This window comes from Neovison vison, chromosome 13, assembly GCF_020171115.1.
Source record: "Neovison vison isolate M4711 chromosome 13, ASM_NN_V1, whole genome shotgun sequence".
NCBI classification, from domain to species: domain Eukaryota; kingdom Metazoa; phylum Chordata; class Mammalia; order Carnivora; family Mustelidae; genus Neogale; species Neogale vison.
This window is the reverse complement of record NC_058103.1, coordinates 106,775,595-106,905,488: the sequence shown is the minus strand read 5'-3', so window position 1 is coordinate 106,905,488 and position 129,894 is coordinate 106,775,595. Positions and strand designations below refer to the sequence as shown.

Genomic DNA, 129,894 nt, shown 5'->3' with positions numbered 1-129,894 from the left:
TAACTGGCAGTGAGGAATCTGAGACCAGTCCCTCCATACTGAGCCAGGTACTGCTCATGCATTGTCTACCAGGAGGGACTATTTTTTTTTTTTAATAATTTTATTTATTTATTTATTATTTGACAGAAATCACAAGTAGGCAGAGAGGCAGGCAGAGAGAGAGAGGGAAGCAGGCTCCCTGCTGAGCAGAGAGCCTGATACAGGACTCGATCCCAGGACCCTGAGATCATGACCTGAGTGGAAGGCAGAGGCTTAACGCACTGACCCACCCAGGTGCCCCCAGGAGGGACTATTTTTGACTCCAGTCTATAACTGAGGAGCAGGATCTGGCTGTAGTGACTCTTTCCAGGCCATATAGCCATAAGTCCTGGCCAGGCCTCTCCATTCCTCCCTGTTTGCTCCTCAGTTCAGGCTCCTGAAGCCAGGTGTCTGGACCTGACAAAGCTTAGGATAGGCCAAAAGACACTTGGCTTTAGGTGGTTGTGCTGACAAAGATCTGGAGGTCTCAGTGGGCCTCAAGCCTAGTAAAGGACAGTGGTGCAATACAACTACTTAGAATGTCAGTGTTGCCTCTACTGTGGAAATGAAGGGCCAATGGAAAGCTCCACAGGTCTAGAGGGCTGTGCTCTGTACCCAGAGGTCCATTTTGCAAGGAGCAAACCAGGACAGTGGTTTGCAAGCTGGGCTTCTCCAGCTGTGGCGAGGGGTTTGGGAATGAGCCTCCCTGCAGGAGGATTCTACTCTCCCTGCTCATTCTCAACAAGAACAACCCGACTTTTATCTTGTATGTCGGGCTCTTTGTGAGATTTCATTTGAAAACAGCATTCTGGGGGCGCCTGGGGGGATCAGTAAGTTAAGCATCCAACTCTTGATTTTGGCTCAGGTCATGACCTCAGGGTCGTGAGAGAGAAAACAGGGTTCTGCTCCTAAAAGAACATTTAAAAGCCCCTTCCTGGCACTTGTAGAAGAGGCCTGCAGGTCAGGCCAGAACAGTGATGGTGTGTGGACACTGAACTGAGAGAAAGAAGCCTGAGGCCGCCATGGTACCTGTCCTGAGTCTCTGGGGGAAGTGGATGACTTGCCCTGATTTTCCCAGAGAAAAGAGCCAAGCCCAAATAGCGACATAATACCTTACCTTTCTTAACGCAGAACTTTGTAACACAGGAATTCTTCAACACCACCAGCCATCCGAGGGCTGCCTGGGAAGGTGCTGGATTTGTCGTCTGGTCAAGCAGATCCTGCAGGGATGGGAGTAGATGAGGTGAACCCCCAGTGTCTCTGTTCCCTCCAAGAGTCCAAGATGCTACTACCTTCCCCAGGGAGGCATCTGGAAATGTTAAGAAACCACCCCATATGACCCACAGAGATGTATGCAAATTGCATACAAATCACATGCAAATACAGGCAGGGCCTGTTCCAAGCTAAGGTAAAGGGAAGCAGGGTTCCAATTAGGAAGATTAACAGAAATAGGCGTCAAAGCTGGGAGTGGGGGGCAGGGGGGTGAGGGGGGCGTGCCTGCCTGGAATCTGGCTCCTGATCTCAAATAGTCCCATGGCCTCAGGCTGAAGACACGGGTCCCTATACACACACAGAGTCCTGAGGCAGAAAGCAGCCACGGCTTGGGCTTGCAACCGGCTCCAGTGGTCTAATGCCCGGTCACAGGCCACCCCACCACTTAGTGGCTTGATCTAATATCTATTTTGGTCAGACATTTGCAGTCTGGGTGGGGCTCAGCAGGAGAGTTGTCTGCTTTACTGGGCATCGTGGTGGCTTGAAGGCTGGGGCTGGATTCATCTGAAGGCTCGCCAGCTCTCATGTTAGGTGGCTGGTGCTGGCTGTGGGCCCCACACCCCCACGTGGCCTCTCCAAGTGGCCTGGGCGTCCTCAAAGCATGGTGGCTGGGGTCCAACGACAGGGGACTAAAGTGAGCCAGGCCAAAGCTGCGTCATCACTTCGAATCTAACTGCGGACTGCGCGTGGTGTCACTTCTGCCTCGCTCCATTCATTAGAAGTCACTGCGGCCAGCCCTATCCGATGGGAGTACAGTCAACATTATGAACCAGTTCTAAAACTATCACAGGACCGCTTCAGGGGACAGGTGGAGAACATGTGGACACCGGGGGCGGGGGGGGCGCTGTCTGAGCAAGAAGCTATCCCCAAGAGGGCCCAGCCAGAAGGGGCTGCTGGTGGGGCTGCAGGAGGACAGGGGTGCTCCTGACTCCTACACAAGCCCTGTTTATGGGTCACATCCCTACCGTCAGTGAAGAGGGATCCTGGTGTTCAGTCCTGAGGCCACGGGGGGCCCCGTGAATACCATGGCCTGCTCCCTCTCCAAAAGCAGTAAAGGGGCCAAGGAGGCAGGTTCGGGCCTAAGAGCCCCACCAGCCTGGGTTGGTAGAGTTCATAATGCCAGCACTGGAAAGGACCACAGTCTCTCTCATGAGACAGATGCAGGGGAGGAGTAGCTCAAGGAGACAGGGAAGTTAGAGGCAGGGCCAGGGCTGGGACCTGGGATGGCTACACCCTGCCTGGAGCCCTTTCTACTCAGACCCTCAAAACTGGACTGTGCTCCAGAGCCTAGAGGGAAGGACAGGGAGAGAAAGGGTGATAGGGCAGGAAGTCATCTTGCTCAGGATGGGGAAAGGGGGAGCTGGGTTGGAAATGGTAAATGAAGGAGTGGGAACATCCAAAGCTGGTTCAGGCCAAGGTCACACAGGGGGAGATCTAGACCCACATCCCTCTCACAAAGAGGTTTATAGGGTCTGATTTGAGAACTCTGTTGCTTCCCTGGCTCTCTTGGGGCGACCAAGGGCACGAAAGGGGAGAGGAGAGGAATGGTGGAGAAAAGGCCCAAGGGAGCCAGGTTGCCCAGAGAGGGGAAGACCGTGCTCCTTGGGTTCAAGAGGGATGTACCCTGGACTTGGATCTCCCAAGGACACAGATAGTCACCCTGTGCCATGTGCTTACTGCCACACTGCAGGGTCTGGCCCTGACCCTCACTCCAAAATGCCCACAGCCCAGGGCTCCTTCTCCCCTGAATGCCTATCATGTCGTGTGCTGTGCAGGTCCCTGCACTTACTTCCTTGCCTTATGATCTGGCTTCACACAACACAATTTGTATCCCCATGACCCACTCAGGAACTGTTGGAGACAGGCATGAGGAATAGGACATCTAACTGGGATGCTGGGAACACTGTCGGGAAGCTACAAAGGACAAACTCTTTGGCCAATCCCTGGCTAGTACAGTACCATCTTGGGTTAAACAACAGGGGAGTTTTGTGCCTAGAAGTTTGGGGCCATCTCTCCCATGACTAAGCCCCCCAGTTACTGGGGCTACAGCTTGGGGGGAGAACTGGAGCCGCAGGAGAAGGAGTGATTTCTCTGCCATGCTCTCCTCACATGCCACCTTATGGGGGACCTTCTTTTACTCCAGACAGTGGCTCACTGGCCAGAAACAGCCTTTTGCCTCCCGGGAGGTACCCCAGAGCTTATGCTCTGTTGTTGAGAATGATGAGCTCTGTCTCTTAGTGAGAAGCGTGGCAACCCCTGCAGCTGAGGTGGGGGTCTGGCCCAAGTGGCATCTGACAGATGAGGTCTCAACAATGGGCTCAGCCATTTCCTAATCACGTGACTATGAGGAGCTGACTTGACTTCTTTAGGTCTCAGTTTTCTCATCTGTAAAATCGGGATAAGATGCTCCTACCTCAAAGGGTTGTTGACTCAGCTGGCTTCTTTATAGAAACTGAGAAGCTAACCTAAAAATTGTGTGGAAATACAAGGAACAGGGACACCTGGGTGGCCCAGTGGGTTAAAGCCTCTGCCTTCATCTCAGGTCATGATCTCAGGGTCCTGGGATCAGGTCCCACATCAGGCTCTCTGCTCAGCAGCAAGCCTGCTTCCCCCCCTTCTCTATCTGCCTGCCTCTCTGCCTACTGTGATCTCTGCCTGTCAAATAAATAAATAAAATCTTAAAAAAAAAAAAAAGGAAAGAAATACAAGGAACAAAGAAGAACAAAGTTGGAAGGCTCACTTCCTGATTTCAAAGCTTACTACAAAGCTTTACTACAGTAATGAATACTGTGGGGTACTAACATAAGGAAAGACAAAGAGACCAATGGGATAGAATTGAAAGCCGAGGAATAAACCCTCACATATAAACTGATTTTTGGCAAGGGTGTCAAAACCATTCATGGGGAAGAAGAGACTTTTCAACAATTGGACAAGTGGATATGCACATGAAAAAGAATGAATTTGGACCCCTTCCTCACACCATGTAAAAAGAAAAAAAATTTTAATGGAGCAAAACCCAGGGTGCCTGGGTGGCTCAGTCATTAAGTGTCTTCCTTCTGCTCAGGTCATGATCCCAGGGTTCTGGGATGGAGTGCCACATCAGGCTCCTTGTTTAGTGGGAAGCCTGCTTCTCCCTCGCCCTCTGCCCCTCCCCCACTCATGCTTGCTCTCTCGGTCAAATAAATAAATAAAATCTTTAAAAAAGTGAGCAAAAATCTAAATGTGAAAGCTAACACATAGAAGAAAACATAGACGTATGCATTTGTAAACTTGGATTAGGCAAAAATTGACATAATGCCAGGGGTATAGTTAAGAAAAGGAAAAATAGATACATTTGAACATCATCAAAATTAGAAACTTGGTGCTTCAAATGACACCACCAAGAAAGTACCAAGACAAACAAGCACAGGATGGGAGAAAATATTCGCAAGTCATATCTCTGGTAAGGGATTTGAATCTAGAATATATGAAGAACTCAGAACTCAATAAAAATAACCCAATGATAAAAAGGCAAGTAACCCAATTTAAAAATGGGCAAAGGTGGGGCACCTGGCTGGCTTAGTTGGTAGAGTATGCAATTCTTATCTTGGGGTCGTTAGTTTGACCCCCACATTGGGTGCAGAGATTACTTAATATTTTTAAAAAATAAAAATTAAAAAAAGGAATACACATTTCTGCAAAGAAGAGATGCAAATGGCCAGTAGCACATTAAATAAATAAGAAATAGGGCGCCTGGGTGGCTCAGTTGGTTGGACGACTGCCTTTGGCTCAGGTCATGATCCTGGAGTCCCGGGATCGAGTCCCACATCGGGCTCCCAGCTCCATGGGGAGTCTGCTTCTCTCTCTGACCTTCTCCTCGCTCATGTTCTCTCTCACTGTCTCTCTCTCAAATAAATAAATAAAATCTTTAAAAAATATAAATAAATAAATAAATAAATAAATAAAACCCCAGGGCACCTGGGTGGCTCAGTGGGTTAGGCCTCTGCCTTCGGCTCCAGTCATGATCTCAGAGTCCTGGGATCAAGCCCCGCATCGGGCTCTCTGCTCAGCGGGGAGCCTGCTTCCTTCCCCCCATCTCTCTGCCTGCCTCTCTGCCTACTTGTTATCTCTTCTGTCAAATAAAATCTTTTTAAAAAAAAGGTAAAACCCCAATGAGATACCATTCTGTTCCCAATAGCATAGCTAGAATAAAAAAGTCACATACTGTTAAGTGCTGTGGAGAATATGGCGAACTCCACACCTTCATACGCTGCCCGTGGGAGGGTAAAATGGTACAGCCGTTGTGAAAAGCAGTGCTCATTCCTCAAAAGGCTGGACGTATAGTAACTAGATGACCCAGCAGTTCCATTCCCAGTGTATAGTGTACACAAAAACTTATACGTCGATGCTCATAGCTATAAGATCTGTGATAAAAAAGTGGAAATAAATGTCCACCAGCTGATGAACGGATGAACAAAATGTGGTATAGCCATGTGCTAGCATATTATTTAGCAGTAGAATGGGGGAACCCAGAAAAGGTGACACTAAATGAAAGAAGCCAGCCACAGAAGACCACATATCGTATGGTTCCATTGGAGGAAATGCCCAGAATAGGCAAATCCATAAAGACCAAGAAGAATCAAGTGGTTGCCTAGGGCTGGGGTTAGGGGAAAATGGGGAGTGAGTGCTAACGGACACAGGGTTTCTTTTTGGAGTGATGAGAATGTTTTAAATTTGATTGTGATGATGGCTGCACAGCCTTGTGAATATACTAAGAACTACTAAGTTGCCCACTGTAATGGGTGAGTTGTATGGTATATGAATTACATTTTGATAATCTGTCATTTAAAAAAAAAAAAAAAAAAGCAGATGGAAGCACCTGAATGGCTCAGTCCCTTAAGCGTCTGACTCTTGGTTTCCGCTCAGGTCATGATCTCAGGGTCCTCAGATCAAGCCTCATGTGGGGGCTCTGCACTCAGCGGGGAGTCTGCCAGAAATTCTCTCCCTCTGCCCCTCCCAGGCTCGTTCTCTCTCTAAAATAAATAAATCTTTTAAAAAATAATTAAAAAGTTTAAAATAATAAAATTAATTTTCTTTTTTTAAGCTGAAAGGACTCAGTGAGTTTGTAATAGGGGGAGCGTGCAGTTTGTGTTCAAGTGATCCCACTGTTACAGGAAGAGAAATTGAGGTGGGCAGGGCAAGGTGACCCCAAGTGGAAGAAGAGTGGGGTAAAGACGAAAGTAAGCTTGAAGGCACGGACCTCTGCACCTGGCCTGGCCTACCTACAGCCCAGGAAGCTTCTGGATGCTGCATCCCTGCTTGGAAGCGGGTCTCCTGGGAGGAGGGCTGGGACCAGCGGGTTTTGCTGCCACCCTGTGGAATGGGTGAGGATTACAGCTATGGGGGCTCGCAGCTAAGAAGATGTGCTCAGACTCCTACAAGGGAGGCAGGCCAGGCCCTCAGTGAACTGACCGCCCGGCGTGAATAAAATTACTGCAGACTATCTACATACTCACTTGGGTGGTAACAACAACAAGCTGTGGAACCAGAAGAAAATGCAGCGTCTAGGAGTCCAGGATTAAGGAAGGCTTTGAAGAGGAATGATAAAGCGGGAAAGGGCTCTGAGGCTGAAGGCCAGGAAGCTATCATCTGCGGCATGGGGCTGGGCACTTAGTAGATGTTCAAGAAATAGGGGAATAGGGCGCCTGGGTGGCTCAGTGAGTTAAGCCTCTGCCTTCGGCTCAGGTCATGATCTCAGGGTCCTGGGATCGAGTCCCGCATTGGGCTCTCTGCTCAGCAGGGAGCCTGCTTCCTCCTCTCTCTCTGCCTGCCTCTCTGCCTACTTGTGATCTCTCTCTGTCAAATAAATAAAATAAAATATTAAAAAAAAAAAAAGAAATAGGGGAATAAATGGTTACTAGATTGCCAGAGTATACGCTTTTGGCACAGTTGATGTGTCTGAGGAAACCTTGATGTGGCCTTCTGGGTGGAAAGAGAACCAGCAAGAGCATCAAATAATAGCCAGGGCCTTCCTCAGGGAAAGGAAAGAGCCTCTGGGGAGTCCTGAGTGATAATGATAAGGCCTCTGTTACTAAGTCTGGTGGCATTTTGTGGAATACCCCCCATTGCCTCATCTGAGTCTTCTCAAAGCCTTTCGGTGGTCAGGGCTGGATTCTCCATCATTCTTTCACTTAACAGATGGTCTCCCATCCAAGTACTAACCAGGCCCTACCCTGCTTAGTTTCCAGGATCAGACGAGATCGGGCGCGTTCAGGGTGGTATGGCCGTAGACTCACTTTAACAGATGGAAACTGAGGCCCAGAGAAGTGAGCTGGAATGTGGGCCTCCTTGTTCTAAGCCCATGCTGTCTGCTGACTTGCTATCTGGGTGCTGAGGAGAGAGGCCTGGGGGAACTTGGTAGTGGGGAGGAGAGGGAATGGTTTAAACTGGCTGAGATGAAGATATTCTTCCTGAATATTGAGGAGTGACCCAGGGATGTCAGACCGTAGAGTAGGAGAGTTGAGGAAGTTGGGCATGTCCTAAAATGTAGGTGAGATCAAAAGCCTGCCATGGCTTCCTGTTGCTCCCAGGGTAGTACAACACCTCTGGCCTGGCATTCAAGGCACCCTCACGAGAGGTAGTGTAATCCAGTGGCTCAGATGTGGGCTTGGGTTTGTAATCCCCACTCAGCTGCTGTCCAGCTGGGTAACCCTCTGGGACCATTTCCTCCTCTAGAAACCATGCACAAGGACAGCATCTGCCTCCCAGGTTGCTTGCTTTTATTATCATTATTGTTATTATTATTATTATTAAGAACAAAGCCTAATTCTTGGCTCCTTTCATGTACTCCAATCCTTCAAGTTGGGCCTCTGGCTTCTCCAGTACGTGCCAGGCATAATGGTGCCTCCAGGCCTTTCTGCAAAGATGGTCCTTCAGCCTGAAATGATCCCACTCCACTGGTCCCTTGTTTCCAGATCCCTTCAAACTGCCTCCTCCCAAAGTCTTCCCTGATCCTCCCTGGTTAAATCCACTTCTGCTTCTGCCCTTCCTCTGCACCTTGCTTAACCCTCTCATCTAGAACTACTTCCTTCTGCATCAAATCAGCACGAGGGGCCTGCCTGCCATCTCTGCTTGGGGAACTTAGGAAGTGAGTTTCCTCAGGACGAGCACAGTATCTTACCTCTTTGTGAGCCAGCCAGAGCTGACATGGAGAAGCTCTAAACAATCACATGCCTGTGGAAAGAGAGCAGGAAAACTAAGCTGAAGGGAAGCGGGGGAGGGGTGTGCAGTGGAGAAAAGGAGAGAGAGAGAGGGTAAAGGTGATTGGGACGTAAGGCCAAGAGAGACTCTGGTGAATGCAGCTGGGGCTGCTTTCTCTGGAAGACTTCCGCGAGGAGACTGGAGACTGAGTCATCTGCTGCTTTTCCATGGCTCTAATGTTCGTTCCTTGAGCCACAGCACTGAAACGGACTCTTGAAACCTCACGGTGGCTTTGGACTGGCTAGTTAGTGCCTCTGAAGCTCCACTGCCCCATCTGTAACACAGATAATAATGGTACTTAATCCAACTGGATTGTTGTGGGGATCAGAAGAGAAAAGTCCCATCGCTTCTCGGCCTTTTGGCTAAGATCAAGTGTAGAAGAGAAAAGTCCCAGGAAAACCCCTGCACTGAGGCCATAGTAAGTACTTAGTAAATACTATGTGTTAGGACAGTGATGGCTTGGTGGTTTGGAGAATTCCAGACATGTCCGAATAAAAGGCTGCTCGATGCTGGAGAGGAGAGGTGCTTCCTAAGCTTGGAGAAATGTCTTTTGTCCCAGAGCCCTGCCCAGTGGCTACACGGAGGTCACAAAGTGTTTTCCGTGGGACCTTCCCACCCGCCCCTGCAATAAGATACACAATAAAGCCTCATGATTGCTTGATTAAAGGAAGTGGATACACAATTAATTTCAATTTTAAGCCTAACCCTCCCTGCCTATCCAAAAGAACTGCACACCCTATTCCAATTTACACACTGAAACAATATGGAATTTTCCAGCGGGTTCTGAAGCCTTTGAAGTGACCAGACCAGACTATTGATTTATTTCCAACTAACCTCTCTCTTTGAACCCAGAGGGGTCAAGGTTAATTATACAATAAAACACCCTGTGCCCAGCTGCCCCCTGTGAGGGTGCAGGGAGCCCCCAGACCTTTCCAAGCCAGCGAGCGGCAGATCATATTTCTGGTTCCCTCTCTGCATTCATTTCCTTCATCAGGACCCATTAAGGAGAAGAAAAAAACCCTCAACCCCCTCATTTCCTCCCTGAGAGATAAATTTTAATTTGCTGGAAACCAACAAAGGGAATCTAAACCATGTTTCCAGGCTGCTCCCTGCGGTTGAAACCTCTGGCTGGGAGCACAGCACCTATTCCAGGGCTGGCCGAGAACGGGGCTGGGGGTGGCAGAGGGAAGCAAAGGGGTGCATGCTACCACCCCCTCCCCGGTCTACCTCCCCCACACAGGGTGAAGGGAGACCCCAGAAAGCCTGGCAGTGTGGAGGCTTCTGGTGGGACTAGAGGGCTGAAGTTGGGTCCCCCATGGGCTGCGGCTTCTCCTGCGCGTGCGCAGTCGGCGCTTGAAAGCTTCGTCAGGTGGGCAGCCCGGGTCCCTGTGCCCGCGGCTGAAACGGGCTCGCCTGGCACTGACCACAACGGGTCCCTGTTGTCACAGGCAGGCAGTGGCAGGGCCAAGACCAGAGCCCAAATTTGCATTATCCTTGTAAGAGAATGGATTCTCTTCCCCTTGCATTTTCCCATCCCAGGGAAACAACATCATGCGAATGTTCTTTATATTTCCATCATTAAAAGAAAAAAAGAAAGAGTCAAAGCTATTCTCTAACATGAAGTCCACAATCCAGTGTCCCCGAGGTGTCCCAACAACGTCCACCTTAACTGTGTTTCCCAGATCCGGGACCCAACGAAGGCTCACACCCTCGCCTGGCTGTCATGTCTCTTCACTCTCTGCTCTTCCAAAACAGACCCCGCCTTCTCTGTTTTTCCGGACACTGACATTTTATTTTTTTATTCTATTTTATTTTATTTATTTAAGATTTTATTTATTTACTTGACCGAGAGGGAGAGATCACAAGTAAGCAGAGAGGCAGTCAGAGAGAGAGGAGAAAGAAGGTTCCCTGCTGAGCAGAGACCCCCCCTCCCCCATGTGGGGCTCGATCCCAAGACCCCGAGATCATGACCTGAACTGAAGGCAGAGGCTTAACCCACTGAGCCACCCAGGGCCCCTTCTTTTCTTTTTTTAAAGATTTTTATATATTTTTTTGAAAGAGAGCACAGAAGGAGAAGGAGACTCAGACTCCTCACTGAGCAGAGTCTGACACAGGGCTCAATCCCAGGACCCGGAAAGGCAAATGCTTAATGGACAGAGCCATCCAGGCACCCCAACAATGACATTTCTGAAGGGATGATGTGAGTGACTCCCTAGTGTGGATTTGTCTTGTTTCCTCCTGACTAGTTAGAGAATCGGACAATATTTTTTGCTCCAAACAATTCACATGTGAATTCCTTTTAGGGCGTTCCTTTTAGGGCATCACTCCTGGAGCCCCCCGATGCCAACTGTTTTTGGTGAGACACCCAGGGTTTTCAGCTGAGGTTTGTTCTCAGCCTCCTTGAGGCTTCTTGGCACCAGGGCACCTTTAGCACTGGCCACCAGACGAGCACATTCTCTGGGACTCTTCCAACCCACAGACTACAACCTAGAACCTTGGGAGGAAGTCCACCAAACACAGCCCGAGATGCATTTTTCCCAGTTTTTGCTGGAACATTCTTATGTTTGCCTCAGGGCTCAAGAGTCACATCTCTACCTCCATGAGGCCTTTTTAATTCTCAGACAGAATCAACATTCCCTCCCCTCAGCTCCCACACCCCTTTGTTTCTGGCTTCTTGAGTGATTTATCTCAACTGGAGTAAATAAAGGTCACTGTGGAGCTCTGACTGCCCCCTACACGTCCAGGCTCCACCACAGAAGGTTCTCTATGAATATCTGCCAAATAATACCAATCTGCCTTGTGGGTGATCTCAGTTTTCCATTTGAAAGAAAAGCTCAACATCCAATTGTGAATCAAAAAGCTGTTTGAGTCTTTGCTGAACAACCTGGAACAGGACTGGAGGACGAATTAGATTGCCTGTCATTCACCAGCGTCCTAAATATTCTCTTCACCCATCTTTCTCCCTATCATCTCATGGCTCCTTCTTCACCTCCAAACCTCTCTGCTTTCTCTCCTTCTTGCCCAAGTCCCACCTCTTTGGGGATCAATTTGGTTCAAGTATAAGAAAAATGTATTAATTTAGGTCAAACAAGCAATACCCAGAAACAGTCTCCTTGTTTAAAGAAAAAAAATGTTGCTTAAGTTCCCTTTCAACTGCCCAAGCCCCGGGCCCTCCCTAGGGCCAGTACCATTATCAGCTTTGGGTTCCTTCCAGGCCTTTTTCTAGGAGATACAGACTTCCATCTCTGGATATGCTAAATAATTTTTCCAGTTTCCAGTGCTGCACTGAACCTTCCACTGTCTCCCTGTGCTCATCAGCACATGTCTCTGTAGAGTATAAATGAGATTTGCTAGGTCTGGGGCATGTGCTTTGTGAATCTAATGGAGCCTGCCTAATGATAACCACTAAGACACTGTGTACCCTCACTCTCCACCAGCACTCTGTGGTGGGAGCAGGACTGTTGCTCTCCCATGGGCAGCTTCCTTCTCTCCCAAGACTGCTCTGAGGACCCCGGTGCAAGGGTGCCTTAAGGTCTATAAATCAATCAAGGTGATTGCCACATTGACAAAAGGAAGGATAAAAATCAGGGGATCATCTCAACAGATGCAGAGAAAGCATTTGACAAAATTCAACATCCACTTACAAGACAAACTCTCAACAAAGCCGGTGTAGAGGGAACGTGACCAAACATAATAAGGGCCACACATGACAGACCCACAGCTAACTTCATACTCAATGGTGAAATGCTGAAATCTTCCTCTAAGATCGGGAACAAGACAAGGATGCCCACTCTCGCCACTTTTATTCAACATAGTATCAGAAGCACTAGCCACAGCAATCTGGCAAGAAAAAGCAATAAAAGGCATCCAAATTAGAAAGGAAGAAGTAAAACTGTCACTGTTTGCAGATGACATAATACTATATAGAGAAAACACAAAAGACTCCACTAAAAAACTGCTCAAACTGGGGCGCCTGGGTGGCTCAGTGGGTTAAGCCACTGCCTTCGGCTCAGGTCATGGTCTAGAGTCCTGGGATTGAGCCCCGCATGGGGCTCTCTGCTCAGCAGGGAGCCTGCTTCCTCCTCTCTCTGCCTGCCTCTGCCTGCTTGTGAACTCCGTCTGTCAAATAAATAAATAAAATCTTAAAAAAAAAAACAAAACAAAAAACTGCTCAAACTAATAAATGAATTCAGTAAAGCTGTAGGATACAAAATCAAAATACAGGAATCTAAGACCTCTCTATACACTAATTGTGAACTGTTAGAGAAACTAAGAGAAAAACCCCATTTACAATTACATCAAAAAGTCTTAAATACCTAGGAATAAACTTAACCAAGGAGGTAAAAAACCTGTACTCTGAAAGCTGTAAGACACTGACGAAATAAATTGAAGAAGACACAAATAAACGGAAAAATATTCTGTGCTCATAGACTGGAAGAATTAATATTGTTAAAATGTCCCAAAGCAACCTGTAGATTCAATGCAATCCCTATCAAAATTCCAAGGGAATTTTTCAGAACTAAAATTATTTTTTTAAAGATTTTATTTATTTATTTGACAGACAGAGATCACAAGTAGACAGAGAGGCAGGCAGAGAGAGAGAGGAGGAAGCAGGCTCCCTGCTGATCGAGAGCCCGATGCGGGGCTTCATCTCAGGACCCTGAGATCATGACCTGAGCCGAAGGCAGAGGCTTAACTCACTGAGCCACTCAGGCACCCTCAGAACTAAAATTGTTTTCAAATTTGTTTGGAACCACAAAAGATTCTGAATAGCCAAAGCAATCTTGAGAAAGAAGAACTAAGCTGGAGGTTAGGAAATCATGCCCCCCGATTTCAAACTATACTACAAAGTTAGAGGAACCAAAACAGTCTGGTTTGACATGAAAACAGATGCACAGATCAATGGAATACCACTGAGAACCCAGAATTAAACCCACATGCATATGGCCAATTAATTTATGACAAAGGAGCCAAAAACATACAAAAGAAAAAGAACAGTGTCCTTAATAAACGATGTTGGGAAACCTGGATGGTCACATGCAAAAGAATGAAAACAGTCCACTATTTTAAAACATACACAAAAATTAACTCAAAATAGGTTGAAGATTTTTTTTAAAAGATGGATTACAGATTTCAATGTAAGACCTGAAACCATACAATTCCTGGAAGAAAATAGTTGTGTGAGCTCCTCACCATTGGTCTTAGTGACATTTTTGTGGATCTGACCCAAAGGTAAGGAAAACAAAAGCAGAAATAAACAAATGGGACTACATCAGATGAAAAAGCTTCCACAAAGTGAAAAAAACTGCTTCACAATGAAAAGACAACCTATTGAATGGGACAAGATTTTTTTCAAATCATATTATCTGACAAGGGATTGATATCTAAAATATTTAAAGAACTCATACAACTCACAACAAAAAGCCAACCAACCCAATTTAAAAAACGGGTAGAGGGCCTGAAGAGACATTTTTCCAAAGCAGACTTATACAGGGCCAACAGGCCAAAAAATTGCTGAACATCACTAATTATTAGGGAATTGTCATTCAAAACCGTAATGAGATATCACCTGACACTCGTTAGAATGGCTATAACCAAAAAGATAAGAAACAGCAAGTGTTGGAGAGGATATAGAGAAAATGGAAGCCTCGTGCATTGTGGTGGGAACATGAACTAGGGCAGCTGCTGTGGAAAACAGTATGCATATGCCTTAACTAAAAAACAACAACAACAACAAACTACCATATGATCCAGCTTTTCCATTCCTGGGTATTTCTCCAAAGAAACTGAAAAGACCAAATCAAAGATAACTGACCTCCACGTTCACTGCATCATTATTTATAATCTCCAAGACATAGGAAAAACCGAAATGCCTATCTACGGATGAACGAAGATGTGGTATTTATACCATACATACATAGGGATATGACTCAGCTATAAAAAAGAATGCAATCTTGCCATTTGTGACAACATAGAAGGATCTTGAAGGTATTATGCTAATATGGAGAAAGACAAATACTGTAAGACTTCATTATATATGGAATCTATAGATAAAATAAAACAAAAACAAGCTCATAGATACAGAGAACAGACTGGGGGTTACACCATAAGGAAGAAGGAGGGGGTAGGCAAGCAAAATGGATAAAGGGACTCAACTGTATGCTGATAATAGTAAGGAGACTTCAGTGGTGATTACTTTGTAGCACATACAAATGCTGAATTATAATGTCATATACCAATTTTAGCTCAATTTGAAAAGAAAAGAGATCTGGGAGCTTTTCCCATTGGTGAACACCTAGTTCAATCCCAACAAGCCCTCCCCCCATAGATTTTAACTGATTTAGAAATGATTAAATCTCTAGATAAATTCTTATTTTCAGGTTGGAATTATCCTCTTGTTAAAAAACAAAATTCAACTGAGCACATTCTTTTTAAATAATCTCTATGCTCAATGTGGGATCAAAGTCTATGAGATCAAGAGTCACATGCTTTTCCAACTGAGCCAGCCAGGTGCCCCCAGCTGTGAGCATTTGAAAGCTCTTACTGGCTTTCTTTCTTTTTTCTTAAGTAATCTCTACACCCAATGTGAGGCTAGGCTTGAACCCATGACCCCAAAATCAAGAGCTGCTTGCTCAATCGACTGAGCCAGCCAGGTGCCCTTCTTACTGGCTTTCTTCAATGATTCATGAATCAAGCAACATCCAGTCCAGCAGAGAAAGGAGCTCTGAGGAGCTGTGCAAAATGAAGGACTTTTATAGGCAGAAGGGAATGCAAACAAGGAGGCTGTATGAGCAAAAAGTGGATTGGTTGTGGCAAGGTCACTTTCCTTTAGGGGATGACCGGGGTCTGTCTGTCAGGCAGATTAGCCATTAGTGCTCATCAGGTAATTCTTGATTGGCTGATTTAAGATTCCATTTCCAGGAGAGCTGAAACTGTAAATTAACTCTTGGTTTGGAGACGTGGGGCTTAGCGTAAAGGACTCCATTTTTGGTCTGCTGTCTTTTTTTTTTTTTTTTTTCCCCACACTAACTTGGCTTCTTTCTCATTTTCCTGAGTCCTTCTTTCTCCTTGTCCCCTGGTCCCTGTCCACCTGCCTCTCCGACCCTGCAGCCCTCCTCAGTCAGGCTGGCCAATGCCCCCACTCCCCAGGGGCTGGGAGTGAACCTGCCACCTCTGGGCCAAGTCCCCACTCAAATCCCCACCCTTTGCTTCTGCCCAAAGTGGGCACTGGATGCAACCAGGAGCCAGGCACAGGGGCACCCTGGAATGCCACCTGCCTGTCCCAGCCACACATGCCCTGAGGAGGTATTACCAACTCAAGAACAGTAACGTAACGTTTAAGAGACTTAAGTCACAAAGCAACAAGTCATGACACGCAATGAAATGGTGACGCAGTGAAACTAAAACAGGCACACAGATAGGTAGCGTTGGGAAAATTGGTAAATTAAAGATAAAACAGCTCATTTAACCGAGACTCTGTTTTTCTTTTGTTTTGCATTCAGTTCAACAGAGTGGGCCAGAAATGCATTCTGTAATAGTCTCCCTCAGGTAGCACAGACCAGGGGTGAGCACCTGTGTCAACACACATAACACTAAACCTATGAGGCAAATACTGTTATCAGCATGCTTGCTTCACAGATGAACTCACTGTGGCACAGAGAAGTTAAGGAACTTGCTTGAGGTCACACAGCTAGTAAGGGGAAAAGCTGGGATGGGAATTCGGGTATTCTGACTTGGGAGCCTGAGCCATAACCACAGTACCACACTGTCTTTCAGCTTTAAGGTGAGCAGGTCATCCCTGCAATTAGGCACACATGTTTGTTTTCTAAAGCACTCTTCTTTTTCCATTATTTCACTTGAATCTCTTGGTGCTACTTTGAGGAAAAGGAAGGCCCATCTTAGTGATGGGAAAACTGAGGGTCAGAGAGATTGCCCAGGGTCACAGCATACCAGAGACAGATTTCATCACAAGAGAAAACAGGAAGGAAAAGAAATGCCATGTCCACAATGTAATGTTCTTACCAGGCCCTATCATGTCAGTCCAGCCCCTTTTAAATTACCACGTAAAAAGAAAAGCTACCCAAAGGCCCCTTTAGGTTTATTCATCTTCCTTCCCCCAACCTGCCTCCCTCTTTCCTCTCTTTTGCCCTTATCTCCCTCATCTAGTTAGGCATCTATTTATCCTTTCCAGAAACCTCTCTTGAGCCCAGGAAGTGCAGGGTAAATGAAGGGATACAGATGTGAATGTTCCAAGTTCTCCCCTGGTGGGCCAATATGGAGTCAGCTCCTCTCATCAGCCTGCTGTCTACCCACCCTCCCTTCCCACTCCCTCGCTCCCCTTCTCCTCCCTGTCAGCGATGCAAGCCCCATTTTGCTGGCCTCCATCATCCTGTAGCAGATACGGGAGAATTAAGATACATGAGCAATTAATAAATGGGAAGCAGCCACGGAGACCCCCAACAGTGCAGTTACAGAGGAAAGCCTGCAGCCCTCGCCTGATGTCTGCTCTCAAAAAGCAGGCTGCTGACCAGTGGGCTCAGCACCTCCAGAGACACTGACACATCTGGGTCACCAAGATGCCCCAGACCCGGCCTCCTAGACGGATGCCAAGAAATGGCAGCTGGTCACCCAGGGCAAAGAAGGGGCAGGTCTGTAAACTCGGTAGTGTGTAGCATACAACACTTGGGATAAGGGTGTTTGTGCATGCGTGTGTGTGTGTGTGTGCATACACAAGCACGTGTAGATGAATGGGCACATGTACGTTTATGCGTGCATGCTGTTTGCACGTGCGTGCCAGTGTGTGTAGGAGTGCACAGGTGTATGGGATGCATCAGCGTGTCTAACCTGGCCACCTGGGTGTGAGCAGACAGCCCTGCTCTGGCCCAGCGTTGTCTTCCATTCCCACAGGGAGCAGTGTCTCGGACTGGCCCAGTGGGACCAGCTGGGACGGTTTTGATCACCTGCTGTGCTGTGGTTTTCTGTCATACTCTTACCTCCACTCTCCTGAGCCCAGGGTTTAGCATCATAAAAGGTGAGAGCCTAGAGGGAAATCTGGAGATTATCTCACTCTTGCTATAGCCCAAGTGCCCAGGCTTCCGCCCCATGGGGTGCAAATAAGAGGCCCACAGTTCCCAGGCTGGGGCTGAGGACACGGAGAGGAGAAGGTAGTCTCAGAGGTGGGAGCGGCTTTGACCAGGCTGACAGAGGGTTTCGGCTACTCCATTCTGACCTCAGTACGTGCTTTCTCACTGATAAATTCTTTCCAGCTAATCTCTTCACTCAGGCGAAGGATCCTGCAGGCCAAGCATGCCTCCATGGGAACTGAAACTACCCCCTTAAGCAGTAGGGACTGCCCTAAGGAAGCAAGACCTTGCCCGTGACTGACCCCAAGACAATGATCCACCTGACCATGATGGTCCATCTGCAACCTTTTCTCCCACATTCTCCCTATATAAACCTACAGGTATTTTCAGCATTTTGGAGATAGTCTTTGAGACGCTAGTTCTGTTCTTACTGGTTTGGGCCTCATTGAAACAAATTCCTTGTTTCACTGCCACATGTCTCGCTGCCTTTGTATTTTGTCAGTGGTCAGTGGCCAAACCTGATCTGAGGCCCCCAGAGCCCGGTCCTCTTGCACCCATGGGTCCCTTCCCCATGGCCCTCCCCAGCACTGTGAGAGAGCACCCTAGACTCTTCATGCTGATCAGAACTCTGACTGGTGGTCAAATATGTTTTTGATTAATTACAAATAGGAAATGAGTAAGTTTTTACCTGATAAATGCAGTGGGCATAACTCTTTCAGTATGTGGGGTTCATGAGAAAAAAATTAGATTGTGTTTTTGATGAAAGTTTTGAAAATGTTAGTGAAATGAATGGATAAAGGATGACCATATGACAGGAGCCTTAAGAGACTGAACTTGAGTGCTTTTTGGTCCCTTCATCAAGAGAAAGAATCACACAGGGGAGATGATGGCAGCAGGGTAGGAGGACCCTAGGCTCTCTCATCCCATGAACACAACTAGGTAACTATCAAATCATCCTAAAAATCCAGAAACTGATCTGAAGACTGATAGGACAAACCCCACAACTAAAGGGAGAGAAGAGGCCACACTGAAGAAGGTAGGAAGTGCAGATACATGCTGCTGCAGAGGGGAGGGAGCCAGAAAAGGGAGAGAGAGAGAGAGAGAGAGAGAGAGAGAGAGGAGCGCACAGGGGAACACACAAGGAGAATGTTTTTCATAGCCAGTGGCTTGGACAGCACAAAGGGCTGAAATTTCTGATTTCTTGCCACAGCGGGGCTCAAATCCTGAAGTTTTTTTTGTTTTGTCTTGTTTTTAAAGGTTTTGTTTATTTGACAGAGAGAGAGAGAGAGCGTGCACAAGCCCAAGCAGGAAGCAAGCCAGGCAGAGGGAGAGGGAGAAGAAGAAGCCGACCCCATGATGAGCAGGGAGCACAACAAGGGGCTTGATCCCGGGACTCTCGGATCATGACCTGAGCTGAAGGAAGACGCTTAACCAACTGAGCAGCCAGATGCCCCAATCCTGAAGTTTTTTAATGTACAGGTAGGCCTGGCTGGTCTCCTGTGTGAAGGCATCTGGGCTGCTCCAGGAGAGAAGGCAGGCAAACAATCTAGGGGCAGAGCAATCTGAAGAGCACCAGGGACACATGGCAGGGGTGGGAATTATTTGCTCTTCTAGGAACATGCCCATAAGAGGCAGTGTTCAGAGAGAAAGACCAGGAACAAAGGAGCTGGCTAGTGCCATTTCCTTCCCCTGCTGCTCAGCATAAACGCAGAGCCACCTGCACCTGTGGGAAGCAGCATAGACACTGGCTGCCTAACTTGCTTATGCCAAGTCCCACCCCTGCTGTGCTCTGACAGGACTACCCTTTTCAGTCAGGCTTGCCTTAGGCCCAGCCCAGCAGTCCCCTTCCCCAGAAGACCAGCACAAACCCCTGTCCACACCACATCTCTCAACCAGAATTCTTCAGGGCCTAAGTTCTGGTGGAGATGGTGACAGGTCTCATTTCACAAGCAGGCCAGAACACACCTAGTTAAAACCCGTCACATTCAGGCCAGAAACCAACTGCAGCCAAGTAGAGCCTTGGCAGTTGATGGGCCTGAGGGATAGAGCAGTCAAAACACAACAGCAGATCACATAAAACACACACCAGAGACACTCCCTGAAGCACAAGGCCGTGGGCACTACATGATCTCTTCCTCATAAAGTTCTTACTTTCAGGAGCAGGAGATACAACAGGCTTTTTTAACACAGAAAGGAAGGCAGAGTTAGACCAAATGCCAATGTGGAAGAGTTTATCCCAAATGAAAGAACAAGAGGGGTGCCTGGGTGGCTCAGTGGGTTAAAGCCTCTGCCTTCAGCTCGGGTCATGATCCCAGGGTCCTGGAATCAAGCCCCGCGTCAGGCTCTCTGCTCAGCGGGGAGCCTGCTTCCTCCCCTCTCTCTGCCTACTTGTGATCTCAATCTCTCTCTCTCTCTCTCTCTGTCAAATAAATAAATAAAATCCTTAAAAAAAAAAAAAAAAGAAAGAACAAGATAAGGCCATGACCAGAGAGCTAAGTGAGGCAGATAAAAGTAACATGCCTGATGGAGAATTCAAATCAAAATCAAAAGGTTACTCATTGGACTTGAGAAAAGAATAGAACACATTAGTGAAATACTTACTACTACTTACTATTTTAGAAATAAAAGAGGTAAAGAAGAATGAATTAGTGCCAAAGAAGACAAAATAATGGAAAATAATGAAGCTGAACAAAAGAGAGAATTAAGGGATATGAAAATAGACTTAGGGAACTCAGTAATTCCATCAAACGTAGTAATGTTCATATTATAGTCATCCCAGAACAAGAAGAGAGAAAAGGAGGCAGAAAATTTATCTGAAGAAATAATAGCTGAAAAATTCCCTCATCTGGAGAAGGAAACAGATATCCAGATCTAGGAGGCACAAAGAACTGCCATCAAAATCAACAAAAGCAGGCCCACACCAAGACATACTACCATTAAACTGGCAAAATAGAGTGATTAGGAAAAAAAATCTTAAAAGCAACAAGACAAAAGAAGACAGTTACTTTAAAGGGAAAACCCATAAGGTAGGAGATTTTTCAGTAGAAACTCTTTAATCCAGAAGAAAGTGGCATAATATATTCAAAGTGCTGAGTGGGAAAAATCTGCAGCCAAGAACACTCTATCCAACAAGGCTAACATTCAAAGTAGAAGGAGAAATAACAAGTTTCACAGATAAACAAAAAATTAATGGAGTTCATGACCATGAAAACAGGCCTGCAAGAAATGCTAAAGGGGACTCTGTGAATGGAAAAGGACCAAAAGTGACAGTATGAAGGTAGGAAACACAAAGGCCGTAAGAATGAATATTTCTATTAAAAAATCAGTCAAGGAACTCACTTGTAAAAAGGATGTAAAATATGACAACATATATCTAAAACATGGGGAGGACAGGAGCAAAGAACATGCGCAAGCTTAAATCACATCAACGTAATACAGACTGCTGTATGCAGAAGATGTTACATACAAATCTAATGGTAACCACAAATGGAAAACTACAAATAAATATGCAAAGAATAAAGAGAAAGTAATCCAAATATATCACTAAAGAGAACCAGCAAACCATGAAAGAAAGGTATAAAAGGATCAGAGAAAATCTCTGGAAACAATCACGAAACAAGTAATAAAATGGCAATAAATACTTATCTATCAATAACTACCTTTTTAAAATCAATAATTTGGGTGCCTGAATGGCTCAGTGCCTTAAGCCTCTGCCTTCAGCTCAGGTCATGATCCCAGGGTCCTGGGATTGAGCCCCGCATCGGGCTCTCTTCTCAGCGGGGAAGCCTGCTTCCCCTCTCTCTGCCTGCCTCTCTGCCTACTTGTGATCTGTGTCAAAAAAATAAAAATCTTTAAAAATAAAAAAAAATCAATAAAATCAATAATTCTTGAATGTAAATGGACTAGATGCCCTAATCAAAAGAGAGTGTCAGGACACATTTTAAAAAAAAAAAAGCAAGATCCATCTATATGCTGTTTACAAGAGACTTATTTTAGACCTAAAGACACATGCAGGTTGAAAATGAAGGGATGGGGCGCCTGGGTGGCTCAGTGGGTTAAGCCGCTGCCTTCAGCTCAGGTCATGATCTCAGGGTCCTGGGATCGAGTCCTGCATCGGGCTCTCTGCTCAGCAGGGAGCCTGCTTCCTCCTCTCTCTCTCTGCCTGCCTCTCTGCCTACTTGTGATCTCTCTCTGTCAAATAAATAAATAAATAATCTTAAAAAAAAAAAAAAAAGAAAATGAAGGGATGGAGAAACATCTACAATGCAAATGGATGTTAAAAGAAAGCTGGAGTAGCAATACTTGTACTGGACAAAATAGACTTTAAAACAAAGACTGTAAAAAGAGATAAAGAAAGACACTACATAATAATAAAGGGGACAATCCAACAAGGAAATCTAACAATTATAAATATTCGTGTGCCCAACATGGGGGCACCCAAATACATAAAACAATTAATAACAAACATAAAGGAACTAATAGATAATAATACAATAACAGTAGGGGACTTTTAATACCCCACTTACATTAATGGGTAGATCACCTAAACAGAAAATCAACAAGGAAACAATGGCTTTGAATGACACACTAGACCAGATGGATTTAACAGATATATTCAGAACATTCTATCCTGAAACAGCAGAATACTTGATTCTTTTCAAGTGCACACGGAACATTCTCTAGAACAGATCATATATTCAGCCACAAAACAGGCCTCAACAAATTCAAGAAAACCAAAGTCAAACCATGCACCTTTTCTACCACAATGGTATGAAAGTAGAAGTCAACCACAAGAAAAAATCTGGAAAGACCACAAATGCATCGAGGTTAAATAACATGCTACTAAACAATGAATGGGTCAATTAGGAAATAAAAGAAGAAATTTAAAAAATACATGGAAATAAATGAAAATGAAAACACAAATAAAGCCTTAGGGTGCAGCAAAAGTGTTTTTGTTATTGTTGTTGTTTGAGAGAGAGAACATGTGAGTCACTGGGGTGGTTGCGAAAAGGGGCGGAGGGAGAGGGAGAGAATCACAAGCAGGCTCAGTGCAGGCCCCACATGGGGTTCAATTGCACAAACCTGAGATCATGGCCTGAGACAAAATCAAGAGTTGGATTCTTAGCTGATTCAGCTACCCAGGCGCCCCCACAAAAGTGGTTCTAAGAAGGAAGTATATAGTATTACAGACCTACCTCAAGAAGCCAAAGAAATCTCACATAAACAACCTAACCTTCTACCTAAAAAAGCTAGGTAAATCACAACAAACACAGCTTAAAGCCGGCAGAAGGAAAGAAATAATAAAGATTAGAGCAGAAATAAATGATTTAGAAACTGAAAAAGCAACAGGAACAGGGGAGCCTGGCAGGCTCAGCTGGTAGAGCAGGCAACTCTTGACCTTGGGGTCATGAGTTCAAGACCCATGTTGAGCACAGAGATTACAGATATACATACATACACAACAAGAATAAACAATAGAACAGATCAAACTAGGAGGTTTTTCTTTGAAAAAAATTAATAAAATTGAAAAACATTAAGCAGACCTATCAGAAGGAAAAGAGAAAGGACCTTTTAAATAAATAAAATCACAAATGAGAGAGGAGAAATAACAACCAGCACCACAGAAATATAGTTATAAGAGATTATTATGAAAAACTACATGCCAACAAATTGGACAACACAGAAGAAATGGATAAATTCTTAAAAACATATAAATTACCAAAACTGAAATAGAAAATTTGAATAGACTGATAACTAGCAGAAATTGAATCAGTAACCAAAAACTCCCAGCAAACAAAAGTCCAGGACCATGAGATACCTGGCTAGCTCAGTCAGTTACAGCACGCAACTCTTGATTTTGGGGTTGTAAGTTTGAGCCTTACTTTGGCTGTAGAGATTACTTAAAATCTTTAGGGTGCCTGCATGGCTCAGTTAGTTAAGCATCTGCATTTGGCTAAGGTCATGATCCTAGGGTCCTGGAATCGAGTTCTTCATCACGCTCCCTGCTCAGCGGGGAGCCTGCTTCTCCCTCTCCCACTCCCCCACTTGTGCTCACTCTCTCTGTGTCAAATAAATAAAATCTTGAAAAATAAAATACAATCTTTAATAAATAAATAATAAAATAAAACTAGGAAGAACAAATTTCAGGCATCTGACTCAGTTGTAAAAGTGTGTGACTCTTGATCTTGGCAAGAGAGTACATCCAAAAAAAAAAAAAATCTAGGATGAGATGGCTTCTCGGCAAATTCTACCAAACATTAAAAGAAGAATTAATACCTATTCTTCTCAAATTATTCCAAAAAATTGAAAAGGAAGGAAAACTTCCAATTCATTCTATGAGGCCAGCATGACCCTGATACAAAAATCAGATAAAGATGCCACAAAAAAAAGAAAAAAAAAAAAAAGAACTACAGACCAATATCTCTGAGGAATATAGATGCAAAAATCCTCAACAAAATACTAGCAAACTGAATCCAATAATTCATTAAAAACACCAGTCACCATGACCAAGTGGGATTTATTCTTGGGCTGCCAGGTGGTTCAATATTTGCAAATCAATCAACATAATATATCATATCAATAAGAAAGGATAAGAAATTATGCTCATTTCATGGGGCTTGGGTGGCTCAGCTGGTAAATGTCCAGCTCTTGTTTCAGTTCAGGTCATGATCTCGAGGTCGTGAGATTGAGCCCTGCATCAGGCTCTGCACTCAGGAGGGCATCTGTTCTCTCCCTCTGCCCTTCTCCCCACTCATGCGTGCACACTTTCTCTAAAATAAATAAATAAATCTTAAAAAAAAAAAAAAGAACTATGTGATCATTTCAACAGATGCAGAAAAAACATTTGACAAAATACAACATCCATTCCTGGATACATTCCTCAACAAAGTAGGTTACTTTAACATAATAAAGGCCATATGTGAAAAACCTACAGCTAATATCATTCTATATAGGGGAAAGATGAGAGTTTTCTTCTTTGGTGAGGAACAAAACAGGATGTCCACCCTCACCACTTTCATTCAACATAGTAGTGGAACTCCTAGCCACAGCAATCAGACAACGAAAAGTAATATAGGCATCCAAATCTGCAGGAAGAAATAAAACTTTTACTATTTGCAGATGACATGATACTCTATATAGAAAACCTCCACCAAAAAAGTTCTAGAACCGAAACACAAATTCAATAAAGTTGCAAAATATAAAATCAATGTACAGAAATCTGCAGCATTTCTTTCAAGATTTATTCATTTCAGAGAGAGAGCACACTGTGGAGAAGGGTACAGGGAGAGAGAGAGAGAAGCTCAAGCAGACTCCCTGCTGAATGCAGAGCCCAGTGTGGGGCTTGATCTCACCACCCTGAGATCAGACCTGAGCTGAAACCAAGGGTCACATGTTCAAAGGACAGCACCACCGAAGTGCTGCTCTGTTGCATTTCTATACTAATAACCAAGCAGCAGAACAAGAAATTAAGCAATCAATCCCATTACAGCTGCACCAAAAAAACAAATAAATAAGATAGTCAGTCCTCCTGCCCAAAATGGGGCAGTCAGTTAACATCACCAAACCAATCTTGCCACAGCTAGAGATGCTCAAGAATGAGCCAAAACAGGAAGTGGAGTTCTTGTCCACGTCCATTGCCCAGGTCATGGGGTATAGGCCAAGTACGTGGAAGCCAGGGAGTGTGAATGTGCTGAAGAACAAGGGGAAAGCATCACTCGTCCCACTGACAAGTTCTGTGTGTCCCTGGGAAGCTACACGATGTGGAACGTGTACTCATTTATGGACTAGGCTACTGTGTAGAAAAGACACCTGAGGATGCCAAGGACTTTTGTGAGAGGAAGACAGACTTCCTTGGCAAGCAAATGGAGAAAATCTAGCCAGCTCTGAAGGAGAAGCAAGCCGTGAAACAGGCTGTCATGGAGATCAGGAGCCAGAAGATTCGGCAGCTCACAGACCTGGGGGCAACTCAGGCTACTGCCAAGGCCCAAGAGCTTGTTTTTGCTTTCTCTTTCTCAAATAAATAAACAAAATCTTTTTACTACTATTATTATTATTTTTTATTTGGCAGACAAAGATCACAAGCAGGCAGGGGGCGGGGGAAGCAGGCTCCCCGCTGAGCAGTGAGCCTGATGTGGGGCTCGATCCCAGGACCTTGGAATCATGACCTGAGCCGAAGGCAGAGGCTTTAACCCATTGAGCCACCCAGGCACCCTCTTTTTAAAATTTTTAAAAATAAATTTAAAAAACCCTAGGAATAAACCCAACCAAAGAGGTGAAAGACCTGTACTCTGAAAACTATGAAACACTGATGAAAGAAATTGAAGACGACACAAAGAAATGGAAAGACACTCCATGCTCACGGATTGGAAGAACAAATTTAGAACATCCATACTACCCAAAGCAATCTATACATTTAATGCAATCTCTTCCAAAATACTAACAGCATTTTCCACAAAACTAAATTTGTATGAAACCACAAAAGACCTCAACTAGCCAAAGCAACCTTGAAAAAGCAAAGCAAAGCTGGAGGCATCACAATTTCAGACTCCAAGTTATATACAAAGCTGCAGTTTTCAAAGAAGTATGGTACTGGCATAAGAATAGATCAACAGTACAGAATAGAACTCAGAAATGAACCCACAGTTATATGGTCAATGAAGCTTGGACAAAGTGGGAAAGAATATCCAATGGGAAAAAGACAGTCTCTTCAACAAACGGTGTGGGGAAAACTGGACAGCAACATGCAGAAGAATGAAAGTTAATGAAAGGAGAATGAAAATACTCTCACCATACGCAAAAGTAAACTCAACATGGATTAGAGACCTAAATGTGAGGGGCGCCTGGGTGGCTCAGTGGGTTAAAGCCTCTGCCTTTGGCTCAGGTCATGATCCCAGGGTCCTGGGATCAAGCCCCACATTGGGCTCTCTGCTCGGCAGGGAGTCTGCTTCCTCCTCTCTCTCTGCCTGTCTCTCTGCCTACTTGTGATTTCTGTCTGTCAAATAAATAAATAAAATCTTTAAAAAAAGGGACGCCTGGGTGGCTCAGTTGGTTGGACGACTGCCTTCGGCTCAGGGCGTGATCCTGGAGTCCCGGGATCGAGTCCCGCATCAGGCTCCCAGCTCCATGAGGAGTCTGCTTCGCTCTCTGACCTTCTCCTCACTCGTGCTCTCTCTCACTGTCTCTCTCTCTCAAATAAATAAATAAAATCTTTAAAAAAAAAAATCTTTAAAAAAAAAAAAGACCTAAATGTGAGACTTGAAATCATAAAAGTTCTTGAAGAAAGCACAGGCAGTAATTTCTCTGACATCAGCTGCAACAACTCTTTTTCTAGATAGGTCTCCTGGGGCATGGGAAACAAAAGCAAAAACAATCTATTGAGACTACATCAAAATAAGAAATTTCTGCACAGCAAAGGAAACACTCAACAAAACTGAGAGGCAACCTACTGGTGGGAGAAAGATATTCGCAAATGACATCTGATAAAGGGTTAATATCCAAAATATATAAAAGACCTATAAAACTCAACATCCAGGCTCAGTCCGTCAAATGGCTGGCTGCCTTTGGCTCAGGTTATGATGCCAGGGTCCTGGGATCCAGCTCTGCTTGGGCTTCCCTCTTGGCAGGGAATCTGCTTCTCCATCTGCCCCTCCCCCTGCCCATGTGCTCTCATTCTCTCATTCTCTCTCTCCAATTAATAAAATCTTAAAAAAAAAAACAACAACTCAATACCCAAAAAACAAATTATCCAATTAAAAAATGGGCAAAAAGGGGCGCCTGGGTGGCTCAGTGGGTTAAGCCTCTGCCTTCGGCTCAGGTCATGATCTCAGGGTCTGGGGTCGAGTCCCGCATCAGGCTCTCTGCTCAGCAGGGAGCCTGCTTCCCTTCCTCTCTGCCTGCCTCTCTGCCTACTTGTGATCTCTGTCTGTCAAATAAATAAATAAAATCTTTAAAAAAATAAAAAATGGGCAGAAGAAATGAACAGACATGTCTCCAAAGGTGACATCCAAATGACCAACAGACACATGAAAAAATGCTCAACATCAGTCATCATCAGGGAAATACAAATCAAAACTACAATGAGTGTTCACCTCACACCTGTCAGAATAACTAAAGCCAACAACACAGAAACAACAGATGCTATAGAGGATGTGGAGAAAGGGGAACCCTCTTGCACTGCTGATGGGAATGCAGACTGATGCAGCCACCATGGAAAACAGAATGGAGTTTCCTCAAAAAGTTAAAAATAGAGCTACCCTATGATCCAGAAATCACAATACTAGGTATTTACCAAAGAATCCAAAAATACAATTCAAAGGGATACATGCACCCCTATGTTTATGGCAGCATTATTTACAATAGCCAAATTATGGAAATAGCCCAAGTGTCCATGGACAAATGAACGGATAAAGAAAATGTGGTGGGTAGACACACACACACAAGAATATTATTCAGGGGCACCTGGGTGGCTCAGTGGGTTAAAGCCTCTGCCTTTGGCTTGGGTCATGATCCCAGGGTCCTGGGATTGAGCCTCACATTGGGTTCTCTGCTCTGTGGGGAGCCTGCTTCCTCCTCTCTCTCTCTGCCTACTTGTGATCTCTGTCAAATAAATAAAATATTTTTTTAAAAAAAGAAGATCATTCAGCCATAAAGAAGAATGAAATCCTGCCACTTGCAATGACATGGAAGGAGCTAGAGTGTATTATACTAGGTGAAATAAGTCAGAGAAAGACAAATACCATATGATTTCACTCACATGTGGAATTTAAGAAACAAAACAAATGAGCGAAGGAAAAAAAAAGAGAGCAAGTGAGAGAAAGGCAAACCAAGAAATAAACTCTTTTTTTTTTTTTTTTTAAGAAATAAACTCTTAACTAGAGAGAACTGATGGTTACCAGGGGAGGTGAGGAGGGTGGGGGTGGGTTAAGTAGGTGACAGGGATTAAGGAGGACGCTTGTGATGAGCGCTGGCTGATGTATGGAAGTCTGAATCAGTGTTTGTAGAGCTGAAACTAATATGACACTGTGTGTTAACTGGAATTTTTTAAAAGATTATTTATTTGAGAAAGAGAGAGTAGATGAGCAGCAGCGAGCAGCGGGAGGAGCAGAGGGAGAGAATCTCGAGCAGACTCCCCGCTGATCGTAGAGCCCGATGTGGGGCTCCATCCCAGGACCCTGATATCATGACCTGAGCCAAACCCAAGAGTCGGATGCTTAACCAACTGAGCCACCCAGGTGCCCCAACTAACTGGAATTTAAATAAGAACTTTGAAAAAAATGCCCCAAATGAATATCTCCCAATGGCTGAATACATCTCTTAAAAGAGAGAGAGAGAGAGAGAAAGGATCAGAAAGTCCCCTGCGTCCCCACAGAAAGTAAAGTGCCCTTGAGAAAATGAAGAGGCTCCATTGATAGGAAAGGACTCCCCTAGACAACAGTCCCAATGTCCTGGAATGGGAGTGTAATTTGAATTCCTATGTGTTCTGGAGACCCTCCAGGACTTTCTTAGAAAGGCTGGATGCTACAGGGATCTCGCAGGGAGTCCTTTGGAAAGAGAGGCAGCCAGCGCTTGCTGGTGGGGGATCCCAAGACGGGCTGGGACTAAGGTTCTGGGCTGTGAGGGGACTTTCCCCCAGCGGGGCTGATTCAGACACTGAGGAAAGAGAAGTGAGTGCCTGGGCTTGCTTTCTCAGCTGTGTGCTAGGCTAAGCACAAGGGAGTGATCTCTTCACCCTCTGAAGACCCAAAGTGAGGTGTCCTCATTAACCGGAGGGCCCCATCCTTGGCCTCCTTGAGGCACCATTTGCACTGTGACATGGTGTGGCTAGAGCAGTACCCACAGTTCTGGCTGCAGGGACTGGCTGGGCAATGGGGTTTCTTCAGTGTGGAAGGCACAAGTTACCTCAAGCCTCCAATATGGAGCAGATGCTGGGGTGTGTGTGCGTGCGTGTGTTTGTGTCTTATCTGCCTCTGCCTTTCTAGAGAAGGTCCTACTGTCCTGGAGACACAGGGAGGAGCTCTGCAGGGAGCTTCTGTGTTACTGGCTAGTTTGGGAAGATTAGAGCAATGCTTTATTTTACACATCACTTTTAAACATTTTCCTTTTCTATCATCCTTTCATCTGCTTCTCACCAAACCCTGTGAGGCAGGCAAGGAGAAACCTCTGTTTCCTCACAGAGAAGACTGGCTCCTCTTGAGACCACTTAATGGAAGACAGTCTTCCTCCTGCTGCTTCCTTCCACATTTCCTGGGAAGTACTATTCCATGGCTCAGGCCAGGGCATACAAGAAAAGATGAGGCGGAGACTGTTAGAAGCTTCTAGTCTGGGAGGAAAAGCAAAATAAGAATAAAATCAAGTGGGACATGAGAAACTAGGTATAGTAACAAAGCATCACTGTAACAGACCATTTTCTTTTCCAAATGAATTTTTATTGTTTTTTTAATTAATATTTATTTATTTGAGAGGGAGAGAGAAAGAGAGAGGGGGAAAGGGTAGAGGGAGAGGGAGAAAGAATCCGAAGCAGACTCCACACTGAGCACAGAGCCTGACACAGGGCTCGATATCAAGGCACCAAGATCATGACCTCGGCCAAAATCAAGAGTCAGATGCGGGGGTGCCTGGGTGGCTCAGTTGTTGAGCCTTTGGTTCAGGTCATGATCCCAGGGTCATGGGATGGAGCCCCGCATCGGGCTTCCTGCTCAGTGGGGAGACTGCTTCTCCTTCTCCTACTCCCCCTGCTTGTGTCCTCTGTCAAATACATAAAATCTTAAAAAAAAAAAAAAATAGAGGCTTAACCAACTGAGCCACCCAGGTTCCCCCAAAATGAATTTTTAAGTCACCTTGCTGAATGTCACAAGAATTTCTCTTAAAACGATAGACAAACTACCAAAAAAGTATAGAAGAGTATACTTAAGATATAACCAGAAAATAGTGGGGTGATAAAAGATACACTAGAGAGGATTATTAAACTCCAACTTTGGTTCTTTGGGAAAAAAACTAATAAAATTGACAACTTCTGACAAGATTTATAAGGTCAAAAAAAAGATGGTATAAATAAATTATATAGGGAATGAAAAAAAGGACATTACAACAGAGCAGAGTCAAATGATAGAGAATATGAACTGTGTGCCAACTAAATTTTAAAACTGCAGAAAATGTTCATATATATTATACATATATAACACATAAAACCTGGATATAACTTAGATATAAGTATATAACATATACATATATACACATATGTATGTATATGTATACATACATATGTATATGTTATATATGTATATGTATACATACATATGTGTGTATATATATATATGTATACATACATGTGTGTGTGTGTATATATATATATATATATATATAACTTAAAAGTGACTCATGAAATAGAAAACCTGAAAGTCATAAAAGGACAAGTTATAAAAGACAAGAATCGCTAGCAAAATATCAGGACTTGATGGCTTTGCTGGCAAACATTCAAGTAACATCTAGATCATTCCAGCCTGATACAAAATCATTAGGAGGTTTAAAAAAAAAAAAAAAAAAGGGATGGTGGAGAAAAAAAATACTTTCCAGCTCATTAGAAGTTTCTATAGCCTTGATAATAAAACAAGACAAGAAGAGAACAATAAAGTAATATTTTCACTGGCAAATCCCACTAGAGAAATTAAATATAAAAGTCTAATAACAGTGTCAACAAACTGAGTCCAAGAATGTTAAAAAAATACAATGTGACCAAGTTGGGTTTTTCAGTGGCTTGAGTATTTGTGTGCCCCCTAAAATTCCTTTGTGAGGGACTCCTGGGTGGCTTCATCATTAAGCATCTGCCTTCAGCTCAGGTCATGATCCCAGAGTCCTGGCTGGGCAGGGAGCCTGCTTCGCCCTCTGCCTCTCCCCCTGCTTCTGCTCTCCAGCTCTCACTCACTCCCTCTCAAACAAATAAATAAAAATCCATAAAAAAATAAAGAAAAAAAAAGCCAGCTGTCTGCATCCTGGGGCAGTGGCAAGGCGAGCAGCTATCATTTGGCACCTTGATCTCAGGCTTTCAGCCTCTAGAACCTTGAGAAGTAAATTTTTGTTGTTTGAACAACCCAGTTTATGTTATCTTGTCTAAAACATATTTATTCTAGAAATGCAAGACTGGCTCAACATTTGTTCACGCAATGGCATCCATCACATTAGCAATCTAAAGGAAAAGAAAAAAATCAATAAATAAAATCTTAAAAAAAAAAAGTGGCACCTGGGTGGTTCAATGTGTTAAGCAGTTAAGCATCTGCCTTGGGTTCTGGTCAGATCCCAGAGTCCCAGATCAAGCCCCGAGTCAGACTCCCTGCTTAGCAGGGAGGCTGCTTCTCCCTCTGCTCCTCCCCCTGCTCATACTCGCTCTCAAATAAAATCTTTTTTAAAAATGTTTTTTTTTAAATAAAAGAAAAACCATATGATCATATCTTAATAGATTCAGTAGAAGTTCTTAGTAAATATAAGTAATATATAAGTAAATATCCTTCACTCCATAAAAAGTATATAATACCTAAAGGACATATCAAACTCAATGGAGAAGCATTTGAAAGCATTCTTTTATAATAGGGCTTCAGAAAAAAGGGTCCACTGAACTCATTTCTACTTATTATATAATAAACATTGTACAGGCTGACTGCTCAATAAGATAAAAAATAAATCTAAGTAATAGAAAGGAAGAAATGAAAAGGTCCCAGATAATATGATTTTGTAAATAGATAATTCAAAGAATCTACACAATTTATTGGCGTTAATGAAAGAGTAGGTAAGATTGCCAGATATATATAAGGTTCTACACAAGAATCAACTACTTTTTTTTTTTTTTAATAGGCTCTACCACGCAACATGCAGCTTGAATTCAGAACCCTGAGATAAAGAGTCACATGCTCTACCAACTGAACCAGCCAGGTGCCCCGAGAGTCAACTACATTTAGCTACAAGAGCACTGTAGCAACTTTCAAATGCAACTTTCAAAATTAGCAAAGGGTATAAGATCTTTAGTAGACATTTTTAACATTTTAACATTTAACATTTTAACATTTTTAACATTTTACTGAAAAATAACAAAGAAGACTTAAACATATGGAGAGACAAATCCTGTCCATTAACAAGATTCAATTGTCCTTAATTAATTTATGGGTTTAATACAGATCCAACAGGGATTTTCAGGAAAATTGACAAGGCAGTTTTAAACATTTTTTTAAAGACCAAAGGATAGCCAAATTACCCCTGAAAAGAAAACAAGAGGAACTAAGCCTGTAGGATTTCGAGTTTTATGTTATTTTAAATCCATAGCAAGTAAGATGTATGGTATTGAAAGGAACAGAATAGAAAGCCCACAACGTTTATGGCATTGACTGTGGTGACGGTTTCATGGATGTGTATACTTACCTCTAAACTTATCAAGGTGTAAACGTTAAAGAGTACAGATTTTCGTATTCAGTAATACTTCAGTAGACTGATTTAAGAAGAAAATAGAGAAAGCTCAGAAACATTGCCATGTACATAAGGAAAGCTGATGTATATCAAAGTTGTCACTGAAGATCAGTGGGAAAGGAGTCACCAGTTGATAAATAAACAGTGCCAGGACAACTGTCAGTCAGGGGGGCAGAGAGTGGATAAAAATCGATCCACACTTCACGCTATGCACAAGAATTCAGTTCCAGAAGAACCAAGCACTTAAATATGAAAGACACAACTTTAAAAGACAGAATTTCCTTAATAACTTGAGGTAGTGATTTATAAAAACACACCAAAAAAGCACGTCAGAAAGAAAAAAAAATCAATTTGACATTAAAACTAAGACCAGTTCACCAAGACATACTATAAGAAGAATGGAGAGGGAAGCTAAAAACAGAAGTTAACTGCATCATATAACCAACAACACATTACTATTTGCAACCTCTATAGAGGTGCCTGGGTGGCTCAGTAGGTTAAGTGTCAGACTCTTGGTTTCAGGTTCTTGATTTCAAGGCTGTGGGATCAAGAGTCAGGCTCTGCACTCAGTGTGGAGTCTGCTTGAGGATTCTCTCTCCCTCTCTCCCTCTACTCCTCACCCTCGAGTGTGCTCTCTTTCTAAAACAGATAAATCTTTAAACTTTTTTAAAAAATATTTTATTCATTTATTTGACAGATCACAAGTAGGCAGAGAGACAGGCAGAGAGAGAAGAAGCAGGCTCCTCGCTGAGCAGAGAGCCCGATGTGGGGCTCCATCCCAGGACCCTGGGATCATGACCTGAGCCGAAGGCAGAGGCATAACCCACTGAGCCACCCAGGCACTCCTAAAATAGATAAATCTTTTAAAAAATTTAAAAGTCTCTAGAGTCTAGAGGTTGTGTTAACTAAGACAAAGATTCACAATATAAGGGGGTGGAAATGTGCAAAAGACACATACAGGCACTTCAATGAAGATAAACCATAATGGCCAAAAAAATCTTCAAAAAGATATTCAACCTCAGTAGTAATTAGAGAAATGCACATTAAAACTGTCAGGTACTATTTCATGTCTACCAGATGGGCAAAAATAAAAGTCAGCAAAGGACTAGTGAAGACAAGAAGCTATGGGAATACACAAATGCCGCTGCTGGAAGTGGAAATGGGTACATTAACTCCTGAGACAAATTATTACATTTACCTGCCCTGACCCAGCGGTTCCATTCTACACTTTAGGAAAAGAAAGTCTTGCATATACTCATTGTGAGTAAAATCATTCTAATAACCAAAATCTAGGAAAACAAACAAAACCTCTAAGAAGAGAGAAAGGATCTATTAAACTGGGCTGTTGGGGCAATGTAATTAGTACAAGACCTGTGCTGCCCAATACTGTCATTAGTTTCACGTGCTGGTTGAGCACTTGTAGAGCAGCTGACCCCAAATGAAATACACAACATGCAAATACACACTGGATTTAGAAGATTTAGCACCAAAAAAGAGCACTTTTAATCTTCTATACTGGTTTAACGATGAAAGATCTTGGACTAGATTTTAAAAAACCAACCTCATACACTTTCCTTCTTCTTCGTTATTTAGCCAGCTTTAAAAAAACAAAAACCAAAAAAACAACAAAAACAAAACTTCAAAGCCCCTGCTTCTACTTGACAAGAGAGCAAGTAACTGACTTGTAAAACGTTAAACCCGAATGAAATCCTGTCATTTACAAACACGTGGATGGAACTAGATAGAAGGTATTATGCTAAGCAAAATAAGCCAAAAACAAAAATACCATGGCTTCACTCATATGTGGAAGTGAACAAACACAACACACACAGGAGAGAAGAAACAAAACCAAAACAAACACAGGGGTAAGCTTTTTAATCACCGACAAGAGACCCATAAGTAAAAAAAGACCCGTACCCGCAACCAAACAACTGAATTCTCAAAACCCAAGCGAAAACATACATAAAAAAAAAAAGCCAAGATAAATATAAAAAATAAACCCAAGTTTCTGACACACCACCACCGGGGAAACGTCCTACCCACAGACTTACGCAAAACCAACTATTTTATAGGCCTTTTTTTTTAACTTCACAAATTAGCCTCGCCAAAGCAAGGCCTCAAAAAATTGGGTTAAGACTCAGAATTGTTCCTCTCCACGGAAATCTTTAGTAAAAGGCGAAAGATTTATGCGATCTGAAGAGAAACCAGAGTATAAAGCTAGTTTCTCTATCTCACACCTCAGGTAAAAGAAACTCCTAGTACAGTGATGGTAGCTGGTTAACGGAAAGACTCTCTGCCTGAATAAAAATTTTTAGGTTACTCTGTAATTAGATATCTTAAATGTAAAACACACAAGTGGAAGAATTTTTAAGTTTAATTGTTTTAAATTTGTACCGTGTGCAGTGCAGTGCACTGTGGGTATGCAAATAATCGAGTCACCGCTCTTTGGGTTCGGAAAATAGGTTAGTATTCACCCTGTACCTCGGCGTCTCCATTAGGGGGCGAAGAAGAGGATTGACTGGACCTAAATGCCTATTAATAAGGGACTCGGTCTTTATGTTTGATGTATTTGTACAGCTGAGTTTGTTTTCTGTCGAGTAAAGACTGTCATTAAATTGAACAAGAGAAAATTAATAAATAAGAGACTGATCCAAAATTCAGGGCAGTGGTTCCTCCCTTCAGTGGGGAGGGAGAGGTCAGGTTGAGAAGAGCACGCGAGAGTTGTATTTGTTTCCTAAGCTGCGTGATAGGCATAAGGGTGTTCGTTTGTCCTGGTTTAACCGTGCACCTGCTGGGTATACACTCTTGACCATTCTGCATTTTCGTCTGCCATTTGAGAAAAATTCCTGTCGGTATCCTGTTTAAAATTGGAGCCGGAGTGCTTGGCGTCCGGTTTCCTGCCCCGCCTGCTGCTGTGCTGCTGCTTTGGGAGATGAAATCTCGTATTCCAGTTTCAGAACCCGGGTCTCTTTATCCTATGCTTTTACTTTTTTTTTTTTTTTAAATGTTTAGTTATCTATTTATTTATTTATTAATATTTTATTTATCTGACAGGCAAAGATCACAAGTAGGCAGAGAGGCATGCGGAACTCGATTCCAGGACCCTGGGATCATGATCTGAGCCAAACGCAGAGGCTTTAACCCACTGAGCCACCCAGGCGCCCCTAAATTTATTTATTTTTTTTTTAAGTAATCTCTAGGGGCGCCTGGGTGGCTCAGTGGGTTAAAGCCTCTGCCTTTGGCTCAGGTCATGCTGGATCCTGAGATCGAGCCCCGCATCATCTCACTCTCTGCTCAGCGGGGAGCCTGCTCCCCGCCCCCCCCCCCAGCCTGCCTCTCTGCCTACTTGTGATCTCCCTCTGTCAAATAAATAGACTCTTTGAAAAAGAAAAGTAATCTCTACCCAGTGTGGGGTTTGAACTCATGATCCCAGGATCAAGAGCCAGGTGCTTTTTGAACTGAACCAGCCAGGCATCTTACCCTTATTAGGCTTTAAAAATGTGCTGTTCCCTATGTATTGTTCTTTGATGTGCTTGTTGATTCTGGTTAGCAGAAGAAACAAACCTGAGAGAAATAAAACAAGATGAAATCAGAGAGGGAGACAAACCATAAGAGGCTCTTAATCATAGGAAACAAACTGAGGCTTGCTGGAGGGGAGAGTGGGGGGAAGGGATATCTGGATGATGAGCGTTGAGACGGGCACTGGATGGAATGAACACTGGGTGTTCCAGACAGCTGATGAAGCACAGAACTCTACCTCTGAAATTAATAAGACACGATATGTTAATTAGTTGAATTTAAATTTAAAAAAAGACATCACCCTCCCCCCAACCCCCCACCCCTCACCCCACCCAAGGGAAAAAAAAATGTGCTTTTCTTTCTTGGGCAGTGCTGTTACTAGATCTGAACTGCTTGCAAGGGTTCCCTAACTATTGTGGCAACTGAGCAACCTTGAGGAAGGAAATTACAGCTCTTTTTGTTTTCTTCTAGCTGAACATATATATATAAACATTTTCCTTCCCAACTTTGACACCTTCTTTAAATTGGCACTTTTTTCTCACTTTGCTGGTTCCTTTGCTCGTAACTAGTCAATCAGATGTGACATATATTTTAAATTTCACATCTTAATTTTTTAAAAAGTCTATTATAGGAGTACCTGGGTGGCTCAATAGGTTAAAGTCTGCTCAAGTCATGATACCTGGGTGTTGCTAGGTCAGGAGCCTGTTTCTCCCTCTCCCTCTGCCTGTCCCTCCCCTTGCTTATATCCTCCCTCCCTCTCTCTGTCAAATAAATAAAATCTTTAATAAATAATTTAAAATAAAAAATAAAAATAAAAAGTTATTACAATTTTAAAACAGCTTTATGGGATATGATTTACTTGCCATACAATTCATCCATTTAAAGTGTATAATTCAATGGTTTTTACTATATTCAGAGTTGTGCAATCATCACCACAATCTAATTTTAGAACATTTTTGTCCCCTCAAATAGAAACTCTACCCATGAGCAGCACACACACACATGAACACTCCCTGCTCCCCAGCCTCTGGAAACCACTATTCTACTTTCTGTCTCTAAAGTACCTATTCTGGATATTTCATATAAATAGAAGCAGACAACATGTAGCCCCTGTAACTGGCTGCTTTCACTTAGAGTCATGTCTGCTGGGTTCATCTGTGCATACATTTGCTTTAATACTTTTTGCATGTTTTTTATATTTCTCAATGTAATGAGAAGTTAGAGATCCATGAACATGCAAAGGTCCCCCCTATGATAATAGCTAGGCTCACAGGCATTGTCCAGGGGCGAAGACACTGATGGAACAGGAAAGGAGCAAATCTGAATGCTACGAAGAGTGTTTCCTTGCTCCTAAGCTTTAAATGACCTTCACCTTCTGGACATTTCTCTGCTTCATTACGGAAAGGTCTTGAGCAGCTTTAACTGGTTAGAGAACCAAAAGGAAGGTTAACTTTTGTTTTTAGCATTCCATGCTCCATAGAGTCGTGGAGTTCCCAGGGCTTCTGAATCCAAAGCGTGAACCCATGTCTGATTGCAAAGGTGGAGTTTCAATTTCATTGTTTGTTATGGGGCTGGCACTTCCATTCCTGGCAACAATTCATACTGGTATTTAATAGAAGATATACCCTAAAAACAACAACAACAAAAAGATCATAGAAACCTTTAATTAGAATTTTTTAAAAAGATTTTATTTATTTATTTGACAGACAGAGATCACAAGTGGGTAGGGAGGCAGGCAGAGAGAAAGAGAGGGAGAAGCAGGCTCCCTGCTGAGCAGAGAGCCGGATGTGGCTCGATCCCAGGACCCTGGGATCATGACCTGAGCGGAAGGCAGTGGCTTAACCCACTGAGCCACCCAGGTGCCACTTTAATTGGAATTTTGGATTGAAATTTTGATTCTTGCCTTCTTTCTGACTCCAAAGGGAAAATTTACAACACGTTGTTTACCTGTGGTGTTTTGGTTGGTATTCTTCATTAGCTTGGGCAAATTCCCTTCTATTTCTAGTATGTTCAGATTAATATATATGTGCATATGTATAATGAATGAGTATTCAAGTTTATTGCTTTTTCTGCATTCATGAGTTTATTATTATTTTTCATGGGATTCTTTTGCTCCAATCTCTTCCAGTGGATACCTGCATCAAGAGATTGTTAAATCATCCTTGCGTGTTCTTATAGATTGTTCTCTGGTTCCTATTTGTTGTGGTTAGAACCCAGGGGCCACACTTGCAAGTAGGAGGTCCGAGCATAGGAGCAACACCTAACCCTTACAGATTCGGCAGTGGAGAGGGACTCCTATGGAGGTGGATTAAACCTCTAGGTCTCAGCTCTCATCCCCAGATTTACCTTCTTTCTAGGACTCCTTTCTCATTTTTGCTGCAGCCTCTCTCCTGGCCACGAAGGGGCGCTGCTTCTTTTTGGTGCTCAGTTCCTGCCACAGGCCACTTGTTAAGGTCAGGGAGTCCAATATTTTGCTCTTACAGCTCCTAAAGAATTCTGAAAATATATATTCCTTGTGCACACCTTAAAGATCATATGTATAGGGGCGCCTGGGTGGCTCAGTGGGTTAAGCCTCTGCCTTCAGCTCAGGTCATGTTCTCAGGGCCCTGGAATCAAGTCCCACGTCGGGCTCTCTGCTAAGCAGGAAGCCTGCTTCTCACTGCCTGCCTCTCTGCCTACTTGTGATCTCTCTGTCAAATAAATAAATAAAATCTTTTAAAAAATCATATGTATAGCTTCCATAATATAACTTACAATATCATACAATTAAATAGATGCAAAGGATGGATTTTTTGTACATTGTAAATATTGCTACGCTAAGCTGTTGTACCACTTTAAAATGCAATCATTGGAAAATAAATGCCCAAGAGATTTGATAACTACCCTCATAATTTTTTTTTAAAGATTTATTTTTTCATTTGAGAGAGAGAGCACGCTTGAGCGGAAGAAGGCAGAGAGAGAGAGAGAATCTCAAGGAGGCTCCACGCTGAGTGCACAGCCCAGCATGACTCGATCCCACAGCCCCCAAATCTTGACTGGAGCCCAAACCAAGAGTCTGTTGCCCAACCAACTGTAGCACCCAGGGCCAGGGTCCCCTATTTTTAAAAATTAAATATTTTTTAATATAAAAAAATTTTAATTGTTTGTTTACCTAATTACTTTCTCTTCTCAAATTTGTTTTTCTTTTTTCTTTTTAAAAAAGATTATATTGGGACGCCTGGGTGGCTCAGTTGGTTGGACGACTGCCTTCGGCTCAGGTCATGATCCCGGGACTGGGATCGAGTCCCACATCGGGCTCCTAGCTCCAAGGGGAGTCTGCTTCTCTCTCTGACCTTCTCCTCGCTCATGCTGTCTCTCACTGTCTCTCTCTCAAATAAATAAAAATAAATAAAAAATATTTTATTTACTTGACAGAGAGAGACAGTGAGAGAGGGGACACAAGCAGGGGGAGCGGGAGGGGAAGAAGCAGGCTCCCCGCTGAACAGGGACCCTGACATCATCATGACCTGAGCCCAAGGCAGATGCCTAATGAGTGAGCCACACTGGTGCCCCTCAAACTTGTTTTTCTACTTCCATTTCCCCAAGAATTTAATGCAAATATTTTTATACCTGTAAGTGTTTTATTTATTACTCAATCATATTTCACTATGACAAAATAAGTACATTACTTGAATTTTAAAACATTTTCCACATTGTTTGGGCTTAAAATTCTATGCATTAATTTTTTTCTTCTGGATTAATTTATTATTGTAATTATTAGTACTACACACTTGATCATAAACATAACATACTACATAAACACACTCCATAATTTTGAATATTATTAAACATAAAGTTATCATTTTATTGGAAATACATTTCTTAATTAAATGGATGCATGTTGCTTATTGCCAGAAAATACAGGGTTTCTTTCCAGTCCTTTTTCTTTTTTTTTTTTTTTTTAAAGATTTTATTTATTTGACAGAGAGAAATCACAAGTAGGCAGAGAGGCAGGCAGAGAGAGAGGAGAAAGCAGGCTCCCTGCGGAGCAGAGAGCCCGACGCGGGGCTCGATCCCAGGACCTTGGGATCATGACCTGAGCCGAAGGCAGAGGCTTTAACCCTCTGAGCCACCCAGGCGCCCCACCAGTCCTTTTTCTTTTCAAGATTTTATTTATTCATTTGACAGAGAGGGAGAGATCACAAGTAGGCATAGCAGCAGGCAGAGAGAGAGGAAGGGAAGCAGGTCAGGAAGCATGACCTTGAGATCATGACCTGAGCTGAAGGCAGAGGCTTAACCCACTGAGCCACCCAGGCGCCCCATTTTTTTTTTCCATTTCATTTATTTATTTATTTATTTGACAGAGATCACAAGTAGGCAAAGAGGCAGGCAGAGAGAGAGGAGGAAGCAAGCTCCCCGCTGAGCGGAGAGCCTGATGCAGGGCTCCATCCCAGGACCTTGAGATCATGACGTGAGCTGAAGGCAGAGGCTTAATCCACTGAGCCACCCAGGCTTCCCTTTTTTTTTCATTTTTATTAAAAGCTGTAACCTGAGAAATCTTGTTCCCATTAGTCAGTGGATGGAAGGAGTTTCAACAGTGTCACTCACTACCATATAATGAACTATTAATGACAAATTAAATCCTCAAATTTTATTGGAAGAAAAGATATGGAAATTTTTTAATTTACAAAAGAATTTGCTGTCCAGATTCATCTCCTTCCTCCAAATTGATATAAATATTTCAAGCTGACATTTACTGGGAGCCCCAGAAGTTTTTACATCCTCTAGCATTGTTCCTTGGTAAAGTTTAGGGCGGATAACAGGAAAATGTTTACTTTGTGAAATGGGAGAAGGGCAGTAAAGTAAAAATGAGGCAGGAAAGGGGTCTTCTGTAGATCTCTTAAAGTCAGTCACTCTGGCCACCTCTCTTTAAGCCCAGCCCAGCCCAGCTGCCCTGTGGAAGTGAGGTGGTTTAGTGACTCCTGACTTGGGGCGTGGATGTTGGGAGCTTCTTCTTCTTCTTCGTCGTCATCATCTTCTTCTTCTTCGTCTTCGTCTTCTTCTTCTTCGTCTTCTTCTTCGTCTTCTTCGTCTTCATCTTCTTCTTCGTCGTCTTTGTCTTCTTCTTCGTCTTCTTCTTCTTCTTCGTCTTCTTTTTTTGTTGTTGTTAAGATTTTATTTATTTATTTGACAGAGAGAGATCATAAGTAGGCAGAGAGAGGGGGGGGGAAGCAGCCTCCTTCCTGAGCAGAGAGCCTGATGCGGTGCTCAGTCCCAGGACCCTGGGATCATGACCTGAGCTGAAGGCAGAGGCTTAACTGATGGACCCACCGAGGCGCGCCTGTGATGGTTCATTTTATTTTATTTTATTTTTAAAAGATTTTATTTATTTATTTGACAGAGAGAGACACAGCTAGAGAGGGAACATAAGCAGGGCAAGTGGGAGAGGGAGAAGCAGGCTGCCCATCAGCAGGGAGCCTGATGGAGGGCTCAATCCCAGGACCCTGGGTTCATGACCTGAGCCAAAGTCAGACGCTTAAGGACTGAGCCACCCAGGCGCCCCTGTGATGGTTCATTTTGTATGTCAGCTAAGGGAAGCTCAGATAGTTGATAGGTCATAAACATCATTTCGGGGTGTGTCTGGAAGAGATTAGCATTTGAATTAGCGGAGTGAGGAAAGATCACCCTCATCACTGCAGTGGGCATCATCCAATGAACAGAAGGCCCAAACAGAAAACAAAAAGGCAGAAGAGCAAATTTACTCTCTGTGCTTGAACAGGGAGGCACATTTTTTTTTTTTTTAAGATTTTTATTTATTTGACAGAGAGATAGAGAAAGAGAGAGCACAAGGAGGGAGGCAGACCACAATGGGAGAAGGAGGCTCACGGAGCAGGAAGCCCGATTCCATCCCAGGACCCTGGAACCATGACCAGAGCTGAAGGCAGCCGCTTAACAACTGAGCCACGGAGGCGTCCCTGGAAGACACATTTTCTATTGTTCTTGGTCTTTGGCACTCCTGGTTCTTGGGCCTTGGACCCAGACTTACAGCACTGGCTCCCCTGGTTCTCAGTTTTTCATTTCAACTGGAACTGCACACCTCCTTTCCTGGGCCTACAACTTGAAGATGGCAGTCATAAGATCTCTTCTCAGCCTCCTTGTGTGAGTCAGTTCCTTAACATAGAAAGTGAGCTTTAGGGGTGCCGGGGTGGCTCAGTGGGTTAAAGCCTCTACCTTCGGCTCAGGTCGTGATCCCAGGGTCCTGGGATCGAGCCCCGCATAGGGCTCTGCTCAGCGAGGAGCCTGCTTCCTCCCCACTCTCTGCCTGCTTCTCTGCCTACTTGTGATCTCTGTCTGTCAAATAAATAATTAATTAAAAGAAAAGAAAGTGAGCTTTAGTGTCTGACTCCATGGGTTAGAGAAGATAGGGTACTGAAAAGTCCTGGACCCAATCCACAACAGATGTGGTTTGCACACTGCATATTCAGAACCCCTTAGGTGCATAAAAAGTTACTCACTTCTCACAGAATAAAGTACCACGAAAGGCCAGAAAAAAATCATACTGGAGCACCTGGGTGGCTAGTGGGTTAAGCCTCTGCCTTCAACTCGGGTCATGGTCCCAAGATCCTGGGATTAAACTCCGCACTGGGATCTCTGCTCAGCCCAGGAGCAGGCTTCCCCCCTCTTTCTCTTCCTGCCTCTCTGCCTACTAGTGATCTCTCTGTTCAATACACCAACTTAAAGGTCAATGCAAAAAAACCACAAAAAACAAAAAACTTATTTCAATAAAACTATACAAAATAAAAACATATAGCTAATACTTACCGCATTGACCAAAATCAAAACCTGTGACAACAATCATATCGTATATGATATACACGGAACACTCAAGGAGAATAACTACTTCCTTGTAATACTTAACTGCAAAAACCTACTCAATAGTTAAATTTTACTGAACTCATATCATACTTCTTTTTAACTTTATAGATAGCCTTGCTAAGTAACAAGGCCTCAAAAAATTGGGTTAAAACTCAGAATTGTTCCTCTCCACGGAAATCTTTAGTAAAAGGCGAAAGATTTATACGATCTGAAGAGAAACCAGAGCATTGAAAATGAGCTTACCTAACTCATTTTTCAGGTAAATGTAACTCCTAAAACACCGAGGGTGGCTCTTTATTATAAGAGTTTGTGCCTGCAGAAATTTATCCCAGGAATTCTGAAAATAACATCCTCACACTTAGAAAAGTCAAATAAGGAATTTTTTTTTTTACTTGAAAAACAATTATACTGTTTGCAATGTATTATGGGTATGCAAATAACACTGACTAATGACCCTACAGACTCCGGAAATAGTGTTCAAAACGTTGCTCTGGGGCAACCTTTAAGGCCGAACGCAGAGACTCAGCTGCCTGACATCTAAATTTTGTCTTGGTCAACTAGACACATTCTGATTTTCTCTGTTCCTAAATTGCAGTCAAATGCTCTACCACTGAGCTATACCCCCTCTGTTCCTAAGTTGGAACTTTGAGTATGATTTATTTTATTTTATTTTTAAGATTTTGTTTATTTATTAGAGAGAGAGAGGGAGAGAGAGCAAGCACAGGCAGACAGAATGGCAGGCAAAGGCAGAGGGAGAAGCAGGCTCCCTGCCAAGCAAGGAGCCCGATGTGGGACTCGATCCCAGGACACTGGGATCATGACCTGAGCCGAAGGCAGCTGCTTAACCCACTGAGCCACCCAGGCATCCCTGATTTATTTTATTTTTAAAAAAGATTTTAATTTTAAATTTATATTCAATTAGCCAAGGTATAGTATTTTATTTATTTATTCCAGGGGGTGGAGGAGCAGAGGAAGAAGGACACGCAGACACCCCTGCTGAGACTGGTACCCTGGCAGGGCTCAATCCCATGAACCTGAGATCATGATCTGAGCCAAAATCAAGAGTCTGACCCTTAACCATCTGAGGCACCCAGGTGCCTCTAAAGATTTTATTCTCAAGTAATCTCTATACCAAGGTGGGACCTGAATTTCCAGCCCTGAGATCAAGAGTTGTTTGCTCCATCAACTGAGCCACCAACTTGACTAGTATAGATTTTTCAAATTGCAATTTATCATTGCTTATTATTGGTATATAGTAATGCAAATGACTTTTATTTATCACTCTTGCATTCAACAATCTTAAACTCTGGTTCTAATGATTGTAGATTCTATTGGATGTTGTATGTATGCAAACATATCATCTGAAAGTGACAATGTTGTTTTCTCCTTATAAATCCATACTTTTTATTATTTCTTTTTCTTGATTGATTTAACTGGGTGGGAAATCTAATAGAGACATTGAACTGAAGCAATGATAGTGGGCATCTTTTTCTTCTTCTCGTCTTAGCTTTCACTGGACCACCATTAAGTGTGGGGTTTGCTGTAGACAGGTGGGTTTTCATGGGTAGGCAGTGTATGCAGTTACCCTGTGCTTATAAGGCCCTAGCTCTGTGCTCATAAGGCCCCAGGCATAGTGGTAAGACATTTTGTAGAATGTCCTTCTACTAGGACTCATCTGATATTTTTCTTGTGATTAGACTGTAGTAATATGTTTTTGAGAGGAAAACTACATAGATGATATATTGCATTTTCATCACCTCATTTCAAGAGTACATACATCTACATGATTTATCACTACTGGTATAGGATGATACTAATCACCTCCAGAGAGGAGAGGTTGAATCAATGGCCAGTGATTTAATTAATCATGCCTAAATGATGAAGTCTCCATAAAAACCCAAAAGGATGAGGTTCAGAGCTTCAGGACTGGTGGTGAATGCCTGGAGATGCAGGGAAAGCAGTGTACCCAAAGAGAGTATGGAAAGCATCCTTTCCCACACACTTTGGGCTATGTATCTCTTCCATATGGCTGTTCTTGAGTTATATCTTTTTATAATAAACCAGTAATCTAGTAAGTAAATTGTTTTCCTTAATTCTGTGAGTTGCTCTAGCAAGTTAATAAAATCTGAGGAGGGGGATCATGAGAACCTCCAATTTATAGTTGGTTGGTCAGAGAAACTGGTGAGAGCCTGGATTTGCCATTGCAGCAAAAAAAATTATGAGAGATGCAAAGAAACAGAAGAAGTATGACCTATATGTTGGGGAAAAAAACAGTCAACAAAAACTGCCTATGAAAGCAACCAGATGTTGAGTTTAACAAAGACTTGAAAGTAGCTATTACAAATATGTTTAAGGAAGTAAAGTAAAGTATGAGGACAATGTCACATCAAATAGAGAATATTAATAAAGGGATAAAATTTATTTTAAAAGAAACAAGTGAGGGCGCCTGGGTGGCTCAGTGGGTTAAGCCGCTGCCTTCGGCTCAGGTCATGATCTCAGGGTCCTGGGATCGAGTCCCACATCGGGCTCTCTGCTCAGCAGGGAGCCTGCCTCCCTCTCTCTCTCTCTGCCTGCCTCTCCGTCTACTTGTGATCTCTCTCTCTGTCAAATAAATAAATAAAATCTTTAAAAAAAAAAAAGAAACAAGTGAAAATGTTGGAGTTGAAAAGTACAGTAATTGAAATGAAAAATACATTGTCGGGATTCACAGATGTTAACTAGCAAAAGAAAGAACTAGCAGACTTGAAGATAGATCAATAGAGATTATATAATCCAAGGACAGAGAGGAAAATAATGAAGAAAAATTAATAGAGCCTCAAAGAAATGGGACACCATTAAACACATCAGGATATGTGTAATGGGAGTATCAGAAGAGAGAAAGGAGCAGAAAAAAAATTTTGAAGAAATGATAGCTGAAAACTTCCCAAATTATAGAAACACAATGATTTTCATATCCAGGAAGCCCAGTGAATTCCATATAGAATACATTCAAAGAAATCCACAAACAGACATGTCATAGTAAAAATGCCAAAAGCCAAAGACAAGGAGGGATTTTTTTTTTTTAAAGATTTTATTTAAAGATTTATTTAAAGATTTTATTTAAAGATTTTATTTATTTTATTTGACAGAGAGAGATCACAAGTAGGCAGAGAGGCAGGTAGAGAGAGAGAGAGGGAAGCAGGCTGGGTCCTGGGATCAAGCCGGTATCTGGTTCTCCTCTCAGCAGGGAGTCTGCTTGTCCCTCTCCTTCTGCCCTTCCCCCTGCTCATACTCCCTCTCCCTCCCTCTCTCTCAAATAAATAAATAAATCTTTAAAAAAATCAATTATGTAAAACAATTTGTTTATAATGTATTGTTAGGTCTATCACACAGAAATGTAATGTTAAAAAAAAAGAAATGTAACATTTTTGTCAATAAGAGCACATAGAGTTTGTGAGGGAGCAAAGCTGTACTGAGCTAAAGTACTGAAATCCAGAAGAATAAAGACAACCAGAAATGATAAATAAGAGAATATTATAAAAATGATAAATACATACTTGCTCTCTTTTCTTCCCTCACTTCTTTAAAAAGACATAAAATTATATAAAGTCATTATGATAACAATGTTTTGTTTAGCTTATAAAATTTATAGGTGTGACCTAACAATAAGACTACAAAAAGGGCATAGGAAAGAGAACTATATAGGAGTAACATTTCTTTTTTCTTTCTTTTTTTTTTAAAGATTTTTTATTTATTTATTTGACAGAGAGAGATCACAAGTAGGCAGAGAGGCAGGCAGAGAGAGAGAGAGGAGGAAGCAGGCTCCCTGCAGAGCAGAGAGCCCGATGCAGGACTCGATCCCAGTACCCTGAGATCATGACCTGAGCCGAAGGCAGCGGCTTAACCCACTGAGCCACCCAGGCGCCCTAGGAGTAACATTTCTATATATTGCAGAAAATAAGTAAAAATCTGAAATTGATTCTGATAAGTTAAGGTGTGTATGGTAAGCCCTAGAGAAATCACTAGGGAAATTTTAAAAAATTGTTTAAAAATCATTTGAGGACTTAAAATGCTAAATTAGAAAATATTCATGTAATGCAAAAAGAAACCAGTAAAAGAATAGATGAACATAAAAGATATGAAGCACATAGAAAACAAAAAGTTGAGTATATCTTCAAGTATATCAATGAGAACATTAAATGTGAATGGATTAAACAATTCAACTGAAAGGCAGAGATTGTCAGACTTGATTTAAAACAAAACAAACAAGATCCATCTATATTCTGCCTATTGAAGACATACTAGATTCAAAGATACAAAGAGACTGAAAATAAAAGCTGAAGGGCACCTGGGTGGCTCAGTTGATTAAGCATCTACCTTTGGATCAGGTCATGGTCCCAGAGTCCTGGGATGGAGTCACACATCGGGCTCCCTGCTCAGAGGGGAGCCTGCTTCTCCCTCTCCCTCTGCCTGCCATTCACCCTACTTGTGCACTCACTCTCTCTCTCTCAACTAAATAGATAAAATCTGAAAAAAAAAAAAAAAGCTGGAAAAATATATCATGCATATAGCAAACAAAAGAAAGCTGGAATGATTATCTTAATTTCAGACAAAATTGACTTTAAAACAAAAAAAAGAGATAGGGACATTTTATAATTCAAAAAAGGCCAATCCATCAGGAAGATATAATAATTATAAACAAATAAGTACCTAATGAGAAAGCACCAAAATACATGAAGGAAAAACTAACAAAAACGGACAATTCAAAATAATAGAGACTTCAGTATTCCACTTTCAAAAATTAGATAGAACAACTAGGCAATCAATAAGGAAATATAAGATTTGAAAACATTGTAGAGGCACCCTGGTGGCTCAGTTGTTAAGTGTCTGCTTTTGCCTCAGGTCATGATCCCAGGGTCCTAGGATTGAGCCCTGAGTTGGGCTCCTTGCTCAGTGGGGAACCTGTGTCTCCTTCTACTTCTGCCCCTCCCCCTGCCTGTGTTCCCGCTCTCCCTGTCTCTCGCTCTGTAAAATACAATAAACAAAATCTTAAAAAAAGAAAGAAAAAGAAAACATTATAAACCAACTAGACCTAAGAGACATCTATTTAGAACATTTGATCCAAAACAGAATATACATTTTTCTCAAGTGCTCATGGAACATTCTCTAGGATAGAGGTATGGTGGACCATAAGACAAAGCTCAATAAATTTAAAAGGATAGACGTAATACAACAGTGTTCTCTGACCACAGTGAAATGAAACTAGAAATCAGTAACAGGAAGAAATTTGAGAAACTCACAAACAGGCAGAAATTAAATGACACACTCCTACATAACCAATGTGTCAAGAAAGAGATCAAAAGAGAAATTAGAGGGGGCACCTGGGTGGCTCAGTGGGTTAAGCCACTGCCTTCGGCTCAGGTCACGATCTCAGGGTCCTGGGATCGAGTCCCACATCGGGCTCTCTGCTCAACAGGGGGCCTGCTTCCCTTCCTTTCTCCCTGCCTGCTTCTCTGCCTACTTGTGATCTCTCTCTCTGTCAAATAAATAAATAAATAATCTTAAAAAAAAAAAAAAAGAGAAATTAGAAAACACTTTGAGGTGAATGAAAATGAAGATACAACCTATTAAAGCTCATGTAATGCATCTGTATGCAGTGCTTACAGGAAATTTTATAAATTTATAACTTACAAATTTTTAAAAGCAGTACTTAGAGGAAAATTTAAAGGTGTAAATGTCTACATTAAGAAAAAAGAAAGGTCTCAATACAATAAACTAACAGGTCTCAAAATAATAAATTTCCATTTTAACACACTTAAAAAGGAAAAACAAACTAAATCTGAAAAAGCAGAGAGAAGGAAATATAAAAGATCATAGCAGAACTTAATGAAATAAAGACTATTAAATAATAGAGCAAACAATGAAACCAAAAGCTGGCTCATGGATAACATAAATAAAAGTGACAAACCTTTAGCTAGACTGACCAATGCCTAGGTGGCTCGGTGGTTGGGCAGCTACCTTCAACTCAGGTCATGATCCCAGTGTCCTGGGATCGAGCCCCACATGGGGCTCCTTCATCAGCAGAGGCCTGCTTCTCCCTCTCCCACTCCCCCTGCTTGTGTTCCTTCTCTTGCTGTGTCTATCTCTGTCAAGTAAACAGAATCCTAAAAAATAAAAAATTAAATCATTGGCGCCTGACTGACTTGGTTGGAAGAGCATGTCACTCTTGATCTCAGGGTTGCAAATTCAAGCCCCATGTTGGGTATAGAGATTACTTAAAAATAAAATCTTAAAAAAACCCTCAAACATTTAAGAGGTGCCTGGGTGGCTCAGTTGGTTAAGCGTCTGACTCTTGAGATCAGCTTAGGTCATGATCTCAGAGGATCGAGTCTCACATCAGCCTCCAGAACTCAACTCAGAGTCTGTTTGGGATTCTCCCTCTTCCTTTGCCCCTTCCCCCACTCATGCTCTCTCTCTATCTCTCTAAAATTTTAAAAAAAAAATTAAATTAAAACAACAACAAAAAACAATATTTAAAATCGGGGTGCTGGTCACCTGGGTGGCTCAGACAGTTGAGCCATCTGCCTTCAGCTCAGATCATGATCCCAGAGTCCCAGGTTGGAGTCCCACATTGGGCTCCCTGCTCAGCAGGGAGCCTGCTTCTCCCTCTGCCCTGCACTCCACTTGTGCTCTCTCTCTCAAAAAAATAAAATCTTAAAAAAAAAAAAAAGTAAAATCAGGGGTGCCTGGCTGGCTCAGTTGATAGAGTATATGACTCTTGATCTCGGGGTCATGAGTTTGAGCCCCACATTGGGTATAGAGATTACTTTTTAAAAATTTTAAAAAAACAACTAAAATCAGAAATGAAGAAAGGGATATTATTACCTATCTTTTGGAAATGAAAAGAATTATAGAAGAATACTATAAACAATTGTATTTCAATAAATTAGATAACAGGTGAAACAGACAAATTCCTAAAGAGTCATGTGGTCAAAACTGACTCAGGAATAGACAGTCAATAGACCCATCACAAGGGAAGAGACTGAATTAGTAAAAAAAACAAACAAACCAAAACCAAAACCAAAAAACTACCCACAACAAAAAGCCCAGGCAGACCTGGCTTTCCTGCTGAATTCTACCAAACATTTAAACAAGAATTCATACCAATTTTTTACAAACTCTTTGAAAAAAAAATAAGAGTGAACACTTTCCAACTCATTCCTTGAGGCCAGTATTACCCTGATATCAGCACCATACAGAGACATCACAAGAAAACTATAGAGCAATATTTTCATGAATATGAATGAAAAAGTCCTCAACAAAACACTAACAAACCTAAATCCAGCGACACAGAAAAATAATCATGCACCTAAGTATGTGGGATTTAGCCCCCAAAATTCAAGGTTGGTTTAACCATCTGAAAATCAGGTAATACACTATATCAATAGAATAAAAAACAAAACCCGTATCATCATCCCAGAAGATGTAGAAAAAGTACTTGACTAAGCACAACCCTCCTTCCGAGAAAAACACTCAACAAACTAGAAATAGAAGGGAACTTCCTCAACCTAGCAAAGGGCATATCTGAAAAACCCACAGCTATGATTTAAAAAAAAAAAAGTATTCATGCTTTCCTGGTAAGATCAGAAACAAGACAAAATACATGCTGTCACTTCTTCCATTCAACATTGTATTGGAGGTTCTAGTCAGGGCAATTAGGCAGAATAAATAAATAAAAAGTATCTGAATTAGAAAGGAAGAAGCAAAATTATCTCTTCACAGATGACAGGATCTATCTATTTAAAAAAAACTATTAGAACTGGTAAACAAGTTCAGTAAATTTGGAGGCTATAGGATTGATATATAAAAAGCAATGATATTTCCCTACATTGGTAATGAACAATCTAAAATTAAATTAAGAAATTATCCCACTCACAATATCATGAGACTCACAATATCATGCAACTCACAATATCATGAGAAAGAATGAAATATTAAGGAATACATTTAATTTCTTTTAAAAGATTTTATTTATTTATTTGACAGAGATTACAAGTAGGCAGAGAGGCAGGCAGGGGGGTTGGGTGCGCAAAAGCAGACTCCCCGCTGAGCAGAGAGCCCAATGTGGGACTTGATCCCAAGACCCTGGGATCATGACCTGAGCTGAAGGCAGTGGCTGAACCGACTGAGCCACCCAGGTGCCCCAGGAATACATTGAATTAAAGAAGCACAAGACTTATATTCAGAAAACTACAAAACATTGGTGAAAAAAAAATTATTTTTAAAGATCTGAATAAATGGAAAGACATTCCATGCTCAGGTACCACAAGTACTAACTACACAGGGTTTCTTTTGAATGTGATGAAAATGTTTCTAATTGACTGTGGTGATGGTGGAAATCCGTGGAAATCCTAAATCTGTATCCGTGGAAATACTAAAAACTATTAGATTTTACACTTTAAATGGGTGAATTGTATGGGCTGTAGATTATACTTCAACAAAGCTGTTTCTTTTTTAAGTTTTTATTTTAATTCCAGTTAGTTAGTATGCAATGTTATATTCATTTCAGGTAAATAAAGCTGTTTTTTTTAAAATATAAAAAGTAAATAGTAAAAAAAAAAATTATAAAAAGTAAATAAATAGCCAGCTCCTGGCTAGCTCAGTTGATCTCAGGGTCCTGAGTTTGAGGCCCATGTTCGGGTAGAGATTACTAAAAAATAAATAACTTAAAAAAAAAAGAAAGGAAGGAAGAAAATAAACACAATGATAACTCAGCTTGTTTTGTAGAGTGCCCAGACACTCAGAATTGCATCCCCAGAGCGGTTCCTACACCCCCTCCAGTTGTGGATGTTTCACCGTGATTCTCATTTCATGCGTGAGAAAACATTCAGAAAAGCAAATTTCATGTTTTCATCCAGCAAATAATCCTTGAGGCCAAACAGTTGGTCTTGTCTAAGGGCCCACAGTGAAGAGGTGGAATGAAGGAGGATTTCCAGGTCTCCTGTCCCACTGTTGCTGACCCTGCAGCCTGAACTTCAGCAGCCATGTTAGTTCTTGGATCCCATGAGGTCCTGGGCACTAGGAGTCTTGTCTGAGGATATAAGTCTCTAAGATACTCGTTCGTTCGTCTGGCCCAGTCTGGGCCTTCTAGCAATCGGAGGTTTGATGTGATTCCTGGGAGCAGTCTGCACTCAGTGCCTGGCCTGGGAAGCCCTGTGGTATATGGGGATCCAGTACTGCTTTTCCTTCTCTCAAAGTCATATATACAATCCAAAGTCTTGGACCACCTCTTCTCTGAAGCAAGAGCCCAGCTCAGCCTGGATGGGGAAGGAGGGGAAGCCCCTCTATTGGAGGAAGCTAGGGTGTGGGAGTGGGGGCCAGGGTACTGAAGGGCTTCTTGGTCTAGGAGTTAGCAATTACCTATAAATTTCCAAGTGACCATAAGGCCAAACTGGGGTTTTGTTTTCTCTAACGGGGTTGTGAATTGGGAGAGGGGATGGGACTCTAGTCCCTTCCCTTCTGCCGAGTTAGGTCAACCTCCCCTTTGGTCTCCCCCATTTTTTGTCTCTCCAGGTTCTCCTGACAGGACTCCAAAGAAGGATCTTGCTGACCCTTGTCTGAGAGGCCAGAGACTAAAGCGATGCAGTGAATTCTGAAGGCTAAGAAGCAGAGGACAGGTCTTTCGGTTTTCAGATCTAGATGTGAATTCCAGGTTCACCCGATCCGGCTGTGGGACCTTGGGCAAGCAGTGCGGCACGCTGAGATGCAGTTTCCCTGGGTGTTCAATGGTTCCCTCTGCGCAGTCGGTTTTGGAGGGAAACGTTCAGGAGGGAGGCCGCAGCTCAGCAATTCCCGCAGGCTCAGCCCGCGGAGCTGGGACAAAGGCAAATCCAAGGGTGGGTCAAAGGGCGCCTGCGTAGTTCCTATCCCTGGCTTCTGGGACGACGGCGTGCAGCGGCGTGGGCGACTCCACTGGGGCCCCACACCTCGCTTCGCTGTCCCCTCAGATGTGGCAGGGCGGACACACCCGGCACCCGGGCGGGGGCGGGCGCGGGAAGGGGCGGACCTTCGGCTGGGCTGGGACGAGGGCGGAGCAGCGTGCGGAGCGCGGCCGCGAGGGGAGGTAGGCCGGGGCGCACAGTCGGGCGCTGGAGTCTCTCCCGCGGGCAGGGCACCGCGGGCTGACGCGCACCGCTCGCGGAACGCAGGCAGCGCCAGGGGCAGCCGGGCGAGCGCCGGGGCTTCGGCGGTGCAGGGCGGGAGGCGGAACAGGAAGGCACAGGCGGCGCAGCAGCTTCTCCCGGCGCGGAGAGGGGGCTCGTCCCCTGCTTCCCCCTGAGGGTGCCCGCCCCACCCCTGCCCCAGGCTCCTGTAGAGGACACGTGTCAGCACGTTCCCGCCGTTGTCGTCTCACCCCATGTCATAGCCCCTCCCCGGGGCCTGGGACACCCCCTCCCCCGGCCCCATTATTCCCAGGCCCAACCTCCCACGCAGAACCGAGGTCCCGGCCGGGTCCTTTTCCTCCACCCGCCTGTCTCCCCAGACAGCGAGCGCCCCGGCCCGGCCCCCAGCCGAAGACACTCGACACACGTTCTTACCCCTGTCATCTCATCCCTCAGCCCAGCGCCACCCCGAGCCTGGGAACCCTGGTGTCCTTGGCCCATTGTTCCTGGGCCTGGCTCCGCGCTGACCGCAGGCTCGGCCCTAGCCCCTGACCCGCGCGTCTCCCCCGGCAACGCGCCGCCACCCGGGATGCAGCCGGGAGGCTGGGCGGCGGTCAAGGAGGCGGCGGGCCGCGACGTGCTGGCCGCCGACCTCCGGTGCAGCCTCTTCGCCTCGGCGCTGCAGAGCTACAAGCGCGACTCGGTGCTGCGGCCCTTCCCCGCGTCCTATGCCCGCCACGACTGCAAGGACTTTGAGGCCCTGGTGAGTGTGCTTCTCTCCACCCCTTCCCGCGCTGTCCTCTGCGTCCCAGGCCACGTGGCCTGTGGACCCGTATTAGTGAACACGCCAGCCCCCAGATTTAACATTTCCAGCCGGCCTTAAGGAAGGTTTCCATGAACTCACAACACCCATACCCTAATATCGACAATCCCAAGGCCCTTGGTGGTTACTCCCTCATGTTAATAACAAGTAACTCCCAGGAGTGAAGTCAGAATTCAATAGTCGCATAAGCCTCCACAAAATTTCCTACCCTGGCTAGCAGTAGGAGGGTTTGATCTGAATCAGATGCTTCTACTAAGTAAGAAGTTATTCATCTCTTTACAAGTAATCAGACACTAAAAATCACCAAAGCCACCCAGACCTTGATCTTCAAATGAGGTAATATGTGGGCAGTACTTTTATGTAATTGTAACGTACCGTCTGCATGTCAGCTGTTATTTCTCCCATGATTCAGAAGGCACTTAATTTCTTACAGAGTTCACCTCAGGGTCAGCATGCCAGATATCAGTTGTCTTTGTAATTCAAATGTTTGGAATTACCTAGAAAAATACAGTTTACAAAAATCAGTTCTATAAGAAGTAGAAAATCAAAATAGCCTATAATCATTAAAGGCATTGAGTGAGTAGTCCAAGATTTTCCCTCAAAGAAAACTCCTGACCTAACCGGTTTCCTTGGTGAATTCTACCAAACACTGAGAGAATAAGTTCTTCCAGTTTCATTTTGTGTAAAATTCTTTCAGAGTATTGAAAAAGAGGCTAATGTAAGCTTGATCTAAATCTGATAAGGATAACACAAGAAAAGAAAATTATAAGCCAGTGTCACTTGTGAGTATAAATATAGAAATCCTCAAAAAAAAATTGCATCCTGATTCTGGCAATGTATAAAAAGAATAATTCCCGGGCGCCTGGGTGGCTCAGTGGGTTAAGCCGCTGCCTTCGGCTCAGGTCATGATCTCAGGGTCCTGGGATCGAGGCCCGCATCGGGCTCTCTGCTCAGCAGGGAGCCTGCTTCCTCCTCTCTCTCTGCCTGCCTCTCTGCCTGCTTGTGATCTCTCTCTGTCAAATAAATAAATAAAATCTTTAAAAAAAAAAAAAAAAGAATAATTCCCCATGAACAGGGTGGATTTATTCCAGGTATCAAAATTAGTTAAACATTAAAAAAAAATTAATGAATGTTATGAACCATGTTAACAGATTAAGGAAGATATTTTGAATCAACAGATGCTTAGAATTTTCTCTGATGAGATGGTCAGGGTCGGATTCCCTCTTTGCTATCACTCTGAAAAGGTCTAGGGACAAAGGCCCAGCCTCCTGCCTTATCTGGTCCATTACAGCCCAGGCCAGGGATGTGTTGAGGGCACCCCAGGCCTTGACCACAGTGCATAGGCATTTCAGGATACAGGGAGTGGGGGTTGGAGAAAGATAAGCCAACTGGCTTCCCTCATGGTTTGTTCTGAAAATTCAGATATTCAGTTTTGTGAGTTTGTGGTATCAGAGCCTTGGGGATAAAACGTCCTTCGGTTTTGTCAGGAGATGATATTTATGGATGTCTGCTGTGGGCCAGGTGCTAAGGGTACAGAATTAAAGACCTAAGGAGAGATTTACAGTGTGTTCAGCTGTATTATGGAGTAAGTCTGTATATACAACATAGAAGCCCAGGGCTGGAATCCAAGTCCTTGGCACTAAGTAGGGGCTGTGGCTGATGCCATGCTGAGTCCCCAGGGACATGGAGGATTTTTGAGGAGCAGAGAGCAGGGAAGAGGTATTCCAGGAGGAGCAGCAGGATGGGCAGAAAGCCAGGAGCTCATTGAGAAGGACAAGTTTATACTTTAGTGTGGCTACCAAGGGGAACAGGAAGAGATGAGGTTGACCAGAGCACACAGAGCTGGGCATGTTTTGCCAAAGATGTGTTGATTTTACCCTTGGGCAGAGGAGGGCATGGTGAGATCCAGGATGGTGTTGTTTTGTTTTGTTTAAGATTTTTTTTTTCCAATTTATTTATTTTCAGAAAAACAGTATTCATTATTTTTTCACCACACCCAGTGCTCCATGCAAGCTGTGCCCTCTATAATACCCACCACCTGGTACCCCAACCTCCCACCCCCCCGCCACTTCAAACCCCTCAGATTGTTTTTCAGAGTCCATAGTCTCTCATGGTTCATCTCCCCTTCCAATTTACCCAAAAGCACATACCCTCCCCAATGTCCATAACCCTACCCCCCTTCTCCCAACCCCCCTCCCCCCAGCAACCCACAGTTTGTTTCGTGAGATTAAGAGTCACTTATGGTTTGTTTTGTTTAAGATTTTATTTATTTGAGGGGCGCCTGGGTGGCTCAGTGGGTTAATCCTCTGCCTTCGGCTCAGGTCATGATCTCAGGGTCCTGGGATCTAGCCCCGCATCGGGCTCTCTGCTTGGCAGGGGGCCTGCTTCCTCCTCTCTGCCTGTGTCTCTGTCTACTTGTGATCTCTGTCTGTCAAATAAATAAATAAAATCTTAAAAAAAAAAAAAAAGATTTTATTTATTTGAGAGTGAGCACCCAAGTGGGGGTGGGCAGAGAGAGAGGGAGAAGCAGATTCTCCTGAGCAGAGAGCCCGATGTTGGGCTCTATTCTAGGACCCCAAGATCATGATCTGAGTTGAAGGCAGATGCTTAACTGACTGAGCCACCCAGGTGCCCCCAGGATGCATTTCTGAAAGACCCCTGAGGAGGCAGGGTGAGAGAGGGAATATGTCAGGAGGAGTAGACAGAGGAGGAGAGATTAGGGTCAGAGGGGCCAAACTCAACAGAGATGGTGCCCCACAATGGACCTTATTAATTCTGACCAAGAAACATCCAAATGGACTAGAATGCTCATTATGTTCTTTTCCTGCTGGAAGGTCTTCTCCGCAAACAGAATGAGGTTTGACAAATATGGGATAAAAGCAAAAGGAGCTTTGGAATTATTTTGATGTGCTTGTGCTTTTTAAAAATTTATTTTTATTTTAATTTTTTAAAAGATTTTATTTATTTATTTGACAGAGAGAGAGAGAGATCACAAGCAGGCAGAGAGTGGGAGAATAGGCTCCCCGCTGAGCAGAGAATCCAATGCAGGGCTCAATCCCAGGACCCTGGGACCATGACCTGAGCTGAAGGCAGAGGCTTTAACACACTGAGCCACCCAGGCGCCCCTAAAAATTTATTTTTAATTATGCAAACAATGGTTGCATATATTTTTGTTAAAAAATATACAAATGATATGGATAAAGTAAAAGTGCCCCCAGCAGAGCATTCCACCTTCCCCATAGGTATCAGTGCTCTCAGTTGAAGGCACTTTCTTCCTTCCTGTCTTATCTATAACCTCTTAGGAGAGCGCTGGCGATTAAGGTAACCCCAGATAGCAGCCTCTCATTTGTAGGGACAGACTGTTTAGGCATGGGGCTCTTTGTGCCAGTTCTAGCCAGGGCACCCTTGCTCCCAGGTGCCACTGAAGAAAAATGGACGGGTTCTTCCAATCCTGTTCTGGTGCCTTATTCCTTATTGGGCACCATTGTGAGGGAAGCTAAGCCAGGCTCAACAGCTTCTTGGCTATGGGTAGGTATGGTTTTAATGAGCAGTTTCCCTGGAGAAGGCCACTCACCAGGCAGGGCCTTGCACCATGACTTCTGGGGGCCTTCACACATTCTTAAATAAATATACTTTAGGTTTCATTTTGCCACATGTTACATGAATTGTAGAAAAGATGCAGAGAACTTGGTATCTGGACCTGTACCTGACTCAAAGCTTAGCTTTTTATTATTTTTAAGTAAACTGTACCCCCAATGTGGGGGTTGAACTCATGACCCTGAGATTAGGAGTCCCGTGCTGTACTGACTGAACCAGCCAGGTGCCCCCTCAAAAGTTAGCTTTTAGAGAAAACGGAATCAGGTCCGGATTTGGCCTTCTGGATTATTTTGTGGTTACCTGAAGAATGAAGGTATAGAGCTGTTAAAAAGTCTCTCATTGTTAGCTAAGAGCTCTTGGAAATAATATGAGACAGTGTATCATTTTCAGCCACTTTTATTTATTTATTTATTTATTTTAAAAGATTTTATCTATTTATGTATTTGACAGAGAGATCACAAGTAGGCAGAGAGGCAGGCAGAGAGAGAGGGGGAAGCAGATTCTCCGCCAAGCAGAGAGCCTGACTCGGGGCTCTATCCCAGGCCCCCCGGGATCATGACCTGAGCCGGAGGCGGAGGCTTTAACCCACTGAGCCACCCAGGCGCCCCTCAGCCACTTTAAATCATTTTCTCTCCACTGTTATTACACACCTATAACACATGGGTTGTTTCCAAAACTTAGAGCTCTGGCTGAATTACTTTATTGACTGTGGCTTTCCTGAGAACATCCCCTACTGAACCAAGTTCTTGGATTTAGGCATGGCTCTGGCCTTATTTTGCCACAGTCCTTGCAGTCCCAAATCATCTCTCCAGTGCCTTGTTTGGAGGACATTTCCATTCTGAGTCAGCTCTTCAATTTTGCACTGGGAGTTCTTTGTATTCCCAGGGTCTGGCCTGAGACGTGCTTATCACATGTTTAAACAATCAAATTAGGTATGTGCTGATTGCCTCTGACTGAGGGTTTCTAACCCTGTTCCCTTGGGAAGAGGATTGGTTAAGCTCCTATAAGGTAAGAGACCCTCTAAGATTCTCAGGATGTCCTGTAGCCCTGACAATTGACCCCTGAACTTAAGGTTGAGCTATCCTGGGAACAGTTCATATTTCCTGAGTCACTTTACACAGAATCTTGTCACTGGCATCACAGCTGTTAAGTTTTTTGTTTTGTTTTTCCGCTGGAAGACATCATGCCCCAGTTCACCATTAGCCTGAAGACCCTTTCAAGAGGTAGGAGGTTGTGGGGGAATGGCTCCTTTGTATTAATTCCAGCCCTTTACCACCCAGAGTCTGGTTGAGGACTAGTCCCATCAGCATCACCTGGGAGCTAGTTAGAAATGCAGAATGTTGGCCCCTCCACCCCAGACCTACTCAATCAATACCTGCATTTTAATAAGATTCTTGGGCATTTGTGTGCATTGTAAAGTCTGAGAAGCACTGTATCTAGCCTACCCCATTCCTTTCTACTATTTTGGGGGCTGAACTGCACTAATCGACTCTTCTGGTTCTGGTCTGTGTCTTGTGCTGTCTAGCCAATCTGTGTCCCCAGTGTCTGAGTTAAACCACGAATAAGCTGCTCTCTGTGCTGACTCCAGGGAATGCCTGTCCTTTCCACACCATCTCCCTGTTTGTCCAGACAAACTTTTCTTAATGCTTTAGGACACAACTGGAACCTCATCTTATTCTCAACCTCTACCCCAGCAGTTAGGAGTCCTTCCTTTGTGAGCCTTCACAATTTAAAAAATTTTGCTCTTTTAAATGCTGCTATGACAAACTACCTTGTAGAGTAATCATTGTTTACATCTCTAGTTATTTTCTTGAGATAAATTCTAAAGGGTGAAATTGCTGGCTCAAAGGGTAAGCAACCTCTCTAAGTGAGACTTTTAATGCTTATTTTCAGATTATAAATTGAATATTGACATTTATTGGAGAAGGTCACTCTTTATAAAACTGTCAACCTTGGCTGGCATTAGAATCCCCTGGAAAGCTTTGAAAAATAGTGATGTCTGGGCCCTATCCCTGGAGATTCCAATTTCATCTCTGAGGTGGAGCCTGGGCATTGGGATATTGTGTTTATTTGCAGAGAATATATATGTTTGTTTGTTTAAAGACTTTATTTATTTATTTATTTGACAGAGAGAGAAAGATCACAAGTAGGCAGAGAGAGAGGAAGGGAAGCAGGCTCCTTACTGAGCAGAGAGCCCGATGTGGGGCTCAGTCCCAGGACCCTGAAATCATGACCCAAGTCAAAGGCAGAGGCTTAACCCACTTAGCCACCCAGGCGCTCCTGAATATGTAATTTTATTTACTTTTGTTTTTGTTTTGTTTTTTTAAGCAGCAAAGCAAGGTTTATTGAGCAATAGCAAAGTGATAGCACAAAGCTCCCAAAGAGGGAGGGGACCCAAAGGGTTGTCTGGGATTATGTAGTTTTAAGATTTTCCTACTAATTGGGCACCTGGGTGGCTCAGTGGGTTAAGCCGCTGCCTTCGGCTCAGGTCATGATCTCAGGGTCCTGGGATCGAGTCCCATATCGGGCTCTCTGCTCAGCAGGGAGCCTGCTTCCCTCTCTTCTCTCTGCCTGCCTCTCCATCTACTTGTGATTTCTCTCTGTCAAATAAATAAATAAAATCTTTAAAAAAAAAGATTTTCCTATTAATTGATCATTTTCATGAACACCCATCTGCTGGGTAGTGAGGAAATGATGATGATTAGATTCAATCCAGCCTGTAAGTGTCCATTTAGGTACATATGTGATATCTCAAGGTAAAATTCTGTCTCAGATTACCTATTTAGTTCCCTTCTCTCAGAGGTGGTCTCTGAAGGATATACAGGTATAGAAATATAGAATATATTTCTATATTCTATACAGATATATAAATATAGAATATACAGATATAGAAAGGTATACAGATATAAAAAGATTTGGATCAGATGTAGGTTATGTGGTGTGACTGTTGGTAGATGTGTGGCTAGAAAGGTGTCTCAGCCTGTGGGATAACAATATGGAGAACCCAGGGGTGGGATCATCCTTCCAGTACAGACTACCTCCTTCCTTCCCAACCATCCCAGAAATGCAGGCTTTTCCTTATTGAATTGATGAGCAGGAGAGAGGAGGCATTTGATTAATAATAGTACAGTATCTAATGCTTACATAATACTAATAGCACTGAACTACCTGCCTGGCACTCTTTTGAACTGTTTCTAGGTAGAACTCAATTTAATCCTAATGACTCAGTGATAGGGGTTCTCTTATCATCTCTGTCACCATCAGCTAATCAGTCTCAGCGTGGGTATTATACCACCTTCCAGGTCCTAGATAATGGTGGCCTGCCCCCAGAGAACCATTCCTTTAGAGGGACCCCACAATGACTGCTTGTGTGAAGAGTTCTCTTATAAAGTAGATTCTGACCCTCAGTCTGTTTTCATGAATCTGGATTTTTGTGCAAACCAAGGTATACCTGCATATAACAGCAGTGGCCACTTTTCTCGGCTTCATCCCAGCCGCCCAGTGGTTCTCCCCATCCCACCCACTTTGCCCTTCCAGGTGTCACTTTATCAGTTTGGTTCCTGAGGCCAGTGACCTTGGCTGTACCTTTTGGTTCATTCCCTTCTAGCATCTTCTCCCACATCTAGTAATTAGGATCTCTGTTATCTTTATAGGTAAGGATCCCCCCCCCACCCCGGAGTTCTTTCTTTCCTGCTGCCTGCCCTTTTAGAACAACATTAATTAATATCTAAACCTGAGTCTCCCCACCTTTTCCTGGTGGTAAGAATCGCCTGTGGGAACATCTGTAAACACAGATTCCTGGGCCTCCTCATCAGGAGATTGTGATCTTGGTGTTTGCAGACCGTCCACTGGGCTGTCCTGTCACTTCCTGACTCAAAGCAAGCACAGGAGTTGCTTGGTTATTGGTCTTCTCTTTCCTCTGTGTGTCCCCTCATGGTTCCTTACCCTTGATCTCTCAGTCACCCAAACCACCTCTTTCTTGAGAGACCAGTGCTGGTCACCAGTAAGGCCCTGCCTAGGCTCCTTGACCCCTTCTCAATACTTCTTTATTTCTCAGAGCAGAGGCTGTGAAAGTGGGGTCTGTGGGATAACAGGCTCTATTTGTTCCCCTTGCCTTCTAGAAATTGGTAAATAAAAAAAAAAAAAAGGGCAGCAGCTTGCTGATTTCTTTTGAAAAGAAAGACATCTGAGCCTCCATAGCCCAGCTGGAACCTGGCACCCTTGGATAGAAACTAGCTGGGGGTTGGTGGCTGGGCCCTTTGTTGGGCCAGGGATGTCCAGTTCAACGCAGTCCTCACCACTCTCTCCTAGATGCCTCCCATGCTCATTTTCATGACTCTTTGGCTCCAAAGGCATTTGAGCGTGGGACCACCTTTTGCCTGTCCCACTGAGAGTGCCATCTGCTCTGCCTCTCAGAATCCTCCCCACCACTGTGTCCTACCCACTCCATAAACCCTTCCCTCCACCTTCTCCTCGAATCCCCAGAAATGCCTTCCTTCCTCCTGAACTCTTCTCCTCAGTCAAGTTTTTGAGAAATGCCTTCCACTATCTTGAGCTGCGGTTTGTCTCTTATCTGCATGGAGGGTTTTCTGATTCCTGACCCTGCTCCATACTACAGGTGACTTACGTATTTCTCTGTAACTTTGACAGGGCTTAGGCTCAGCCAGTATTTGTCTCAGTTGTATTATTTGGTGGTGGTGGTGGGGTGGGGGGTGTCTCCAAGAACATACCAGATAAGCTTCCCAAGCACCCTCTTAAAGTTTTGTCAGAATTGCTCCTTGGAGCTAAAATACTGAATCCATTAAAAATTTCTCCATTGAAGGGTGCCTGGTTGACTCAGTCTGTGGAGCATGCAACTCTTAATCTTGGGGTTGTGGGTTCAAACCCCACGTTAGGTGTAGAGATTACTTAAACCTTTAAAACAAACAAATAAATACATTTCTCCATTGATTTGTTGGGAGAGGATCCCAGAGAACGGACTCTGAAGTCAGGCCGCCAGGCTTCATGTCTGGCTTCTGCCCTACCACTGAATAGCAGTGTGACCCTGGGAAAGAGCTGAACTTCTCCAGACCTGTTCCCTCCCCCTTTAACACAGGCTGTGTGGAGGCTAAAATGATGATGCATGCCTGGCATTTAGCCTGGCGCCTGGTATATGGTAAGGCCTGAATAAATAGTAGCTGTTACTGTCTTGTTCTGAACCTCGTGCCAAGTTCTAGGCCAGTTGCTGGGTCTCCAAGAGACATGAGATGTGGTTGGCCCTCAGGAAGTGCTTGTCTCAACCGGATTTGAGGTGACTCCAGAGAGTCAAGTACCAACATGGGATTTTGCCTAGAGGACAGGGGAACACAGAGATCCTGGGTGGTCAAGGACAGGGAGGTGAATTTAGGCTGGTCTTGAGGACCCCATGAAATGCTATGCTGGGCAGCTGCAGAAGCATAATAAAGGGAGGAATAGCATGGGGGAGCAGTGGGTGGGAAGTTTGTGGTAAGAGGCACTGTTAGGAAGAGAGGTCAGGTCAGAACAGATGTCCAAGGGCCTTGTTAAAGGAAGTGTTGTTAGCTTTGGCAAACTATGTATAAGCCACCTAGTTAAATTTGAATTTCAGATAAACAACAGATAATTTTGAAAGTGCAAGTATGCCCCCAAATATTGTATGGGTTATACTTACACTGAAAGAATGAATTTTGTTGTTTACCTGAAATTCAAACTTAACTGGTGAGACAGTATTTTATTTGGCAACCCTTCTTGTATGCCTGGTTCCCAGAAGGCCCTGCTCAAGTGCAGACAGGTTTTACTCAGGAGGAAGAATTCTGTTAACTTGTTGGAGCAGATTTATTTTTCAGAGTAGCATGAAAGTGAAATGGGACTTAAGGGAGGTCAGTTGAGGGGTTAGAGTGGGGATAAAGCAGGCAACCTGGCAGGACACATAGGGGTCCTGTCTGGACAGGCAGCAGTGAGAGGGCCGGAGCTCTGGAAGAAGGCTGGCTCCAGGGATGTCTGAGGGGGGCCTGGGTCCCACCCAGAGCCAGGAGGGTTCTCTCCCACTTTCCCATACTGAACCCCTAAAAGGGGCCTGGTTTAGCTGACTGGCCTTTTGCAGGCTCCCTGTGCTCAGGTCTGGACTATTGGCAAGGGTTTGTGGCTCACAGGTGGAATTGGAGAATAGGAGTGATGAGGACAGTCATTGTGGGAGAGAATACTCAGCTTTGTCCCTGTGATAACAAGGATGGACCAGGAGAAGAAAAGAAGCACAGAGGCCACAGGCTGCTGGGGTGTGTTCTCTGTGCAGGCAGCAGGCAGTGGGGACGGCCACTGGAGGGTACCCTCAGTGGCTCCCTACAGTCTATAGAACAAAGCCAAGAGTCCCCAAGGTGGGTCAAGGTCATTCACAGACTGATGTTACCTTCTCACTCCTCTTGGTGACCCCTCCCCCACGCCCCAGGCACATGGAGCCTCCTACAGTTCATAATGACAACCATCATGACAGTCCCACTAACATTGGAGTACTTAATATCCTTCGACTGAGCCACCCAGGTACCATCATCCATGGTTTTTAACTGGATCCTCACTGACGCTCCACAAGGCATGTAGAGAGGGTTCTATTAGAAGTTCAAGGCTAGGGATACCTGGGTGGCTCAGTGGGTTAAAACTTCTGCCTTCGGCTCAGGTCATACTCCCAGGGTCCTGGGATCTAGCCCCGAAGCAGGCTCTCCGCTCAGCAGGGAACCTGCTTCCTCCTCCCTCTCTGCCTGCTTCTCTGCCTACTTGTGATCTCTGTCTGTCAAATAAATAAATAAATAAATGAGGTTCAAGGCTAGTGATAACTCTTTGGAAATAGAGATAGGAATAAAGTAGCCCCGAAATGTTTCTGATTTTCATTTGCTGAGTTAGGAAATAAAGCCCCCAAGGTCAGCAACAGCCAACTTTCTAGAAAAATGGAAAGGAAAAGAAATGGACGTGTAGAGATAGACCTGGGACCTTCTTTCATCTTCTCAGCAACCCAACGTGGAAGCAGTGGGGAGTGAGGAGATGAGTGGGTGGGCGCCTCAATGAAGCCCCATATGCCCCAGAGGCTGACCTCTTTTGTGAGAACACCACAGACACAGCTGCTGGAGTCCTCAAAGAAGTCACCACACTCACACTCAGGGAAGCCCAAAGCCATGGATTCCCCACTCATAGATTCTTCCAGTCCAGGTAGTTTACCATTCTGGGTCATTTTTCCCAAAGCAGTATTGCCTGCTTGTGTATGGAGTTGCCACACTCCAAGAGACATGTTAACAGGGAGTTAACTCATGCTGAAGGGAAAAGGCTTTGTTCACCCTCTACCCACACTTGGATATACCGTGTATTTGGTAACACCTCCTGGGAGGTGGTGGTATCCCATAATCAGACATTAATATTCCTGCAGCCAAATGTATTCCATCAACAGCAACAGGAAGTGGGAAAAGTAAAGATTAAACTAACCTCAAAGCATCTCAGGTCAGGTTTTTTACCAGATGGGTTATGAGACTATGTTTCAGTGTTCAGAGCTTTTGGAGTTTGGTATTTGGAAGGGGGGTCCCAGAGCTGTACCTTTCTTTCCCTCTTAGGAAATTCCTTGAAACATGAAAGAAGTACAGTTTGCCTACTTCACCATGAGAGGGCACCCCGTTATCATTTTGTTCAGGATCCTTGCTAATGGAGGTTTTTTCCTCATTTCAGCTTGCAGATGCCAGCAAGTTACCCAACCTGAAAGAACTTCTCCAGTCTTCTGGAGACAAAGACGTACAGGCCAGGGATCTGGTGAGCTGGATTTTATCCTCAAAGGTCCTGACAATCCACAGTGCAGGGAAGTCAGAGGTGAGACTTTGGTCTATAGGACAGTAGATCCCTAGGGCTGAAGGGCTCTGGGACCTCCTCCTGCACCAGAAAGGCCTGGGAAGCTTGCTGAAAATACATCTTCCTGGACCTTGCTCTGAGAGATGCTGATTCTGTGTCTGGAGTGGGCTCAGGAACTTGCACACTGGCAGTGCGAAGCAGTGTTCTCCCCATTACGGTGAACCTGGAGCAGGTCACCGGGTACATCTCAGTATCTCCGTCTCCTCATCTATAAATAGTATACTTCCATCAGGGAACTGGCTGTGAGAATGGCATGAATATTCCCAGCTAGAAGAATGCCTTAGGGTACATGCTAAGGGCTCAGGAAATGTTGGGTATCACAACGGTGGACCCTTGACCACACCTTAAGAAACACTGGCCTCATCCAGTTGTCAGGAAACACAAAGGCAGAACCTGGTTCATGAAACACTTCAGGCACTGGGGTCAAATCCCACTTCGATCTAACATTCAGTCTCCTTTTCCCCATTTGTACATTGAGAATATTAATATTATCACAGAGGGGAGCTATGGTAGAATGTATGGCACCCCCAGTATAGTTTGTGGCACAGACTAGACATTCCATAATCTGGTTTCCCTTGCCTGCCCAGGATCTCCCAGGGTCAGGCTGGGAGGACAAGGACCAGAGCATGGGACTGCACACCCTCTGGCCTTGTGCTCTTGCCTCAGTACAGAAGCAGGGGTTTATCTGTGTTGTTCTTTACTTCATCAGTTTCAATTTAAGAGCATTTAATTTTTACAAGCTCCTGCCAAAGACAAAAACCCTCTTCAAGTGGCAGAGAATTGGCTGTTTCAGATTCTGGTGTCTAGGGGTGTCCACCTATGTTGGTAAAGGGTCAGTAACAGAGAGCCCTGGAGTGGTAGTCAGGAGATCCACAATCAAGTCTGGGCTGGATTGCTGACTCAGAGAAGATATCTCCGTTTCACTTCTGTCATCTGCTAAGTTGAGATTTATTCATTCCTTTATTTTTCCTCTTCAAGTATCTACTAGATGTTGGGTGCTGGAGCTAAAGTTGATAAGACAGTGGTTCCTTGACTTTTAATTATGGGTCAGTTAAATTTCGTTAAAATGTGGAGTGTTGGTACTCCACATATGGAGTGAGGATTATTAGCTTCTTATTTTTATTTTATAGCTCAAGTAAGGACATTAGGCTGCTATGTCTCATCACTTTATAAAAATATATTTTAGTACAAAAAAGGAGGATGGTCTCAAAAAAATGACACAGACGGGCTCATGGCAACCTGACAGCGATATAAACGTATTTGTTACTTTGTCCTTAGTTTTCTCATTTAATCACAACCCAGAGAAAACTTTGCCACAGACTGGTTTTGGTCTATGACTTACTGTTTAGAAATTACCCAAATGATGTGGTCCCTGCCCTGAGAAGGATCACTGCCCGTCAGGAAGAGCTTACTCTTCCATATCAATTTGGTTTTGTTGTGTAACAAACCATTCCCAAAACCTAGCGGCTTAAAACAACATTGATTGTTTCTCAAGATTCAGTGGGTTAGTTGGGTTGTTCTTCTGGATGGGGCTGGATGATCTCGAGTAGCCTCACAGGTCTAGGTCTTGAGCTGGAATGGCTGCTTTGGTGGGGGCCTCCTCTGTGAGGCCCTCATCCTACTGAAGGCTAGCAGGGGTTGTCCCCATGGCAGTGAAGGGTTCATAGCAGCAGGCCCTTTTTAAGTTTCTGCTTGCTGTATTTGGCCAGGGTCAGAGCAAGTCACATGGCCAAGTCCAGATTCAAGGGGCAGATAAGTAGATGTCACCTCTTGGGGGAGTTCTGGAGTTCCCACCTGCAAAGTCAGTTAAAGAGGGGCAAATGGACAAGGATGGGAGGAAACATTTTTGGCCATTCTTGCACTTGATCCACCTTTCTACCTCCTGAGATTATTGTAAAGATGGAATGCAGGAAATGGATGTGATAGTGTTATAAAAATTAGAGGTAGTCTTTTTTTTTTTTTTTAAAGACTTTTATTTATTTACCAGAGGGGGGTGGCAGAGAGCGAGCACAGGCAGACAGAATGGCAGGCAGAGGCAGAGGGAGAAGCAGGCTCCCCGCCGAGCAAGGAGCCCGATGCCGGACTCGATCCCAGGACGCCGGGATCATGACCTGAGCCAAAGGCAGCTGCCTAACCAACTGAGCCACCCAGGCATCCCTAGAGGTAGTCTTTAGTTAGAAGAAAGAGTTCATGCTTTGCAGCTTGGTGTAGGGAAAAATAGTATTAGAGGGAAGCAGTCTTGAGCTGTAAGCTCTGAGCTTATTTATAAACTGTTGTCTGTATTCTCGTGCAACTAGTTGTTCTCATGAGCAGAGCCCGTAGGAGGTAAGCCCAAAGCTTTAGGATGCCATTTTGGCAGCACGTCTTACCAGGTTCCCAAATAAAACTGCCACTTCCTACGTGTTTTCAAGTTCAAAAAGATCCAAAAGCTGACTGGTGCCCCTCACACGCCTGTCCCCGTGCCGGACTTCCTGTTTGAAATTGAATACTCCAACCCAGCGAACGCCAAATTTTATGAGACCAAAGGAGAACGGGACCTAATCTACGCCTTCCATGGGAGCCGCCTCGAAAACTTCCATTCCATCATCCACAATGGGCTGCATTGCCACCTGAACAAGGTGGGGCCTAAACTCCTGACGTGGGGGTCAGAACCCTGGGGGATTTGCTGGTAGAGGGTGGGGGGAGGAGTTCACTAAGGCCTTGCCCCTCCTAGTATAGTCTGCAGACCAGTAGTAACACCAGCACCTGGGAAGTGAAGATGCAGAATCTTTTTTTTTTTTAATATTTTATTTATTTGACAGAGAGAGACCACAAGTAGACAGAGAGGCAGGCAGAGAGAGAGAGGGAAGCAGGCTCCCCGCTGAGCAGAGAGCCCGATGTGGGACTCGATCCCAGGACCCTGAGATCATGACCTGAGCCGAAGGCAGCGGCTTAACCCATTGAGCCACCCAGGCGCCCGAAGATGCAGAATCTTGAGCCCACCCTAGACCTTCTGAATTAGAATCTGATTTTTAATAAGCTCTCTGGGTGTTTCTTATACTGATTACAGTTTGAGAAGTATTGATTTGAAGATGGTACCCAATGTTGGCTGCCCATTTGGAATCATTTGGGGAGCTTTTAAAAATCCCAGTGCTTGGCTGCATCCCAAACCAATTAAATCAGGATGTCTGGGTATGGGCCCAGACACCAATATACTTTAAAAGTCTGGTGATTCCAGGGTATAGGCAATCCTTGTGACTCAGCATGGTCCCTGGCCAGCCGCATCCACATCACCTGAGAACTTGTTGGACTTGGGGAATCTCAGCCACACCCAAGATCACCTGATACGGGATCACTCTAACAAGCTCACCAGGTGACTCGTAGGCATGTAAAAATTTGAGAAGCACTTGCCTAGGAGGAGAGCCTCCTAGGAGTCAGAAAAGACCACTTTAGCAGCTCTGTCTGTGTCTCGGGCAAATTTCATTAACCTCTCTGAACCTCAGCGTCCCCATTTGTAAAATAGGATGTCATTACCCACCTTCTGGTGTGCTGAGAGGATTCAAACAGTTCATATATGCAAAAGGCTCTTCCCACACTAGACTCCAAGAAAGCAAGGGCTGCTTTCATAGGTGGATGGAGAGGGAATCTAGGGTAATTCGAGGGCTGCGGCCTTCTGCCTCATCAGAGGGTCTGGTTCTGTGAGCCATGGGCTCAGCTGTGGCTTTTGCAGGGGCTAGAGAGACTTTTCCAGCACTGCTGTAGCTGATTAGTGCAGTTGGGTTTTGCGTAGGATGACGGGCTTGTTTATACTGGCTCTCAGCTTATTTTTATGGCCAGGCTACTGGAATCCAGGGGGCCTCTGCTTCATGGCAGAGCCGGCCTGGAGAAGCTGCCTGCAGATTACAGGCTTGTACAGCAGACCTTCACTTCACTGGGGAGTCGCTGCGTAGAGGCATCTCGTCAGAGTCCATTGGTAAAGCGGATGTCCATTGGCCACTTCTGTCTAGGTTTCCAGTGAGGGGCTTGCTTGAGGGAGCTTACTTGCCAGTTGAAGCTGTGAGATTATTTTCATAGTACAGATACCCGACCTTTCCCACTCTTGTTTCTCTGCTCAGAGCAGTTTTGCTTGAGGTTCTTGAGTTGAGGGGGGTTTCGTCTGTGTATATATTGCAGCCAGAGCTGAGAGTGGGTGTGGAGTCAGAGCAGATGACATCCAGTGTCCTTGGAGAAGGTCTGTGGCAGCTTCTGAGACATGGGGACAGTGTCTAAGTTGGCAAGGGGCTTCCCAAAGGTAAAGCAAAGGCTCGAGTTTCATTCCCCTTAAGCTTCACTGAACCAGCTTAGAATTGTGGAAGCCTGGGGCCCCTGAAAAAGACATCTCTCAGTTCCCAAGCTTAGGATGTTCAGTGAGCAGTTTGAGTTCACTCAACAGATGCAGACACTGCAGCCCGAAGATAGCAATTGAATTTCAACTTCAATTTCAAAGTCCATCCATTGGTAGCAGCTACCTGAAATGAGAAGGATTCAGAGTCAGGATGACTGAGTGCCATGACTGGTACTGTTCTGCTGGCTATCATGGTTGATTGTTGACCCTTTGCTGTGGTCTACTGTGGGCAGAAGATGAGTTTGCTTTGCCTGCTGTAGCCTCAACCTATGGGTATATCACCTGGGCTCATTCTCTCTCACCTGGCATGCTTCCTCATGGAGGACATCAAGTTAGCCCCTACCACTAGGGACCTGCCTCCTAGATTTTGGACATTTTCTTGGTTGACACCAATATGAAGAGTAATACTTACCCTTCCCTTAATACAGGCCTGCCTTATATGGTAACAGGCTCTGGTCTGAGATTCATTTCTTTTCCACATGACAACTTGGGTCCCTTCTACCCTCAAGTGTGATCCTCCTCCCTGTGCGTAAGTACATGACTTGGCTTCTGGAGGCTGTCAGTGTGACCATGCTAAATGCACTCTTGTAACAGGAATGACTAATATATTGTGACACACATGCCCTCTCCTTTCATGTGCTGGGGTCCTGCTCAGTGTTATGTACATTATCTCATTGAATACTCCTCTGTGATGTTGTGAAGGAGATACACTTGTCAACATTTTGTAGACGTAGAAACTGAGACCCAGAGAGTTTCTATAACTCGCCAGCTTGTTGGAGGTACAGTTAGGATTCAAACTCAGGTCTGTCGGGTCTCTTCTATCTTTGTTTTTCTCATTCAAACTTGACCACTAATTTGCCAGGCTAGGTGGGCACATCCACAATCAAGTTAAACTGTCATCAGATGGGAATGTGTTTAACTACAACTCTGAGATGATGTCTTAGAATGAACTGACATTATATACCTTTTCCCAGGGGAAAAAGAGGCTTAAGAATTTGTTGCTTACAGTTTTATTGAAGAAAGACCTATGTCATCTTGCTGTGCCAACTTTACATTCACTTTGTTTCTTTGTTAACCTCTGCCATTCCAGACGTCCTTGTTTGGGGAAGGGACCTACCTCACCAGTGACTTGAGCCTGGCCCTCATTTATAGCCCCCATGGCCTGGGATGGCAGCGCAGCCTCCTTGGCCCCATCCTCAGCTGCGTGGCTGTGTGTGAAGTCATTGATCATCCAGATGTCAAGTGCCAAATGAAGAAGAAGGGTAAGTGAGCGCTTGGCCTGGGCCGGGATGCAGGCCTATTAAATGTACAGGCTCTTACCGTTGGCTCATCTGTTGAATGAAACACCCATTGCCTGCCACGGAATGGGCTGGGTCCAAAGCAGCGTGGGACAGGAGCTTGCCTTCACAGTGCGAGCAGTCTCCTTGGGGACACGTGATAAAAAAAGATACACTTACTACAAGGTGGTGGGCAGAGCGTACCAGGGGAGGCGGCTGATGAGGTCCACAGGGGCAGCTGAGAGGAAGGTACAATCATAGTTAGGGAAAGCTGTGGGGTAGAGGGGAGCTTCAATAGGTAAGGGACACCTGAGTGGTTCAGTCGGTTAAGTGTCTGCCTTCGGCTTGGGTCATGATCTTGGGGTCCTGGGATCGAGCCCCACATCGGCCTCTCCACTTGGTGGTGAGTCTGCTTCTCCCTCGCACTCTGTGCGCTCTCTCTCTCTCTTGCAAATAAATAAATAATTTAAAAAGTAGATAAAAGGAAAGGTGTGAGGCCAGAATGTGGGCTCTTTGAAGGCAGAAACTGGGTTTCAGCTACTCTTGGGCACCTGGTATCTGCAGAGAACCTGGAACCTACTTGGCATTCAGTAGGTATTTGGTCAACTGAAGCTAAAGACACATGTCCAGACCCGTTCCTCCAGACTACTTTGGTGTGTGCCTGGGTAGGCGCCAAGAGGACGTGAGAGGCACCTGAAGCTGTGAGGAGTAAATCCTGGGCTCTCTGGGGAGCAGATGACTAGCAGCCACCTCTAGTCTGATCCATTCCTTCGAGTCTCTGTCTTGTGTGCTCTGCTGTTTTGCCCTTGGTGGCAAAAGAGTCCCAGAACTCTTACTCTAGTCTCCAGAACTGACTGGTTGGTTCCACTGAGAAAACTGTCTGTTCCTGGCCTCTAATGTAAAACAACTGGAGTCCTGAGGAATGGGCCCAGGTCTGACGCCACCCTTCCAAAGCAGGCAGCATGAATATCTGCATTTATAATTCTTAGGAAGTTTGCAAACTCTGACCTTAAACAACAGAACAAAACCTTGCAGTGTCTGCTGTCACATAACTTTGTTTGTTTGTTTTTATCAAGCTTCATCATGTTATTAAAAAGTTTGGTGTTTTTTGTTTTGTTTTTTAAACAAGTCTTGGTACAAAGGATGGAACATGAGAGTTCTAAGAAGCTCGAAAATCTGGATGGTTAATTTAAAATGCCTGCTAAGGGACTCATTTTGGGTCAAGTCCTGTACCTAAGCCAGGATAATTTTTTTGTGATGGCCATCAGTCTGCTTCTTCCCTCTGCTTTCCCAACTCCGTTTTTTTCCCCTTGTATCCCTTATTATTTTCCTGGTTTTTGTTTTGTTTTGTTGTTTTTGTTTTTGTTTTCCCCTCTTATCTTGTTTGTCAGATTCTCCTGTTTTTTTGGTGCTCCTCTATACACCCAGACCTTTCCTCAGCCTGCTGGGGTTTCTCCACCCTCATGACCAGGAGGCTTGACCTGTTCTATTCATAATTTGCTTCTCTTATTCCTGAATGTCCCCAAGTAAAGCTGTGCTTCATTCTCCTTGTTCAGATTCCAAGGAGATGGATCGCAGGAGAGCAAGAATCAAACACAGCGAAGGGGGAGATGTCCCCCCAAAGTACTTTGTGGTCACAAATAACCAACTCCTGCGAGTGAAGTACCTGCTGGTGTACTCACAGAGGCAGCCCAGCAGGTAAGGCAGGCAGTCCCCGTGAGAGGCCCAGGGCAGCACCGCAAAGCTGCATTCAGAGTGGTGGGTTCTTTGCTGCCAGCGTCCCTTGCTCCCCGGCCTTAGACTTGAGCAGTGTGTGAAGTATATAAAACACGAGGGTTGAGGAAGACGGGTCTGAGGAGATGGGGTCCTGGCCCTAAGAGGGACTGTGTGTTCCTAGTGAAGAAGGTAGAGACTTGTAAACACAAATGACATGAGGGACTAAATGAAGCCAAATTGGCTGCCTCAGAACACGAGGCCCCTTCACCACCCGGGCTCCTGATTGTGCTCTGGCACCCACTAACTGAGGTGAAGCTGAGAGGCTGGGTGGTGCCTGGACACCAGCTGGGAACGTGTGCACCCTGCTCGGTCACTCCCTGCAGTGGTGTGGACCCACCACCTGCTGCTCTCTGCACCTGAGCTGCTTCCTCTTTATCTCTAAAATGGGAGTTGAATTCAACAGCAGATGAGACCTTTCAGCCCGTCATAGCCATGGCCGATGCCTCATCTCATCTCAGCAGTGTGGTAGTTGGTGGATGTGCGAGGATCTCTAGGCTCAAGGGTTGCTTTAAGATCCTGTTGCCTTGTTGGGGTCTGTGGCAGGGCTTCTGATGGGGACAAGCAGTAGAGAAGCAGGTAAGATAGGAAAGGGGGTCATCTTTAATATGCCCCACTCCAGTGGTTTCCACGCTTCAAGACTTCATAAACCAGTAAAATCCTCCCCTCCCCCGGCCGTCCCCCACATTTGGGGAAATTTGGATAGGGTTACTGAGTCTGAGGAACATTATCCTTTGGTTTAAAACCATCTGGTTTTTTCTACTTGAAAATTCCATTCCTCTCCCACTTCTCCCTAGAGTGTCTCTTAGTGTACACTCGGACGCTTTAGATCATCTCCTGGTGGGCCAAAGAGGGCTCCCCCAGCTCCAACTGATATCTGTACATGTGTCACCGTGAAGAGACTTTTGCTAAGTCACCTGCCACCTGCTGCCATCTGGGCAAACACCCTGAGCAAGAACCTTCTAGATCCCAAAGTCTCACCAAAGAAAAGACAGGTCATAAAAGGTACAAGAGGAGCCATAAGAGAGATGATCAGGATGAGCTCATTGCATAGCTGTCTTTGCACATTTAGAAAATGTTCTGGTGAAAGATGTGTCTGTGCCAGGGCAAATAGCCCCAGATTTTTTGAGCAAAGTAGCATGCACGAACCTTCATTTCATGGCTTACCCAGAGGATGAAATTCATCATTTCATCTTCTTTGAGCCAGAAGTTGTTGCATACCCTTAAAAAAAAATGTTTTTCTCTTCTTGCCAACATCCTTCCCGCTCCCCCCCCATGCAGGGCTTCCAGCCAGCTGTCCTGGTTTTCCAGCCATTGGTTTATGGTCATGATATCCCTGTATCTGCTGCTGCTGCTTATTGTGAGTGCCATCAATTCCTCAACTTTCCATCACTTTTGGAATCGTGCAAAGAGATAATCCCTTGGGGCCTGGTGTGGGGGCCACCTCAACCACGTGCCTTACGATATAATCTGTTCTGTATCTCCCTTGCCCCATGTCCAACTGGGTGGAGTCTGGGGGCCAGCTGGGGACCACAGGACAATTTTCATATGCCATAAATGTATTGATTGCCTTTGACAATGCTCCCAACCACACTCCGGTCAGTGGGGACCATGAGGCTCCTCACTCTGAAGTTTCAGGGGAGTCCTCCTGTCTGCTCCTTCCTAAACAATCCTAGGGAGTTGGCTTTTCCGCCAGGGCCAAAGGAAAAAACCCTGCTGCATTTAAAAACAAAGTGTCCAAGCTGTCAGTGGTATGTTTACAATCGCTCCTGGCGGACATTGGCCCTTTCTCTAATGCCTTCTGGAAGGCGGAATATGTGTAGTGGGGACTATAAATCACGAGGCGGTTGCCTTGTTTTGACTTGAGACACCCAAGAGGAACAGTCATGTTTCTCATAAAAATTGGTGGGATCGTTTCTGAATTCCATCAGCCTTTGTACATGAGTACAAAACATTTTCGCAGTTTTCTCAAATCCACAAACAGCCTTCTGCTACAGTTGTCACCCCCCTGCCCTAACCATGGAAGAGAAAGGAAGGAGCCAGAGACTTGATAAAAAAGACAAACTTGACTATGAGCAACTCATCTTTTTCTAAAAATTACCAACTGCTGATTACAGCTGAAATGAAAACACATGTTTGTGTTTTTTGTTTTTCTTTCTTTCTTTTTTTTTTTTTTTAAATAGCTATTTGACAAATTCATCTTTGGGAGCTGAGTAAAAGGGAGATTTCTAAACCTAGAGCACTCTTTGGCCAGTGCCTGTAGTCTCTTTCTTGGCCATGTTTTAGAGAGCCGCAGGCCTGCCCCCTCTTCTCGTTCTCACGAAGCTGCCTTGACTGTGGCCTCCCAGCCACAAGTGCCACGTCGCAGGCCTTCTGTGGGCTGCCGGCCTTCAGGACAGAGGCCTGCCTCAGTCTGCCACAAAGGTGCATGGACTGAGCCTTCCTTAGAGGGGTTGCGGGTCTTTGGGACTCAGCCTGGGCTTTAAAAGTGCCAAGGAAGCCTCTGGCTGCCCACGGGAGCTGCAGTTGTCCTTGCTGATTCTCTGCCCTTCCTTCCTACCCTGTTTCAGCCATCATGGAGCCACATCTGATGTGGGGGGTAGATTTCTATAAAGATGGTGGAAAGTCAGCTTTCTATAATCTGTGAAGTTGTGAAAAAGCCACTATCATGGTTTTTACATTGAGTATGGCAACATTTCAAAAATAATAAAGGTATTTTCCTAATTACTGAGCTGTCTTTGTGACTGCTTTTAGCCTCAATGAGAGCCTGCCCTGTAGGCCTTGTTGCTAAAAATATTATCCTCTCCTCCCTTCCCTGTTCAAGGTAGCAGTTTGCTGGACAGCGTGTATCCCCAGGTTATCTAGTAGGTGTTTGATTTCTGGTCACTGATTGAACAAATCTGAGCATCTGCTGTGTGCTGGGCACTAAAAATAGTAGCAGGATCAAGGTCAAAATGCCCTGCTCTCCTGGAGCCGAGGTCTGGCCAGGTGGGGTATGGGCAGGCATTCCCAGGAGTGAGGTTGGATTATATGATATTACAAAGGAATTTTGGGAAATACTTGGCCAGGAACCTCACCTTCATCTGGGGTCAGGAAATATGGAGATGACATGTGTGGCACTGCAGAGCACCTAAGGGTACTGATTTATTTAATCCTGACACCAGATGAAAAATTGAAGTTTCCTAGCTTGCCCATGGCTACGTGGTCATAGGAAGTGGCACAGAGCTGGGAGCTGCGCTGGGCAGGTTCCAGTGTGACTCTCATAACCAGTATCCTCGATGGCCCCCAGGGGCTCCTGGCAAAGGTGATATCCAACTGAAACCCGACAGAGCCATGGGTGTTAAGCTAAGAAGGGGAGGAAGAGTGTTTCAGGCAGTGGGAACAGCACATGTAAAGACCCAGAGTTCTCGCTGGAGAAGTTAAAAGCAGGAGGACCGTACAGTGGTGAGCAGTGGGGCTGGAGAGGTATGCAGGGGCCAGGTCATGCAAGACCATCAGAACTGAGGGAGAGCCACTAGGTCTTAAGCAAGGAAATGATAGGATCGGGTTTGCTTTCCAGGAAGACCCCTCTGGCTGGGGGTTGCAGATTTAGATTTAGCATGGTTTTGAGGATTAACAGGACTGACACAGTAGGGCTCGGCAAAGAGCAAAGAGCTGGTGAGTTTAGTTTTTAATGGCCCAGTAGAGGGAATGAGAATGCAAAGGAGACCCAGCAGGGAAATGGGAGGAAACCAAGACAGCAGAGTGTCATGGAAGCCAAAAGGGAAGTCTTGATGTGCTCTGTCAAATGCTTCGGAATGGTCAAGATTATTCCTGAGAGGAAACCTTTGGATTTACTGAGTTGGAGATCACTGGTGAATTTGGTGGGAACAGTTTCAGTAGAGTTCAGCACAGGGGATGTGGACAAAGTCTGACTGCATAGACATGAAATGTTCACCGTTTCCAGGAATTCGCAAGCAATATTTCTTTAAAAACTAGTCTTTTGGGGCACCTGGGTGGCTCAGTGGGTTAAAGCCTCTGCCTTTGGCTCAGGTCATGATTCTCCGGTCTTGGGATCCAGCCCCGCATCGGGCTCTCTGCTCAGCAGGGAGCCTGCTTCCTTCTCTCTCTCTGCCTGCCTCTCTGCCTACTTGTGATCTCTGTCTGTCAAATAAATAAATAAAATCTTAAAAAAAAAAAACACCAAACCTAGCCTTTCTTTTTTTCTGAGGTTTCTGCCCTTCTTCTGCCTCCTCCAGAGTCAATGCAATTCCTTATGTGAGTGCGGGACAGGCATTTGAGCATTTGGGGAGGGCAGGGACATTATGAATGAAGAATGGTCCTATCCTCCAGGACCTCCTAGGCTAGTGGAGGGCCATTGGACAGGTATATTTTAATATGGCAGAAGGAAATCCCTGGAGGGTTGAAATGAGCAGAAAGTGAGATGAGGGCAGAACTACATTATGACTTCATGACTTTACGGGCCCTTTTGCCTTCCTGGACTCCTTCCTCAATAAAAAATATCTAAAATTATATTTTATGGGGTGCCTGGGTGGCTCAGTTGGTTAAACATCTGACTTTGGCTCAGGTTATGATCTCCAGATCCTGCAATCACACTCAGCAGGGAGTCTGCTTGTCCCTCTCCCTCTGCCCCTCCCCCTGCTCATTCTTTCTCTCTCTCAAATGAAAAAAAAATTTTTTTAAAAAATTGTTCTATGATTGTATTGGTATAAAGATGAATATTACTGCTAAATACTAAAATGTTTGCTTCTACTTATAAGCTTGTTTTTTCCTTCTGATTTTAAAGGAAATTAAAACATTTTTATAATGTGGACTCTAGGCCCTGTGCCTACTATGCTAATGGATGAGTCAACCCTGGACCAGGGTAATGGGGGATAGTGTGAGATCCCTGGGTAGCTGGGAATGGAGAGGCAGGAAAGAGACAAAGACTTACCGTTTTGCTTAGCTCCAACCTGATATCCAAGGCAGACCCCATAAAGCAGCCAGCGCTAGGGAAGAACAATTTTGGGTGCTGGGATTTGGGAGCTCAGGGGGGCTCATGCTACAAACACTTTTTCATGGAGCGGGAAGAAGCGGTCTCCTTGCTGACAAACCCCTTCTGGGCCAGGAGCTTCAGCAGGTGGCTGATGGCAGAGAAGACCAGATGGTGGTTCATTTGGAGCCACCTCACATGGGAGCCCCAGCTGCCTTGGTCTTGTGAAAGCAACCCCATCAACCCTCTGTCACTGATGCCACTGTCATGGGGGACAGTTTGGGGAGGGGTGGCAAGTAGAACTCCCACAGGTTTGGGCCTCGCTTCTGGAAAGTGCCAAGAATCCGATGAGCTGTCGGTACCCCCAACAAAGGGAAGGGGTTTTTGGTTAAGTGTATGTGTGTATGTGAGAGGGACATGGAGGAGGAATGTGGTTCACTGTTGTTTCTGATTAATTCATTTCATTAAACGCTGATTGCCAACAAAACCAGGAGTATGTGAGGAGTTTGTGACTTAAAGAGCGCAATTTGGATTTTTTACTTTAGAACATGACCCCATCCATCTGAGACCATTCCTGCCGCTGAGCCCTGGAGGTTTGTGTTGGCTTGGAATCAGCTGCGCTCGCCTTCCCCATTGCCATGGTGATTCTTGGACTGGTTGAAGGGAGCTGGGTTCAGCTTCTTTCTCTCTCTCTCTCACTCACACACACACACACACACACACACACACCGGACCATTCCCTTCCCTAAGCTCCCTCACAGCCCTCACCCATCTCTCTCCCTGCTCCCCGCCTTTCCACCCTGCCCCACCTCATGAGTTTTCCATCTCTTGGCCTTTGTTTGTTTTGCTTTTGTCAGTCTCCCTCCTCTGGATGGGTTTGTGTTTGTTTCCAAACTGTCTGGGGCTGTGTACCAGGGAGACGGTGTCCTGGGCTGCCTCTAGCCCTGATCTGGTTAGAATAAGCCCCTCTCCTTTGTATGATCTCCAACCTGACATTTGGAACATCCAAAACAAATCATGACATTCTGAAGCAAGATAGAAACCACCATCTCCACCCACTCCTGTTGGCACTCTTGTCCACCTGGAAAGGGTTTTAGAAAATTTCCAGTGTTTTCCACATCATGCAGCCCTGAGAAGGGGACACAGCACTTATTGAATACCTACTGTATACCAGCCACTGGGCTTGGCTTTGTGTGCCTTAAAAATCCGGTGGTGAAGGTGACGTTTCCTGCATTTAAATCAACTGCAAGCTGTGGGCAGGGCCCAGGCTGTCTTGGTATACCCAAGAATCTCAAATATGGTGGGACTCAAAAAAAGTTTGTTGAGAGAATAAATGGATGAAAACATGCAAGAAACTTCCCTGCCATAGCAGAGAGTAATGACTGAATGTCAGCAAAGATGACTGAAGTTAGACTTGAGAAAAAACCCATTGGCAAGGCCGTGTGCATGGGTGAGGGTTTGTGGGAAGGTTGTGGATATTTGATGCTTGGTTTCAGAGTCCCATTTGCTCTCTGTACCTTTTGTGAATAGTCAGGGGTGGGCAGGACAGGGCCTTTTGTTTCACTGAAAAGACTGAATTAAAATGCAAATTGTCCAGTGAAAGGTTAAGCTATTTATATGATGCTTATTCATACACACTTAAGTGACTGGTGATAAAGTCCTTTCTAAGAACAGGATTTAGGAATAAGCTGGAGAGAGTGGTGGTAGAAAAAAAGCAACCACGGGAATTAAAGGGCAAGAGATTTGAGGGGGTAGGGGGAGAAAGGGAAGGCTGGGGCCACTGGAATCAAATTTCCTTCAATGCCCACTTAGCATCAAACTTCTTTCAGTGCCCACGTAGCCAAGAGAAGATCCGTGTGCAAACAGTCTGTGGAGCCGACAGGGCCTTCCAGCCCCCACAGCATTGGACAGGTCAGTCAAACTGCCTGCTAATGGGGGCAGGAAGAAGACATGGCCAGTCTGATTCCTGGGACGTATGGATTACAGATTGGCTTAAAGATGTAGCTTTACTGGGAGGTCTGGGTGTCTCAGTTGGTTGGACGACTGCCTTTGGCTCTGGTCATGATCCTGGAGTCCTGGGATCGAGTCCCGCATCGGGCTTCCTTCTCGGCGGGGAGTCTACTTCTCCCTGTGACCCTCCCACTCTTCATGCTCTCTCTCAAATAAATAAATAAAATCTTACAAAAAAAAAAAAAGATGTAGTTTTACTGATCCTAGGCAAATATAGGCTATTCCAAATGGGCCCAGTAACACATTGCCTATCAGAGATCTGCAGGGATTTAAAACTGGCAATCTATTCTTAGAGGGCTTGGGGGTGCTTGAAAAGTACTAGTCTTGTTAGCTCTTTGAACCTTTGGGTGACAGCTGTTCTTCTCGTGGTCCATGGTCCATTTACCCTCCTGGTCCCATACCCCACCTTCCCTCTGGGACACCAACCTCTGCCACCCTCATTGGTTCTGGGTAAAGCAGACTGTCCCGTCTACCCACACACTCGAGGGGCAGAGCAGTGGCTCAGGCCTGAGCCAATCAGCAAGCTGCATTCTGCTGACCTTAAAGACTGGTTCAGATACTAACATGTGATCCAATAGGAGACTATAAGGTTTTCGCCGGTGCTGTTGGGAAAGAGGTGCTTGCATTCATCCCCACTGTCCACCCCCCCCAACCCCGCCAAGTCCTCAACGTGGGAGACTGGTCCTGGTGTTAAACATCACAGTGGAGAGAGAGCAGAGCTTCCGGCGTGGTGGGCATATTGAAAGAATTATTTAGTCTTCATAATATCCTTGTGAGGCAGGCACTATAATTTTTATATTATATATAAATATAATATATTATTATAATTTTTATATATATATATATACTAGAGAAGTGACTTGCCCAAGGTGAAAAGTCCTGAAAGATACAGTACCAAAGCTGAGCCTAAAGCTGGAGTAATGATAAGTCAGACAAGCATAAGGCTGCAGCTCAAGGGGCTGCCAGAGCAAAAAGGATCTGGGCTGGTGGTGTAGGGAGGTTGGAACCGGCAATACTGGGTCTGGGGGATGCAAAATGAGCTCCCTTCCTGGGCTAAGGCCATGAGCTCTGCTGCGTCTCCTAATCAGGGGGCACCTGGGATGTTGGGCGTGGGACCATGGAAAGTCTTTCCCAACAGCCACACTATTAACAAGAGCTTTGGGTTCAGCTCCATTCACCTTTCCACCCCATCCCTGCAGACCCAGAAGATGAGCTCAGAAACACGGGGCATGGAATGTGGGGCAGGGAGGGGTGGCCCCTCCCTTCCACCTCCACTGCCTTCTCAGAGCTCGTGCCACCAGCCTGCTCTGATTAAGCTGACTTCTTGGAGTCCTCCAATCCAGGGGCTGCCAATAGCCAAATCCCCCTGATTGTCTGGGATGTTCCCGACAGCAGAGAATAAACAGTCTCCCCTGTCCGGCCAGCTGTGCTGAGCAGCATTCCTGTCTCTCGGCCCACCCGGCTGGGTGGGGATGCAGCCCTGTGTCCACCTCCAGCAGAGGCCTAAGGAACCTGGCAGGAGGGTGGAAAAGGGGAGGAGAGGTCATTGTCTCTGGGCCACACAGGACATTCCCCTGCCTGAGTCCTCATTTTGCCTCACCGTAGACACCTCCGTTTCAGGCCACTCCTATTGCAAGGTCTGTGCTTGTAATAATGACCCTGTGACTTAAGAGGAGGCCCACACCAGGCCATTGTCCCCAGGGTTGGAGGCCCTCACCCTTACCCAGGGACTGCCCGGGGAAATCTGAGACACCTATATCACTCTAGCTACCCCCGAAGCATCACGCCCAAATGGCTCGTTCTGCAGAGGCAGACATAGCAAGTCAGCAGCAGAAGCAGGACCAGACGCTGGACCTTTCACTGCTCTCCACTGCCTTGGGATGCCGTGGCTGCTGTGGCTGGAATGACATAGGGACTCTGAGTGAGAGGGGCGGCCTGTGTTTTTGGAGAGGAGCAGAGGTGTTTTCATCCTACGCCTGTTTTGGAGATCAGGCTTGTGGCCGAGCCATTTCCTGAGGAAGTAAGGCCTCTGGAAAAGCGCTGTTCACCAGCCCCTCCTAAATCATACGTTTGGGAGCAGAGCTGGGGCAGCAGGACCTGAGTGGGGCTCTGTTACAGTCTAGAGGCCAGTGTTCAGCCTGGGCTCGGCAGGCTATGGGCGGTGCCTGGGGACAGAGGGCAGAGTCCTTGGCAAGGGGCAGTACCCCCAGCACACACCATCTGTGGAGGGCAGAGTCCTTGGCAAAGGGGAGCACCCCCAGCACACACCATCTGCTTCTCTGCCTGTAGGACTCTGGCCTGGGATTGCGGGGGAGGAGAGAGAGCAGCCTTTCTCAGCAAGTCTGCAAAAGGAATTCCTCTAGGAGCCCCCTCTGGCCGCAGACAGAAGGGGGAGGGAGGCAGACAGTGTGGGAGCCCAGGGCAGCCCAGGGGTCTCTGTGGACAGGTGTCTCCCTCCCAGTCCGTCTCAGGCTCACAGTCTTGTCTTTGTCTAGCTGCGTGTATCAGTGTGAATTGATGGGACTGTTCCGTGTTTGTATGTCTGGCTGGCGGCATTTCTGGTTGGAGCTGGCTTCCTTGGTGGGAAAGCGTGTACTTGTGTGTTTGCTAGCTAGCCTATCTAGGAGTCCACATCTCTGTGTAAGCTCATCTATGTGGGTATGTTCTAGGGAACATGGGGGCCTCTGCCTAGGTGAATGGGTCTACGCCTGCCTACATGCTTCTATGGGAGTATGCATATGAGCATTTAGGTTACTTTGGTATAAGACCTACCACTCCTAGGTTTAAGTTTAGGCATGTGTGTCTCTGGGTAGATCTTTGTCAATAATGTGTTGGTCAGTGCCTGAAAGCATGTATATGCCCGTCCATTTAGATTTGTGCAGAAGACTTTATTCACTCATTCATAAAATGATTTTCTCATTTGCTAACAGCCATCTTTAAAGTGCTTGCACTTTGTGAGCACCAGGCAGGGGGAGTTTAGAGAGGTTTCCAGGGCAGCTCCTAATGTTTGCAAGAACCAGGGCAAGAGTACAAATGAAGGCTTAAATTCATAGGCCTAAATACTTAAAATGTTGTAAGTCACAACAACAAACTGCTAAATAAAATATTTAATCCCAGTAAGCCAGATATTTAATCCGCTCTTAGCGTGAATTTGATTTTGAATTCCCAACTCCTCTCACTTTTTGCTGGAATTCAGCAACACAGAACAAGGAGCAGTGATCTGAGTTTGAGCCACTGTCCTAGACTCAACTGAAGACTCACTCCATGGTCTGGCCTCATTTTCCTCATCTATAGAATGGAGGGGCTGCATGACCACATCTTTAACTTACAGCTCTTGCTTGCTTGGTTTACGGTAGGAGTGTGATTGATTTCCTGAATTAATTATTTTCTAGAAGACAGATGGAAGAATGCCTAAGTGTAGAATCTGTGGGTTCAGACAGAATTGGGTTTGAATCCCAGCTCTGCTGTACACAACCTGAATCTCCTTCATTTTTTAAAAAAAGATTTATTTATTTATTTGAGGGGGAGGTGAGGAGGGAGAAGGAGAGAAGCAGATTCCCTGCTGAGTGTGGAGCCCTACACAGGGCTCCAGCCCATGACCCCAGGATCATGACCTGAACTGAATTAACCAACTGAGCCACCCAGCGTCCCACTGTATCTCCTTTAGAGTTAGTTAATCTCCCTTAGAGTTATGAAGAGTAATAAAATAATGTGTGTGAAGTGTTGAATACTGTCAGGCTCACAGTAGGTTTTCAATAAATACTAGCTTCTGTCCTTAACAAGGCTCTTTCCAGCTTCCATACCTTACGGATTCTGGGTTCAGTAGACATGTTGACTAACGGCAATGATTGGGACCACATGTTCAGAAAGTTCTGGCCTTGCTGGGGGGAAAAGGACAGTTGGGTAAGAAAATCAGTGTATTAGGGGCGCCTGGGTGGCTCAGTGGGTTAATCCTCTGCCTTCGGCTCGGGTCATGATCTCGGGGTCCTGGGATCGAGCCCCACATCGGGCTCTCTGCTCGGCGGGGGGCCTGCTTCCTCCTCTCTGCCTGTGTCTCTGCCTACTTGTGATCTCTGTCTGTCAAATAAATAAATAAAATCTTTAAAAAAAAAGAAAGAAAGAAAATCAGTGTATTCTAAGAAGCTGCCAATCAGATCTGGGTGTGAGCCATACCCTCTATCCCATGACATTTTCTCACTTTTAGGTAAAGCGCTATGAAGTACACATTCAATGCCCTCTTCTGACCTTTCTGCCCATGAGCCCCTCCCTGGTGCTGTAGGATGCTGAGCTAAGTAGGATCAAGCCACACGACAGAGCTGGGTCAGGAAAGGCCTCAGGCTCCCCGACATGTCTGGGCCTGCCTGACCAGCCCCAGCAGTGGGCAGATCCAGCTAGGCAGAGGGCACCTGTTCCCCATGATTGATACTCCTGAGAGGGCATGGCTCTGCCTGGCACAGGTAGCCTGAGGATCCTGGAGCAGTGGGGAAACTGAGGAGCCCTTTGTGTGACCCCTATCCTCTCAAGGCCCCTAGAATGGCTAAGTTCCAGCAGGAACAACATGAAGAGAATTGGGGTGGGACAAGTGACAGTGCCTCTCAGCCAGGGCTGGGGGTGGGGGTAACCATCTTGGGAATCCTCTGGAGCCTGTGAAAACTGGCGGCTCTTGGACTCTCCTGAAATATCTCTGACCTGAAGGGAATGAAGGAGGGGTCTAGGGCCTAGCCAGGGTTGCTGAGTTGGGAAATGCTTTGTGTATGAGCTCAGGGTGGCTGAGGCCATGAGGGAGGCCTGAAAGAGAGGGTCTGCCCTGGAGGTCATGCTGGCCATCCCCCTGATCCCATGCACACATGGGTGACTGAGAATTGGTTTGATGCTCTCCCAGCTCCAGGGATTACTGGGGAGGTGGGAGCAACTTTACCTCCAAAAGGTCTTCTGGGAGTCATTGTGATCTCCCCCCACTACCCCTGGGCTGCTCAATTTGGGGCTAGACTTGGGAATTTTCCTCTTGGAAAAAAAAAAAACAAAAACAAAAACTGAAAGCAAGGGAGCAAGTGGTGGGTTGAGGCCAAAATAATATGTTTAAGGAAATTTCTGCTTCATGCTGGCTAGGCCAGGGACTGTCTGGTCAAAGCACTGCTGACAGCCAGGTTCCCTGTAAGTAAACAGACTGCCTCTGATGGCCGCCCTGAGCTCATTTCCCTCAGCAGTATGCGAGGAGGATGATGTCACCGGAGCAGGACCTCCTAGTCATGGAGTTTGTTGGTGAGCAGGAGTGAATCTGGGTGATCCCTGGCAGCCTGGGTGCTGCTGCCTAATTATTGCAAGCAGCTGCTTCTCCCTCCTACACATACTCATCAATGATGGGATTCCAGCCCCACCCATGACCCAGAGCTGGGGATATTCTTTGGGAAATTTGGATTAACTGTGAAGTCACTAGCTTCCATGCAAGGTCTCTTCCTCGCCCAGAGATCTGGGCCTCCTCTGGTCTATGACGAGGGGCACCAAGGATGGGTTCAGTTGCAAGGAGTGGCCCCTGGAGCTGGGTACAGGCCCATGTCCTGCCCCCGTGGAGAGCAGGCAGGGCCAGTATGCACCATGACCTGTCTCCTGGGACCAGGCGGCCAGGTCCAGGGGCACTTTCCATACAAATGGCAGAGGGCCCCGGTCAGGGAAGGTTGGGAGGTGGGGTGGGAAAGAAGCCACAAAGGTCTCTCTGTGTCTCCCGCACAGGCTCTCCCTGAGCACAGCAGTCTCCAGGTGAGATTTTTATGGGCTTTGAAAGGCTTGTGGCCGAGTAGCTGAGGAGCTGCCAGTGGCCTGGCCAGACTCTGCAGCCTTCCCTGACTTGCCCTGTCTCATCCCCATTTCACCTTCTGGTTGGGCAATAGGAAGCAGGGAGCCTCCAATTAGACAGGTGGGCCAGAAGCTTCTTGGGGGGTGGGCCGCGGCCTTGCACTTTTTTGTGTCTCCCAGAACCGTGATCTGACTTCACAGCGTGGCTCATCAGTCACATAGATCCTCTCCATAGAGTAAATGGCCCATTCAGTGCCTGCCTGACCTACTCCAGGTTGACCTCAGCCTGATAGGCAGGCTCACAGAAGACTTACTGCCTGCCTCACTGCCTGATTGACCCTCTAAGTGGCCCACCTATACAAAAAATAATAATTGACCACCTCACTTGTGTCAGATCGCATGCTGGGTGCAGAGGATGCAGTGGTGAACAAGACAGGGAAAATCCCCGCTCTTAGCTAACAATAAGCAAACAGAAAAGAATGGTGACAGAATGTGATAAATGTATTATGGATGGGAAGTTAACAGGATTCTGTGTGACAGAGTATCCAGCAGGCCCTACCATGAAGTCAGGGAAGACCTCCTTGACATATAATCTGAGACCTAAGGGATGAGAATGAAGAGCCTGTGGAAGAGCTTTCCAGAGAGGGAAAAGCAATGCTAAGTCCTTGAGCTGTGGAAGAGTTTGACATAATCTTGGAATACCCAGAAGACCCAACGTGACTGAAACATGGTGAGTGAGGGGAAGCTACTGTTGTAGATGAGGCTGGGAAGGAGGGCAGGGACAGACCAGACAGGGCCTTAGCTACAGCCAGAGTTTAGGTAGGTGTACAGGGAAACACCCAGGGCTTTAAGCAAAAGTGTGACATACATTCAGGAAGAAATAGATAAGATGAAAACCCTATATCCAATAAAGAAATCAAATTTATAGTTAAAAATCTTCCCATAGGGGCACCTGGGTAGCTCAGTTTGCTAAGTGTCTGCCTTTGGCTCAGGTCATGATCTCGGGTGCTGGGATTGAGCCCCATGTCGGGCACCCTGCTCAGTGGGAAGTCTGCTTCTCCCTCTCTCTCTGCCTGCTGCTCCCCCTGCTTGTGTGTGCTCTCTCTCTCTCTCTCTGCAAATAAATAAATAATCTAAATATCTTCCCACAGAGAAAACTCCAGGCCTAGATGCCTTTACTGGTGAATTCTACCAAACATTTAAGGAAAAAAAAAAAAACCAATTTTATATAAAATCTTCCAGAAAAGTGAAGAGGAATGAATACTTCCCAAGTTATCTATAAGGCCAACATTACTCTGATACCAATAAATGACAACTAATGATAACTGGATAATTAAGAATGCAAATCAGACAAAAATATTCCAAGAAAAGAAAATTACAGAATAATACACTTTATGAACACAAATGCCAAAAAAAAAAATTTTTTTTTGCCAAAAAAAATTTTAAAAGAATAATTCATCAAATAACTGGGACTTATTAAGAAAGGCCAGGTTGGAGAAATATTTGAAAATCAAGTAATGTAATTCACCATATTAACAATTTAAAAAGAAAAAAAATATGATCACCTCAGTAGATTCTGGAAACGGATTTGACAAAATCCAACATTTATTCTTGATAAAAACCCTCAGCAAAGTAGGAAAAGAAGGGGACTCCCTCAATTTGAATACCCTCAACCTGATATCTGTGAAAAATTTAAGGCTAACACCATAGTTAATGGTAAAAGATTGAATAGTTCGGGGAAAAGATCGTCCTTTCAACAAATGGCATTGGAACAACTAGGTATCTGTTTGTGGTGGGGGTGGGGGAACCTCTACCCTTACCTTACACCATACACAAAAACGAATTCAAAACAGATCACAAATCTAAGTGTAACAGCAAATCTATAGAATTTCCAGAAGGAAATATATTTATAAATTTGGGATGGGCAAAGAATTCTTAGATGTGACACACACAAAAAAGCTAGCAATAAAAGAAAAAGTTGACAAATGAGATTTGCTTTCTAGAAGATACCATTAGGAAAGTGAAAACACAGTCACCAGTAGAAAATATTTGCAAAACATATATATATATTTTTTAAAAGATTTTATTTATTTATTTGACAGAGAGAGATCACAAGTAGGCAGAGAGGCAGGCAGAGAGAGAGAGGGAAACAGGCTCCCTGCTGAGCAGAGAGCCCGACGCGGGACTCGATCCCAGGACCCTGGGATCATGACCCGAGCCGAAGGCAGCGGCTTAATCCACTGAGCCACCCAGGCGCCCTGCAAAACATATATTAAACAAAGGATTTGTATATACTTTTAAAATATACTTTTTAATATACTTTTAAAAAACTTTTTAAAAGATATATACTTTTTGTAATATACTTTTTAAATATACTTTTAAAAAACCTGAATATATACTTTTTAAAATATACTTTTTAATAATATACTTTATAAAAATATACTTTTTAAAATATACTTTTATACTTTTTAAATATACTTTTTATACTTTTTAATATACTTTTTAAAAACCCCTTTATATTCATAGAATATATAAAGAACAAAGGATTTGTATCTAAAATATATTTTAAAAGTATATGCAGCTCAGCAAAAATTGTGGACAGACATTTCTCCAAAGAAGATATACAAATGGCAAATAAGCACATGAAAAGATGTTTTCTTGGTTATCAGGGAAATGTGAATTAAAACACACTGAGATAGCATTACACTCTAGTCAGAAAAGCTACAATGAAGAGACTGACCATACCAAATGTTGGCAAGCATGTGGAGCAGCTGTAACTCTTACACTGCTTGTGGGAATGTAAATAGTATAAACACTTCAGAAAACAGTTTGGCCATTTCTCAAAAAGTTAAACATACACCTCCTATATGATCCAGTCATTCCTTCCCTAGGTATTTACTGTTAAGTCCACATGTGAATGTTTATATCAGCTTTATATATGACAGCTGAAAACTGGAAACAACCCAAATGTCCATCATCAGGTGAATGGTTAAATTGTGGTACATCCATATAATGGAATACTACTCAACAACAAAAAGAAACAAATTATTGATACAGTGAACAACATGGATGAATGTCAAAATCATTAAACCACATATAAAAAGAGTATATACTATATTATTCCATTTAGATAAAATTCTAGAAAATGCCAACTAGTCTATAGTGATGGAAAGCAGATCAGTGGTTGCCTAGGGATGGGAGGTAGGGGAGGGAGGGTTGTATTTCTAAGAAGCACAAAGAAACTTTTGGGATGATAAATATGTGCTTTATGTTTCTTGTACTGATAATTTCATGGGTATACACATATGTCAAACTTATCCAAGTATATACTTGTCAAATGAAAGGATGAGATCACATAGGGAGAGAATAGACAAAGAAAATGTGCAATAAAATTATATGTTAACAATACCTCAATAAAATTGCTTTTCAAAACTGCAATCCAAGGGCACCTGGGTGGCTCAGTGGGTTAAAGCCTCTGCCTTTGGCTCAGGTCATGATCCCAGGGTCCTGGGATCAAGCCCCACATCGGGTTCTCTGCTTAGCAGGGAGCCTGCTTCCCCTCTTCTTACTCTGCCTGCCTCTCTGCCTACTTGTGATCTCTCTGTCAAATAAATAAATAAAATCTTTAAAAAAACAAAAAACAAAACAAAACAAAAAAAACCCTGCAATCCAGTCTAATTTGTGTGTGTTTGTGTTTTGTTTTTGTTTTTGTTTTTTTTAAGTAGGCTCCATGGCCCAGCATGGGGCTTGAACTCAAGACCCTGAGATCAAGATCTGAGCTGAGATCAAGAGCCCAATGTTTAACTGAACCAGCCGGGTGCCCCTGTCTATTTGTTTTTAAACTGACTCTGCCTGCTGTGAGAAGGGACTGTGTGGGGTAAGTGTAGAAGCCTGGAGTCTTTAGGAGCCTAGTGTAGTCATCAGGGTAAGAGATGCTGGTAGCTATGTTTATCATGGAAATGGAGGAGAGTGGACAGATTTAAGAAGCATTTTGAGACCTAAACAACAAGACTTACTAACTTGCTGGCAGTTGTATGTAAGGCATGAGGGAAATGGAGAAATCTAGAATGGCTAGACATTTCCATCTTAAGCACTCAGTGGCTGAGGACACCTGTCTAGGAAGATCTGTGGGTGGGAAAGTGGAGAGGGTAGAGAACAAGAGTTCTCTTTTCATCTATCTGTGAAGATGGCTGGGTTCCATAAGAAGGGTATGGGTAGAGATCAAATTTGGAGGGTCTTAGCAAATAAGGGGTATTTTAATACCAAGCGAATGGATGAGATCACACAGGGAGAGAGAGTAGACAAAGAAAGCTCTGAGGACTGAGCCTGGGGCATTTCAACATTTGGAAATCCCTGAAGGAGCCAGTAAAGCCTGTCAGGAAGGAACAACTAGAGAAGTACCCAACTGTATTCATTTCCTATGGCTGTTGTAACAAGTTACCACAAAGTGTGGCTTAAAATAGGCAGAAATTTATTCTTCCACAGTGTTGGAAGTCAGAAGTTCAAAAACCAGATCACTCAGCTGAAATCAAGGTGTCATGAGGGCCACACTCCTTCTGAAGGCTTCAGAGGAGAATCCGTTCCCTGACGTTTACAGCTTCTGGCAGCTATTGGCATTCTTTGGCTTGTATCCATGCCACTCCAATCTCTGTCTCCATGGCCACATTTCTTCCTCCTCTTCTGTCCATTTCAAATATCCCTCTTCCTCACTCTTATAAGGACATTTGTCATAGGTCCATCCAGATAATCAAGAATCATCTACTAATCTCAAGATCCTGAATTTAATTACATTCATAAAGATATTTTTTCCCAAATAAGGTAATAATTCACATGTCCTAGGAATTAGGATGTGGACATATCTTTTGGGGGTCACTATTCAATCTCCTATGCCAACTAACTGACAGACTAAAGGAATGACTAATTAAGAATGCAAAATGGCAAAACTTCCTGTTCCTGAGAAGAAGGACTGAGGAGGTCAAGGAAGAGGGTAGGATGTAGGAGCCCAACCCAAAGGAATAGGACCTGGGCCACTGCTGGCTTGAGTACATGCGTGGGATAGTCTCATGGAGAGGGGAAGGATTGCAGACAGGAGTCTCCCAGTCCTCCCAGTACTGACTCAGCATCCGGCAGGGGCCATCCACACAGCTGCCAAAGTGATCTTTAGGGTGCAGATGTGTTCACATCACTCTCCAGTGAGTGACCCCCAACAGTTTCCTGCAGCTTTAAGGCCAAAGACCAATATGCTTGCCTAGCCTATAAAGTCCAGAGGCCTGGCCTCAGTCCATTTCAGCAGCCTTGTCTCATACCTTTCTCTGCGCTTTGCCTCCAGACACATCAGCTGCCTCTCAGGACATCTTTCCTCCCGCCCTAAGGCCAGTGGTTATTGTTCTCTCTGCCTGGGAGGCCCTTCTTCAGCCTGCTTCAGAGTTAGCATCCACTAATGCGTCAGACTTCAACCCAGATGTCTTTGCTTTGGGGAAGTCTTCCTTAGGTCCCTGGTCTAAGTCATGCAAACGTGTGATATGATTGCTCATGGTTCCCTGTATTCATCTTCCATAGCACTATCAAAGTCTACAATTGTATACATATTTGGAATACTACTTTAGTGGTGTGTATCTCTACCACTAGACTGTAAATACTGTAAGGGCAGGGTTTATGATTTAACTACTATCCCAAGTGCCTTCTCCAGTGCTTGGCTCACAGAATGGATATATAATGGTTTTAAAATATGTCTGCAAACTTTTTGACAAATTTCCCACCAAGAGATAGAACCGAACTGACCTTCCTTTAAATTAGAGCTTGTCTTATGACTTGCATGTAATTAATAGAATGTGGTAGAAACCATGTTTTGTGACATCTAAGGCTAGGCCATAGCAAGTAATATGGCTTCCTCCTGGTGAGCTCTCTTCAGATACTCCCTTTTAGAACCCAGCTTCCATGTTGTGAAGATGCCCAGGCCACCTAGAGAGGCCACATGCGGGTGTTTCAGCCAAAACCCCACAGCAAACCTAGCCTATAGCCAGCATGAACTGTGAGACATGTACTAAGGAGGCTTTGAGATGATTCCAACTTTAGCCGCCATCAGATGACAAGCATGTGAGGGACCCTGAGCAAGAGTTACTTAGTGAGCCCAGTTAGTCCTAGAACCATGATAGAGAAAAATAAATGATTGTTATTATTACAGAAGCCACTAAGTTTTGGTATGATTTGTTATGTAGCAGTAGATAGTTGGAATGGAGTCCAATAAATATTTACTGAATGAATAATTGTGGAGAGGTCTGGTTGCAGAATCTCACCTGTGCTTTAGCTCTGTGCAAGTTTTGGTTGGCAGCTCTCAGTTTCTCCTTCCCCAAGAGGCTCTGGAGATCCTGGAAGCCCCAGTTCAAAACCTCAAAGATCTGTACTCTTCATACCCACCCACGGGAGACTGGTGGAAACTCTCTGCTCAGGGTAGAGAACATGGCACGACATTACAAGTTAGCTCTGGGGGCGCCTGGTGGCTCAGTTGGTTAAGTGGCTACCTTTGGCTCAGGTTCTGTTCCCAGGGTATTGGGATGGAGCCCCACATCAGGCTCCCTGCTCAGGGGAAAGCCTGGTTCTCCCTCTCCCTCTGCTTGCCACTCTGCCTACTTGAGTTCTCTATCTCCCTGTCAAATAAATAAATAAAATCTTAAAAAAAAAAGTTAGTTCTGGCAGGAACTCAGATGGTGGTCATTTCATTGGGGGTTCTTAATCTTGGGCCCCTGCATGGTTTCAGGGGAGCATATACATACACACAATTTCTCTGTGTGTATGTATATTTTCCTGGGGTCAGAGTTTTCAGGCTCTAATTTTTACCAGCTTCTTAAGAGGTGTGTGTCCCCAGAGTGTTAAGAACTACTGATCCATTTCAATTATCTCAATTTTTAGGCTAAGAAACTAAGGACACTTCATTTTGCAGTAATAAGATGGAATAGGTCCTCTAAATGAGCTTCCTTCTGAAAACAATTCTGTGTGGGGGGAAAAATCTTTTTATTTTTAAAATTAATTAATAAGTTAATTAATTTTTAAAAAGAGAGAGTGGGGGCTGGGCAGAGGGAGAGAATCTCAAGCAGACTCCCCACTGAGCAGGCTTGATCCCACAACCCTGAGATCATGACCTGAGTTGAAAGCAAGAGTCAGATGCTTAACCCACTGAACCACCCAGGCATACCTGTCCTTATTTTATTTAAGAACAAATTAAAGATGAAGATTAAAGACTAACTTTAAACTTAGACAAATAAAATATGCATGTTAAAATTTCTAGTGTTTGCTAATTATAAATTAATTAGCGAACTAGTGAAGAGAAAAGTGGAATAAGGAAAAATAAGAAAACAAGAAAGACTAGAAAAAGAAACCTAGAAAATAACAAATAATAGGTTACAAATATATACATGCATACCTACAAATAAATACATAAGGGAGTAGGTGTGTGTAAGTATCATTGTTTTAATAAGTATAAATGAACTTTCAGTTTCAGTTAAAAGAAAAATATTGCCAAACTAGAGAAGGTAGTGAATCTAGCTATATGCTATTCATAAGAGGCATGTTTAAAACATAAGAGCACAGAAAGTTTGAAAATAAAAGGATGGAGGGGTGCCTGGGTGGCTCAGTGGGTTAAGCCTCTGCCTTTGGCTTGGGTCATGATCCCAGGGTCCTAGGATTGAGCCCCACAACGGACTCTCTGCTCAATGGGGAGCCTGCTTCTCCCTCTCTCCCTGCCTGCTTCTCTGCCTACATGTGCCTACTTGAGATTTATCTCTCTGTCAAATAAATAAATAAAAATCTTTAAAAAGAAAGTAAAAGGATGGAAAGAAATTTGTCAAATATTAACCAAAAAAATTATACATCTATACTAATTTTAGTCAAAGTAGGTTTTCTTCAAGAAAAAAAGCATTACGAAAAACAAAAGGGTCACTTCATAATGATAAAAGGTTTAACTCATCAAAAAAAATACTCTTAAATGTATGTATATCTAGAGGCACCTGGCTGGCTCAGTTGGAAGAGCATGTGACTCTTGATCTTGAGGTTGTGAGTTTGAGCCCCCTGTTGGGTGTAGTGATTCCTCAAATAAATAAATAAACTTTTAAAAATTTATATATATGTAATAACTTCAAAATAGATAAAGCAAAAGGAAAAAGCATGGAAAGCAAAATGAAAATGGACAAGTTCATAGTACAGTGGGAGATGTTAACCTCTCTCTGTAACTGACGCATCAAGTCAACAATGAGCAAGGCTTAGGAAATTTAGGTCCATAGAGGAACAGTGACGCACTTTTCTTCATCCTTCCAATCATTGAGTACCTGCCATGTCCCAGATACTATACCTACATCTTTGCCACTAATACGGAGAAAGAAAACATTTTTGTTTTATTATCATTTAAAAATTTTTTTCCATCACACTTTCCCCTTCCACAGGACTCAGATAAGAAGGCAGACTCAAAAGTGAACTCAGATTCTTCATCTTCCTACTCTCCTGCCTCCCCTGAGCTCTAATGTGTTTTCCCCAGGTCAAGTTCATAATACTGGAGTTCTTTCCTCAGTGAAGTAGGCCCAGTCACTTGGCTCCCCAATGGCCATTTCCCCTTGTACCTTCCTAACAGCCCCTGACCTTGTTCAGCTCTCCACTCTCTTCTGAGAACTACTTTAAGGAAAGTAGTTTGGGGGCTGGCCCCATAAGGAGGGTCACCATTAGTTTCATCAAAGCAGTTCCAGTGCCCTGCTGTTAGTGACTGCTTCAAGCATGGACTTCTTATTAAATATTGTCCTATTTCCATGAGGTTGAAAAACTGAAGTTCAAGTTCATGAAGTTCAATTTCTTTCATTGTTTCAAATTCATTGCCCTCTGAATTCCAGCTTTTGTCTCTTTCTGGCCTAAGTGTTCCTTATTTCACTGCCAGCTCATGAGTGTATTTAAGAAGACTTTTTCCTTTTATCTAGAATTTTGTTTTCAGAGGGAGGGTTAGTTAGGGTACTCAGGCCACTGTAGTAGTATCAGAAGGTGTTCCCAGGTTCCTAGTCTATAAAATGATGTGGTTGTACTAGATCAGTGATTCCTGACTTTTTGGGAACAAGCACTAGACATGCCCAAATCTCTGATTCTCTTTACCAGCTTTGTGCAACCAACCTTTCACTGAGTTTTGTTCAAGGATTGCCCTTGGTAAGTGGAGGCTGCTTCTCCCTTAGGATTGTTTCAAGTGCCTGGTAGTTTATGACCCACACACCGCTGTAGGGCACCTGGCCCATGGCCAGTGACCAACTACCACGAGAGTACAAAAGTCTAGCTACTTTGTCTTGAGTAGGGACAAACTTGCAGGTGTCATTAATGCTCCTGAGTGCTCCAAGGATCAGGCTGAGTATACGGTTTCACATAAAATTACTCTCTTCCCTGTCTTCCTCCCTTTCCCCTACTATCCTGCTTTCCCCTCTTCCTTACTGGCTTCTTCTGGGAACATTTCCTTACTAAATCACTTACACATGAATCTTCATTTCAGGATTTCTCATTTTTCAGGATTTTCCTTCTGGAAGAACCTGACTTAAGATAACTTTGAGAATCTGATAAAAGGCATGCACCCTGTCCCCAGAAAAATACATTTACACACATTCAAAATGTTGTATTACACCTTTTTGTTCCCAGGGACTCAAGATGAAGAACTATAGACAAAATAATCTCTGGGGTCCCTCCAGAGCTAACTCTGCCATGTTTCCTGCCCTGGGTTTGAGGAGTTTATCTTGGAGTTTCTAGATCGAGGTCCCGGGGTGCCTGGTTGGCTTCATCAGAAGAGCATGGAGCTCTTGATCTCAGGGTTGTAAATTTGAGCCCCATGTTAGGCGTAGAGATTAGTTAAGTAAATAAATAAAACTTCAGTAAATAAACTGGGGCTTCCAGGAGTGTGGGAGCCAATCTTTTCAGTAAATTCCTTTACCGTTTAAAGTAGCTTCCATTGGTTTCTATTGCTCTGGACTAAGAATCTTGCCAGCAACACGGCCACATGCTTCACCTTCCAGCCGCCCCTGATATACCACGCTGGTTTTGCTCATGCTGTCTTCTCTGCCCCCAGTACCCTTCCTCTGCCTTTTCATCCAGCTGCTATTTATATTTAAAATCTACTCTGACAACACCTCCTCCAGGGAGCCTTCCCTGATATCTCTTTATGGCTCTCTCTCTCTCTCTCCCTCTATGGGTAAGTTCCTGAAAGATGGGGGCTGTGCTTCATTCTTTTTAGTGACCCCAGCACACCGGGCCTGCTACACAGTAGAAGCTAAAAATATTAATAGGACGAGGGGTGCCTGGGTGGCTCAGTGGGTTAAAGCCTGTGTCTTCGGCTCAGGTCATGATCCCAGGGTTCTGAGATTGAGCCCCGCTCGCTCGGTGGGGAGCCTGCTTCCCTTTCTCTCTGCCTGCCTCTCTGCCTATTTGTGATGTCTGTCAAATAAATAAAATAAAATCTTAAAAAAAAAATTTGTAGGATCAACGCATGAATATAGTGATGGAGGCGGGGTTTGATCTAGTTTTTCTGGCTTCAAAGCCTGTGTATTTTCCACCTTAGATACCAGGGGGTGGGGGCAGACTTGTTGAGACTGAGTTTTTCCCAGCTCCGTAGTTCCCTCTTCCTCTGACCTGGCTGAGGCTGTAGATGCTTCTCTGGAGGCCGAAGCGCGGCCCAAGGGGCCGAGCGCCTGCCTCTGCCCACACTTACTGCGGCCTCAGCGGCAAAACACAAGTGGGCAGGATGGCGGAGAGGTGGTTGTGGCCGCTGCTATTCATGGACTCTGGGCTTGTGGGGCCCAGTCTGGTAGCCCTGCTGTCCCCTCCTCCTTCCGGCCTGCTGTGCTGTGCCCACCATACTCCCTTCCCCTCCCACCCTCTCTCTCCTACCCTGGCCAGGGACACAGGGCCGCGGGGAAGCCTCCGAAGGCTTCGCGAGGCGAGCGCCTGAGGAGAGCCAGCCACCTCAGCCGGCGAAGTCTCCCGCGGGGACTCGAGCGCCCAGGCCTGTTCACCGACCTGGTGAAGACGGCGGGCCTGGGGAGGGCCTCTGAGGGCTCGGGCCGCTGCCGGCGGTCCGGACCTCGGACGAAGCTCCTCAGGCAGGGGCCGTGCCGCCCGCCCCGCCCGGGGAGAACCGTGGAGCCCACGCGGACGCCGGGATGTGGCGCCGGGGGCGGGCTCTGGGGGAAGACGCCGGCTCTCCTCTCGCTTTCCCCCAGGAGCCTGGCTCTCCCGCTGGGGGCTTCCCCGGGGCTGTGGAACCCTCCTCGGATGCTCTCGCCTCTGGCTGAGGAAAGCAGATGTCCCTCTCCGCCCCCTCCCCGCCAGACCCCCTCTCCTCCCCCACAGCGCACAGGCTCGCTCCAGGCTTAACCCCGCGTGACCGCCGGGACCGGACGTGCAGTGAGGGGGTGACCGAGCGGGGCGCCCTCCGCCTCACACTCCCACGCTCCGGCTCGAGGCCTGGGTCTGGGAGGCGAGGCTGTGGAGCCGCGGCGAGGTTGGGTCCGTCCGGGGAGGGCCTGGCCCGCCCAGCAGAGGGGTCTCCGGGGCAGGCCTGCTGGGTTCGGGCCTGGGCCCGGGGCCGGTGGCCCAGACGCGTGTGTCTGTGGCCGGGCAGGCTTGGCAAGGCCCGGAGCAAACCCGCAGGACCCTTCACCCGCCTTCTCCAAGTGCTTTCCCGCCACCCGGTCCGTGGATTTCAGGCACCCATGGGATTGTGTTTCCGGGGAAAACGGGCGGCGTAGCGCCCTGGCGCATCAAAGCAGCAGGTGTCACTGAAACGAGTCGCCACAGGCAGCGCATTCCCAACAGAACAAGAGAGGGAATCAATGAGAGCTTTTAAACATGCGTCCAGGCTGCACCCCATACCCGTGAAATCCGTGCCTCTGAGGATGAGCACGGGTAGGGTGTGTTTTAAAGCTCCCGGGTGACCCGAAGGAGCAGCATTCGAGGCTCGCAAGCACCCTGAAAGACGGGCGGTGGCGTTATCCCCACCGTGCAGACCGGGTCCCTAGCGCTCGGAGGGGTAAAGTCAAGTGGAAGGGGCCTGGAGTCCCAGACCGAACGGAGCAGGTGCCTCCAGCTTGCCGTGGATCCAGGCTTCCTGTGGGACCGTGAGGCCTCCGGCTAGCCGGGGAGCTTGGCTCCCAGCTTGGCTGGGAAGACATTTCTGCCACCTCTTTCTCCAAGCACTGAGTTGGGGCTCCTCCAAGCACAAAATGCAGTGGGTCATCTCGACTCACCAGCCCTGGGTTCCTTTCACTGGAAAGGCGTGCCCTTTGTGAGGGGAAGGATGCATTTTTGAGGTGAAATGTTGTATAGCAGCCAGGAATGGAAAATATTAAAAGCCCGCTGGCGCCAACAAGGTTCATTCCAGGGCCAGAAAGTCCAGAAAAGAGGAGGAAGTCTCCCTGTGGTGAGGGCCCTAAGACTGCCTTAGGATCCACCAAGCACCCACACCCTGTATCCTAGGTTGTCTCCATTTTCAGGGTTAGAGCAAGGCTTGCCTGGGCCAGAGGAAGGTCCTGGGGTGGTGACAGGGAAAGTCTACACCATTGGTGTATTAGGTTTGGTTTACCTCACACTCCAGAGGGGGTGGTAGGCATAGGGGTTATTAGGGCCATTGAGGATGGAATGTCTTACTGGGAGCACATGAGGCACGGCAAGTCCAGCTCAGTTCACACACAGGTTCTGAACATTCTAGATGCTGGGATGCCAAGAGAGCAAGACATGGTCCCTGTCCTGTAGAGACATCACCAAACAGATGGGGCAGCCAAGAAAGCAGACAGTGTCAGTAGAATGTGATAAACTTTCTTCTGGAAACGTGCTCAGGGGACAGGTCTTGTAGAAGACAACAGAGGGGCAGTTAGCCCAGTGTGGGGCTTTGAGGAGGGGTTCCTGGACAAGCTGGTACCTGGCTGAGTCTTGCTGTTAATAGATACTGTGAGAATGTGCACGAAGCGGGTGAGTGGATACATGCTCCTATGAGCCTGTCTCTGGAGGTCTGGGAAAAAATATACCTTCTGAGAAACAAGCAAAGGAACTCATTCTCCCCCTCCCCTCCCCCTGTGCCCCTGCCTTCTCTCCCTTTCCATTGCCCATCCCAAACACACTTGTAGTCAGAGTTACACATAAATACACACACATGCACAAGGAAATGGGAGAATGTTTCAGCATTCTTCTCGGTGAGAGTGTTGTTCCAGTAAAATAAAGGCTTCAGTAGGAACTTGGGGAAGAAGATGAGGCCCCTGGTGTCTGGGGTGTCTGCAGGGATAGGGCTTCAGAGGCTGGGAAAGCTGCTCTGCTGAACACAAAGAGAAGAGTCTGGAGGGAGGTGTAAGGGGCAGTGATGGGAGAGGAAGAGGAGGGAGCTTTAGAGTCCATCGAATCCTCTCTGAGGTCTAGAGAGGGAAAGTGAAATGCCAGAAGTTATATTGCACTATGCTTGGGGATCAGAGCTGAGTGTGGGTGTATATACGTCATGACACACCCCATCAGGTTTGCCTGCTCTCACATGTCCACCTGCACTACATGCACAGAGTTATGCACACAGCCATTCCACAGACACAGGCACTGTCCCCTGGGTTGCTGTCATTTACATTTCAGGCTGCTCTGATCCGTCAGTAAGCTGGAGCACTTGGGTCCCGCCTGCCAGCCCATTTTCCCCACCCACTCCAGCCCTCATGCATCACGAAGCCCATCAAGGGAAGTAGAACATTCAGGAACGTGGGGTCATGCTGTTTATGGGTCTGTTCCGAGTGTTCCCTGGCGGGTTCATGGAGCAGACAGGAGGTTCACCCCAGAACTGACTCAGAGCTGCCCAGGCAACAGGGGTCACGGCTGGGCCTGCCTCCTCAAGGGAGGATGTCTCAGTGTCTCAGGACAGAGCCAGAGGCCTCACCCAAACCAGACATGGGACAGAATTCCCCTAGTTTCACATCCCTGGGAGATGCTAGGGCCCCTACTGAATGCAGAGAGGGGCCTAGATTTGGAACAGGAGATCTGGGTTTCACCTAGTTCTGCCCCTGCCTCCATGAAAGGCCAGAGGGAAGCCCTTTCCCCACATTGAGATCTATGAATTTATGTGATGAGCCAGATACTGGGGACACAGAGATATGTAAGACACAGTCCTTACCTTTATGAGCTCCAGTCAGGGAAGACATGGCTTTCCCAGGTAGAGCAAAGAGCTCTTCAATTCAGGGTGGAGCCAAGTGGGAAATAGGAGCTTGGGGCTTGGAAGGCTCAGAGGAAGGAGAGAGTGCTCAGGGCACTGTGTGTGCATCTTTCAGGAATGAGGATAAACCCTCATATTGCACTGGTAACACTCATGGTGCCACCACACCTCAAATCCCCTCTTAGCTGTAACTGCCCATCCCCAGTTCCCTACCTGAGGGAGCAGTACCACCAAGGGGTTTGGCTGGGAGTGACCACTGATAAGCTCAGGCTGAGCATCTGACCTAAATCCAGCCCAAACATAGGCCAACTGGTGACTGGCAAAGTGTTTCATGACAAGGGCTCCACCCTATAGGGGTGAGGATGGGAACTAGCCGAATCCATCAGAATGGTTCTGCTGGAACTTGAACTAAGAAAATGGGAGATGAACCCACCAGGAGTAGGAGGCAAGTGGAGCTGCCACAAAGAGAGAACCCACACACCATGGGAAAAACACCAGATAGCCTGTGAGGAGGGACTTGCCCCAGAGGAGCCCAGCCCCAGCTCCTGACTTTGGCTCTTTTTATAAACTGGCTTTCTTTTCTTTTTTATTTTTTTCTTTTCCCTCCTTTCCTCCCTCCTTTCCTTCCTTCCTTCCTTCCTCCCTTCCTTCCTTCCTTCCTCAGAATGGTCTGCTCCCAGAAGTGCACAGCCAGTTGAAGAGCCCTCTCATATCCTGCCATCCTGGAAGGCAATTACCTCATGCCTCTATCTTGTATGAGAGGCCATTGTGGGAAAATGGAGACCCAGCCCAGGTTCAAGTTCCTAAGCTTCCCCAAGATCCAGGTCTTGGCAGAAGTTCCTTTTTTTTTTTTTTTTTTTTTTAAGTAATATTTATGCCCAACATGGAGCTCAAACTCACGACCCTAAGATCAAGAGTTACATGCTCCACCAAGTAAGCCAACCAGGTGCCCCAGCAGAAGTCATATATCTTGCACAGTATACTTTCTCCTTCACTGATTATGATCAGGCTAAAATGAAAATCACAGGAGAAAGCAGCCCGAAAGGCAAAGGTGACTGACGCTTTCTCAGGGCATTCTCTCTCTGTTTAATGGAGGCTGATTAGTTGGAAATAGAGGATTCAAAACCTCTTTGACCGAGGATATATATGAGAGTCATTGGAGAAACGAGGCAGTTCTGGACCTAGATTGTGCTTAACAGTCATCAGACTTGTGTCTCACTCAGTCCTGGGAGAGCAGAGGGGCTTTAAGTAAAAGCTAAAAGAGCTGTTCCATTGAAAAGCCTGTGTTTTATTCAGGCATAAGCTGTCCTGTTTTGGGATCAGGTAAGAGACGGGTTCATTCCTGCAATGTTACTGACTTTTGTGTAAGAAAGCTCAAGGATGTTGGTGTCAATGCCTCAAAGAGCCATAATGTTAAAAAACATATATAAAGGTGGTTCAAGGGTGCCTGGGTGGCTCAGTGGGTTAAGCCGCTGCCTTCAGCTCAGGTCATGATCCCAGGGTCCTGGGATTGAGCCCCACATCGGGCTCTCTGCTCAGCAGGGAGCCTGCTTCCTCCTCTCTGCCTGCCTCTCTGCCTACTTGTGATCTCTCTCTCTGTCAAATAAATAAATAAAATCTTTAAATTAAAAAAAAAAAGGTGGTTCAAGAAAAAAGAAGAGTCTTTTCAACAAACAGTGCTGGGATAACTGGACATTCACATGCAAAAAAATGATCCTTGACCTACACTTTGTACTACATGCAAAAACTAGTTAAAAATGAACCATAGGTAAAACCCAAAACTGAAAAACTACTGAAGAAAACAGAAGGAAATCTTTGTGACTGTGGATTAGGCAAAGATTTCTTAGCTCCAACACAGTTCCACAAAATTAAAAAGTTGGTGAATTGGACTTAATCAAAATTAATAACTTCGCTCATCAAAAGACACTGTTAAGTGTCTTTTAAGAAAATGAAAAGCAGGGGTACCTGGGTGGCTCATGTTGTACCAGAGTTTTCCGTGTCCCGAGAGACCACCAAGGAGCCAACACCGATGCAATCACACGAGGGTTTATTTAACAAGCTTAAGCTTGGGCCCAAGTATATCCGACTCAGCTGAGTAGGGACTTGGACCCTGAGCTTAGTTAAGGCAGGGGTATTTATGGGTTCCTGTTACTAAAGCAGGGTGGGGCTTCCTGGAACCAAAGCAGGGTGGAGCTTACTAAAGCAGGGCGGGGAGTTCAGCCCTTGGGCACAGGGGTCTGAGATGGCTGCTGGAGCTAAGAGGACTGTACCTATGCTAAGGCTAAACCTGAGGTAGGATGGTCTTGATTTTTCTTGGCCTCCACAGCTCAGGGGGTTAAGCCTCTGCCTTTGGCTTGGGTCATGATCTCAGGGTCCTGGGACTGAGCCCCACATCTGGCTTTCTGCTTAGCGTGCTTCCCCCTCTCTCTCTGACTGCCTCTCTGCCTACTGGTGATCTCTCTCTGTCAAATAGGTAAATAAATTCTTAAAAAAAAAGAAAAGAAAATGAAAAGCAAGGTACAGATTGGGAAAAGAAATTTCAAAATACATATCTGATAAAAGACTTATACCCAGAATATACATATTCAATACAGTTTCCCCCCACTCTCCAAAAGCAGAGGGTCCCGGTAAAAACTTTCTTAAGACAAAATGGTGTTAAGATGAAGAAGTAATCACCATTAACTTTTATGGAAAAAAGTGTCAGCCTTCCCAAACCAAAAAGTAACCTCTTTTAGGATTTTCTGATACCTTAGGACACATCTTGCTTACAGAAGCACAAAATAAATCAAGATAAAGCACAGATGCTCACAGGCACCATTGTTCAAAAACAATGGCAGCTTGCTGGGGAGACGCTGAGTGCAGTTCCCCGGAAAGGGGCTAGGTGGCGCAACTCTCGCTGCTCGGGTCCCGCTACCTCTATAATGGCTCACTACAAAACAGACGCTGAACATTATTTTGTCACTTTTTGTGAAACTGAATAGCATCTTTGGTTTTCATTCAGCTAGCGAAAACAGGTACTAATGTAGGCCCTTTTGTAAAAGTTAACTGGAGTAAGGTGAACTTTTGAGAAGCCAAGTATACCTATAATAAGACAACTCAATTACGAAGTAGGAAAATATTTAAAGAGATTCTTCACCCAAGAAGATCTATGCACGACAAATAAAAGTACAAAAAGAAGGTCAACATCACTGGTCACCAGAGAAATGCAAATTAAAACCATAATGAAATCACACTAGGAATCCTGTTTGAAGGGCTAAAAACAAACCTGAAACTGACAGTATCAAGTGTGGGTGAGAATGCTGAGCACCTGGGACTCTCATATATTGCTGGTAGGAATGTAAATGGTTCAATCACTCTGGAAAACAGTTTGGCAGTTTTTTATGAGATTAAACATACACTTAACGTATCACCCACAATCCCACTCCTAGGTATTTACCCCCAAAGAAATGAGAAACATGTTTATGCAAAAATCTGTACACAAATATTTACAGCTAAAATGTAACTGCTAACAAGTGGCAACCACCCACTCATTCCTCAAGTGCTGAATGGATAGATAAACCATATATGGTCACACAATGGAACACTACTTGGCAATAAAAAGGAATTGAGCTATTGGCACATTCAACAACACGAATGATTATACTAAGCAGAAGAAAGCAAACTTAAAAAGCTCATACTAAAGGATTCCATTTATATGACATTCTTGAAAAAGCAAAACTACAGGGAAAGAAAACCAGTGCTTGTCAGCAGCTAAACATGGAGGGAAGGATTGACTACAAAGTTGCTGGAAATATTTTCTGTCTTGGTGTGATGGTGGTTACCTGATTGCTTGCATTCATCAAAACTCACAGAATTGTGCATTCAAAATGGTGGATTTTATAGTATGAAAATTGTGTTTCAATTTTTAAAAATGCACAGTGGGATTCAAAAGTCTTCTACCCTTTCTTTGCCTTCCTTGTCACTGACCAATATCCCATCCTCAAAGCTCTTGTTCTCCTTGCGGGGAAATGCCCCAATTCAGCCTCCCTGAATGCTGCCTGGCTTCTGGAAACAAAAGGTCAGTACACTAAGAATGGAGTCAGGAGCCCACATGTCTGTATCTCTCCCTCTGTCCCACCCCATCTGGCTAAGGCTGCTCACCAAGGCCTTTCTATCTAACATCCATTTCCCCTTCCTCCCTCTTGCTCACCCTGGGAGTCCCAAATCCTTATGGTCCAGGTGTTGTGTGGGCGAAAGAGTCTGCTTGGAAAGAGGGAGGCTCCTCACACTAACTTTCCATAGCTCTAGCCCATAAAACAGTTGCGAGTCACAGAAACTTACTGCCAGAGAGGACTTCTACCCAGCATTCACCTCACCTCATCCCTGAGCAAGGCCGCCCCCATCACTGCCTCAGGCTCTTTGGACTGCCAGCATCTTGGTCAGAGCTGAGGTCATACCACACACAGAGCCACCTGGGCCCTCTTGAAGGAGTCATGAAAAGAGGCCTCGGGTCACAGGAAACAAGCAGCTGTGTCTGGTAGATGCTCAGGTCGAATTTCATGAACAACCAGCATAAACATGTCATGGTGAGCGGGACAAGTCAGGAGAGGGGTATGTGAACACTCTTGAGAGAACACCCTAGCAAGCGTGCACCCCTAATCCTACATAAAATGGTGACTGTAGACATTTCTGAGAAATACTGGAGGCACTGTGGGGACACTATGATGTCCATGTATAGAATATGAACTCACTGGTTCATGTAGTAAACACTACAGTGTCACTGGGTGTGAGCAAACTCTAAGTGTGCTGAAGACACTGTAGTGAATGTGAGCACACCACAGAAAGCTTGGTGAACATTGTGGGGACATTGTGGGAATCCCGTAGTCAGTGGTGGAAACAACAGGGCATGAATACTGTGGTAAACATGATGAGCTCTAGAGATGGACGTGTCACCATAAGGCTGTGGCTGAGGGGAATACACCATGGCGACATTAGGGTAACCCTGTTTTAAGCTGGAAGAGCATTCTGTGGTGGCTACAGTAAGCATATTGTGCAAGGTAGAGTGTTCTACTGGACATGCTTTGGGGTATCTGCTGGACCCATAGCCCATTCTGTGGAAATCTCCTCCCACCTAAGACCTGCACAAAGTAAGACAAGGTGCTGACAGGTTTCTTCCTTCTTCTTCCATTTCCTAAGCTGGAATTATAGTGTTTCAGTTTTGCTCAGCTCTTCTGGGGTGTGTTGATGTGGTTACAAGGTGAAGAGGAGTCACACATGCATAGGTTTATATCAGAACACATAGAAGGTAAGCTCTCCAGATTGATAGCTGTGAAAGTGGTCTCTTGATATCAAGACTCCACTCCTGATATCAAAGTTAGTAGTTAGACATTTCAGGTCAATGCTTCCTAGGATAAGGATGCTTGTGATTGTGGTTGTGCCTTTAGTAGGTCTGTGTCATTTTTTTCTTCTAAACATCCACTCTTGCATCTCAATATTCCTTCGGGAAAAATCAGTCCATGTGACTCCAGTGGGGCTGATCTATTTCTGGCTCCAGAAATGGGCTTATCAGAGCTTTCTATTCCATGGTAAAGGGATTGGATCAGGAATGGGTCAAGGAGGACCTCTCCCAGAACTTCTGCTGGAACAATTAGGGGAAGAGACATTTTCGTTCCATTGGAGATTTGAGATGGGCTAAGAGGGAGCCTGAAGTTTCTGGAAGATACTACATGGAAACATCTTCTACTCTAGATACTGCTGCTGTGTAGCAAACTACCCCAAGTCTTAGTGGCTTAAATGACCTACAGGTCACAATTTCATGTAGGACTTGAGTGGGTAATTCTTCTTTTTGTGATGTTAGTTGAGGCCCCTCATTGGCACTCCTCTGGTAGATGGGCTGGGCTGGTCTATCCAAGATGGCTACAATCACATGTTTGGTGCCTTGGTGGGGAGGGCTGGAAGTCTGGGCTCAGCTGGGACTACTGACCAGAACTATACTAGGGCTCCCCAGGATGGTGGTCTCAGGATAGTTAGACTTCCCAAATGGCAGCTGGCCTTTTCCAGAGTGAATGTCCCATGAGATCTAAGAGAAAGCTGTGTGACCTTTTGTGTCCAGCCTTAGAAGTCCACCTCATTCTATGCAAGCCAGTCATAGGCCAGTGCAGATTCAAGGAAAGGGAAATGAGACTCTCTCTCAATGGCAGAATAGCACCATCACATTGAGCAAGAACGTGTAGTGGAAGCCATTGTTGTATCCCTCTTCAGAAAATACAGACTGCTACACCATCCTTGAGAATAAAGCCATCTCAGAGGAAGCTGTTGAGATCTGAGAAGAGAATATCCTTGATGGTGTCTTGAGTACCCGGATCCAGTTTTCCCCAGGATGATAGTTAGGAGAGCCATCAGATTTCTTTTCTGCATAAGCCAATCTAAGTTGTGCCTTTCTGACTGCAATGGAAAAAGCTTTTACTCCTGGTGCTCCAGTTATCTACTGCTGTATAACAGACCACCCCAAAACTCAGTGGTTCATTAAGAAAAATTTATTATTTCTCATGATTCTGTGGGTTGGCTGGACCATTCCTCTGCTGGTCTTATTTGGGCTCATTCATGCAACTACTGTGTTGGAAAGTTCAAGATGGCCTCATTCACCTGTCTGGCTGTTGGCTGGGGGCCTCAGTTCTCCTCCATGTGGTCTCTCAGTCTCCAGTAGGATAGACTGACTTTCTTACAGGGTGATCTCAGGACAGTGTTCCAAGAGAGTGAAGGTAGCAAGGTCTCTTGGGGCCTAAACTCTAGAACTTGTACAACATCATTTCTGTCATATTCCTTGGCTCAAAGCAAGTGACAAAGCCAGCCCAGGTCAAAGGAGTGAGTCAGTAGACTCCACGTCGTACTGGGAGAGTTGCAGAGAATTTGTGGCCACAGTATGATAGCTGGACTGTGTTTAATGGGAATATCTTTAGATGTATAGGAAGCAGGGTATGTGCGCCAGGCAGGCAGAGTCAGAATATTCTAGCATGTTCTCACTGAGGAGCATATAGTTGGAATGTGATTTCCATGGTGGCTTCTCTGAGCTGAGGGCCCATGGCAAGGTCTATACTAGATCACTGGTTTCTAGGGGGCAACTTTGAATTAAGACCCCCTATGTCTGACGGACTTCACCTCTTTGAGCCTCAGATTTTCCTCGGTAAAATAGGAGTGATCATTCCTGCCTCACGGATTTGCTGTGAGGCTGAAGAGGATGACTGTAAACTTTGTAAACTAGAGTGCCAACCGCCTGTGACTGAACACTATCTTAGAAGGAATAACCGGGGTGGGTCTGGGTGGTCAGAGAGGGGAGGAAGGAGGAGACTGAGATAGGGCTTTGAAAGATGGGGACATTCACGCTAAGGGGAGGAAGGGCTGTATTTCAAGATACAGAAAGTGAGAAATAAAACTGTAAAATTACAGAGGTGGAACAGTGATAGATTGTACACAGGACAAGGAGAACAAGGTCCCAGAGTGAGCTTTCCCACTGCCCTGGACTCTGTCTGGGTTTCTGGGCTCCCAAGTGTTGGGTCCCCAATGTTGGGTCTCCCAATAATGGGTCTGTGATTAAAGGAGCGAGACTGATACAAAGTGAAGATCAAGCAAAGCTTTATCCTGTGCCAAGCATCAAGAATCAAACCGAACGTTCAGGGCCGTGCCTCTTACAAAGAGGGCGACCTCTCTCTACTTCACAGACTAGCTTTTAAGGGCAAAGGCCATGTGGTTGGGCCTGGCCACACACAGGTGACCAATGAAATTGTAACACACAGAGAAAGCTGCATAGTCATGTTAGGTCACACATAAGTGACCAATTGAATTACAATTTACCCTAGTAGACATTTGAACCAGCCTATCACCTTGGTCAGAATTGGCGCCCAAAAGGTGCGCAAAGGGCAGGGCCCATACTCCTTGGTAACTAGGGAGACAGTATGTGCCCTCCCCCATTGGATGTCTCCCTCTGACCTGACCCACTCTTGTATTTGGGCTTTGTTACCTGGGACTGGTTTCCCGGTCTTTCTTTTAAGTAAGCTCCTCTGGGCGAGGGTGGAGGGGGTGTCAATTTAAGTTTTACTGCATAAACATCAAAATGGCTGTTCAACCAAGGTGGGGCCGCTCTGGCTAAATAGGCCCTTACACAAGTACTGGCTCAGCAGCCCCTGATGGTCACTCAGAGCTACAGTCAAGTCCTCCAGTTCCCAGGAATTACAGCCGCCTGTCCCTACCCAGGCCTGCAAAGCATCCTGAGGCCACAGCGGGGGCGATAATGGGACTATGGCAGAGGGTTCAGAGAGCAGGCTATAGACAGAGAGCATCTTCTTTTGGAGCCACTAGGATTGCATCAGACCCTCCAACCCCCACCCCCTATCCCACAGTGTTCCCAAGCTACTTTTCCCTCAGTTGGAGGAAGTGGGGGAGGGGGACTACAGTCATAGGCTTAGGATGCAGGTGGCCTGGCTAAACTGGGCTCCAAGCCCCTTGATTGGTGGGAGTGATTGATAGGTTTCCACTGTGTTCCAGGCAGGGTCTTGGAGCTGCTGCAGACTTGCCTGGCCTGCAGAAGCCCCAGATGGCCACCTGTGGTTGGGGCTGATCTATCCAGGCCAGGCCCTGAGAGTCCAGATCTGTGGCTACCTCCCAAGACCTGTCTATCCTAGGACCCCGACTGAGGTCAGCAGGCCTCTTCTTCCTCAAAGGACTCCTGGGAAGGGCAGTGGGGGGGTAGACTCAGATTCCCTCCAGTCTAGCCTTGCATGTCTCACAGCTCCATTCCACTTGGGACAGGAAAGGATGCTTTGACGGTGGGATAGGAGGTGGTGGAAGGGAAGAGGGAGGGAGGGAGGGAGGGAGGAGATGAGCTGGAGGAACACAAATGGCAGGGTTGGAATTGCAACCCAGGGACTATAGCACACTGTCCCTCAGCCCTGTGCCAGCCATGACACTGACCATTTAGGGGCTAGGGAAGCGGGGTCCTCAGTTTGAGTTTTGGGCCAAGCAAGGAGACCCAGGCAGGATTTGTGGCCTAAAGGGCTCCATTTTACCAAACTCTCACCCCACAGGGTAATCTGCCTCCCACTACCGACAGAGAAGACAGGGTGCAGTTAGGAGGTTGGGGGACCCTCTTTCACTCTTTGGGTTCCAAAGAGTGGAGGCCTTGAAAAACAACTGATTATCCTGAACTTGACCTCTGAGCCTCTGGTTTACTTTCCCCCACCTCCCTCTCCTGTATACCTTGTTCTCCTCATCCAGTGTCAGCGGTCGCATTGCTTTTCTGGCCTCCCTCCTGATCCCCAGCCAGACTTCTTGCAGCTCTCATGCCTTCCTCTCTCTCCTCCCTACAATGTTTGTTGTTAGCATCTTATCAACCTTGCCAGCATGGGTGGGAGCCTTGGAGCTTGCTCAGTACAAATTTTTATTTCACGGGTGGGGACACTGAGGTCTAGGATCACTTGGGTCATTGCTTGTCAAAGGTCACACATCAGAATCAGCAACAGAGCCTTTTGACTTTTTGTCCTTTGATCTGCCTATTGCAGTTCAGTCTTTGTCTGTCCTTAGATAAGTAGAGCTCTTTTTTTTTTTAAGATTTATTTATTTATTTGAGGGCACCTGAGTGGCTCAGTGGTTGAGCAACTGCCTTTGGTTCAGGTCATGATCCTGGAGTCCCTGGACTGAGTCCCCCATCGGGCTCCCTGCTCAGCGGGGAGTCTGCTTCTCACCCTGACCCTCTCCCTTCTCATGTGTGCTCTCTCTCTCAATCTCTTTCTCACAAATAAATAAATAAATAAATCTTTTTAAAAAGATTTATTTATTTATTTGAGATAGAGGGGGCAGGGGGGGACAGAAGGAGAGAGAGTCTTAAGCAGACTCCATACTGAGCCTAGAGCCCAACTCAGGGTCAGCACACTGTGATTACAAAATGAGCCAAACCAAGAGGTGGAGGCTTAACCAACTGTGCCACACAGGTGCCCCAGACTAGTTGAGCTCTTACGTACTTTATTCAGTTCAGACTTCGCCTTCAAAGCTACAGTTGTGGCTACTTCACTGTTTGGCTCCAACAACAAACTGGATGAGACTGGGGCTAGCAACAGAATTTATGGGCCAAGGGCTAGGGACTGCAAGGGAGACCAGGCTCCAGGAGACAAAGCAAACCAGATCTGTACTTTAGATCAGCTCGCCAGCCACCGCTGCTTAACATCCTTCTTCCAGGGCGCCTGGGTGGCTCAGTGGGTTAAGCCGCTGCCTTCGGCTCAGGTCAGGATCTCAGGGTCCTGGGATCGAGTCCCGCATCGGGTTCTCTGCTTGGCGGGGAGCCTGCTTCCTCCTCTCTCTCTCTGCCTGCCTCTCTGCCTACTCGTGATCTCTCTCTGTCAAATAAATAAATAAAATCTTTAAAAAAAAAAATCCTTCTTCCATACCCACCCTTTCTCCCAGCAGTCCATGTCTAGGGTGATGCTCAGAGAAACAATGTTCCTAAACCCAGGCTAACACACACACACTCAGGAACAAAGACACAGGTCCACACCAGCACATATACACAGCTCTCTGGGTCTGCACTGCTCACTGTGAGATCATTACCATGTGAGGCTCATTCCTCTGAATGCAAGAACATGTCTCCTCCCCTATGGCCTCCCAGTGCCCAACCTATAGCCTGCCATGAATAGGAGCTCAATGAGGGTGTATGGAACGAGCGAGCTGACACTTGGTATGGGAGGCCAATTAGACCAGGCCTCCATCTCCAAGCCCTGGCATGAGGTAGGAAGCCCAGCCCAGGCCGATGAGCCTGGCACATGAACTGGGGGAAGGGTTCTAGCAGCTCTTGCTGTGGTTCCTAGTACACCCTCCCCATCTTCTGCTTTCAGCTGGCCCTCTAATGTGGTCCATGAACAATCAATAACACCTGGGAGTTGTTAGGAATACAGTCTCGGGCCTCACCTCAGACATACTGAATCCTGAACTCGGTGTGGGGTCCAGCAGTCAGCCCTCCAGGGGATTCTAAGGCGTGCTAAATTTATAGAACTGCTGCGGCCTGGGACCACAGGCTGACTGCTGCTGGCTGCGGGCGGGGAGGCTACTCGGGTTCAGAAGCACAGACAGCTGCTTGCGCCACCTACGGGTAAGGCTGTGCATGTGCGGCGGGCCCCATACCTGAAGTCAGTTACGCCCGCATAAATCTCTGGCAAGGTCTCAGAAAGCCTATATGCAGGGCCTCTGGGCTCCAGGGGACATAGACAGGCCCCCGATGGAAGTAGGTACAGGCAAGGAGGAACTATTCTCACCAGGTGACATCCTGTGTCCTCTAATTCCTTTGTCCCTTTCCCTTCTAAATTTCTCCCTGTGCTCCCTCGGGGTCCAGAGAAGCTGAGTAGTCGCCCAGCTCAGACGAGGGACCCCCAGTTGGGAGACCAGGTGACTGGTGTGCCTAAGAGAGTTTGAAGTATGTGCTAACTCCAGCAAAGTTCTTTCTCTGCAGGGGCGGGTCAGGGGAATGTGGGGGATCAGCAAGCAAAGCTTAAGCAAGAGCACACAACACCCCCACCCCCAAGCAATGAAATGCTGCCCAGATGTAAATTAGCCCTTGGCCCCTGCCCAGGGCTGCTCCCAAGACCCACCCTGACCCTCCATGTATCTCTCTGCTCCGGTCTGTGGAGCCCCAGGCCCCTGCCCACCTGGCCTCTCCCCAGGTCCTGCAGCCTCTCACTCTAAGGATCCTGAAGCAAAATCCGGGCCTCTGGGAGCTCCAGGGGATGTGGGGAGGGGATGGGGAGGCTGAGCTTCCCCATGCTCAGATCTGGTTTCGCCGCGCTTCCCCTGGCACACTGCCACGGGCTGAGCCACCAGCTGCGCTATATAAGGCCTGGCTGCTGGACAGGAGAGGCGAAGACTTGAAACCCCCAGCTGAGGAGTCCCGCTCAGGACACGGTGAGCTCCACTCCCATTTTCCTCACCCCGTGCCTGCATTTCTCTGCCCTGCTTAGCTACTCCTGCCCTTCCCAGATCACCCTGCTTCTCCCCCAGAGAAGAGCCCCCCCTTTTTGCTTTGAAGTTCTCTCTTTTCCCCCCTACTGGTCCAAAGCCCTCCCCCTCCTTCACCTGAGGTCAGGGACTCTCAAATGGTCCCAGTCAGGGTCTGTACCTCTGGGCATCTGCTTTCTTTCTTGCGGTCAGCCAGTCTGCTTTGTCCGAGAGTTCTGCGGAGCGTGGGATGGGGAGCCTAACTAACAGAGCATATGCTGAGGAAACTTCCGTGGGCTGCCAGATGGGAAATGGTTTTTCCACAAGGTGCCTCAGGCCACCTTGGCCTCCCAGACAGTCTTAGAGTGGTCTCAGACTGAATGCTGTGTAGCACTCAGCTCTCTGCTCCAAGCCCAGGAGCTTGGGGTAAGACATGCAACGGGGACCTTGGGGACCCCTATGCCTCTGTTCCCTTGACTGAGAAAAAGAAGGTGGTGGAGCGGGGGAACTGGGGGGAAGGTTAGTGGGCTTAGAGCTAGAAGATCTGCAATGTGGGATTGGTTTGTTCTTCTCCTGAGACAGCCAAGTGCTTTTACATCTTTTTCCCCCCTGGAAAAGAAGAATCTCCTCTTTCCCACCACACCCTGGACTTTGGATGTTGAATGGAGTCACTTTTGAAACTCCAGGAACTGGTCAGATTCTGGGTTGGCCAGAGCTCTGGGGAGAGATAGAAATGAGCAAGATCCATCCCATGGATCTTTGCCTTTATTGTCAAGCCCACTTTCTTCTCCTGGCTCTTACAGCCCCTAACCCATGCTTACCAGTTACTGGGGACCCCGGCTTCACACAGTGTATCCCCTCTGCTCTCCTTCAGGGAGCTCCCAGCTGTGTAACTCCAAGCCAGGCCCCAACAAACAGGTTAGAAATGTGTTCCAGCTGCAGGCTGTGCACATCTGGGAATGTGTTCATGGATATCATGCATGTGAAGCATCTGCCCCCTCCAGGTTGCCTGTCCTGTGAGGGGCCATGGTAGTCAGGGCTGGGCAGCACGGTATTCACGGATAGCCCCTTGGTGCAAGAGTGGGAGCCCCACCAAAACATGCCCCGAAGCCCAGGTCTTGGAAGTGATACATGAGTCACTCAAGAGGCTGCTGGGTGTAAGCCCAAGCCCCTCCTCACTGGCAAAGTACCTCCTCACCCCTGCTCCCCCTTATGCCTCATCAGGATGTGGGGTCCTAGAGCCTGGATCTGAATCCAGCTTTGCCTTATTTGAACTCCTGAGCCTCTGCACCTCCTAAGCTGCCCAGATTCACAACTTGGGCAGGTGTTACCTCCCATGAGACTTTATTCTGTCTACCCTTCCACCCTTGATAGGTCAAGAAATAGTTCTGCTCGAGCCATAAGAGATGCTACAAAAATGTGGGACCTGATCAGCTTTGATTCTCTGCAGGTCACTGGATCTGAGAGACTTCCCAGGAGACTACGTTCCAAGGAGGAACCAAATCTGAAGTACTCTCACCCATCTCCTGCCATGTTTCCCATAGGGCCTGGGGGAAAGATGGCGGGGACCAAGGCCTGGGTGTTCTTCTTCCTGGTCCTGGAAGTCACCTCTGTGTCAGGTATGGGCTAAATATCTTCCCCCTCCCAAGCCTCTGTGTGTCATAGCGAAGTCATATCTGGTCTGCGAACCAACTAGGGGCCTCAGCAATGGCCTTAAGACTTCAGGCTGGTTTATAGACTTATTAATAATGTATATCCTGCTTGTTTCCCAGGAGAATTTGAGATAGTTTCCAAATATTAAAACTCACAGGACAGAATCTTTTAAATGAGGAGGGGAATTAGCTGTCACTCAAAGGGAGGAAAAAGGATAAAAGGGTTATCACCTCTAGGTGCTAAATTTAGCTATGGGATTCCTGGGAGTCAAAGCAAAAGGGAATCACAAGGGATCACTGGGTTCTCAGAAGCAGGTTGCAGTGTGCTCTGGTTTTAGTGTCATAAAAATTCTTCCAGCTTAAAGCTCACTTTCATTTAGACCGTGCAGCTGAATTTCACAGACACCAGACCCTCTTCTGGTCCCCTTGTCCTCCTACCCTATCCTCTGGTGACACTGAGTTCCTGAAGGAACAGGTAGGGTGCATGGGCATAACCTCATGCATCTGAGCATCAGCGCTCCCAGCCCTGCCCTATATGCTCTCTCCCATCTCCTCTGCCTCTCCTGATTTTTAACTACCTCCTCAAGTAGGGCAAAAAAAACACTCAAAGCCCCCTTGTAAAGCTGCCTGCACTTGAGCCTTTGTGAGTACTCACACAGGAACAAAGGCTGTCTCACCATTGCCAAACCCTGCGCGCACCCACCTCCCACCTTGCTCTTTCCACCCTGACAGCTGCTGTTTGTAAAGATGATTAACATTCAGCCATCTGAGGGGAAATCAGATTAGTTTGATTAAAAGAGTTCCTATCACCCCAATTAAGCAGCATAGAGAATTCTGATTTGGCTCCTTGCATGAGAGTTAATTGCCTTTCAGAGCTTGTTTGTTCTCGGCTCTCCTTCTCCTTCCCCCTTGGGAGCCCCCAATCCCGCCTCAGATGGGGTGGGGCTGGAAGTTGCTTGTGGACTAAGGACCCTGTACCCCTCTTCCAGAGTTGCTAACACTTATTCAGCAAGCACCATGCTAGGCATTACTCTGAGTGGATTTTGTGAATGAGTTTATTTAATCTCCAGAATCCTTTGAGGCAAGAATTATTATTGTCCTCATTTTATGATGAAGGAATAGGGGTCAAATGAGTCAAGTATCTGGCTCAAGGTCAAACAGTTAGAATACACTTTCACACTTTCAATCTCTATATACTTCAGAGATGTTTACTTGGGTCACCTCATCAAATTCTCATGCCTACTGGACCGCCACCCTCTGAGATGGGAACTAGTATCTCCATTTTACAGATGAGGAAAATAGGGCTCGTTCTGCCAAGAAGGACGTGCCCAGATCCCATCATAGGAGCCCCAGCCCACGGGCCGCTCAGCAGCATCTCATGATCTGTTTCTAGAACAAGAGCAGTACGACAACTACCATTGGCTGAGCCTGCACTCCGTGCCGGGTCTCTTTGCATTGACCATCACCCTGAAAAGGCACCAGAACCCTATGATGTAGCAATGGTTAATGCAGCCCTGTGTTTTGAGAAATGCAATTAGAAAATAAAGCTTCATGAGGTTGCACAGCTAGATAGTGGCAGAGCAGAGGTTTGAACGCTTGTCCAATGCTCTTGCTCCACCCACCCCCATCACCTGCTTCTCTGCATCTTGAAAGGCTGGGGTAGCAGGATGCAGCTGAGTCCTTATACCTATCAGTCCTGACCTCTCACTTCTCCTCCTTGCCCTCAGGGAGGCAGACGATGCTCACCCAGTCAGTAAGAAGAGTCCAGCCTGGGAGGAGGACCTCCAGCATCTTTGCCAAGCCTGCTGACTCTCTGGAAAGTGAGTTGTGGCTGGAGCAGGGAGGGTCAAGAGAGGGGGTCTTTATTGAGCTTGCAGCAAGAATCTCGGAAGCCAGGGCACAGTGTCATGGTTTCCATGGAAACCCACTTTGACAAAGCATTTAACCTACATCTTCGTCCAGGCGGACAGACCTAGGAAATAGGACAGCTTAGAATGTGAAGCTGCTTGACATATTCAGGAATGCTATAGAGCTTGCTGGAACCAGAGCACAGGCTGGTGGGAGATGGGGGGCGGGAGGGAGATGAGGACGGAGAGAGAGCAGGGGCCAGCTTACACTGAATGCCTGGCTAAGGAATTTAAAGCTGGGGAGTGGTGGGGTCCAAGCCACCCGGAAAAAGCTCACCCTGACTGCTGTGTCAGTGAGGGGTGGGAGGTGGAGAGAGCTGGAACTTGGAAGTAGAAAGACCAGGCAGGGAGTTACTGACATGGTACAGCCAGGCTGCTGAGAGCTTAAATGGAGTGGCGGGAACAGACGAAGGTTAAAAGGCTGGAGCAATGCTGGAGAGACAGATGCCACAGTGTCAGAGACCAGTGCTGGTGGGTGAGAGGTATCGGAAGTGAGTCCCAGGAGTTAAGCAGGGAGGAAGGAGGGAGCACCCCTGAGGCTCTGGGGCCTGTCTTTCTCTGACCTGCCTCTACCTCTCAGGTCCTGGGGAGTGGACAACCTGGTTCAACATCGACCACCCAGGCGGGCAGGGTGACTATGAGCGGCTGGACGCCATTCACTTCTACTATGGGGACCGGGTGTGTGCTCGGCCCCTGCGGCTAGAGGCTCGGACCACCGACTGGATGCCTGCAGGCAGCACTGGCCAGGTGGTCCATAGCAGTCCCCGTGAGGGCTTCTGGTGCCTCAACAGGGAGCAGCGTCCTGGTCAGAACTGCTCCAATTATACGGTGCGCTTCCTCTGCCCACCAGGTAAGCCTGGACAGACCTGGACCCCCTACCTCCCATAGCCTTGGCAAAGGGAGAGGCCATGACAGGCATCTGGCCACTGAAACTCAGGATGTCACACACATACCACAGGCTTTGACTCCCTCAGAGTAACACATTACTGTGATGAGAGCCATAATCTTCCCAAGAGTGCTCTCTGTCAATGGGGACTTTCTTTCTTTCTTTTTTTTTTTTTTAAAGATTTTATTTATTTATTTGACAGATAGAGATCACAAGTAGGCAGAGAGGCAAGCAGAGAGAGAGGAGGAAGCAGGCTCCCTGCCGAGCACAGAGCCTGATGCGGGGCTCGATCCCAGGACCCTGGGATCATGACCTGAGCCGAAGGCAGAGGCTTTAACCCACTGAGCCACCCAGGCACCCCTCAATGGGAACTTTCTGTTTAACCCACTTATTGAGTGTGGGCAGCAAGGAGGTGAAGACTACAGGCTCCAGAGTTGGGCTGCTTGCATTTGAATACTGGGTCTACCATCTGAATGGTGTTCCTTAAGCAAATTCTCTTTATTTTCTTTTTTAAAAAATGTAATTTCATTATTTTTTAGAAGATTTTATTTATTTATTTGAGAGAGAGAGAATGAACGGTGGGGAAGGGCAGAAGGAGAGGGAGAGGAAGAAGCAGACTCCCTGCTGAGCAGGGATGTGGGACTCAATTCAGGACCCAGAGATCACAATGTGAGCCAAAGGCAGACACTCAATGGACTGAGCCACCCAGGCGCCCCTTAGGTGAATTTTCTGAAGCTCTCTGAGCCTCAGGTTTCTCACCAATAGAACAGGGGAAGTATTAGTAATATTAGTAAATATTAAATTAGAGACACCACTTCCTCAGGACTCTTGACTTCCCTCCGCTGGAAAACTCATTGCAGTAAATATAAGTATCAGTGCCATCTATGACATGAACAGAAACCCTGTCTTTCTGACATAAAACAGCCTCAGGGGCAGATTTCCTGACAGAGTCCCCTCTGGAGGCAAGTCAGGCCATCTGCCGATCCTCTTTGCAGGGTCCCTGCGCCGAGACACAGAGCGCATCTGGAGCCCATGGTCTCCCTGGAGCAAGTGTTCTGCTGCTTGTGGTCACACTGGAGTCCAGACCCGAACACGTACCTGCTTGGCAGAGACAGTGTCTCTGTGCAATGAGGCCTCTGAGGAGGGCCGCCTCTGCATGGACCAGGCCTGTACAGGTGCTTCTCTTGCTCCTGGTACTGGGAAGGCATGTGAATGAGTTGAAGCAGCCTAGAGGAATAGAACAGTGGGTCAGACAGACTGATTCACTCATTCTTTCATTCACCAAGTATTAAATGAGCATCTGTTATGTGCTCTGATGGGGAATGTAGAGGATAATGTGGGAGCACAGAGCAGAGTCAATAATAACTTAGGAGAATCAAGGGTGGCTTCCTGGAAGAAGTGTCCTGGGCTGTCTGGAAGAATGAGGAGGAATTAGTCAAGCAGGCTGATAAGGAAAGGTAACACAGACCTAAGGGGGAGGGAAGCATAAGTGAGTCCACAGGCTGAGATATGCCTGAAGGAGAGCCAGAATCCATATAAGCCCTCCTGATGCGGCCCCTTCTTCCACAGCCTGTGACCTGACCTGCCCCATGGGCCAGGTGAATGCTGACTGCGATGCATGCATGTGCCAGGACTTCATGCTACACGGAGCTGTCTCCCTCCCTGGGGGTGCCCCAGCCTCAGGAGCCACCGTCTACCTGCTGACCAAGAAGCCTAAGCCACTGACCAAGACAGACAGCAGTGGGAGGTTCCGGATCCCTGGCTTGTGCCCTGATGGCAAAAGCATTCTGAAGATCACAAAGGCCAAGTTTGCCCCCATCATGCTTAAAATGCCCAAGACTAGCCTAAAGGCAGCCACTGTCAATGCGGAGTTCATGAGGGCAGGTACTGTTCTCTGGGGTAGGGCTGGGCAGGAAGGCTGGACTTTTAAATAAAGGGATCATAGTGCTAAGAGCTGGCTTCCCAGTTTACACAGTAAATTCCCGGATCTTTACCATGACCACAAAGCTCTACATCATCTGGCTTGCCCATTACTTCTCTGTTCTCCTGTCCCATTACTCTCCCTTCCACCCCACTGAGTCACTCTATTCCAGTCAGAATCGCCTCCTAGCTGTTCCTCAAACATGCAGACACACTTCTGCCTCAGGCCTTTGCACTTGCCATATGCTCTGCTTGGAGTGTTCTTCCTACAGATTATTGACACGACTTGTTCTCTCAAATGTATGAATTTTTCCCTGACCACCTTATCTAAAATAGTCAGTTATAGAGATTATAGAGAGAAAGAGGCTGGGGGAATCCAGAAATGGTGCAGAATGGCCGGCATATTCTGCTGGAAGCAGTGGAATGTGAGTATTGCTCTATTCAAAACAGCCAGCTCCGTCCTAATGGCAGTGCTCAGGAATCTTGGCTTGCACTAGGGCCCCTTGGTTCTCTACTGCCCCACCCAAAGGCTGCCTGAGAGGCCACCGAAGCTGATCCTAGGCGGAGGGTGTGGAGTGGGTGGACTCCATTCTGGACTACTTCCCTTAGAGGAGGAGCTAGGGGTGGGAGTACATGTAAGGTCATACAAATTTAACGCATGACAAAGAACTCGAGGGAGCAAGGCTCTAGACAATCTGCCACAAATTAAAAAACCAAATCACTGTTTCTTGTCTCCTGTCCCAGAGACTCCATACATCGTGATGAACCCAGAGACAAAAGCACGGAGAGCTGGGCAGAGTGTGTCCCTATGCTGTAAGGCCACAGGGAAGCCCAGTCCAGACAAGTATTTCTGGTGAGTGTTCTGCCAGTTTCCTTGCCAAGTCTTCTTAGAAACCGGACCTTTCTTTCAATGAGTCTGGATTTTTTATTATTATTATTATTATTATTATTATTATATTTTATTATCATATAATGTATTATTTGTTTCAGGAGTATAGGTCTATGATTCATGAGTCTTACACAATTCACAGCACTTACCACAACATATACCCTCTCCAGTGTCCATCACCCAGTCACCCCATCCCTCTAACCCCCCTCCACTCCAGCAACCCTCAGTTTGTTTCCTGAGATTAAGAGTCTCTTATGGCTTGTCTCCCTCACTGGTTTTATCTTGTTTCATTTTTCGCTCCCTTCCCCTAGCATCCTCTGTCTTGTTTCTCAAATTCCTCATATTGGTGAGATCATATGATAGTTGTCTTTCTCTGATTGACTTATTTCACTCAGCATAATGCCCTCTAGTTCCATTGTTGCAAATGCAAGTTATCGGGGGTTTTTTTATGGCAACATAATATTCCATTGTATAATTATACCACATCTTTATCCATTCATCTGTTGATGGACATCTAGGCTCTTTCCATAGTTTGGCTATTGTGGACATTGTTGCTATAAACATTGGGGTGTAAGTGCCCCTTTGGATCACTACATTTGTATCTTTGGAGTAAATACCCAGTAGTGCAATTGTTGCATCATAGGGAATCTCTATTTTCAACCTTCTGAGGAATCTCCACATTGTTTTCCAGAGTGGCTGCACCCAGCTTGCATTCCTACCAATAGTGTAGGAGGGTTCCCCTCTCTCTGCATCCTTGCCAACATCTGTCATTTCCTGACTTGCTAATTTTAGCCATCCTGACTGGTGTGAGGTGGTATCTCACTGTGATTTTGATTTGTATTTCCCTGATGCCAAGTGATGCGGAGCACTTTTTCATGTGTTTTAGGCCATTTGGATGCCTTCTTTGCAGAAATGTCTGTTCATGTTTTCTGCCCATTTCTTGATTGGATTATTTGTTCTTTGGGTGTTGAGTTTGATAGCTTCTGTACAGGGGTGTGGACTTAGTATTAATCATAACAATAACCAACAGGATAAGTTATTAGTAAGGCTCTGGCACAGAACTCATGAGTTGGCATTTAAAAGTGGGTGCCAGGGGCGCCTGGGTGGCTCAGTGGGTTAAGCCGCTGCCTTTGGCTCAGGTCATGATCTCAGGGTCCTGGGATCGAGTCCCGCATCAGGCTCTCTGCTCAGCAGGGAGTCTGCTTCCTCCTCTCTCTCTGCCTGCCTCTCTGCCTACTTGTAATCTCTCTCTGTCAAATAAATAAATAAAATCTTAAAAAAAATAAAAAAAAAAAGTAAAAGTGGGTGCCAGTGGGGTCAAGGGCACCCAGACAACCAGCTCTGTCATTAACCTCTTGAAGCTGGGGTCTCCACAGAGCAGCTCTGGTCTCAGGGTCCTGGCTTGGATATTCTTGGGACACAGAACAAGATTCCCTAGCAAAACACACACAAGGTCAGAGTCCCCCAGGACTGTGAGTCCTTTTTTATCCTTCACAGATAATTTACAGCCATTATCATGTCTGATGCTCCCAGTAATTCTGTGAAGTCAGCTAGGGAAACACAGACCAGGAAGCTAAAGCTCAGGGAGGTGAGAGGATTTGTCTAAGGACCAAAAGCTGGGTAGTAGTGAGGCAGGGACTCAGAATGAAATCCCTTGAGTCCTTGGTCAGCAGTGCTCTTGGATGAGCTGAGTCACAAGTGGTATTGGCATCTGCAGGGCCCCAGGCATCCTCTGCCTTTCCAGCAGCTTGCTCCTGGCCTTCTCCCCAGGGGTACCTGCCCTCCCATCATCCCCTCAGCCTCTGTCCCTCCATTCCTTGCAGGTACCACAATGACACACTGCTGGACCCCTCCCTCTACAAGCATGAGAGCAAGCTAGTGCTGAGGAACCTGCGACAGGACCAGGCTGGAGAGTACTTCTGCAAGGCCCAGAGTGACTCGGGGGCTGTGAAGTCGCGGGTGGCCCAGTTGATTGTCATAGGTAAGCCTGTCAGCGTCCCCAAGTCTGCCACAGGGCCACAGGGTGGGGGAAGCACCCCAGCGGCCATATCTAGGCAGTAATAGCTCGGGCTTTTTTGTGCTGTACACAGTGCTGTACCCTCTAAGACACAAAGATCTCACAGTCCTAAATCCTACCCTCACAGAGCTGCCAGTCCAGGGAGAGGTGAAGAAATAGAAATAAGAGACAAATAAGTAAAGATAGAAAAATGCACTGAAACAGGAGATAAGATGAGACACAAAGACCTTTCACTGTGAGCAACCATGGAGGACTGCTTAAGGGGTCAGCTTTTCAGCTGGAGTTTGTTTGTTTGTTTTTCCAAAGATTTTATTTATTTATTTGTCAGACAGAGAGAGAGAGAGAGAGAGCGACCACAGGCAGACAGAATGGCAGGCAGAGGCAGAGGGAGAAGCAAGTTCCCTGCCAAGCAAGGAGCCTGATGTGGGACTTGATCCCAGAATGCTGGGATCATGACCTGAGTTGAAGGCAGCTGCTTAACCAATTGAGCCACCCAGGCGTCCCTCAGCTGGAGTTTAAATAGTGGGTCACAGCCTTGGCTACTCATTGAGATCACCTGCTGAATTTTTAAAATACTGATGACTGGGTCTTACCTCCAGAATATGATGTCATGGGTTTGGGACACGGTCTAGGCATGCACAGATTAAAATCTCCTCCTGGTGATTCTAATTTGCAGCCCATGTTGTGAACCTCTGGTCTTGAATAATGGCCAAGTACTATGTGTATGGAGGTGGGGGCATTCTAGATTGAGGGCCCACATGAGCAAAGGTTTACAGGAAAGGGGGACCTGATTAGAGCTGGATTTAAGAAGTGATCTGGAGGGGCACCTGGGTGGCTCAGTGGGTTAAAGCCTCTGCCTTCAGCTCAGGTCATGATCCCAGGGTCCTGGGATCGAGCCCCACATCGGGCTCTCTGCTCAGCAGGAAGCCTGCTTCCTCCTCTCTCTCTGCCTGCCTCTCTGCCTACTTGTGATCGCTGTCTGTCAAATAAATAAATAAAATCTTTAAAAAAAAAAAAAAAAGAAGTGATCTGGAAGGGGAGAGACTGGAGGCCAAGACCAATCAGGAACATATACTTGCAATGTGTGGGGTGGAAGGGCAGGGAGGAGGAGATCTTAATAATTGGCCTAGGGGCACCTGGATGGTTCAGTCGGTTGGGCATCTGCCTTCCACTCAAGTCATGATCCTCCGGTCCTGGGATGGAGCCCCCACTTCTGGCTCCCTGCTCGCTTGCTCTCTCTCTCTCTCAAATAAAATAATAATAATAATAATAATAATAATTGGTCTAAACAAAAGGCAAGAGAGAGAAAATGTATTGGAAGCATTCTGGAATATTTCACAGACTCTGAGAATGCCGAACACCAAACCTCAGGGCAGACAGGACACAAGGCACTAGGACCACTACAGAGATGTTAAGCTCCCTTGACAGTGGTTCCCAATCCATAAAACCACTGCTCCCACCTGTAACAGTTATCTTTAACACCACCTTATCATTCTGAAGTCAAACTGGTAGATGATAAGTACATATAATTTCTAAATACGTGTGCATGTGGCCTAAACTATAACATTAAGGAAAAAGAAAATGACTCTAATTCAAAACAGTGTATATATTCTGATGTATAAATGTTTTTTGGCATAGCAACATGAAAAGGCTAACCAAAGAGGTCAGACACTTGCACTTAAATCCAGTCACCACGAACGCGACAGCTACAAATCCTGATGAATACAAGGGTATCAATTTGATGGTTCACATTCCTTGGTTAATGTTGGGGCAGGTAGGCAGTTTTCCTGAGATAAGGAACAATTCTGGGCATAGTTCCAAGCTAAACCAAGTACAATCTTAACTTGATTTATAAGGCAGTTGCATTCTTTAAAAATTCAACGTATGGTTAAAGCCACAGAAAAAATAATAGGCTATGATCATTTTAAACAGGTTTTCCACGTACATGAATGTGTCTGCTGGGATACATGAACTTCATGCAGACAAATTCTTCATGCTGAGCAGTGCTAGGCCATTGCAAGACACAGAGTGGCAATGCCAATCCCCCACCCTGCCCACTACATGCCAGTAGCACTCTCAATTTTAGTGGTAACTCAAAACACTCTCACAAATTTTCCATATCCCTCTATCAAGAACCATGATTCTAATGGTCTCAGTAACCAACTCTGTTTCCATATAGGTATGTATGTATATATATACATACATTATGGATGTATGATCCATACATACATATGGATCCACATATGGATTAATAATGGCTATTCAATTCTAGGGACACCTGGGTGGCTCAGTCAGTTAAGCATCTGCCTTCAGCTCGGATCATGATCCCAGAGTCCTGGGTTTGAGTCCTGAGTCAGGCTCTTTGCTCAGCGGGAAGCCTGCTTCTCCCTCTGCCTGCTTCTCCCCACTAGTACTCTCTCTCTCTCTGACAAATAAATAAATAAAATCTTTTAAAAGAAATGATAAAAAAAATAATGGTTATTCCATCTCCCTCAGAAGAGTTCTGTGAGAATCAGGATCATGGAGATGCAAGTACTTTGAAAACCATAAAGCCCCACAGAGAGGTGAGGTAAGGGTACACTTTGCACAGGACATGAACTTTCTTTTAATATGCATACCATTCCCTCCACAGCCACTGATGAGACTCCTTGCAATCCAACCCCTGAGAGCTACCTTATCCGGCTGCCCCATGATTGCTTCCAGAATGCCACCAACTCTTTTTACTATGACGTGGGCCATTGCCCTGTCAAGACCTGTGCAGGGCAGCAGGATAACGGGATCAGGTGCCGGGATGCCGTGGAACACTGCTGTGGCATCTCCAAAACAGAGGAAAGGGAGATCCAGTGCAGTGGGTACACGCTGCCCACCAAGGTGGCCATGGAGTGCAGCTGCCAGCGGTGTACAGAGACCCGGAGTATTGTGCGTGGCCGCGTCAGTGCTGCTGACAATGGGGAACCCATGCGCTTTGGCCACGTGTACCTGGGAGGCAACCGTGTGAGCATGACTGGCTACAAAGGCACTTTCACCCTCCATGTTCCCCAGAACACAGAGAGGCTGGTGCTCACATTTGTGGACAGGTTGCAGAAGTTCGTCAATACCACTAAAGTGCTGCCCTTCAACAAGAAGGGGAGTGCAGTGTTCCATGAGATCAAAATGCTTCGGAAGAAAGAGCCCATCACGTTGGAGGCCATGGACACCAACATTATCCCCCTTGGGGAGATGGCTGGAGAAGACCCTATGGCTGAGCTGGAGATCCCATCCAAGAGCTTCTACAGGCAGAATGGGGAGCCCTACACAGGAAAAGTAAAGGCCAGTGTGACCTTCCTGGATCCCCGTAATATTTCCACAGCCACAGCTGCCCAGAGTGACCTGAACTTCATCAGTGATGAAGGAGACACCTTCCCCCTTCGGACATATGGCATGTTCTCTGTGGACTTCACAGACGAGGCCATCTCAGAGTCACTTAATGTTGGCAAGGTGAAGGTCCACCTTGACTCGACCCAGGTCAAGATGCCAGAGCATGTTCCCACAATGAAACTCTGGTCACTCAACCCAGACACAGGGTTGTGGGAGGAGGAAGGTGACTTCAAATTTGAAAGCCAAAGGCGGGGCAAAAGGGAAGAGAGAACCTTCCTGGTAGGCAACATGGAGATCCGTGAAAGGAGGCTCTTTAATTTGGATGTCCCAGAAAGCAGGAGGTGCTTTATCAAGGTTAGGGCCTACCGGAGTGAGAGGTTCTTGCCCAGTGAGCAGATCCAGGGAGTTGTGGTCTCTGTGATCAACCTGGAGCCCAGGACTGGCTTCTCATCCAACCCCAGGGCCTGGGGGCGCTTTGACAGTGTCATCACGGGCCCCAATGGGGCTTGTGTTCCTGCCTTCTGCGATGACGAGTCCCCTGATGCCTATTCTGCCTATGTCTTGGCAAGCCTAGCTGGGGAAGAACTGGAAGCAGTACAATCTTTTCCTAAATTCAACCCAAATGCAATTGGTGTCCCACAGCCCTATCTCAATAAGCTCAAATACCGTCGGACAGATCATGAGGACCCACGGGTGAAGAAGACAGCTTTCCAGATTAGCATGGCCAAGCCACGGCCCAATTCAGCCGAGGAGAGCAATGGGCCCATCTATGCCTTTGAGAACCTCCGGGCATGTGAGGAGGCCCCACCCAGTGCAGCCCACTTCCGGTTTTACCAGATTGAGGGAGATCGGTATGACTACAATACTGTACCCTTCAATGAGGATGACCCTATGAGCTGGACTGAAGACTACCTGGCATGGTGGCCCAAGCCAATGGAGTTCAGGGCCTGCTACATCAAGGTGAAGATTGTGGGTCCAGTGGAGGTGAATGTACGATCCCGCAACATGGGGGGCACCCACCGGCGGACAGTGGGGAAGTTGTATGGAATCCGGGATGTGAAAAGCACACGGGACAGGGACCAGCCCAATGTCTCATCTGCCTGTTTAGAGTTCAAGTGCAGTGGGATGCTCTATGACCAGGACCGTGTGGACCGCACACTGGTGAAGGTCATCCCTCAGGGCAGCTGCCATCGAGCCAGTGTTAACTCCATGCTTCATGAGTACCTGGTCAACCACCTACCACTAGCAGTCAATAATGACACCAGCGAGTACACCATGCTGGCACCCTTGGATCCACTGGGCCACAACTATGGCATCTATACCGTCACTGACCAGGACCCTCGTGTGGCCAAGGAGATTGCTCTTGGCCGGTGCTTTGATGGCACATCTGATGGCTCCTCCAGAGTCATGAAGAGCAACGTGGGAGTGGCCCTGACCTTTAACTGCGTAGAGAGGCAGGTGGGCCGCCAGAGTGCCTTCCAGTACCTCCAAAGCCCCTCTGCCCGGCCCCCTGCCACAAACAGTGGCAGAGGAAGAGTGCCCTCGCGGAGACAGCAGCGGGCTAGTAGGCGTGGCCAGCGGAGGCGCGAAGCAGTGGCCTCTCCGAGATTTCTGGGGCTTGCTTCGCAGCCTCGGAACAACTAAGTCTCGTGGTACTTTTCTTCCCCCACCTCATGCAACAGCCATTGTGAGACTGATGCACAAACTGTCACTTGGTTAATTTAAGCACACCTGTTCTGGGGAAGTTTGCTTGTTTGTTTCTTCATGCCTTTATTTACTGTCTTTAGGCCATGATACTGATTGGCACCTAGCGTTCCCACCCAATGTCAAAATAAAGTCTTTTTGTCCTGTTCTTTAAAAGAAACACAAGAAATTGGCCATTGGTAAAGTCTGTGGCCAACAACGAAAATGTACTTCCTTCTTTTTTTGCAGGGTTTCGCTCACCTCTATGATAATGATAATCTGATGATAAAAACCAAATAACCAATATAAGGCATATTTCTTGGCCTTGGTTTACAAGATGTCAGCAAGGCCTCTATCACAGTTCACACATATAAATCGTGGTGAAATAAAGGAATAAACTACAATTTTTTACTTGAAATGTAAATAACTTATTTATTTCTTTGCTGAGTTTGGAACTCTAGTATACATTCCATGTTAAGCTGTTGAATTTAGGGTAATTGTAGTTCCTCTTCCAAGTCTGGAAAGAACACTTCACACCTACAACTGCAATAGGTTGCTAATTATATTAGTGCATTTCCCTTTACATTTACTTTTGTTCTTCCTAAAGGCCCAGTGTATTCCAGAACAGATGTCAATAAATGCACATTTTATACTCGTTTCTGAGGCCCCTGTCCTGTCTCTTAACCAATAAAGAGAGCCAGGTGCTCAGAGGGACAAAGATTCTGGACAGTGGTCACAAGGTGGCATGAGGCACAGTTCCACACCGCCACCCCCACCACCACCACCCCCGCCCCGCCCCCAGCCAGTTACAGGGTTGAGTAACTAGGCAACACTCCAGTCAGTGATCAAGTTTGTTCTCATGGATCATATTTTCCACTTGCAGAGAAGAGCAGAGATTCCTGGAGTTGTGAGTATGTTCTGGGCTCCTGAGCAAAGCTAAAAACATGTCCCATTTTTTTTTTTTCTTTCTTTATTTCCAATACTGGGGAGCTTATACAATGGCTTGGCCCAGGATCAGGTAAGCTGTCCAAGTGCTCCTTCAGCAACCCCCCCACTGCCTGCTGCTTTTTCCAGCTGTGCTGGCTGACCTCACTCAGAAATGATGGGCTTTTTTTCTTTTTAATTTTATTCCAAGCTCTTCTAAAGACACCTAGCTTTTCCAGATACCAGATCTCTGCTGTGTATAATAGCCCCTGTCCCTTGAGTAAAACAATTGGTCCAAATGGACAGGGCTTTGTTTTTGGAAAAAGTATCTGGTTTAAAATAGTAAATCAGGGGTGTCTGGGTGGTTCAGTCATTAGGCATCTGCCTTCGGCTCAGGTCATGATGCCAGGATCCTGGGATCGAGCCCCACATCAAGCCCCACATCAGGCTCTCCTGCTCAGCCTGGTTCTCCCTCTCCCACTCCCCCTGCTGGTGTTCCCTCTCTCGTGTGTCTCTCTCTGTCAAATAAATAAAATCTAAAAAATAATAATAATAATAAATAAAATAGTAAATCAGAGGCCAGTGGTTGAGGCCAGAGTAATCTTGGAGGCAATTAGAATCAGGGTGGTGGAGTGTAATGTTGGGTGAGATGCAGACTGCCCTCTCCCAACCCCTCCAGAATCTCTCAGAAAAGAGGTCAAGGAGACTCGGGGAGGAGAGGACATTGTTTGTAATCAGGACAGAAAGCTTTCCTTGATCTCCTGGCTGGCCCAGTTGCAGCTCCTTTTGGCCACCTCTGGCCTGGACTAGATTTTATGCTCTTGGGTCAGCATCTGCCCAGCTCCCAGGGGTTTGGTTCATAATCCTTTAGAAATTTTTCTGGCTGAGCACCCTACCCTCATGACCGCTGAGAAACTGAGTGAAATCAGGCCTAGGGCCTAGTGGCCCTGGGGTTGCTCCTTGACCCACTTCCAATAACACTTTCTGGGAAGCAGCCATTACAGACTATTTGGGGAACCTGATGCTCCTGCTGAGGGGTCAAGTGTTCAGCTCTCCGCAGCACGGATGCCTCCCTGCTTCAGGAACCAGTTTGTGGTGCTTCAACCTGACCACCCAGTTCCCTTCAAACTCGCAAAGAGAGGGTGCTGGAAAAGTGGGCTGATTGGTTCTCTCACTCTGTGCCTCTTCCCTTTCTGTTCTCCACCGAGGGACTGAATCAGTGGACTCCAGCAGGCCTCATCTGGTACCTGATGTTTTTCTTCACTCACCAAATATTTATGGAGTGCCTAATACTCTCTGCCAAGGCAAGCGTGCAAGTAGAGTGGCCTTTATGCGTATATAAAATACAGTACACACAGTGGCACCAGATTTGGAAGGGATGGTGGTCAGAGAAGGTTTCCTGGAGGAGACGACATTAAATTTGAATCACAGCTAGGAGCTGGTTTGCTGAAGTTGTGCCTTCAGTTGTGCCTGCTATCAGGCACAAGGGCACAAGCAGAAACAGCTTGTGCAAAACCAGGGGTAGAGGCTGGCAGAGGTGGAAGATACGTCTCTCTCAGATGAGGAAACACTATCAAATTGAACTCATGTTCCTTAATCTCTAAGCATCTTGCTTCCAAAGACAGAGGTGTTCCCGGCGAGCAGTGTGATTTTGGTCAAGTCGGTTTCTCCAGGACCTCATTTTCCTCATCTATAAATGAAAGAGTTGGTTGTAGACTTAAAACTAATATGATGTTATATGCCCATTCTATCTTAAAAAGAAATGAATGAATAAATATTTTTTAAAATGAAGGAGTTAGTCTTGATTAGAATCTAAACCATCTCTAACGTCTTTTCCATGATTTTTGGTGAGGCTAAGAACACAGTTCCCAGGATGCCTTTGCTTTACCAAACTGCTGATGATTCACTGGGTGTTCCCTTCCTTTGTGGAGACTTTCACACTAGGTGGACAGAACATTCATTTTAGAAAAGCCCCAGGGTTTCAGTCTCAGCCTGCTGTACACTGGCTGATCAGCCAGTTACTGAGAGTGAACTGTACAAAGATGGACACCAGATGGCATGGAGAAAGGGCACAGGCAGACAGAGGGGCCCATCCGGCCGCTTCAGTTTCCAAGCATGGATGTTTTCCAGGCAGAATGCTCTCTAGAGTCTGGAGAGCTTTAGCAGCTGAGTTGATAGAGGAAAATGTCACCAAGATGTCAGGACAAGAACAGTTTTGAAAGACTGAGAGGACTTAAGCCAAGTCGAAGGCCATACAGGGACAGGAGGAGTTTCAGGCAAAGGGACAGCTAGAGCTAAGGAGCAGAGGTGGAATTGTGCACTGAAGGCTTTTGGTTACAAGTACCAGAGGCTGCCATGGCAGCAGACCTCTGGAAGGATGGAAACCAGAACTGCAAAGCCATCCGAATCCAGGCCATCACTCTTTGGCTGTGTACTCTTATTCTCTCTCAGGAATTTT

At 45.7% G+C, this 129,894-nt stretch overlaps 1 protein-coding gene, 2 non-coding genes and 1 pseudogene across 6 annotated transcripts; 2 read left to right on the top strand and 2 right to left on the bottom strand.

The window, feature by feature from the left end:
• Window positions 1–25,137: 25,137 nt before the first annotated feature.
• Window positions 25,138–54,105, top strand: LOC122894657 (annotated as a pseudogene).
• On the bottom strand, window positions 35,160–35,275 carry LOC122894858. The gene has a single exon (XR_006381863.1). It is a non-coding gene; the product is annotated as a U5 spliceosomal RNA (small nuclear RNA).
• LOC122894859 lies at window positions 43,547–43,664 on the bottom strand. Its single transcript, XR_006381865.1, has one exon. It is a non-coding gene; the product is annotated as a U5 spliceosomal RNA (small nuclear RNA).
• On the top strand, window positions 53,626–126,930 carry LOC122892943 (protein mono-ADP-ribosyltransferase PARP16). 4 transcript variants are annotated; one of them, XM_044229639.1, is made up of 12 exons: window positions 53,626–54,341; window positions 65,700–65,780; window positions 68,288–68,494; window positions 71,330–71,501; window positions 113,746–113,820; window positions 115,581–115,673; window positions 116,341–116,610; window positions 117,642–117,821; window positions 118,216–118,530; window positions 119,311–119,419; window positions 121,279–121,436; window positions 124,105–126,930. In XM_044229639.1, the coding sequence occupies exons 1-12, from the start codon at window positions 54,168–54,170 to the stop codon at window positions 126,471–126,473; spliced, it is 4,203 nt and encodes a 1,400-aa protein (XP_044085574.1). In that variant the 5' UTR covers window positions 53,626–54,167; the 3' UTR covers window positions 126,474–126,930. The 4 variants fall into 4 exon arrangements, with proteins under 4 accessions (XP_044085574.1, XP_044085573.1, XP_044085575.1 ...); XM_044229638.1 differs by having other exon boundaries at window positions 65,700–65,837; XM_044229640.1 differs by lacking the exon at window positions 117,642–117,821 and having other exon boundaries at window positions 65,700–65,837.
• Window positions 126,931–129,894: the final 2,964 nt, after the last annotated feature.

Coding starts and splice junctions, on each gene's coding strand:
- LOC122892943 (XM_044229638.1), top strand. CDS start 54,168: ATGCAGCCGGGAGGCTGGGCGGCGGTCAAGGAGGCGGCGGGCCGCGAC. Junction 113,821..115,580: donor GGAAGTCACCTCTGTGTCAG/GTATGGGCTAAA, acceptor CCTTGCCCTCAG/GGAGGCAGACGATGCTCACC. Junction 117,822..118,215: donor CATGGACCAGGCCTGTACAG/GTGCTTCTCTTG, acceptor CTTCTTCCACAG/CCTGTGACCTGACCTGCCCC.